At 40.6% G+C, this 144,179-nt stretch overlaps 1 protein-coding gene across 1 annotated transcript; it reads left to right on the top strand.

Annotated features, from left to right (window-relative positions):
- Positions 1-33,493: 33,493 nt before the first annotated feature.
- Gucy2f (guanylate cyclase 2F, retinal) lies at positions 33,494-115,826 on the top strand. The gene is made up of 18 exons (XM_059251277.1): positions 33,494-34,223; positions 42,743-43,044; positions 59,071-59,425; positions 60,783-60,870; positions 65,023-65,119; positions 71,760-71,891; positions 78,317-78,406; positions 86,386-86,562; positions 88,844-89,000; positions 93,875-94,024; positions 97,183-97,331; positions 99,322-99,485; positions 100,211-100,403; positions 103,679-103,853; positions 106,901-106,999; positions 109,991-110,085; positions 115,554-115,642; positions 115,739-115,826. Exons 1-18 carry the CDS (start codon positions 33,494-33,496, stop codon positions 115,824-115,826), a joined length of 3,330 nt encoding a protein of 1,109 aa, XP_059107260.1.
- Positions 115,827-144,179: the final 28,353 nt, after the last annotated feature.

The raw sequence follows: 144,179 nt of genomic DNA, 5'->3' as shown, positions 1-144,179 counted from the left end.
TGCTCCCATGCCCTCTCGCCCACAGGGTTGGCTCACCTGTGTCCCTGATCACAAGGGCAGCTCTAGTGTGCTTCCCAGGTGAGGTGCATGCTTATGGTGAGGGGTGGGGTCATCTTTTTTAATGTAAACAGTTATTGCAATAAATAGATTTATTTATTATGTGTACAGTGTTCTGCCTGCCAGAAGAGGGCGCCAGATCTCATTACAAATTGTTGTGAGTCACTATGCGATTGCTGGGAATTGAACTCAGGATCTCTGGAAGAACAGCCAGTGCTCTTAACCGCTGAGCCATCTCTCCAGCCCCTAAAAGGGCTTTCCTCCCTCTCCCCATTTTTATTTTATCTGCATCGGTATTTTGCCTGCTTGTATATCTGCTTAAGGGTCTCAGGTCCCCTGGAACTGGAGTTACACATAGTTGTGAGCTTCCACGTGGGTGCTAGGAATTGAACCCAGATCCTCTGAAAGAGCAGTCAGAACTCTTAACCACTGAGCCATCTCTCCAGCCCTCCTCTCTGGTTCTTTTTTTTTTTGGTTTTTCGAGACAGGGTTTCTCTGTGTAGCTTTGCGCCTTTCCTGGAACTCGCTTTGGAGACCAGGCTGGCCTCGAACTCACAGAGATCCGCCTGGCTCTGCCTCCCGAGTGCTGGGATTAAAGGCGTGCGCCACCACCGCCGGGCTCCTCTCTGGTTCTTATGAGGGTATGGTGACTGTGTGTTGCCTGCTAAGGAATTCTGGGGTCCTGATAGGTGTGGCCACTGGAGATTCCCGGTGAAACACGTTCCTAGGGTTGGAGGCTGACACTTAGGAATGGGGATGGACTAGATGGGGTGGGGTTGCAAGGCCACAGGAGGGAGGAAATCAGGGTGTTTCACCAAGATCTGTTTAGTCCCCTGGGAATAGGGGCAGAGAGTAAAGAGAGGCCACTATAGGTAGTTTGCTCCAGAGCTGGGGTCGAGACTGAGGGATTGGGCGTGGAGGAGAGGAGAGTGAAGATCCAAAGCTCACTTACCTGCTCAGTTGGCTTGCCTACTTGCTTCTCTGTCAGTCTTGGATGGTGGGTTTGTGAAGGCCTAGACTTAACTTTACAGGCTCAGGAATATGCCATGATAACTCGAACAGATACAGAGCAGTATCTTCCTGCAGACGTCCTGTCTGCTGTTTATACAGGAAAGGAAAGCTTAACAGGATGCTGTCTGTGGTTTATGGCCCTTGGAGATATCCAGATAATGGTGCTGAGCAGTCCAGATAATCCTGTTCAGCGGGTTGTTGTTCCCGCCAAAAGTCTAGACCAATAGTTTCAAAGAATCACCTTGCCCCTTCTAGCCAATCCCAAGTTGCCAATTCCTGGCTTGTGGTTTTTCCTTATAAAAACCCTCTACACCTGGGCTTGTGGCCATCGCCACATTTTCTTCCACCCGCCATGCAGCGGCCCAGGTTGAACCTGAATAAAAGGACCCTTATGTACTTGCATCGGAAACCGGCTCCTTTGTGGTCTCTGGGGGTTTTGCGAAATGGGTACAACATATGGTGCATGGCCGGGAACCCCCATGACCCCATGGAACTCCGAACCCGAGGGTTCCTCACTGGCCGGTAAGCATGTCTCTTAAGTGTTTGTCTGTGTTCAGTTTTGTCTCTGTGGCATGCCTAGGTTGGTGATTGTGATCAGGAACGGTAAATGGGTGGACGCACCACAGACCGAGATCACAAGGGGCTGAAAGACATTTCAGACCCTGTTAATGAGTTTAGTGGGGGCGGAGAACCCCACATCTGTAGTATATAGTCTTTTTGGTTTTGTCTCCAGGCGCTAGGAGAGCTGTTTTGTTGTCTTATGTTGTAAAGTTTTGTTTGCCTTTCTGTTGGAATGTCCTACCTATATGAATGTGTAAGTATATACGAAACGTGGCCCCATGTAAGCGTGGTTTGTGCTGTTTTATGCCTGAGCTTGTGTGTGCGTTGTGACTTGTGGGCAGAATGGCCAGCGGAAGGGACTGAGCTCTCTTTGGCGGGCAGCCGCTGCACAGCCCAGGGGTTTCTGCAGCGACCTGGGGGTGCTGCTGAGTGGGCTAGGTGGCAGTGAGCACCACAGGGCTCAGACATGGCAGGTTCTGGGCACCAGCTCGCTCAGGGATCTGTGGAGTGGAGACTTTAGGGCACGATGCAGGTGGCGGCCAGGTCAGCCCAGGGGCTGCATGGGAACTAGGCATGGTTGGGCACTAGGGCCAGCTGTGAGCACTGTGGGGCCCAGACATGGCCGACAGGTTCTGGCTGGGCCCTCGTGGTGCAGAGAGCTCCGGGGCAGAGCTGGCGGGGGGCCTGGAGGAGCTCAGAGTGTGACTGAACTGGGTGAGGGGCTGATGGAGAACTAACTGCCCCTCCAGGGTCACAGCTAAAGAGTGGCCTACAAGTCTGTGGGCCTAGCCAGGACATGGAGTCACGTTCAGTCTGCCGTTCTCGTGTTCTTGAAAATCTGAGGTTTACAGCAATCTTTTGTCCCCATGGTGCACGCCTTCCTGGTCGTCTTCCTCTTCCATGCTGTTGGGTGGGGCTCCCAAGACCTGCCCTGGGGCTAAAACCTGATCTAGGTCTAGCTCCAAGAATGGAATGTCACTGCCTATGGTTGCTAAGCTACTGCGGCTATGTTATAAGGCTAACCAACAGTTTCTTGTCTGTGGTACAGTGCTGATGCAAATCTAGAGTTATTCTTGTTATGGTATATGCATGTATTTCTGTTCTTTTTTAAAATATTGTAGCTTTACAATATAGTCTAGATTACTGAGGGAAATCACAAGAAAGACTTTGGTAAAAGTTTCTGTTTTAAAAGAAAAGAAAAAGCGGAATTTGAGTAAATGACTGAGAGATCAAAGGAATGGACTGAGGGTACATGTTGTAGAAAGTCAGAGGGGATGTGATATGAACTATGTTTGTTATGGTTTCTTATACCTGCAAATACTGAATTTAAAAATTAATTCTGGTTGGTTTTCATTTTAAAAATAGCCAGTGATTCTGCAAACTGCCTATGTATGTGTGTATGTGGACAGGTATGTGACTTAGATTTAACTATATATGTAAATGTGAACAAGTTTAACTGTATGTTACATACGTATGTGTATGTAACTTGGATCCAACTGTGTGTATGAGTGCAAGTAATTATTGTTTAGAAAAACATGCTTTAAACAGCAACCACGTGGCTTCTTCCATCTTGGCTGGTGACCTCATGGGCAGCCATGTGGCTGGTAGCTATCTTTTACTAAGGTTATAAAGATCTACTCAAAAAAAAAAAAAAAAAGCTGGGCAATGGTGGCACACGCCTTTAATCCCAGCACTCAGGAGGCAGAGCCAGGCGGATCTCTGTGAGTTTGAGGCCAGCCTGAGCTACCAAGTGAGTTCCAGGAAAAGGCACAAAGCTACACAGGGAAACCCTGTCTCGAAAAAAAACAAACAAACAAACAAAAATAAAGATCTACTCAGGTTAACACCTAAGTACTTATATCTTTACCAAGTGTTCAACAGCAAGCTTCTAGAGAATTTAAATAGATGGCAACATATGTTTAATAAATAAAGTATTTAATAAATATTAAAGCTGCACCTCAGTGCTTTTATACACAGGAATATACCTTGCTCTGGTAGCTAAACTTTGTAATTTAAGATTTACCCATGTAAAATGATAATAGTTTTAAAGACATAAAGGAATCATAGGAAACAGCTGAGGTTTGCAAATGTATGGCAGGGCTAGAGTTCCAAAAAGAGTCTTGCAGTGGTGGACCTTAGCAGTTTTGGAAGTGCCAGGTGATGATCACTGGAAGCACCAGCCATAATGAAATGGAGCAAGCAGGCTATGTATGTGCTGCCAAGGGTAGGGTCAAAGAAATCATCCAAGCCTCTAAGTAAAAGAACCAAAAGGATTATTAATGAATCCCAGATATTGAACTTTGAGATTGTTTGCACTTTGGAGTTTGGTTTTACTTTATACAGATTGTGGTGATACCGTGTTTTCTCCCCCTTAAAGTAAAAGAAGATATTTTGTTGTTGATATTACAGAAGACATTTGAGAGATCTTAATCTTTTTAAGAACAGTTTTTAAAATATAAAAGTTTATAAGGCTATGGAACATTTTTAGCTTATAAAATGCTCTATATTGTTAATATTTGGACTTAAAATAAAAGGCTAAAAATTAGGGTCACAGCCATAAGCTCCAAATGCTAACCAGAAACTGGGATGTTTATTTTTTGTGATGCAGCAAGACAATGACCTAAGCAGTCTGACAAAGGGCTTGAAACAGCTTCTGACTCAATGAGTCTTCACCCTTTGGGAGTTAAAAAAATCTTTTTACAGGGATGGCCTAGGACTTACTGTATGTCAGATGTTTGCATTGAGATTCAACAATGGTAAAACTGTAGTTATGAAATAGCATTGAGATACCTGAGAACCAATGACTTGGAGAATGTTTTCTCCTTGCTCAAGGTACGTTCAGGCTTAAGAATGTTGTCTAGCCTCCTTGTATTTGCTAAGTTTGTTAAGCTTAAGCTATTTGGATAAACTGATGCATATATATATATATATATATATATATATATATATATATATGTTTTATATCAATATTTTGTTTTGGTTTCTTTACTGAACTCATATTTGATACTAGACTAGCTTCAATTTAGAATCATTGTTTTTAAGGCTACTTATTGTAGACTGTTAGAGAACATAAATAGTCATAAATAATCAAGTTCTCTTAATTGTAGTCAGGGTAAGTATCGAAATAATATTACAGGGATAAGATTACTCAGTCCCTTGCATATGTTTTCAGGGTTGAGCTTAAAACAAGTAACTAGAAACAAAGTTTGTCTATTCAGATATACCTGGACAGCCCTCATACTTCAGCGATCTGCAGAATATGGCATTTAAATGTTGATCTACAAGCTTATTATATCAGACAGACTTCCAGATCCTAGCAGTGACCCAGAGTCTCCAGAGAAGATTACCTACAAGGCACCACAACATCTCTGCCTGGATTATGGCAACACCGACCACAGGGCAAGATGCCCCAATGCAACGCCTGCCACCAGGAACCAGCCCAGACTGTGGACAAGCAGCAGGACACTGGAATTGATTGCACCCTTTTGCCTGGACAAATCAAAGTCAGTCTTCTGTGTCTCTATTACACATGAAAAATACTCTGCCTTATGGGCCTGATGGTGGAAGAAGATTGATGCTGTTCTGACTGGTGCCTCCAACACTATGGAGACCTGGGTAGGGATTGGTCCCTGTAACTTATAGGATTGGAAGCTGCTTGGTCTGTACTCAGATATAGTTTATCCTTCTCAGATTTCTGATAGTACTGATGGCTAGGCTAGCTCTAACTTTGTCAGCGTGGCAGCATCAGACAAACAGATCCTTCTGCAAGGCTATAGCAAGCTTGTTAGCTCAGTTTAAAAAAATGTTCTAAGATATAAAAGTTTAAGTAAGTCATAAAGGTTCGGATATGAGTCTAAGAAAGGTCTGAGGACAGGAAAGCTTCTAAGCTTCGAGAATCTCAGAAAATGATTTAAGATAAAAAAGTTTCAGATTGCTCTCCTGTTCTATGATATAACAGTTTAGAGCTTAACATTTAATAGAGTTCTGATAAACTAGTAGAGCAATGACTACTTACTGTTCAGTCACAAGCTCAACATTTTAGATTTATTTGTCATCTAAATATATCTAAATATAAACCTAAGAGTGCTTCTCATCAGGCCAAAAATCTCTGTCCAATTTATACCTAGCTCTCTGGACAGAAGGAAAACACACAAGCTTTTAACCCAAATCTGTAGTTCTTGTTGGGACTGAAAGGTATGATTCCACTTCTGCTGTTTTACAGATACCCATTACCTGCTTTGTCTACAATATGGATTTCAGTATAGATTGGTAATACTAATGTATCTAAAACTTTTATATCATTTTGTAAGATAGTTCATGTAGGCCTCAGAGGATTAAAAGATTCATAAAACCTGGATACACATCACAAAGGTCAGAAGGACCCCAGAGAAGTTCAGCTTATTCCTAAGGATGGTATTTTTCCTCCCTCCTGGTCTTGAGACTCCTGCTTTTCCCAGTTACTAAGGGTATGGGCCTAAGGGTTCCAAATAAGTTCATAAATTTTAATTTCTGTTCCTAGTTTAAGTTTGTCTCAACAGATTCCCACTTGGCTGGCAGTCACCTCCAAGTTTCAGTTGCTGACTACACTGCTCCAGAAGACTGTGAGCTCCAGACTTGCTAAAAGCTGACATGGACCAGCCCAGCCAATGTGATTGTTCCCTGTCTCTACAGGGTCAGACAGCCACATGCTTTTGACAGATGCCCCATTGCCCAGCCTTTGACCAGCCTTTCAGCCTTTTTGGGGCCCTGACAAAAGTGCCCCAATGCCAGCTTGAAGCAGTTTCAGAAGAGAATACATCATCCCATGTTCCTTGTTCAGAAAAGGCTGAAATGCTGGGTCAAAAGGAAACTCCCTGGCATAGAGCCAAGATGGCCAACTATAATGCCCATTGACATACCATGAAAATAGGTTCAGAGTTGTCAATAGGTAAATTTATTAACTGAGATGGTTCTGCAATAAGATAAGACACTTGACCTTCTTTATGCAGAACCAAAGAGGTACTATATAAGATGTTAATCTGGTTATACTCAAAGCTCAGAACTACAGGACTTTAAAAAAATGGCAATAGATACAGATGTCACTGCCCTAGAAAAATCTGTTAGTTAATGGTTCTTAGGTCCCAATACCCTTGAACCTCTGGACAGGTAGGACTCATGATTGAGTCCTGTCATTGGTACTTGTGAAGGGGGGAATGTGAAGGCCTAGACTTAACTTTACAGGCTCAGGAATATGCCATGATACCTCCAACGGATACAGAGCAGTATCCTCCTGCAGACGTCCTGTCTGTTGTTTATACAGGAAAGGAAAGCTTAACAGGATCCTGTCTGTGGTTTATGGCCCTTTAATACTGCTGAGAAGTCCAGATAATCCTGTTCAGCGGGTTGTTGTTCCTGCCAAAAATCTAGACCAATAGTTTCAAAAAATCACCTTGCCCCTTCTACCCAATCCCAAGTAGCCAATTCCTGGCTTGTGGTTTTTCCCTACAAAAACCCTCGCCGGGCGGTGGTGGCGCACGCCTTTAATCCCAGCACTCGGGAGGCAGAGCCAGGCGGATCTCTGTGAGTTCGAGGCCAGCCTGGACTACCAAGTGAGTTCCAGTAAAGGCGCAAAGCTACACAGAGAAACCCTGTCTCGAAAAACCAAAAAAAAAAAAAAAAAAAAAAAAAAAAAAAAAAAAAAACCCTCTACACCTGGACTCGTGGCTGTGGCCACATTTCCTTCCACCCGCCATGCAGCGGCCCAGGTTGAACCTGAATAAAAGGACCCTTATGTGCTTGCATCAGAAACCGGCTCCTTGGTGGTCTCTGGGGGTTTTGCGAAATGGGTACAACAGGTTCCTAGAGAATGTCTGCTTAGTTGGAGGCTGGGACAAAAGGATGAGTGGGGAGGGAGGTTGGAGGATTAAGATCTGCTAGATTCCCAGAAGGTGAGGGCAGAGAGGAGGGGGAGGCCACAGCAGGTGGTCTGCTGTAGATGCAGGGATGAAACTAGGTGTCCTGGCTGGTTTTGTGTGTCTCAAAGCTAGAGTCATCAGAGAAAGGAGCCTCAGTTGGGAAATGCCTCAGTGAGATCCAGCTGTAAGGCATTTTCTAAATTAGTGATCAATTAGGGGAGGGCCTAGCCCATTGTGGGTGGTGCCATCCCTGGGCTGCTGGTCTTGGGTTCTATAATAAAGCAAGCTGAGCAAACCATGGGAAGCATGCCAGTAAGCAGCACCCCTCCATGGCCTCTGCATCAGCTCCTGCCTCCTGGATCCTGCCATGTTTGATTTCCTGTTCTGACTTCCTATAGTGATGTATAGCAATGCTGAAGTGTAGGCCTAATAAAACCTTTCTTCCCCAACTTGCCTTTCAGTCATGGTATTTTATCACAGCAATAGAAACCTAAACTAAGACACTAGGTGATTAGATTTGGAGGGATGGAAGGAGAGGTGAAGATCCGCAGTTAGCCTACCTGCTATAGACATCATTAATCTCTTTTTCATTCACAAATATTTTGTAGTAATTACAGATGTTATGTTGTTTTCTTTTTTAATTAGCTTTTATTAATATATAGGAATCATGATTTTTGTATGTTGGTGTTCTATTCAGCATTATCAAATTTGGCTTTGTTTGTTTGTTTCTTTGTTTTTATAGTATTTGGTGAAGCCTTTAGGGTTTTTTATATTGAACATTGTATTATTTGTGAGGGTGGTTTGGTTTGATTTTCTTCTTAACCTCTCGGATCATTTTTATTTATTTCTCTTGCCCAGTTGAATCGACTACTACTTTTAGTAGACTGTTGAGTGGAAGTGGTAAAGAGGAAGTCCTCCATTCATCTTTTCCACATTCAGTGTGATGTCACGTGTGCTTTTGTTACATACGGGCTTTGGTAAACTGACATACATTCCTTCTGTGCCTAAATTCAGTGACCTTACTGGCTGTCTTAGGGTTTCTGTTGCTGTGCATGACCACAGTAACTCTTATAAGGGAAACATTTCATTGAGGGGGCTCCCTTACAGTTCAGAGGTTCAGTCCATTATCATCATGACGGGGAGTATGATGGCGTGCAGGCAGACATGGTGCTGGCTGCATCTTGATCAGAAGGCAACAGGAAGTCAACTGAGACACTGGGTGGTATCCTGAGCATAGGAAACTTCAAAGCCCACTCCCACAGAGACACACTTCCTCCAAGAAGGCCATACTCACTCCAACAAGGCCACAGTTCCTAATAGTGCCACTCCCTATGAGATTATGGGGACCAGTTATATTCAAACTATCATACTAGCTGTTGCTATGTTCATATTTCTGTTTCTTCTTCATGATTCAGTCCTGGTAGATGATATGTTTCTTATTTTAAATTTTATTTTATTTTTATTTTATGTACATTGGTGTTTTGCCATGGGTGTCTGGTCCCCTGAAACTGGAGTTACAGACAGTTGTGAGCTGCTATGTGGGTGCTGGGAATTGAACCTGGGTCCTCTGGAAGAGCAGTCAGTACTCTTAACTGCTGAGCCATCTCTCCAGCTCAGATGATATGTTTCTTGTAATCCATTTCTTCTGTGGTATCCAAATTGTGTTCTATAATGTGTTCATATTCTTCTTCTTTTACACAATTCTTGGATATGGTAGGAACATTACTTTTTAATGCTGATTTCACATATTAATCTGACCTCTCCAATATGTTTTGCATTTGGCACAGCCACGTATCTTTGAATACCTCCTCCACCAGCAGGAAGCAGAGAGTGCTGAGGGAACATCTTAGGGCAAGTTAATCTTACCCAGCAGCCAACAGGAGGCACCAGTGGAAATCTCACCCTAATGATGGCAGTCAGTTACAGGAAGGAAAGGGTATGTGGTGGTCTGAATGTAAATGGTCCCCATAGACCCATAGGGAGTGGCACTATTAAGAAGTGTGGCCTTGTTGGAGTAGGTGTGGCTTTGTTGGAGGAGGTCTGTCACTGGAGGTGGATTTTGTGGTTTCAGATGCTCAAACCAGGCTTATTGTTACTCTCTCTTCCTGCTGCCTTTGGATCCAGATGTAGAACTCTCAGACCTCTCTGGAATCATGTCTGCCTGCCTGCCACCATGCTTCCTATCATGCTGACTATGGACCAAACCTCTGAATTGTAAGCCAGCCCCAATTAAATGTTTTCCTTTCTAAGTGTTGCCAGGGTCATGGTGTCTCATCACAGCAATAAAACCCTAAGATAGGGTTTATACTCACATCCCAGTGTATCCTTATCAGACTGATGGGGTTCTATTAACAGACCAGCTTGAGCCCCATCCAGTCCAGAAGCACCTCCTTGCTTTCTTGATGAGCCCCTTCCCCTTCCTTCTAGAATCTGAGCTTCTGATAGCAGCATCCTTTGGGTGCCTGCTGGTATGTGGGTATCAACAGTTCTGGGATGCACTCCATGATCATCTTCTAGGTTTCTCTGTCTTACTGGGAGAAGGTGCTCACCTTCCAGGTGATGCTTTGGCCTATTCAAAGCTGAGCCTTAGCTGCTGGGCTCTTGAGACACAGGCCCTGGGGCCTGAGGGACAAGCCAGTGTTTGAGCTTCACTCTTCCATCTTTCTCCTTCAAGCCCAGGTAATAGTAACAATAGTAACACAAGCAATAGTAACAATTCACTGTGAAACAAACTCTGTTGCTGGAAGCAATGTTCTTCCTTATTTATTGTAGGATTATGAGACACTGGAGAATCTGACATAGGACCCCAGTCTGTAACTTGCCTGTGTCTAGCCTATTGGTAAGAGAGAATTTTTTTTTAACACATGAGCCCAATGTATTATGGTTACACAATGAAAAGGTGAGGAAGAGGTGGGCCTTTCAGCTGGGAGTGGTGGCACCCACAAATGATCACAGGACTCAGGTGCCTCTGACAAGAGGGTTATAGTGCTTGAGGCTGGTGAGACTCTCAGAATACAGGGACAGGGTGTAGGCAGGAGAAGGAGCAAGGTAGTGGGAGACAGAGAGGGAGAGAAACATTCTTAAAATCAAATTTTGAAAAAATTAGAGATTATAGCTTTGATTCCTCTGAGATAGCATTACTTTCTCCTTAAGGATGAGAGGAAATCTCCTAAGTAGGCCATACAGACAAGACTTCTCAGAAAGCCAAGGCCCAGTCACTATAACTAGGGATGGCCTCCTGGGGGTAGGGTGGCAGGAGCTGGTGTCAGGAGAGCATAGTGCTACCCAGAGCACGGTCCTGAGTCTTAGAGATAAGAGTGGTACTTTTGGTGGTAGTAGTGCCAATTCAAGTATCCCAGCCACCGAGGGCAGAGGAGGCCATGTAACACCCAGCTGGTTCAGTTGTCTATGTTGGTAGCAGGAAGGCCCTGCAGAATGTTACAGTTCAGCCTCACTGAGTCCAACAGCCCACTGTGATGGTTGGGAGGAAGTCAAGAACTGCCATGCATGTAATTGGACTATATGACATTGACATAACGCATGCCTGTGAGAACCTTTGCCTCTTGTGTCTTCTCTAACTTCTCAGCCTTCCTCTTTGGGGGTGGGGCTCTGTTGTATCATAGGTACTACCTAAGCTCTAGTTCTGGATTACCTGAATAGCCTGCACTACTAGAAGGTTTAGAGGTGGTGGTCACCCATGGTCTCTTTGCAACCAGGTAGTCCGGTATGTTTCTGCATGGGACCAGCTTCAGACCTGTCTCCACAGTTTTGATCGGAGGATTCATCACTGCACAAGTGTCCAGCAGGAACATTAGTGGACAGTCCCTTACCCAGATTCTGGCTGGCTGCACGTCCTGGCAGCTTTTCCCATCCTGAGGTGCTGCCGCCTCAGGGACAAGATGGGGAAGAGTCACTTACACCCATACTAGGGACAGCTACTGACCGTTATGATACTCCAGGTTCTCTGCCTAGTGGTAGAAGTAGCAGCAATTGTTCAGTTCTGTGACCCTCAGGACATTTGCTTGATGGCAAAAATGACACTTTTTAAGCCATTCCCCTGTAAACACTAGAGAATCTGCTGCCCTGTGAGGTCCAGAAAGTCTGCTTTATTAAGGACAAGCCAGGGCTGCTTTAGCTCAGGGGTCTTCCGGAGCCCAGAGTTAGGACTTGAATGTGAGATCCAGTAGTTAGGGGCCTCTTCAACACTGTGCCAGCTTCACAGTGCTCTGCACATTCTTCAGCAACTTGGTCAGTAGCTCAATATCCCCCAGGACATGTCGCTGATAGCCCTGCTGGAACCACTGGCTTCAAGTGGCCCAAGTGGCACACAGAGCTTTCAGCTAGTTCATGATAATTTCTGGGTGTCCCCTTCATTGTGCAGAATCAATTGAAATGTTCCTTCTTTCATTTCTGATGATGGCTATTTGGGACTTTCCTCCCTTTTTCTTACATAGTCTGGGAGTAAATGAAATAAAAATCTAATCCTTTATGATTAGAACTAGAAGTCTTTACTGTCCTGTCTTTGACTTTAAATTTTAAAATATTTATTATTCTTGGGGGTGGTGTAAACATGCTACAGTGCTCATGTAGAGGCTAGAGGATAACTTACAAGAGTCTGTTCTCTCTTTCTACCATGTGGGTCCTGGGGTTCAAACTCAGGTTGCCAGGCTTTGTGGTGAGTACCTCAACCTGCCGAGCCACCTCACTGCCTTTGCCTTTGATTTTTAAACGGAGATGCTAGTTTATTGTATGTACTGTGACTGCAGATTTATTTGCATTTGGCTCTACATGCAACATGGTATTTTGAACTTTCTCGTTGCTCTTCCTTTATTCTTCATCTACCTCATTTCTTGGTGTATTAATATGGGTCTGTTTATTTCCCACTATTTATTTCTTTTTAAATAAATTTTAATTTGAAAACCAAATTTCATACATCACGAGACAATGCACATGTTAAATAGCACTGTAACAGGATGATTTGATACAGTGTTCTTTTAGTCAATGTTCTATTGCTATGAAGAGACAACATGACCACGGCAAGTCCTATAAAAGAAAGCATTTAATTGGAGCTGGCTTACAGTTTCTGAGATTTAGTCCATTTTCATCTTATCAAGAAGCATGGCCACACGCAGGCAGACATGGTAGCTGAGAATTCTACATCTGGATCCACAGGCAGCAGGAAGAGAGAGAGCCTCTGGGCCTGATTTGAGCATCTGAGGTCTCGAAATCCACCCCCAGTGACACACTTCCTCCAACAAGGCCACACCTACTCTAACAGGGCCATACCTCCTAATCCTTTCAAATAATACCACTCCTTGGTGATGAAACATTCAAATCTATGAGCCTATGGGAGTTATTCTCAATGAAACCACCACAAGTATTAAACAAAAGAATTGAAAAATTTCAAGTTACAGAGCCCCTCCCTGAGAACAAATTTAAAAATGAAAATCACCTTGTCTAAGAGGTTTAATGTGGCTAGTCCTGTCCAATTACTATTGCAGTAATGGTCAGTGGGATTAAAAATTTGGTCTTGTTATTTTATCACAGCAACAGAAAAGTAACAAATACACACCCCCTTAGCTCAAGGCAAAAAATTGTTGCACACATGTCAATGTGTATCTATGTGGTAGTGCTAGCTTGCTTAGCATTCACCTGCTCAACATCCCCCAGTGGTTCCCAATAGCTTACAATGGGTGTTGATAACATTATTCTGTCAGAGTCCAGTCAGCAAATCTTCTTAGGCTTCATGGGCTGTATATTCCGTGTGGTAACTACTGAATCCTGCCATCATATGTGGATAGCATCTATAGGCAATATGTAATTAACTAGGCATGAATGTGCTCCACTAAACTTTTACTCAGAAATCAGTGGACAACAAGCTCCACTGACTGGCCTACACTCACACACATATGGGCAGAACTAAGGGGACTTGAGGTAAAAAAGAAAGCTGGGAGGGAGACATGGAGGGAGGTGTCTAGGAGGAATTGGAGAGGGATGTAAGGTGGATATGATCAAAATACATTATACACATCTATGAAATTCCCAAAGAATAGCTAAAACAAATACCTAGTTTTTATTGTTGTTTTAACTAAGAGACTGGCTGTCATTTGTTGATTCCCCGTCTACAGATTTTAGTCTTGTATTCAGGACCCAATATCCTGCAGCCTTGCTTCATACTGCTTCTAATATGTATTCAAGTTCTCCAGTCAAACCAGACAATGCTCTTTTTCTCTTTGTTTACACTAACTCCCCTCTGTCTTTCCCCTTCACAGGCTCTGTCTGTTAAGATCCTATCTCCTGTGCATGACTTTAGTCTCATCACTAGGGAGGCTGAGGCAGGTGAGTTCTCTCTATGAGTTCAAGGCCAGCCTGGTCTACGTAGGTTCCAGGTCAGCCAGGACTACATAACAAGACTTTGTCTTAAAAAACACCCTCCCGGGCTGGAGAGATGGCTCAGCAGTTAGGAGTACAGGCTGCTCTTCCTAGAGGTCCTGAGTTCAGTTCCCAGCAACCGCATGGTGGCTCACAACCATCTGTAATGAGATCTGGCACCCCCTTCTGGCCTGCAGGCAGAACACTGTATACATAATAAATACATAAATAAGTAAAAAAAACACCCCCCCCACCTCACTGTCTTGACTGTAGTCCTTTGTTAGCAAGTGACAGATGACCTTGACTACAGTATAGAGTATAGAGGTTCATCACTGCAATAATCTCCCTGTAGCCACAGTTTAACTTTATAACATTTTAGTTTTTCATGGTCAACTGTGCTCCAAAACATTATGTAGACAATTTGCAAAATAATCCTTAAGTTTTAAATTGTCCACAGTTCTGAGAAGTGTGGTGAAATCTTACGCCATCCTGTGTTGTATTGTCTGGGACATGAATAACTTATTTGTCAGGTGTATACAGCCTGTACATTCTATCTTCTGATTATTAATTTAGTAGCAATCTTTGTTATCAGCTTGATTGCTACATACAGTGTGCCATTGTTTGTGTTCAAGGAACCTGTGTTCTGTTTAGTAATGTTCCCAAAGTACAAAGATAATGGACCTGGCAGTTTTATCTCAGTATGTTGATATTATTGTTATATTTTATTCTTAGTCATGGATAATCTCTTATTGTGCCTAATTTATTAATTAAATTTGATATACGTATTTATGTATATGAAAGTACTTTATGCAGGTTTCAGTACTATGCATCATGAGTAGATGGCTGGGAATTTATCTCCCATGTAACAGAGGAAACTAATGCATCAAAGTTCTTCTCTTTCCAGAAACCTATGCAGATTATATTTCTTGGCTCACCTTATTGCAAAGTGTTGCGTTGCCACATTCCTGAGTTCTAGGCAATGTAATGTGAATAGAAACGCTTTCTATTCACTTTCCATATTTCCACTACTCCACTTTCTATAGACCCCCCCATTTGATCCTGCCAGTTAAATATAGATGATTCTTGTTGTGGTTTGAATGAAAATGGCCCCCATAGGAAGTGGCTCCCTATTAGGAGGTGATGCCTTGTTGGAGGAAGTATGTCACTAGTCGTGGGCTTTGAGGTCTCAGACACTCAAGTTAAGCCCAGTGTCTCACTATCTTTTCCTGCTGCCTGCAGATCCAGATGTAGAGCTCTCAGCTACCTCTCCAGCACCATATCTGCCTGCATGCCACCATGCTTCCTGCCATGATAATAACGGACTAAACTTCTGAACTGTAAGCCAGCCCCAATTAAATGCTTTCCTTTATAAGAGCTGCCATGATCATGGTGTCTCTTCACCACAATAGAACCTGTAACTAAGACAATTCTTAAGGTCTACAGTAGAGCATAGCCAAAGTGGAACCAAGTAGCTGTGGAGCATAGTCTTCTAGCTCACACCCTTTAGGAAATTGACAGTTACATATTTAAGCCACAGAGGTGTGGGAGTTGGTTTATTACTTACACAAACTAATGTAGTTATTAGTCAAGGAACCAATTTGGAAGAGGGTGGGTCAACTTTTTGCAGGAAAAAAAAATGAACAATTTGGTCTCAGAAAATATAGAAACCACAGTATCTACTGGGATCTACATGGTGGAAAACAGTGGACTACTTTGCCAAGGCACTACTGGCACTGTGAACTAGTTCATTGTGTATTTTCAGTTCAAGGTTAAAACTCCGAGGACAGTTCACTTCATTTGGGTAGGACATCATGCCAACACTCGAATAGGAGGAGGACAGGGCATGAAGACTGGCAGTCCCTAAATATTCTAAGAAATGGGGAGAGGACTGTTTTCCAAAAGGGACATGTCCTACAACATATTGGTAAATCTTGGGCTTTTTGTTGGACAAAACATAATTCTATTGAATTTATAGTTTCCCTTTCTGACTGTAGACTACTGGCAATGGTGTTTGGGAGGCCCCCAGGCAGTGGAGCCAGGACCTGTCCTTAGTGCATGAGCTGGCCTTTTTGGAGCCCAGTGCCTATGCTGGGACACTTTGCTCAGCCTTGGTGCAGGTATGAGGGGCTTGGACCTGCCTCAACTGAATCTACTAGGCTGGGCTGACTTCCCAGTGGAGATCTTGCCTTGGAGGAGGTGGGAATGGGGGGTGGATTGGGGGGAGAGCAGGGGGGTGGGAGGAGGGAGGACAGGGGAATCCATGGCTGATATGTGAAATTAAGTTAATTATAAAATAAAAATATTTTTAAAAAATTTCACTTTCTGTATTATTCAGTTTTGGATTTCCATTGGATTTTCTCTTACAGTTATGGTTTTCTGGTGAAATCCAGTGTGTTGTCTTTTATGTTCTTATGTTTATAGCCCATGCCATTTCGCTACAATAACCAGGTCATCTTGAGTCTGTCTATATTGCCTGTGCTTTTTTTTCTTGGTGATGTTTCTTCATATTTCAGGTTTTTTAATACTGACTTTGTGCCCTTGTGCTTGAAAAAGTATACAGACACCTTGTGTCTTTCCAAAGATGACCCACACTGTTTTCTGCCAAGTGACAGAAATGCAAGTGATTTGAATCAGTACAGCCTCTGGGACAGGAGTGGAGGCTAGGTCACAGTATTTGCTAGACTCCGTTTATATCTACCCTCTGCATTCCTAAGATCAAGGGGGACACAACCTGAGACGCAGGGATGGCTGTTGCCCAGAGTCAGTGCTCTTCCACAAGTTCCCCAGTAGCTTTGTGAAGCATTCGCTAGCTCCACACTACTTTTTTAGCCACTCTTCTTTATTTCTAGTCTTTCGTTCTTTGCTACGTGGCTGGCAGGTTAACAGATGGCAAGGCCTGTGCTTAGCAGCAATTCCATCTTTCTATGTCTCTCCAGACTCAAGGCTACTCAAATCTTAGCAGGGCTCGGGCCACCTCAAACTCTAATTTTTCTTCTCTTGAGGTTGCCAACATTACCTAAAGCTATTGTGGCTTTTGTGCCTCTTTGAAGCTCCTTTTAGCATGTGCTTGGACCACAGGCTGACACATACCATAAGGGGAAAAACCTACATGCTTAAAGTTGGGCTTGTCTGGATGAGCTCCCCTTCCTTCTGGAAACTGACTTCTTGGTCCTACCTTTTTATTTACTGTGTGCATGTGTACACATGCATCTATCTCTGTGTGTGTATGTGGTCATACGTGTGCCACCACACACAGGTCAGAGGACAACCTATGGGAGTCAGTTCCCTCCTTTCACCCTGTGGGTCCCAGGGATTGGACTCAGGTCCCCAGTCTTAGCAGCAAGTGCCTTTCCCTACTGAGCCATCTCACAGGCCCCTCGCTGTAGAGTCTTACATAAGTGGGGAAAATGCTAATTTTGGAACATTCTCTGCTTACTCTTGGACCTTAGATACAGAAAAAGACAGATAGTTCACTGGACAGGATGTGGGTTTGGCTTTCAAAATCATAGACATCGATTTTTTTAAAAATTAAATCACATATTATAAAAATACATACTAAAACAAAATGTCATTTTGGAGGACCCACGAAGCTATTGAGAAGCCATAGAATGGGCACTTTTATTTTATTTGCTATTGATGAGAGCACAAATTGGTCCTAGTATTTTGTAAAATAATTACATATGCTGTGAACTATAACTGATCTTCATATACACTGATGTGGTAAATTTCACTTTTGAAAATCTGTCCTAAAGTAATCATCTAATGTATTGTAAATAGGTTTATATTTAAAGATTGCACTTTGCAGCATCATTTATAATGGGAAAATTGGAAACGAAACCTAAAACTATAATAATAGAAAATAGATGAGCCCACTTTGGAATATATGCAAATATTCTGTGGCCATAAAAATAATGTATAAGGGAGATGATAATAATACTAACCAGAAGCTTTGATTTTCAAACATCATAGGCACAATGCCTCAGGTCTGTAAAGTTCTCAAGGATCTGCAAAGGAGTTTGAAGCTTGACTAAAGTTATTGGAGTTACTGGCTCAACACATCAAGATAACTCTGAAATCCAAGTCAATAAATGTTAAGTAAACGTCAAAACATACAATGCATTGATTTTTATGAGTGCTTACATTTTAAACTCAGAAAAATTCAGTAGTTTGTGAACATGGCTGGTTGAATGGTTAGTTTATAAGAATTACTGAGTATGTACAATTTCTACTGAGAAGTATAAATATACTCTCAATACCTGGGAGGTGGAGGCAGGAGGATCACAAGTTCAGTGTCAGGGCCAATGAGATGGTTCAGTGCGTATTTAGTTCGAAGTCTCATGACTTGAGTTTGCTACCTGGGTCTCGCATGGTGTAAGCAGAGAACTGACTCTCCCGAGTTGTCTTCTGACCTGGACTAGCATGTTGCAGCATGCTTGCACCACGTGCACACACACACGCACACACACACACACACACACACACGCACGCACACTCAAAACAAATTTTAAAATAAAATAAAGAGAAATTCAGTTTCATACTCAGTGACATAGCAAGTCTGAGGCCAGTCCGGGCTGTTCATGAGAACCAGTCTCAAAGAACAACCACTTAAGTTTCACCGAAAAAAGGACAAGCAATAAATTGTGAAGTCAAAGCTTTAAAACTCTTCAGGTTCTTCTTTTTTAAATAAAAGATTTATTTTCAGTTCATGCACGTGAGTGTTTGCCCGCATCGATGCCTGTGCATCACACGCATGCCTGCTTTCTGAGGACAGAAGCAGATGCTGAGGCCCCAGCATTGGAGGTACAGATGGTTAGGAGTGGCCATGTGGGTGCTGGGAACCGAACCCTAGCCGTCTGCAAGAGCAGCCAGTGCTCAGCCGGTGGAGAGCCATCTCTCCAAGCCTCTAAATTCTTCTTCAATATATGTTTAGCATTTCACGTCAATGTATGTGGGAGAAGATATGGGTCACAGCCTCCCAAAGCGAAAGTGCAGAGGGCCTACCATAGACTTACAAGGCCTTAATAAGAAACGCCATGATGTGAGCTCTTGCTGTGTACTAGACTTACCATCATTAATCCCCACAAGCAAACTCACGATTTAAAGAATTTGCACATTTAATCTCAGTTCATAAAGTTAGGAAAGATGGAGGTGTTGTTTGAAGGTAGGTCCAGTTTTAATGGTTTGAAAGTAGGTCCAGTGGTTTTAACGAGAACATATTTGTTGTAATGTCATATTTAAAAAAAATAACTGCACTGGGTATAATGGTGCATGCCTTTAATCCCAGCAGCTGGGAACTAGAATTAGGCAGGTCTGTGAATTCAAGGCCAGCCTGGTGTACACAGTTCCTGGCCAGCGAAAGCTACATGAGATCTTGTCTCGTGAAATGAAATGAAGTGAAATAAAATAAAATATAAATTTAGTGCGGTGGCTGACGTCTCTGATCACAGCACTTGCTTGCGAGGCAGAGGCAGGAAGATTGCCACAAATTTGGGCCAGCCTACATTGTAGCACATTTTCTCAAAAAAGCAAATACACACATATCTGATATTCAATATAAACAAAACATTTTAATGATTTTGTACTGCTTTGTCCCACAAAATGTTTTCATAACCAGCATGTGGACCCTTTTATTAATATTAAAAATTCACGTTAGAGGAATTTTTATAGTCATGATGATATAATAGTGATATCCTGTGGCTATGTGCTGTCATTACAGCTTTAGTTTTAATTTCAGTTTTGAAGCTGACCACCAGAGGGCAGCACTGAGCTCTGTGTGGCCATGCTTTCTGGACTGACTGACAGCTGGAGCCAAATTCCATCTGTCCTGTTAAAACTGCAGCAAACCCAGCCCATTTGTAATGTCATAGATAAATACATATATGTGCACAAAATATGTGCATAGAAATTACCTTCCTACTGTTTCTGTGCGGTCTGAAGCAATATGACAAAATGATTAAGTGTTAAGTTCTTAAACCACACTCCCTGAATTCCTGTGTAACCTTAGTCAAGCCACATAACCTATATGAGCTTAATCAGTTTCTCCACATGTAAAATGAGGTTAGGAACTGTCCCTGTGTCTTAGGGTTGTTGTGAAAAATAATACATTTGCAGTGCCGCTTGTGAGGAAGTGTACAGTAATTGATAATTATGATATTGCTCCTGACCCCAGACTACCCTTTTAAAAGATACATCCTGTTGATTCCTCCTGTTGAGCATGACAAGCATGATAAATGGAGAGAGACCTTTGCTATTACTACTGAATGGGCTAAAGAAATTTCAGTGATGGGGCTCGGCAGTTAGGAGCACTGGCTGCTCTTCCAGAGGACCCAGGCTCAATTCCTAGTACCCACATGGCAGCTCACAACCATCTGTAATTTGACGCCCTCTTCTGGCCTCTATGGGCACTGCATACATGTGGTACACAGACATACATGCAGACAAAATACTCATACACATAAAGTTAGCAAATATTGTTCAAAAATGTTCTAAAAGAGAAATTTCAGTGGCATAAAGTCATATGAAACCTTTTCTAAGGGTTGGAAGTTGCCATTAAGAGCCCTCATTGGAAATAGGAGGGTGTAGAAATTTGTCTAACATCTTGTCTAGCAGCTTTCCTTATCTTTCATACTTATTTTTCCAAACATGTTCCTCAGGTTCATACAAGATTTCCAGACTTGAAGAAAGAACATGTCCAAGGCCTCATTCTGGATGATTAACTAGAGACTTGTCACTGTGGATCTATTTTTATAGCCCATGCTCCAGCCTGCATCTCCATCATGAAGGAATATAAGGATTGCTATCTAATGCCATGTAAGGCCTTTGCCACTTTTCCGTGATATACGTCTTTGAAGTCCTGTAGTGTTTAGCAGGAAACACAGTAAATGTAAAGGGCTGTGTTTTCTTTCCTTTGTAACTGTAATTGCAAAGGAAGGACGTGGGGCAGCTAGATGGTTCAGTAGGTAAAGGAACTTGCAAGCCTAGAGGCCCAAGTTCAATCCCCTGAATTTATGTAAAGGGAGAAGGAAAGAATGGGCTCCCTCTGCAGGTGCTTAAGGGATTGAATATGTTTACCCAGTAACTTCTCTATGTATGTACCCAAGAGAAAAGGAAGTAATATTTCCACTTCATGGTTTTTGTTGTTGTTTTTCAAGACAGGGTTTCTCTGTGTAGTTTTAGTGCCTGTCCTGGAACTCGCTCTGTAGACCAGGCTGGCTTTGAACTCACAGAGATCTGCCTGCCTCTGCCTCCTGAATGCTTGGACTAAAGGTATGTGCTACCACCTCCTGGCCTACCTAAAATTTTTTCTCTGCAATTGCAGCTCCAGAGATGGCTTCGTCTGTAAACTGCTTATGGTGCAAGCATGGACACCTGAGTTTATTTCCCAGAACATACATAAAAAGCTGAGCACAGTGGCATGCTTCTGTAATCCCAGTGGTAGTGAGGCAAAGACAGAGAATCCCCAAGGCTCCCTAGCTACCACTCTAACCAAATTCTGGTTCAATGAGAAATGCTGCATCAAAAAAAGAAAAGGTGGATAGTGATTGAGGAAGACACTGAACGTCTTGTCTCTGCATACATACACACACATGCCCACATATACGCATACATGCACACGAACGCCCAGAGAATCATTTTACATAAATAAAAAGGAGTATTCATGAATGATAGAACAAGCATGAATCATGGAACTATAATGGTAAGTGAAATAAGGTAGATGCAAAAAAAACCACCACGTACTGCATGATTCTAGTTATATGAGCTGTCCACCGGGAAAGGCAAGCCACAGAAAGTGAAAGCAGATCAGTGGTTAACTAGGCATAAGAGGAAAGGGGAATCAAGAGGGATTTTTAACCGGGCATAGCATTTCCTTGTGGGGAAAATGAAAATTGTTCCGGGGTGAGAGACTGGTAATAATTGTACAATTTTGTGAATATACTAAAACATTCTAAATCACACATTTCATGAGAGTAAATATGATAGGTGAACTATACCAAAATTAAGCTGTTGTAAAAAAATGGTTTTCATGTAGTAACCATTACTTAATAGAAGTCATTTTTATTCATTAATATCTCAACTCTTAAACTCCGGATTCCAGAGTAGAGCCCTGAGTAAACGATGCGCAGACACCCAGAGAGAGGGATGGTGGGAAAAAGCACAGATCTGAACTCCAGAGGAGGAAGAAGGAGGACTGGAGTACAGGGAAGTTAGTAACCCCCTTTGGAAGGAAAGGAAGTGCAGGCCCCTAAGGGAGGTACACGAGGGAGAGAAATTTCATCTACTTTGAATTTTTCGGGGAGCTAGTGTGGATTATCATTCATACCTTGGACCAGAAACACAGCTGATGAGTGTCCTAGCATTTAGAGCTAGCTCTCCTGGAGAAAAGCGAGCTTTGTAGGTATTAGACAGAAGGAACAAAAGGCAAAATCCAAGGCCATGTGAGTCTGCCTAGAAAGGTAGAAGAAGGCAGTAGCCTGTGGAGGACACATTCATCTAGAGGATTCTAATTATTAGCCTCTGGGTCAATGCATTTAGGTCAGCTCTTACAGGTGGGATCACTTTAAAGGATTAGAAGTGTCACTCTAAATCCTAATCCAGGTCTTGGTGTGGGGATGCTCAAGTGCTTTTCCAAAGGTTTACTATGCCTCACAGTCATTTACTCTTTCAATGGAATTTGTCAACAGACCGGAGTCCTTGGCAGGATTATGAGAGTCCAGAAGATGTGCAGAAATGGATGCATTGGAGTAGCTGTGCATCTGCATGTGCAGGCTGTCCACTGAAGGTATTTGAATGGTGAATTACATGGTAAGGAGTTGATAACTCTTGTTTATAGGAGAGATAATGATGGGGGGAAGAAAAACAGCCTACTTGTGAGCTCAGATGCTGCCTGAGATACATTACTTTTACTGTGATATGTGGTATAAAAGAAGGAAAGAGAGGGAGGGAGAGGACGAGAAGAGAGGGAGAGAGAGAGAGAGAGAGAGAGAGAGAGAGGGAGGGAGGCGTTTAAATCAAGATTTGGATTTAAAAACTCCTCCAAGCTTTTATTTACTTTCCTCATGATTCTTTTTTATTTCTTCCTGATGTTGTCTTAGCCAAGCTGTTAACTTGATTCAGGCTGTAACTGCAGAGATCAATCATCCAGAGAAGTCCCCAGCTTGACAAGCTAGGATCAGGAGCCATTTTCCTCAGCTCTGTGTGTCACAGTCGTTCTCCGTGTGTGTCCAGCAGATTGGGAAAACTACCTGAAAGGAGATGGTACATCCCTGTGTGCTAAGCACTGTGCAAGGAAGCTTGATTCCCGTGCAGGTCTTCATACCTGAGTTACCTAGGCAACGACCCCAGAACTGTGGGTCAGTCGTGTTCTAGTTCTAAAATTTCATAACTTGAGATTTCATTTTTCTTATGTGTATGCTTCCCATTAACCCTAGGGAACCTTCCCGCAGGCTTGTTTTGAAGGCTATATAGACAAAGGCCTTTTACACAAGAGCGTTATAATTTGTCTTTAAATCAAAACCAACAGGTGAAGGCATCCTTCCTTCCTTCCTTCTTCATCCCCTTCTTATCTCCACTTTCTTCCTTTCCATCCCTCCTTTTACTCCTCTATTTATTCTTTTTAAAGAATAAGCTTTCCTCCTGTAAAGTCTTGAGCTGGGGAATCAAGATGAAATACTATAGCAACATAGACAATTCTGGTTCTCCAGGGAGACCCAGCAGAGTTAGTAGTGATGCTTAATGCACGACATACATTCCAGAAAGTGTGAGAGGGCAGATCTTCAGGTTGGCGGAGCATTAACTTTGCAGTTAATGAAGGAAAAGAGCATCAGTAACTGGGAGGGATGGACAAGGGGCACTTTCTGACCCATGGCTAGCGGAAGGGCCTATGCTATAAGTGCATATAAACTTTGAAACTATTTCAAGAAAAGCCAATGTTTTAGAATTTGAGATGGGTCAGGCATTGTGCTTGGGAAGAGTGACTTGGATTATACCATTAGAATGCCAGGTGTACACTATAAGGGGCAGCAGATGTCTTTGATTTACGAGCTCTAATTTTCCGCTTCAAAACATGGATGCTCTTCACATACCTACGACTTGGGCTTGAAAGTATGGCAAACTAGACACTGATCATTTGGCCCGACGTGTCCTTACCACTATTTCAAACACTGTTCGCTTGAGAGGAGAAAGAGAAGGCATCGTATCTTCTCATTCCTCACATATCCATGCAGATTCTTTCAAGAGAGTTTTCTATAGAGTTGCTTTGCTCTCTATTAATGGAGAGGCCAGCAAGAACTGAGAAAAAAAATCGAGGGGCAGACTTCACTTCACAGATAGTTTTGAAAGGTAGATACTGACCCAAGTCTGAAATAGGGCCTTTTCAACAACACAGTAATGTAACAAACATCTCATTGCTGCTGTTTCTCCTCTTCCTAATTGCTCAACAAGTATTTATTGAGCATTTACTATGTTCTAGGCACAGTGCAAAGTGCTCAGGTTCTAAATGTGTGTTTAGGGACAATAATGGTAAGTGATGGCTTTAGGACTCGAAGCTGTCAGCATAGTATAAATCGCACTGAAGGAGAGAGTAGGCTTCACATGTTAGGGTCTTCCTCAAGGGTTAGAAATCAAAAATAAGAAACTGGATCTGCTGGATGGAATTCGGTGGAAAAGGGTTGGGGCTGAAACTTGAGGAAGAAGCCTCGTAGAAGCTGGAGGCTTTTTGCAGGGGGATGTTGAGCAGTCTAGCAAGCACTTTAATAGTGGAGTGGTTTGGAATAACTGTCTGGAAGAAGCATGGAAGCCAGCATCCGTGTATGCCAGAGAAGAAAGGTAACTGAAGATCCCAAGGTCCAGGTTAGGGCAAAGAGGGAAGCAATTTGTTGCCCATTGCATGGTGAGTCACTAGCAGAGCTGGATCCAGAGACCTGGCCTTCTGATTGTCAATACAATTCACTTCGCGAGCAGCAAGGAAGAACAGCATTATGGAAAGACACTTGTGTGCGTAGCGTTGTAATTTATTTAACCAGTTCTCTCCAAAAGATTATAGATTATATTTAATCCCATTTTCCAGATGGAGAAATTGAGCGCTGGGAGATGTACTTCTAAGACTTCCATTCCTGAACACCAATGTAGGCTTTATCTATAGTGCAGTCTAACTAGTGACCCCCAGTTCCACTTTTGCAACAGTCTGCTTCAAGTCAGGTTGTGGCAGGGCTAAGATTAAACTCAAATTACAGGCTTCTTCTATTTAGTTTGTGAAATTTTAATTTTCCTTTGTTTCTCTACCTCTTTGTCTGATTTGTTCTTTCATGGAGAGGGGAGGACTAAGGAAGTCTTAAACCACAAATGAGTCAATAAAATTCAATTTGAGTCGAATCGAAGGCATAATGAGGGGATCTCAATTATTTTATAGATTAGGGGATATATATAAGCCTTCTATCACTGTGTTTAATCAACTGCGGTGTAAATCCTCAGTCTACTATGGTGCACCTCCAGGCAAGTTGTTCTTTCTCAGTGTTCTTTCCTCATCTATAATTAATTATGACAGCAGGTACCTCTAAATGCTATAATGAATTCTTTAAATTAAGTTGTTATTAAAATAAGATAATATATGCAAGGGCTATAACCTAGTGCTTTTCACATACTAAGAACGCAGTACATTTTAGCCTTTATTATTCTGGATGCTGATTTCTAATTTAAATCTACAGGTTATGGAAAAGAACTCATAAAACTGGTATATTTGCGTTAGAAGAACCAATTGTTTGTCTTCGTGGTCCATTTTGTGTTGCTATGACAACATATCTGAGGCTTAGTACTTTATAAAGAAGATGTTTATTAAGCTCACAGCTTTGAAAACAGGAAATTCAAGATCTGCAGCTGCACCCGTCGTGGGCCTCGCGGTAAACTGTAACATTTCAGGTGACACTGAACGGTAGGAACACATATAAGAGATCACATGGCACGAACCACTAGGGACTCACTTTATAAGAATGCACTCATTCTCCCAAGAACTTATTCATCCCTTTGTGAACACTATGTCCCTCCAAAGCCTGTCAATCCCTCTAACGGCCCACTCACCTCTTCAAAGTTCTAGAACAACACTATTACACCAGGGATGATGCTTCATCGTGAATTTCGTAACACACAAGCCACACATGCGCGATAGCAGCTTCTTCACCTTATTACTGGAAACAGGGATCCGTTCACCACATGGAGTTGCTTTCATTGTCCACCCATGGTGGTTGAAAGGGTGAGGGCCTATAAGCTAAGAGTTTATAATTCAATATCTTCATCACAAAACATACTTGAAACAGGGAGCCCTCCCACTGGGAATGGGAAGAAGCTGGGAAAGAAGCACGTGGCTGTTTACTAGATGGCAGCTTGTAGCCCACACCTTATCCTTCAGGTTGTGTCTGACCCACATGCTTCCACCAGTGCACACAGGCCAGGTGTGGGCTTTTATGGAAGAGAGATTAGACCGTATTATCTTTCAGAGTCTTGTAATGGATCTGAGATCTTCAGTCTTGCAGCCATCCCAGAAGCCCCTTTCTCTACCCCTAAAGCAGTTGGGAGCCTCTTTCTGACCCTCACACCCCTCAGTCTTCGGCATGTTACTTTCAGAACGGCTTCCTTTCCCATGTTGCCCTCCACTGTTATTAAAACAGCCTGCTCTGGTGTGTGAATGTTGGCCACACTAGTTGGGTGGGTCTTTAAAATCTACCAGGTGTGCCCCAATTAGAGTTTCTCACAAAATTAGGAGTTGGAGGCAGAATTACATCCAACAGGGCTACCATAGGCAAAATGATTACAGTTAATAAAAAAAATAGCATGGCCTGATCAGTGCACAGCTGTGCGGATTATCAGCCCTGAGGAGAACCAAGCCATTATTTTGACATTTGATTCAAGCAAGTATTTACTAATGGTTTTCCTCATTATCATCTCTCTTGATCAATTAATGTTTTTTAATATATATAGTTTTCTTTAAAATTTTTCTTTTGAGACAGGGTCTCAGTCTGTACACTGGGCTATCTTTGAACTCTCTGCAGTCTGTTTTTCTTAATTTCCTAAATGTTGTGATCACAGTTGTGACTATAATTCTATCTACTGAGGGCATTCATGGCCTCGAGTCAACTTGAACGTTGTTTTTTTTCTTTCACATACACTCACCTGATTTTCTTTGCTGGGAACTTGGCTTTAGGAACTCCTGGTCCAGTGAGGTCTCTTCTCCACACTGCTGCCCTCATCCTTGCCTCTTCCCTGTGACAGCTGTAAGTACAGCGCTATCAGTCAGGCCTGTATCCTCATCACAGGCAGAAATATAGAGAGCTTTGGGCGGGAGTAATGCCTTCTCTCACAGTTATGAATATGGGTGCATTGAACTCAACCTGGGAGGGTTACCTAAGGTAGCACAAAGTGGGGAACACTTCAGTTGGTTCTTGAAGGTAGAGTTCATCAAAAGAGCCTGGAAGGGAAGCATGGGAAAACAGAAGCGGGGATTCCACACAGAAGGCATGGTATTTTCCAGATCCTAGGCTTGTCAGATGATGTGTCAGAAGAACTATGTGACATTCATCAGAGCATGAAGAAAGAAGAACAGGAGACGGGGGAAGAGATGCAGGGACTGAAGCTTTTTGCATTTGTCGTCTTGGCTGACTTTAAATCATTAATTCATTCTTATTTACTTATTTTTTCTCATTATGGTCCTCAGACTTGCATCCTTACTCTTGGAGTCTAAGTCTCCTGGACCCCAGCTATCTTTTACTTACTTGATTTTAGAGTGTGGTACTGACAAACGCTCCATATCCTCCAAGCTTCATCATTCACACAATAAGCTTCTCTCTTCCCTTACTGGCTTATAAGTCTTCATTATGACCTATTTCCTTTAAGTCTTGTGGATTCTCAGAGATTTTCCTTGATTGTTTTCATCTGGGAGAAATTCATCTGAATTCTCCTATAATTACATCTTTGCTCCTCTGCTCTTGGTCTCTTGTGGCTCATATGGGTGCTTCCACACTGTTGTCTTGTTCTGGGTGCTTCCACACTGTCGTCTTGTTCTGGGTGCTTCCACACTGTCATCTTGTTCTGGGTGCTTCCACACAGTCATATTGTTCTGGGTGCTTCCACTCTGTCGTCTTGTTCTGGGTGATTCCACTCTGTCGGCTTGTTCTGGGTGCTTCCACCTGCCATCTTGTTCTGGATGCTTCCACTCTGTCCTCTTGTTCTGGGTGCTTCCACACTGTGTTGTTCTGGGTGCTTCCACTCTGTCGTCTTGTTCTGGATGCTTCCACACTGTCGTCTTGTTCTGGGTGTTTCCACTCTGTCTTGTTCTGGGTGCTTCCACACTGTCTTGTTCTGGGTGCTTCCACTCTGTCGTCTTGTTCTGGATGCTTCCACACTCTCGTCTTGTTCTGGGTGCTTCCACACAGTCATATTGTTCTGGGTGCTTCCACTCTGTCGTCTTGTTCTGGGTGCTTCCACACAGTCATATTGTTCTGGGTGCTTCCACTCTGTCGTCTTGTTCTGGATGCTTCCACTCTGTCCTCTTGTTCTGTGTGCTTCCACACTGTGTTGTTGTGGGTGCTTCCACTCTGTCGTCTTGTTCTGGATGCTTCCACACTGTCGTCTTGTTCTGGGTGCTTCCACTCTGTCTTGTTCTGTGTGCTTCCACTCTGTTGTCTTGTTCTGGATGATTCCACACTGTCGTCTTGTTCTGGGTGCTTCCACACTGTCGTCTTGTTCTGGGTGCTTCCACACTGTTGTCTTGTTCTGGGTGCTTCCACACTGTTGTCTTGTTCTGGGTGCTTCCACACTGTCTTGTTCTGGGTGCTTCCACACTGTCTTGTTCTGGGTGCTTCCACACTGTCATCTTGTTCTGGATGCTTCCACACTGTCGTCTTGTTCTGGGTGCTTCCACACTGTGTTGTTCTGGATGCTTCCACACTGTGTTGTTCTGGGTGCTTCCACACTGTGTTGTTCTGGGTGCTTCCACTCTGTCGTCTTGTTCTGGATGCTTCCACACTGTCGTCTTGTTCTGGATGCTTCCACACTGTGTTGTTCTGGGTGCTTCCACACTGTTGTCTTGTTCTGGATGCTTCTACTCTGTCGTCTTGTTCTGGGTGCTTCCACACTGTCGTCTTGTTCTGGGTGCTTCCACACTGTCGTCTTTTTCTGGGTGCTTATACACTGTCGTCTTGTTCTGGGTGCTTCCACTCTGTCGTCTTGTTCTGGGTGCTTCCACACTGTTGTCTTGTTCTGGGTGCTTCCACACTGTTGTCTTGTTCTGGGTGCTTCCACACTGTCTTGTTCTGGGTGCTTCCACACTGTCTTGTTCTGTGTGCTTCCACACTGTGTTGTGCTGGGTGCTTCCACTCTGTCGTCTTGTTCTGGGTGCTTCCACACTGTCTTCTTGTTCTGGGTGCGTCCACTTTGTCATCTTGTTCTGCGTGCTTCTACACTGTGGTCTTGTTCTGGGTGCTTCCACACTGTGTTGTTCTGTGTGCTTCCACTCTGTTGTCTTGTTCTGGATGATTCCACACTGTCGTCTTGTTCTGTGTGCTTCCACACTGTGTTGTTCTGTGTGCTTCCACACTGTGTTGTTCTGTGTGCTTCCACACTGTGTTGTTCTGTGTGCTTCCACACTGTGTTGTTCTGGGTGCTTCCACACTGTGTTGTTCTGGGTGCTTCCACACTGTTGTCTTGTTCTGGATGCTTCTACTCTGTCGTCTTGTTCTGGGTGCTTCCACACTGTCGTCTTGTTCTGGGTGCTTCCACACTGTCGTCTTTTTCTGGGTGCTTATACACTGTCGTCTTGTTCTGGGTGCTTCCACTCTGTCGTCTTGTTCTGGGTGCTTCCACACTGTTGTCTTGTTCTGGGTGCTTCCACACTGTTGTCTTGTTCTGGGTGCTTCCACACTGTCTTGTTCTGGGTGCTTCCACACTGTCTTGTTCTGTGTGCTTCCACACTGTGTTGTGCTGGGTGCTTCCACTCTGTCGTCTTGTTCTGTGTGCTTCCACACTGTCTTCTTGTTCTGGGTGCGTCCACTTTGTCGTCTTGTTCTGCGTGCTTCTACACTGTCGTCTTGTTCTGTGTGCTTCCACACTGTGTTGTTCTGTGTGCTTCCACACTGTGTTGTTCTGTGTGCTTCCACACTGTTGTTCTGTGTGCTTCCACACTGTGTTGTTCTGGCTGCTTCCACTCTGTCATCTTGTTCTGGGTGCTTCCACTCTGTCGTCCTGTTCTGGTTGCTTCCACACTGTCTTGTTCTGGGTGCTTCTACACTGTCGTCTTGTTCTGGGTGCTTCCACACTGTGTTGTTCTGTGTGCTTCCACTCTGTCGTCTTGTTCTGGATGATTCCACACTGTCGTCTTGTTCTGGTTGCTTCCACACTGTCTTGTTCTGGGTGCTTTCACTCTTTCGTCTTGTTCTCGGTGCTTCCACACTGTCGTCTTGTTCTGGGTGCTTCCACACTGTGTTGTTCTGGGTGCTTCCACTCTGTCGTCTTGTTCTGGATGATTCCACACTGTTGTCTTGTTCTGGTTGCTTCCACACTGTCTTGTTCTGGGTGCTTCCACACTGTGTTGTTCTGTGTGCTTCCACACTGTGTTGTTCTGTGTGCTTCCACTCTGTCGTCTTGTTCTGGATGATTCCACACTGTCATCTTGTTCTCAGTGCTTCCACACTGTTGTCTTGTTCTGTGTGCTTCCACACTGTGTAGTTCTGGGTGCTTCCACTCTGTCGTCTTGTTCTGGATGATTCCACACTGTCGTCTTGTTCTGGTTGCTTCCACACTGTCTTGTTCTGGGTGCTTCTACACTGTCGTCTTGTTCTGGGTGCTTCCACACTGTGTTGTTCTGTGTGCTTCCACTCTGTCGTCTTGTTCTGGATGATTCCACACTGTCGTCTTGTTCTGGTTGCTTCCACACTGTCTTGTTCTGGGTGCTTTCACTCTTTCGTCTTGTTCTCGGTGCTTCCACACTGTCGTCTTGTTCTGTGTGCTTCCACACTGTGTTGTTCTGGGTGCTTCCACTCTGTCGTCTTGTTCTGGATGATTCCACACTGTTGTCTTGTTCTGGTTGCTTCCACACTGTCTTGTTCTGGGTGCCTCTACACTGTCGTCTTGTTCTGGGTGCTTCCACACTGTGTTGTTCTGTGTGCTTCCACACTGTGTTGTTCTGTGTGCTTCCACTCTGTCGTCTTGTTCTGGATGATTCCACACTGTCGTCTTGTTCTGAGTGCTTCCACTCTGCCGTCTTGTTCTCGGTGCTTCCACACTGTCGTCTTGTTCTGTGTGCTTCCACACTGTGTTGTTCTGGGTGCTTCCACTCTGTCGTCTTGTTCTGGATGATTCCACACTGTCGTCTTGTTCTGTGTGCTTCCACACTGTTGTTCTGTGTGCTTCTACTCTGTCGTCTTGTTCTGGTTGCTTCCACACTGTCTTGTTCTGGGTGCTTCTACACTGTCGTCTTGTTCTGGGTGCTTCCACACTGTGTTGTTCTGTGTGCTTCCACTCTGTTGTCTTGTTCTGGATGATTCCACACTGTCATCTTGTTCTGGGTGCTTCCACACTGTCGTCTTGTTCTGGGTGCTTCCACTCTGTCGTCTTGTTCTGGGTGCTTCCACTCTGTCATCTTGTTCTGGATGTTTCCACTCTGTCATCTTGTTCTGGATGATTCCACTCTGTCGTCTTGTTCTGGATACTTCAACTCTGTAGTCTTGTTCTGGATGATTCCTCTCTGTTGTCTTGTTCTGGGTGCTTCCACACTGTCTTCTTGTTCTGGGTGCTTCCACACTGTCATCTTGTTCTGGATGCTTCCACTCTGTCGTCTTGTTCTGGGTGCTTCCACACTGTTGTCTTGTTCTGGGTGCTTCCACTCTGTCATCTCGTTCTGGGTGCTTCCACTCTGTCGTCTTGTTCTGGATGATTCCACTCTGTTGTTTTGTTCTGGGTGCTTCCACTCTGTCGTCTTGTTCTGGATTATTCCACTCTGTCGTCTTCTTCTGGGTGCTTCCACAGTGTCGTCTTGTTCTTGGTCTTGCCAGCCTTCAGCCCACTCTCCACACCACGGCTAGCAGGCACATCTGACATGCAGCCAGGGAGATCTGGGAAGTTGGCCCAACCAAAACAAATCCTAAACACATTAAGATGTTATAAGATTATTTTGTGATTTGGGGGTGGATAACAGGATTGCACATTTCTCGAACATGAACTTTGTAGATGACGATGCCTTGTACAGTGTCAGAAGTTTGAAAAATCATGACATATAGACTTCTTAGTGATCTGGCCTTTACCTTGATTGATTCCATAAATCCAGGTAGGTAGATGAAATGCTTTGAAATTCTGGAATCTAATGTAGACTTTGTTTGTTACTTTGAGATAGGATTTCTCTGTGTAACAGCCCAGGCTGTCCTCGAACTCACAGAGACCTCTTGTCTTTGCCTCCCAAGTGCTGGGATTAAAGGCGTGTGCCACCATGTTCAGCTACATACACATAGTTTAAACTCTGATTCGTTCTCCATATTGTCAGCAAAGAGAAAAGCCGGGAAAGCCTTAAGGTACTCTCTACCGTGAGTCACAGTTATCTGGCTCCCTTTCGCTTTTCAACACATATAGAGAGATCACCTTTTTCTTTCCTCTTCTTCCTCCCTTCTCCTGTTTCCTTCTCTTTTCCCTTTCCCTTCTTTTGCCTCCTCCCTTGTGCTTGAAAGTACAAAATGCTATAAGTACAGAGATATCAAACAAAAAAGATATCTTTATCACAGCCAGAAATATAGAGTGCTTATAATCCCCCTGCCTCTGCTCTCTCCTTTCCCCACCTCTCTGCTCCTCACCTCTGAGTTGAGACAGTTGTTTGTTTTCGTCTGTGTGAGCTACCTCAAACAGCACTTTTTCCTTGGTGTTGCTATTATCTGTTTTCACCTGTCTATCTCTAGAAAAGCAGTATGGGGGTACGTGGACATCTTATAAATCATCATGACTATAATAGTACACCAAATATGTTTTTGTTTTTGTTTTTCAAACACAGGATTTCTCTGTGTAACAGCCCTGGCTGTTCTGGAACTCACTCTGTAGTCCAAGCTAGCCTCGAACTCTCAGAGATCTGCCTGCCTCTGCCTCCCGAGTGCTGGGATTAAAGGCGTGCGCCACCACCAAATATAATTCTAATGATTATCAAGGCCATGTTATAAGCACTTCCCGTATGTTACCTAATGTAGTCATCAGAACATTGTGAGGTGGGCAGTTATAATTAAAGTTGAACCAACTGGCCTTGGTGATGGACTGGATGTGGAGGGCTAGCAAACAAGGGGCCTCCATAGTTACAGGTTTTGACTGAAACCTGCGAGTGAACAGTGGATGGAGAAGATGCTGTCTACAGAGGTGAGGAGGACAGGATGAGGCAAAGTTTTGGTTGGGGTGGAGAAAAGAAGATTTCAACTTGGGAGGCTGCATTGTTTCAGAAGTGATTTTCCCTGAGAGGCTTCAGAAATCATGTAACAAACCTTTCGCTCTGGTTGACAGGCACACGGAAACACTACTGTCCATCTCCAGAGGGCAGAGTAATCCTCCAGTCTCTCATCGTTAGCTTGCTGGAAGGCAGCAAGGCTATGTTCCTCGGACCCTGGTCTTTTTCTCGACTTCTGTCCTGGTTTGCCATTTCCGGTAGACTGTCAGGACATCATGGCCTTGCCTCCTCCAAGTTCCTACAATACGTGTGCCTCCTGGTCCTGTTGTCTCTCATACAGTCTGTGCGAGCACTCCCCTACAAGATAGGGGTCATAGGCCCCTGGACATGTGATCCATTCTTCTCAAAGGCCCTGCCTGAGGTTGCTGCTGCTTTAGCAATTGAACGAATCAGCCGGGACGTGTCATTTGACGGGAGTTACTCGTTCGAATATGTGATTCTTAATGAAGACTGCCAGACTCCAAAGGCCCTCTCCAGTTTCATTTCCCACCAGCAGATGGCCTCAGGATTTGTTGGACCTGCCAACCCTGGCTACTGTGAGGCAGCCTCACTCTTGGGAAACAGCTGGGACAAAGGGATTTTCTCTTGGGCTTGTGTGAACCATGAATTAGATAACAAACATAGCCACCCGACCTTTTCTCGGACACTCCCTTCTCCTATCCGGGTGCTTGTAACTGTCATGAAGTATTTCCAGTGGGCTCATGCTGGGGTTATTTCCTCAGATGAAGACATTTGGGTGCATACAGCCAATCGAGTCTCAAGTGCTCTTCAGAGCCACGGCCTACCTGTAGGGGTCGTCCTGACCACAGGACAAGACAGCCAAAGCATTCAGAAAGCTCTGCAGCAGATTCGACAGGCAGACAGAATTCGCAGTGAGTGCTTGCTCCCCGGCTGAGGTTTAAATGTGGTTTAAACATGACAAATCTCTAAAAGGTTTTCTGCCTTCATACTCCAGGCTAGCATATATTCCCTAGTTCTCTATGTGCACGCCTTCTCTCGTAGATACTCAAACCCCAAGAATGTGGCTTCAGCAGAGCCAATCTTAGGAACTTAATAGGGATTTCGAGAAGGGTCAAAATACCCTTGTGCACCAGCACCTGATCTCAGCAGCTGGTGTAGAAGAATGGCATCAAGAGTATGTAGCCACACCTTGTCCTTGTTCTGAGGACCACAACAATGCACTCTTGTGCTTTCATTTTTGTCTGTTTTTTTTTTTTTTTTTTTTTTTTTAAATCATGGAGTGGAGATCTGCTTTTGACTCTTCTGAGTCGTTCCTTCATAGGTGCCCAGTATCAGATGCGTCATCACATCTCACTTAGAACCTCTTTCCTCCTAAAGTGGGATTCTTGTGCCTGCAGCATGGAGCTCATTGGTATGGGGGGCACTTAGGTGATGATGAAACATTGCAAAGCAGGTTTTGTGTTAATATGCCTCTCATTTCAAGGGAAGCTTTGTGCTCAGAAATGATTCTTGCGGAGGAAATAGGCAAAATGTACCACAGAGGACTTGACTCACGGAAGCTGCAATTACTAACAGGATTTGAGTTGATTTGGGGAGGGAACCTTCTTTGTTTTCTAGAATCAGATCTCTTTTCTTTTTTTCTTACATTTTTGACACTTGGTTTTGATATTTTCTTTTCCATCCACTTTATTTGGTTTGTAAAAGAAATCTCCTCTTTACCTTCCTCTGGAAGTGGCAGTGATATATGGGAACAGTGTCCATTGTCAAACTGCAGCCACTCCATCACTTTGGGACCTGTAGCTCAGAAACCACTTGTCAAACTGATTGCTTCTAGGATTAGTCCTGGTCCCCATTCATTTCTTTAACGCAACAATGGACTTGCTAGAGAACGGTCCATCTTAGGCCTGGCTTATAGCCAGAATCCATTTTAAATTTCAAGTGTCTCCACTATTGGACCTTAATTATGATCGTTGCGGGCAGATGAAGGCCAGAAGATTTAGTTCCAGGATCTACAGTAGTCCTCCAGTCTGTAAACTCCAGTTTATAAAATCTTCAGTGTTAGGCTGTCAGCGTGGCTCTGATTACTTCAAAACAGAACGTAGTACTTGCCGAGCACAGACTTATTTTTAAAGATAGAAAATTGTTTTCAGAGAAGAGCCATGCTAGAAACAAAACAACATATATAGTGTCAGAACTTTATAGTATGTTAGAGAGCTTCATGAAGTCCTATGTCTCTTAGGAGTTTACCTTCCATGGGTGTGTCGTATCCCACTCATTCTAAATACTATACTCATATTTTGGTCCCGATCATGAAATGTGAAAGAAATCCAGGCCCCAAGGCTCTTTTGTTATCAAACTGAGAGGAATTAGTATTGAGTGTTAACCACCACCAGTTCCTTTGAGGTAGAGAGATAGCAAACATGCATCTTATTGTCTTACCATTGGAAGCCTATCTCTTTTTTCAGGAGTTCCTGCATTAGCTGATCACTAGAATTACCGGGGCATCTTTTCAAAATGGCTGAAGCTACCTCCAGAGACTTGAGTTGAACTGGCCTGTGGTGGGCCCTCTAGCAAAGGTCTTTTAAGTAGCTTCCCAGGTCCTTCTAAAGCACAGACTTTAGAGCCACTACCTTTATGGTAATTAGAATGCAAATAAATGTTCATCATTTGAAGTGACCAGTCATCTTTGCCTTAACCTTTGTTTAGTCTGAATGTCTGTTTGATGATGATATAAATCGGCCCACTAAAGGGATGGGAATTTTGAGAATGAGGAGACCCCAACAGAGACTGTTTCAGGAGCAATGAAAGCCCCTATTGTAAGAAGGATGACAGTAGCAGGTGGTGGAGGAGGAGGACTCTGAAAGACACAATATTGGGGGTAAAGATAAATTTCTATGCTCCTGGATTCTTTTTCTCTGTTTCTGACAAACATAAGCAAACTTAGATGAGGTGTCCCAGGACCTCACTGACGTGAGTCAAGATGTGATTGGGTGTGGAAGCAGAGAAACTGAGTTGTAAGCTGGGCTGTAGACTGAGTGTGATTGCATGTATCTCTGTGTAGAGTGGGCAGAGGAGTATGTGGCTCCCACAACTGGTACAGTTTAGTGTTGGGATTTGAGTCTGTGCCGACTAGTAGGTGAGATGTGGCAGTGGGAGTTAGAAGAGAAAATAGGTCTTGTTAGGCTGAGAAAGCAAGAGCTCCAAGCCTTGTAACCCAAGACGGGAGTTCTCCACAGGATGATCAAGTAACTCAATGGTACACAGACTACAGTGGGAAGGGACCCCTTCCTTTGAAGAGATCTGGTAACAGTGGGGAGGTTGGCTCACAGTAACAGTGCTGGCACTCCTGCGTGACAGTGGTAGTGGCTGGTGGGACTGGTGGTGGTAATAGGGATGGAGGGCAGAGACGAGCAGGCTCTGGTCCATATGCCACTTCTGTCTCTTATAAATGACTGTTTCCAATTAGGCCGGATGACCGGTGTGCTTCACTGGAGTTAGAGGAAGTGTCTTTCTCAGAAACAAGTCTGAATCATGTTTACACAGCACAGAGGCAATGGTCAATTAAACAGTAAAGTAACAATAATATAGCTACAGACTTTTAGAAAGGGATACAGCAGAGGCTTTATTAGATGTTGGGTCACAGAGACAACAAGAGAAACCATTATTCATTCTACCTTACATGTAAGCAGCACTCTACATTTTACAAGGTATTTACACACTGACCATCTTATTTGTTAGTACTTTCCAGGAGTTGAGTTTTTTGTCTTTTTGGGTTTTTTTTCTTCTTTGAAGTTTACAATATCTGTGATGCTCACAAGAGCAAGTAGATAGGTGTAGGCATTGTTAACACCAGATGATAGGGGCAATAAAGCCTCAGAGTAGGGGGATTCAGCCTTTTCAAGGTTATCAGCTCATTTCTTTTAAATCTTGGAAGCCATTGCCAATAATCTTTATATCTTTATTTCTAACAAAGTCAAGTGGAGGTGTTAATCAAAGACAAAAACCTCAGTTTGCAGTCAGGAATCCTGTGGGGGCCCTGTGCCTGGGAACCTAGCAGAGTGGATATGGGGGTCTAAATTCCATCCACTCTCTGCTCCTCCAACCATGAGCCCTGCTGGAGATTTTTGTCCCTTGGCACAAAGGAGCATTCACTGGCCATGCAAAGCACCTGAGGAATTGCATCTACCCAGGAGGGGTTCCTTTTCTTATTCCTACAAAGGCCAGCAGGAGGCCTTACCTCGAGCAGGCAGAGGACTTTTCAAATGATGATTTCAATCCCTCCTGTCTTCTTAGTTGGAAATCCTTTCAATTTGAGTTTACCTGGTTGTCCACCATTTGGGGTTTCCTTTAAATCTTTCCAAACGGGAATTGCTTTTTTGTGGCAGTCAAAATGCCCTTCTCTTGTTCTCCTCAAATTAGATACAGTTTTCTGTCTTCAAAGCCAGGGCCTGACCAGCTTCTTTACATTGATTACATCCTTGCACATAAAAGAATAACTGATAATTCCTAGTATTTATGGAGAATTTATTATATCCTAGGCATTTTGAAAGGACTTTACATGGACTGTTTCATTCGATTCTTTCAATGCCCCTATAAACTAATGCTGATGACTTTTTCTATTTGTATGGGTAAGACCTCTGAGGCAGAAGGTTAAGTAACTTGCCTGGTGTTCACAGCTAGTGAATGGGGCAGCTGAGGTATATGTCTTCAGGATTATCTGATGTAGTGGCTCTCAAATCTAAGTGAGCATCAGAACTTCCCTAAGGGCTTCTTCAAACACTTTGCTGAGTTCCTTCTCCAAAGTTTCTGATTCAGAGAAGCTGGGGTGTGGTCCAGAATATGCATTTCTAGTAAGTTCCCAAGTGATGCTCACCTTACTGGCTCATTAACATCACTGTAAAAGGACTTCACTGCTTCCTCTCTGCTTGAGATATGCTCCTAAAACACATGCACTGGGGAGTCCGTGTTCTCTGGATATGTGTGATTCAGCCCTTCGGTTTCTGTTATTCTTTCTTAATTCTGGGAAAGAATGAAATGATGAAATGATTTTAAGTGCTCCCAAGTGTGCCAGGTTTAAGCCCCATTTCCAACACTAATGACAGTGATGTTGGCCGTACTGTGGTAAAGGGTGTTAGTCCTGTTAGGGATTTCGGTATACAGTTCCCTATAGATAAATGTAAATATATAAATGTGCATAAATATAAACGGTGAGAAGACCGCTTGCCCTTATGAGCAGATCCACTCTCAGCAATGGTCAAATCATTGAAAACCCAGCACTAGAGGAAGCTTCTAAGCTTCCTCCACTGTGTCTTCTCTGCCTCTCCCCTCCTGTGCTCTGTCCTCCCTTCAGTCTTAGAGAATCATTAAACTGAAATGGGCTAAAATGAGTGGCAGGGGAAGAAAGCAGCACACCGAAGTCCCAAATGCAGGTGGAGGGCAGAAAAATGGGGCTTTCTGTTCATTGAGGTTTCACGAACGTGAGTATGGTCCCAAAGGCTTCTTTACGCCTAGTTCGTGGAACCCATCCCATGTCACAAGGTGTGAAAACTAGACCCCAGTTTTCTCCGCAGAGGATTCTATAGTCAGTGTGTCTGTGAGATAAAGTGAGAACTGCTGGATATTTGTTTTTTTTTTTTTTTGGTTTTGTTTGTTTGTTTTCTTAGACGAGGCCTTCCTGTGTTATCTCAGGCTAACCTTGAACTTGTTATAGTTCTGGCTGGCCATGTACTATAACACTTCATCAAAAGCATCCTGCCCACTTCTCTCTAGTCCTGGGATCATAGGCATCCAGAACAGTGTCTGAAAGTTTTGCCCTTTGAAGAATACAAATCATCTATCTCAAGGAAATAGTGGGTAGAGACTTTCCTTATAGGAAGAGAAAGAAGAGTTGAGGAACCCAGGGACTGGCTTTCCCTGGGTTTTCATGATAGTCCTTTCTAGAAACAGGGGAGGTGAGAGAGAGTCCGATATAGCTTACCCCAGGAAGCGCCACAGTCTGAAGATTTGGTTGCTAGGCAGCTCAAGTGGAGTGCACATGTACCAGAGAAAGTGTTCCTATCATTCTTGTAAGATATGATCTCCGGAGGGGGTGTTTTCTGGTCCTTGTTTTGGCTATAGAAGGGCTTGACTGTTAACAATCAAGATGGAAACTTACAAATTAATATTACTTGGTGACCACCTGTTGACCTAAACCTTGTCTAGGATTTAAGTTTTCTGTATACTAATCCTTTTCTGACAACAACTTAGAGGTCAAATCCCATTTTAATGAATGTAATTTTGAGATAATAAAAGCTATTTAGTGAAAACCATCTCGTAGAACAGATGCGTCCATAAATCCCTGTGCATGAAGCACTCAATCTATTAAATTAAGATGCTGTTGTTTGAATTCAGTGTTTATGCTTTCCACTTTAATTGTGTTCAATGGCAAGTTCTTGCCTTGCAAAAATAGAGGCCTGAGATCATTAACCCTCTCAAGGTTTTCATTTTTTCAGCTAAAAATGAGAGGGAAAGGTTGGGTTAGATACTCTTAAATGGTCTTCCTAGTTTTGAAAATTTGGACCCCTTTTTTTTTTTTTTTAAATGTCATTTATATGTGGCAATGAAAAAAAAAAGAGATTCAGATTGAGGGGTAAGATAATGGCACTTGGCATTAAATATAAGCTTGCTAGTGTCTACTTACCCAAGAGTATATCTTCCTATTGTTCTGCTTTCTTATTAATGCAAGTATGTCCATGTCTCACATACCTCATGGAACGCTTAAAAAAATACATGAATGCAGACTCTTTTCTCCCGGGAATTTGCTAGCATGCAAGCGTTCATCTAAACAATTGTGTGTGTGCATGTATGTGCATGTGTGTGTGTGCGTGTGTGTGTGTGTGTGTGTGTGTGTGTGTGTGTCATGATAGAAGCCAGTTTAGGGTATAGGGTTCCTTGAAGTTGGTGTCAGATGTAACTTGGAGTGCATGAAGCTTATTGGTGATTATTTTCAAGTATAACACTCATGAGAAAGAGAAAGCTAGAAAATTAGGCGGGAAGAATTAACAACAAAGGCCTCATCCAATCCCTAAGGGGTACTCTGGAGCTGGGACAACTCCGTGTAAATTGCTCATTAGGTGTAGGCTGACTGAAAGAATGGGTACAATGTGCTAATAATTGTTTTAGCAAGCATCTTCCCAGGAATGAGAAAGCCCTGATTTGTAGTTTGCTGATTTTCATAGAGTAAATCACCTTCACTATGGCCAATTTCAAGCTAATAACATGTTGTTTACTGGCTTACAGATGTCCGGAAAATGTAACCATAGGTTTCATGTGAGTCAACCCCTGCCAGCTTCAGTTCACTGCTAAAGGCATGTGACCTTGTGAGAGGCAGCTCTCTTCAGCTGAGGTTAATTATTGGTGAGGCATTAGCTATCACATGCTCACATTCTCAGCAGCTAGGGGAGTGAGTGTGTCAGTCCTGAGGTGGATGTGTCTGGATGGCACATCATAATAGCTCCCACTGAATGCTCTGAAATATTGTATCTTAATAAACACAAAATACTTCATCCTATTTAATGTTTTCCATGCAGTGATTTCAATATTCCTTAAGGGAATTAAATGGAACTGTGTTTGATAACCTTGATCAAGTCAGGAGAAATGCCAACACTGACTTACTTGCCGAGAGTACTGAGGAACTAGCCACTAACTAAAGCACATGGTTTAGCTCACCCTGCCCCCTTCAACTTGACTGATTAGATCAAATGACTTCATGTTTGATGGGGTAGTCAAACAGAGAGGGTGATGGTAGTTTTCATTTCTTTTCCTAAGCCCAACTCTTGACTTGTCAAACCTCTCTGGTGCCATATTTTCCCATTCTACAGTGTGTGGTTATCTACAACTGAAGTTGAATTCTTTGTGTGGCTCATGAGATCGCTCCAAAGATCTCCTTAGAGCATTCAAAGGAAGGTCTGAGCATTGGGATACACGTAGACCCTCTTAAAGTATTTATTTTCCAGGAACTAGTGGTCATTTAAAAATTCGTTTGGCCGAGTTGTATGTATGTTTTGTGTGTGTATCTTTAATATGCATCTTAAGCCAGCAGTTAAAGCCACATGCCTTTATTCCCAGCACTCAGGAGGCAGAGGCAGGCAGATTTCCGAGTCTGAGGCTAGCCTGGTCTACAGAGAGAATTCCAGGATAGCCAGAGCTACGCAGAGAAAACCTATCTCAAAAAACAAATAAACAAACAAACAAAAAATCTACTTTAAAAGTTACTGGGTGGCTTATAATTGAGGATTGGCAGCTCTAGTTCCAAAGCAAAACTTTTCAGGAGTATTTAGAAAGTGTAAAGAAAGCTTTTGAAACCACACGAAGCAATACGGTAATGCCAAAGACCAGTCATTGAAAGCAGTTAAGCACACTTAGTTCCTGAGGTTAAAGGTTCCATAGAAGCATGTATAATTAATATTTACCAGTGGTGATAGGCCTTCTGCTTTTCTTCAAGGAGCTCAGAGTACTTGCCAGGCATTATGTAATTAAACTACTCAATGTACCTGTGAAATGCATTGGAATCTGCATTTTAAAGATGTGGGCACTGAAGCACAAGTGGGCTTAAACTTAAACTCATTTAGCATGCCAAGGACAAAATTGGATATAAGACTTTCGGCCTCATGATCTAGCTGCCATTTTTCAACCGTGGCCCCCTCTAATCCAGTCCATTCTAGCATAGCCTTGCCAAACAACATAGTTTCATAAGTCTAGAAAGAATTAAATTGAGTGCGAAGTAATTCCAATTATAGGGAAGTTAGACTGAAAAAATTGAACGTATCATCCATAATATTAGTAGCGTTTACGGATGAGTATGTGTTAGTGCCATTCATGGTCTATAATGGCTTTTGGTAGGAGCAGGGGACATTAGTCACAATATGCTGGAGTACGTGTTTGTAATGAGTGGACAGCAGAAAGCAGTAGTGACTATGGGCCTCTCTTCCAATCTATCCTTCTTAGATACAAGGGTAGATACTAGACCCACCTTATGAGTTTTCTCCTTACATTATCGCTACCTCTTCATGAAGTGTTGACACCTGGAGGCAGAGTGAGGATAAGTCATTTACCCAGAAGTACACAGCTATACTTAGCACTATCAGCATATAACCTCAATAGGCCTTTCAACTTTAGGGACTCTTAGTTTTCTGTCCCCAAGTTATACTATTGTTCCTGTTTAGAATTAGGCTCTGCAGCCTGTAGACATGTCCTTCTTGCCTCTATGTGCAATTTAGAGTTCCCATACATAATTCAGCCTTAACTTAAGACCTCAGTCTCTTGTTCATCCTGTGGGCATAGGAAAGTAATAATTTCTAAATGATTGGTTAGGACACATTTATTTATTTCTCTTGTTTGGTTTCTGCCTTTATGTTTTACTACCATAACTTTTTTTCCCCCCTGGTTTCAGTAATCATCATGTGTATGCATTCAGCCTTGATTGGGGGAGAGACTCAGACACACTTCTTGGAATTGGCTCATGATCTGAAAATGACTGATGGGACTTACGTCTTTGTCCCGTATGATGTGCTACTCTACAGTTTACCTTATAAGCACACCCCCTACCAGGTCCTGAGGAACAATCAAAAACTCCGGGAAGCCTACGATGCCGTGTTGACTATTACAATGGACTCCCATGAAAAGACCTTCTATGAAGCCTATTCAGAAGCAGCAGCCAGTGGAGAAATTCCTGACAAGCTTGATTCACACCAAGTAAGTACACACTCACAAGTTGGCATAAGCCAAGAATATAAAAAAAAAATGAGAAAATGAATGGCTTTTCCCTCCCTTACCACATATTCTGAGAAGTCCCTGTCAGATGAATAGCTGCCAACATTCCCCCAATTCTGCCAGCTTTCTCTTATCTCTGGTAACTAGAAACTAGGAAACCAAAACATATTTTAACATATGCTGGGGCTGTTCAAGGGGAGCTAATAAAATCGAAGTCTTTCTTGTGATCCAAGTTTGGAACCAATTCACCAGCAAGACATGACAGTGGGCTGTAACTATAAGCAACAGAGGAAAGCTTGGGAGCGAGAGAGGTGGTCTTCCCCAGGAAGGACACCACTCAGTTGTCCAATGCCAAATGGTCAGCCCTGAAAACATACATACAAGGAACAGGAACATTATACAAATTGAGCAGGTTCTATTTAGGTTTTATAAATACACTCACACATACATAATACATACATAATACATACATACATACATACATACATACATACATACATAAAGGTTAAAGTCACTTAAGGCTGGAGAAATAAAAAGGAGTGGAAGGGGAAGAAAGTAGAGAAGTGTGTGGAGAGCAAAGACAGAAGAAAGAGGAAGACAGGAAAGCAAAGAGAGCTGTTTGTGCTAGAGAAATACACATGGAAGCTTCTCCTCTCTCTTCTTCCCTCACTCCTTTCCTTTCTCCCTCCCTCCTTCCCTCCTTCCCTGCTTCTGTCACTTCCTTCCTTCCTACTCTCCTTCCTTCCTCCCTTCCTTATCTCCTCCCTCTCTCTCTCCCTCCTCTCTTTCCCTCCCTTCATTTCTTCCTTCCTGTCTTTCTGCCTTTCTCCTCCCTGCCCCCTGCCTTTCTTTCTTTCTTTCTTTCTTTCTTTCTTTCTTTCTTTCTTTCTTTCTTTCTTTCTTTCTTTCTTTCTTTCTTTCTTTCTTTCTTTCTTTCTTTCTTTCTTTCAAGGCCTCATTATAGCAGATGCTGGGCTGGAACTTGCAATCCTCTTGCTTCTATTTCCCAAATGTGAGAACTTGAGTTATGTGCACCCACTTCCAGCCCATGTGGTAGTTTCTATAGGTTGGAAGTTAGACACAGACAGTAAGCATTTTCAAAGGCAGTTAGATCGGCATATAGATAAATTTCAAAGTTCAAGAATTTACTAATGATATTATATCAATGCTATTGATTACCACTATAAATAACAGAGGACTCAACATGTGTTGTCTTTAATAATTGTTATTTTGCAAAATGTGATTTATCTAATTCTCACATTCCCCAATGATATGCTGTTAATTCAGCTTTTTTTCACTTCTCTTTTCTTTTTATTTAATTTTTTTTAAAATTTTACATACCAACCACAGTCCCCACTTCTGCTCCCCACTTCTCCCCTGAATCCAGTCCCCCATCCACTTCTCAGGGAGGGTAAGGCCTTCCTTGGGGAGTCAACAAAGTCTGGCATACCAAGTTGAGGCAGGGCCAACCCCCCACCCCCCAAGACTGAGCAAGGTATCCCTCCATAGGGAATGGGCTGCAAAAAGCCATTTCATGCACCTGGGATAAATCCTGTACCCATTGCCAGGGGCCCCACAAACAGATCAAACCACACAACTGTCACCCACATTCAGAGGGCATAGTTCGGACCCATGCAGGTTCCCCAGCTGTCAGTCCAGAGTCCATGAGCTCCCACTAGCTCGGGTCAGCTGTCTCTGTTTTTTTCCATTGTGATCTTGACCTCTCCCTTGCTCATATGATCCCTCCTCCCTCTCTTCAACTGAAGTCTAGGAGCTTAGCCCAGTGCTTGGCTGTGGATCTCTGCATCTGCTTCCATCAGTTACTTGGATATATGTTCTATGATGACAATTAGGGTAGTCACCAATCTGATTACAGGGGAAGGTAAGTCCAGGCACCCTCTCTACTATTTATTGCTAGGAGTCTTACCAGCTTTTATTTTTTTGTACTATTGGTTGTTTCTCTATGAAAAAGTGATTCAGATGAAATTTAGGATTACATATGATTTCTTGCCTTGATAGCAAAGATTTCTCAGATTGTTTTTCTTTTAAGAAAACTGACTCACAAAAGTACTGATGGTACTGGATTTGCTCTGCATCACACACTGCTGTGTCTTTTAGGAAGCTCTCTTGTAGGGGATACAAACACCTGAAAACAAGTGCTCAATGTAGTCAGGAATTACAGGACTCCCTGAATTTGCTAAGGGAGTTGCTCAGATCAGTCATTTTGTGTTGTAGTTATACACAAAGGTTCTGGTTGTTAATTTTTGTGCCTTTGAAGCCAATAATACAGCATCATATAAATACAGTCTGAGAAGTCATCTTTCTCCTTTAGTCATTGGATTGAGGGAAGAAGAGGTATGCGTGTACGTGCATGTGTGTGTGTGTGTGTGTGTGTGTGTGTGTGTGTGTGTGTGTGTGTTGTGCATATATACGAACACATCTATTGATATAAAAAACTCAGACCTTGCACTCTAGTTATTTGATTCAATTCCTTTGAACTTGTGCAAAACATAAGATAATTAATGCCAAAAAAAAGACGCCATTAGCTTGGTTGCTAGGCAGCCTGCACTCTGCTTTAGACAAGGAAATAGAGAGCTACAACAGAGTACAGAGCTTATTTTTCTAAAAAGCCTCCTTGCATGCATTTCTACTCCCACTTTTCAGGTACATAGGCTAAATCTGTATAACCGAAGAACGCAAAGAAACGAGGTGAAATAATTAACCTCACGTCTCTGATAAGCAAAACCACCATTAAAAAAAAATGACTTTTCTTAAAGCTGTTTTTCAAGGGAACTGGCAAAACCAGAAGAGACTGTAATGAGAGTGGGGCAAACTTAGGTCTAACCCTAGCTCTAGGTTGATCCAGGAAGACGTAGGTACAGCTCAGGAGGAGTAAGAAACTGCATAATAGGATGACCGTAGATAACATGCTATAGCATGTTTTTCAAAAAGGAAGAAGAAAGAATTTCTTTTTCAGATACAGGGTTTCTCTGTGTAGTTTTGGTGCTTGTCCTGGATCTGGCTCTGTAGACCAGGCTGGTCTCGAACTCACAGAGATCTTTCTGGCTCTGCCTCTCCAGTGCTGGGACTAAAGGCATGCGTCACCACCGCCCAGCTAGAAGAAAAAAATTTTTTAAAAATATTTTCATTATTAAATGATAGATTATATGAATGATTCCTTATTTTTTTAAAAAATTTATTTATTTTATGAGAATTAGTATTTTTACCTGCATGTATGTCTGTGTAAGGGTGTCAGGTCCCCTGGAACTGGAATTACAGACAGTTGTGAGCTGCCTTGTGGGTGCTGGGAATTGAACCTGGGTCCTCTGGAAGAACAAGTCAGTGCTCTTAACTGCTGAGCCATCTCTCTAGCCCGAATGATTCCTTATTTATGTTAGTTATCTCATAAATGTTATAATGTTTAAGACATTATAGAAGGTAAACATGTATAAAACCATCACTGGGTATCCCATTTAAGCATGTATAATTTTGTGTTTTAATATGTCAGTTAAAAGTAAGCAAAAAATGAAAACATGACGGGAGGTCCCAGCTGGATCAGGAACAAAGAGGGAGATACCGTGATGAATGAAGACCCCAGGGGACTAGGAAGAGGCAGAGTGCTAGAGAGGTCCCCAGAAATCCACAAAGATACCTCCACAATAGACTACTGGCAATGGTTGAGAGAGTGCCTGAGCTGACTTGCTCTGGTGATGGGATGGCCAAACACCCTGGCTGTCATGATAGAACTCTCATCCAGTGACTGATGGAAGTGGATGCAAAGATCCACGGCCGAGCCCCAGGTGGAGCTCCGGGAGTCCAATCGGCCAGAGAGAGGAGGGATTGTATGAGCGAGAGATATTGAGACTATGATTGGAAAAAGCACAGGGACAAATAGCCAAACTAGTGGAAACGCATGAACTGTGAACCAATGGCTGAGGAGGCCCCATGGAACTGGATCAGGCCCTCTGGATAAGTGAGACAGTTGATTAGCTTGGACTGTTTGGGAGGCACCCAGGCAGTGGAGCCAGGACCTGTCCTTAGTGCATGAGCTGGCTTTTTGGAACCTAGGGCCTATGCAGGGACACTTTGCTCAGCCTTGGTGTAGGGAGGAGGGGACTGGATCTGCCTCTGCTGAGTCTACCAGGCTGGGCTGACTTCACAGTGGAGACCTTGCCTTGGAGGAGGTGGGAATAGGGGGTGGATTGGGGGGGCAGGGCTGGGGGGGTTGGAGGAGGGAGGACGGGGAAATCCGTGGCTGATATGTGAAATTAAGTTAATTATAAAATAATATATATTATTTTATAATTAATATATATATAAAAATTATATATATATATTAAAAAAAACATGAAAGCTAGATTTCATCCTTATTATTTTGAGAAAGTTGCTTGGAGTTTATGACTCTCAGTTTCCCCATCTGTAAAACGGGGAGGGCTGTGTCCTGGGATTATTGTGATGATTAAACAAAGTAGCATGTATAAACTGAATAGCTGGATGCTTGGCTCACTCCTGTCTTCATTTATCCTTTGGTGCCTGTCCTGGAACTTGCTCTGTAGACCAGGCTGGCCTCGAACTCACAGAGATCCACCTGCCTCTGCCTCTTGAGTGCTGGGATTAAAGGCATGCACTACCACCGCCTGGCTAATTTTTAAAAGCTTTTACATTTTAAAAATCCAATTTAAAATTTTTGTCTGGTCTACAGAGTGAGTTCCAGGACAGGCTCCAAAGCTACACAGAGAAACCCTATCTCAAAAAACCAAAAAAGTAAATTTGTCTGATCAGGCTCCAGAAGGTTCTTTACATTCAGGTATACAATAGCTTTGAGCAGATCCCTTATCTTGTTCTCTCCCATCCTTCCCTCTCTCATTCATTCCCTTTGTCCCTCATAGACAGTTGCCCTTCTGCTCTCACAAAATCTGTAACCATGATTTCAAGGATCAGGTGTCCATCAACAGATGAATGCATAAAGAAGTCGTAGTGGCACACCTTTAATCCCAGCACTCGGGAGGCAGAGCCAGGCGGATCTCTGTGAGTTTGAGGCCAGCCTGGGCTACCAAGTGAGTTCCAGGAAAAGGCACAAAGCTACACAGAGAAACCCTGTCTCGAAAAACCAAAAAAAAAAAAAAAAAAAAAGAAGTCGTAGTATAGATACACAATGGAACCTTTTTAGTCACAAAGATCAATGACTTTATACAGCTTCTCGTTCTCTCAAAGTTTTCTGATTATTAGCAGAGGGTCTTTCAATATTTTCAGTGGTCGGCATTATTTGGCTTTGAGAATTTTAAATGGTTTTCTCAGACAGATTGCATTCATTCAACATCGGTCTATATCTGGGCTTACGTTGTTTATTCTTTTTCAATCAACAGATGAACTGCTGTTTATTGAACAGTCACCATGTACTAAGCACTGTGATTAAGTTCAGAGAGAGAAAACAGGGGAAAAGACAGGAAAAGTTTCTCTCAGTGGTATGTTGGAGCCAGTTCACCAAAGCCAAATAGGTGCAACTTGTAGCAGTTCAGTGTTCAGTGGCATCATTTTGGTAGCTTGAAATCAGGCATGGAAAGAACATTTACATGACCAGAACTTGAAAACACTACAAATGAAGTTTTTATTGTAGCTAGAGATTCACTGTTAGACATTTACTAGCATGTCTACATGAGGCTTACATGAACACAGAGGAAAAATAATGAGTGAACAAATGAGTTCTGGATTGGCAAGTGTATTAGACATACCTCATACTTGAAATAATATAATTGATTACAAAGTAGGGATGTAGAGGTGGGAGAGATGGCCTAGTAGATAAGAGCATTGCTGCTCTTGCACAGGACCTGGGTTTGTTTCCCAGAACCCACATGATGGCTTATAGCCATCTATAATTCCAGTTCCATGGAATATGACACCTTTTTTGGCCTCTGTGGGTGCCTACATGCATGTGACACACATTTACCCATGCAGATTACACACATACACATAAGTCAAATAAATATATCTTTAGAATGTGGATATATTATTTTGCCTAATAACTTTCAGTGGACCTGAAATTTCTTTACATAAGCTTCATTACTTATAGCAAAGGTTTCAAATACACTTAATTTATTTCTTGCCTCACTTAAAAGATAAAATATAAAGACTAAAACCAAGCAAATAAACTATCAAAGAGATGAATACATGTAAATTTCAAAGTCAGGAAGTGCTGAAATGTTTATAGAAACAAAAAGGCTGTTTTTAAGTTTCCATCTTCCCCTTCATCAGAAGTATTTACTATCATGTGGTTTAGGGGCTTTATTCTTGTAGGCATCTATATTATTATAAAGATCATATGTGTGTGTGTGTGTGTGTGTGTGTGTGTGTGTGTGTGTGTGTGTGTGTGTGTGTATGAGTATGTGAGTATGTACATGTGAGTGCAGGAGTCCACACAGTTCAGAATAGGGAGTTGGACCCCATGGGCTGGAGTTACTGGCTACCTGACATGCAGACAAACTTAGGTTGTCTGAAATAGCAGTATGCTCTCTTAACTGTTGAGCCATCTCCCACCCCCATATTTTTGGTTTTTTCGAGACAGGGTTTCTCTGTGTAGTTTTGGTGCCTGTTCTGGAACTCACTCTGTAGACCAGGCTAGCCTCAAACTCACAGAGATCCGCCTGGCTCTGCCTCCTGAGTGCTGGGATTAAAGGCATGCGCCACCACCGCCTGGCTTTTTTTTTACGTTCTTATCCTGATTCCAGTCCTCAATATGATAATGTCACATTTAACTCTTTTTTGTTAAATGTAAGTATGTTTCTCTCTCTATCTCTGTCTCTCTTTCTCTGTCTCTCTGACAGGGTCTCATGAATCCCAGCATACCTTAAATTTATTATGTAGCCAAGACAGATGGCTATGGACTCCTGATCCTCTTACTTCTGTTAGTGGCTACTACACCCAGCAGTATTTTAAATAAAGTATTCATCTCAGTATCATTCAGTTATGATATTGCAGAAATCACAAGTTTCTTTAGGACATATGTTCCAACAATACCAGCAAGTTTACCTTATACACAAAATAAACTTCCTTTCATTTGCATCTCTAAGTCATTCCACGCTTCCTGCTAAGACTGTAAAATCCCCTTAAAACAATTTTATACATGATAAAACCCATAAAATCCCTTATCAACTTTGTTTTCCTTGAGGCTCCTTGCCTTCTAGTCCCATCTAAGCTTATGCTTTTTTTTTTTTTTTGGTTTTTCGAGACAGGGTTTCTCTGTGTAGCTTTGCGCCTTTCCTGGAACTCGCTTTGGAGACCAAGCTGGCTTTGTGTGCTAAATACTTAAAGTTTTGCATGTTGGGAAAGTCTTTAGTCTATCTTTACTGTATCATTCTTGGTGAAAAAATCATTTTCCTCAGTCCTTTAAAGTTTACTTTCTTTTCATGGGGATGGGGAGTTGCTGGGGATTGAATTTGGGGCCTCACACCTACCACTTTACCACTGAGCTGAGTCTTCAGCTTTATTTATCTTTATTTCTTATGCTATGGAATATGATGATGTATGAGTCATTAACACATCTTATACTTTTCCTTTGGTAGACCTTTTTGATTTAGAAGCCCATTCTTCCTGAGAGATTTCCTTATATTATTTACTTGATATTATTTTCAATAATTTTCTCTTAATTATCTCTAGGAAGACAATTAGGTAGGGAAGATTTTCTAGATTGAGCTTCTTTTATATTAAAAGTATTGAAATCTTTTATTTAAATAAGTGATGAGAAACTGGGGATGTAACTCAGTTGATAGAATCCTTATCTAGTGTGCAAGAAGCCCTGGGTTTAACCCCCAGTCCTGCATTCCAATAATCCCAGCACTTAAGGAGGTAGAGGCAGGAGGATCAGAAGTTTAAAGTTATTCTTGGTTACATAGAGAATTTGAGATCAGCATGAGATACATGAGACCCTGTCTGAAACAAACTAATAAATAAAATCACAAAACAACAATAAATAAGTAATACTTAAATGATTAGTTTTTAGTTCTACTTTTATTATAATTATTAGTGCATATTTTGAAAATAATCAAATTCAAGCTAGTATTTCTATATACACATCCATCATGCATCCATGATGTCCATCCACACTTCTCCCCTCCCTCCCCATCACTCTTCCCTCTTCATTTATTTGTCCCCTTTTGTCTTTTTCTTTCTTTAGAGATCCCTGTACTCTTACAAGTTGATTTATTATTTTCCTTAAATAAGTGAGGACATATGGTATTTGTATTTTTGCCTTTTTTTTGCCAAAAATAAGGTTTTCCAGTTCATATTTCTGCAGATGACAACATTTTATCTTTAACAGGTGAGTGTTCCATATACTTTCTTTTCTTTAGCCATTCATCTGCTGAGATGATGCATCTGGGTTGCCTTCTTCTTCTGCCTACTCTGAATAGTGCTGAAATAAACATGGAGGTGCAAGTATCTTTTGTGTAAACATTTCCTCTGCTTGCTCTATATGCTGGACGGATCTTTTCATAGTTTTATTACTCTCTTATATGTCCCACGTCTTTGATTTAGTTTACATTATTGAATTCCTGAGCTTTGTGCTCTTAGTCTTTTACCAATTCTTTTTACAAAGTGCTTACTTACAGCATTTTTAATTTCTAAGAGTCCATTCTATTTTATTCGTGTCCTGTTTCATCAAGGACAAATGTAACACGAATTGCTAAAATGGTCTTTTAATAAAAATCCTGGAGCCAGATATTGGGGTAAATGCTGAGAGATCAGAGAGACAAAGGAACAAGCCACGTCTTACTTCGCCAACTCCATGAATCCTCTGATTGAATGTCTGAGTCCTCAGCCAAAAGGTCTCCAGCTGAAAAGGGCTTAGTTCCTGTCTCCTCACGCCTTATATACCTTCCTCCACCCAGCCATATTACTTCCTTCCTAGTAATGGGATTAAAGGCATGTGATTCCCAAGTACTGGGATTAAAGGTGTGTGCCACCATTGCCTGGCTCTGTTTCTCTGTTTTCTCTCCCAGATTGAATCAATCTCATGTAATCCAGGGTGGCTTTGAACTCACAGAGATCCAAATGGATCTCTGCCTCCTGAGTGATAGGATTAAAGGTGTGTGCCACCACTTCCTGGCATCTATTTTTAATTTAGTGGATTGTTCTGTTCTCTGATCTTCAGGCAAAATTTATTAGGGTACACAATATATCACCACAGACAGACTATATTTGTCCTCAGTATTTATGGAACATTGGTTTCAGAATCTCCTCCACATATCAAAGTCCATGCATTCTCAAGCCCTTTATATAAAGTGCTATAGCATTTGTAGATAGCCTATGCTCATTCTCCCACATGCTCTGAATCAACTTTAGATGATTTATGATTTCTAATACAAGTGCTACTTATGTCTTATACTATATGGGGAATAACAGAAAAAGTTTCAAGTATATACACATTCTTCTCAAGTATATATACAAGGAAATATATGAATATATATTTATATGCATGCAAATATGTGTGTTGTATTTTTGAGATCTGCATTTGGTTGAATTTGTGAATATGGAACTCAAGGACAAGGAGAGCTCTTATTTCTTTGGAAATATCATAGTTTCTTTGAAGTTCACTTCTGTTTTTTTCCCCTTAGTTCCTCATTTTTTGTTTCTTTGTTTCAATCATTGTATTTACTGTTAGAAGTTTTGCTTGAGTATCTGGCAATCTGAACATCTGCTTATAGTTAAGAATAGAGCTCGAAACAGCAGATTTGAAGGTAGGTGTGTTGCCTAGTGGGCTTCTGCAGAGAGCAGTTGGCTAGGCACCTGTTGTCTCTTTTTATTTTGCTTGCTTGTTTGGTTGGTTTTAGTTGATATCTGTGCAGTTTTGACCCTTGAGTCAATGACTATCTTCAGAATAGAGACTTCATAACCTTGACTGCCGGAATCGGGGCACAAATTGGGGTGAAAGAATCTGAGATTGTCACTCTCAGCTTCATGAAGACTTGAACTTCATCACTGGTTTTGGTGCCCCATCTCAATTCCCAGTTTCTTGGTTTCCATTGTTTTGTTTCTGGAGTTGCTGTGAATCAACATAATGCATTTCTGTTTTTTTTTTTTTTTAAAGAGGTCTTTTCTCTTCTCAGTGGATGTCAGGACAGGGAGATGTCTAAGTACTCCTCCCTCAGATATCCAAAGACTTTTCTCTCATAAATGCTCAGCCTCACCCCCACTAGCATAGTGCTGAGCTCCTCTAACTACTAACCCTCTCCAGTGTCCTGAGAAGGCCTAGTTGCTTGCTGCTTATCAATACTTTCCTCTGAAGATACATTAGTTTGATTGACCTCCACTCTGCAAAATCAGTTACTACTCCTACAGCTACCTCCTCTCTTCATGGTCTCTGGCTCAGGTTTGCAGAGGACTTTGATATTGCTAATTATGAAACACTAGTGTTCTGTTCTTTTTTCTCCCTATACCAGGAAGCTATGGACAAAACATGAAGGACAAAAGAATTTACAAAAGGGTGCATATGATATTCCTTTGCATTGTTTACTACAGCTCTGTAATTAATTCAACAAATATTTACTGAGCTCAGACATAGAACATTGGTTAAAAGCTTCAAAAGAGGCTACCTTGAATATACTTAAACTCTGTAGCTTCTTGTCATTTTAAATTTCACATAGTAATGGTACTCCTTCACAGAATTGTGAGATTCAAATGAGTCAAGACACTAATGGATTTGCCTGGCACTTAATAACCCCTCAATAAATGTTAGCCATTATTATTAATAAAGAAGTTATTACTACAACTCAGGAACTCTTCAGGGGATATAATGGAAAACAAAATATAAATAGATCTTTGTCCCAGTAAGAAGGAATGGTTTTAAAGTTTGGGGACATTTAGACTACAACTGGTCATAGATTCAAGACTGGAATAAGGGCATAACCACCACATTTACAGGATGATGTTACCAGGGACAGGAACTCCTCTTCATAAATACAAACAATAGCAGGCATTGTGTATTTAGTGTTTACTCTGTACTAAGTAGTTTACATAAATGATCCCATTGCATCCCCAAGCCAACCCACAAAGTACACACTAACATCTATATTTTATGTGTAAGGAAATTAAAGCTCAAAGCAGTTTCCTCAAGGTCAAGACAACTGACAGTCTTGAGATTCTACCAAAGATTGCTAAACCTGACCATGGAACCACACATCAGGCTCACTGTAGGTTATTACATTCAGCTAGTAGCTGGTGCTCATTCTTTACTAAAGGAAGTAACAGAACCAAGTGACAAATATTTTGATCTGAACATGTTTATTGGATTGTTTTCCTTGGATGTTGGAGGTAGTAAGACTTTACAAGGATCTGTGAGAAGAGAACAGTAAATCAGAATAGAGAGATGTAGGGGTGGGAGATCACTAACAAACTTCCTAATTTGGTCTCAGGATGATTGAGCAAGGATTATCACTATGTACCTCTATACTTGAGCACAAAATAGACTTCTGAAATTAGGTTTTGATGCCTAAATTCTTCCTTTTTTATTATGCTCTGATGTTTGTTTTAAATGAAATTCTGTTGGCTACAGTCATGTATTGCTGGAGCACACATTTTGGATGTTTTCCCCATGTGTGGCCTTATACAGTTAAGCAAAGAGAATCTTCCAGGTTTTCTAGGATGATCCATATACCTATTGTCTTCCATTGTCCCAAATATAGGGGCTGCTAAGCTGAAGGGGATCTAGTTAGGCTTGGAGCATTCCAGAAAGAAGCCCAGCAGACAGGGTATAAAGAAAGATTTCCCAAACTTTGAAGTGAGTTGTCTATATACCTTACTCTCTGTAAAATAAGAGTATTGTGTTCATGAGCATCATACCAAACAAATGGTTTTTCATCCAGCTTTTGGCTAAGTCCAAGGGTTGTGATCATGAATTACTGTAAGTACCATTTTTTTGTTTGTTTGTTTTGAGACAGGGTTTCTCTGTGTAGCCCTTACTGTCCTGGAACTCACTCTGTAGATCAGGCTGGCTTGGAACTCAGAGATCTGCCTTCTTCTGCCTCCCTAGTGTTGGGATTAAAGGTGTGTACCACCACTGCCTGGCCTAAGTATCATTTTTTAACAACAGAAATTAAATTAACTTAAAATTGTAAAAATCTCTACATGTGTCTAGCTTCATGTTCAAAACTGATGTTGTCATTTTGTCATTAAAGTAATGACTTTTTGAGGAAGTAGGTTTTAATGTACACTTCTGAGGACCAAGTTCCTTGGAAGCAAGTTTGAGGCCATCTCAAGCACAACAAATATGAAATGATGATAATCAACTTAATAACAGCATAAACTGCTGAACAAATTCAGAGCTCCTTACTGTGGCCTTCTTCTCATCTTCAGAAGTTCTAAAAGGCTTAGAATAGAGTTATTTAAAGTCAGGCAATAAAAACCAATGGTATGTTTCAATTGCCATTTGTTTACAGTTCACTTACTCAGGTTCAGACCTACACAGTAAACAGAAACAGCAGCACAGATCATCATTGGTCTTCCAATTCTGGACTGTGATGTCAGCAAAGTCATCTGTCTGACTGGTATTCCTGCCAATTCTGTCTTGCTTCTTGTCTTAGTGTTCTATTGCTGTGACAAAACACCATGACCAAGGCAACTTATAGAATAAAGTGTTTAATGGGGCTTACAGTTTAAGAGGGTGAGGTTGTGACTATCATGGTGGGGAACATGGCAACAGGCAGGTGGGCATGGTCCTGGATCAGTAGCTGATAGCTTACATCTGATCCAGAGAAGGAGGAGGAGGAAAGAGAGAGGAGAGGAGAGGAGAGGAGAGAGAGAGAGAGAGAGAGAGAGAGAGAGAGAGAGAGAGAGAGAGAGAGAGAGACTGAACCTGGTGTTGGCTTTTGAAATCTCAAAGCACAACTCCATTGACCCATCTTCTTGAACAAGGCCACACCCACTCCAACAAGGCCACACCCACTCCAACAAGGCCACACCTCCAAATTCTTCCCAAACAGTTCCACCAACTCAGGACCAAATATTTAAACATTTGCGCCTATGGGGGACATTCTCTTTCAAACCACCACACTTCTTTACAGTTTTGTGAGAAGCCAGAACAGGGCTGTGGAGCATGTCCAGTCTTCCCTTGTTTCATCTTCTGCATCTTATTCTCATCATTTGCTGCAAATACAACTAGAGAACTTTTGTGATTGATACTAACAGAGCATGCTTTGGACTTTGGACTTACATTAAGGGGAAATTTCCATTGCTAAGGAGTGGAATGGGTGAAATAGGCCCCAAGGCTTCTCAAGGACAGTGGACAATGGTGACAGATCCCCTTTGTAATTGAATACTGCTGCTAGGCTTTTCTCTTAATTTCAAGTCCTTTCTCCATTATAACTTTGTGGCTATGAGGACACCTACATCAGGTTTCTCTCTCTCTCTCTCTCTCTCTCTCTCTCTCTCTCTCTCTCTCTCTCTCTCTCTCTGTGTGTGTGTGTGTGTGTGTGTGTGTGTGTGTGTGTGTGCAGCATAGGCAAGAGATTCCCAAAGAATAAGCTTCAAGTCTCAGTAATCTTCGAGAGTTGCTGTCAGTCCGTTCTAACAGGGGCCTGCCTAAGAACACAGAGGGCAGGCTAGACTAGCTAGCAGGAAACAGTGCAGTGTATCAACTCAGAGGCAGATTTTAAAAAAGGGTTTCAACGTTTTATTTTGGTAGTAGATAGAAAGATACAGTCTCTTTCCCAGAAGGCTCTATGCCTTTCAGAACAGAACACTAGCATTCTTTTTTGCTTTCAGGGACTTGCTGCCCTGTGGGTGTTTAAAAACTAGTTTTTATTTTGTTTTGCTAGTATTGATTTTGTACTTCGTCTTCCTTTCTTCACTTGGTGTCATACCAATATCTCAGAAAGTAGTTGGGCTTTTGCAGGAATACTAAAGGCTACCACTGTCAAGAAAGTCTGGACACGAGATTACTGAAGACTTGCTAAAGGATCTCTGTGTATTCGTGTTCACTAAAGGTGGACATCTTGTTTTGATCTGTTTCTAATCTGTTTCTGAAGGATGTGTGTTGGGCTTGGGTAGTGAAGAGAGTTCATGAAAACAGAATTCAGGAGACTGAGACTCAGTAGTCTAAATAATTGGAAGAATACAGTAACTGCTCAGAGAAAATGAGGGATACTTATTAGAGATGATACAAGGGGTTTGGGGGTGAAGATCATTTTGGGGTATGTTGAAATTTAACATGCAAATAAAGTTATTGAAGTAAGCAGTTGACTATTTGAGTCTAGAATATAGGAGAGAGGTCTGAGCTGTAACCTTAAATCTGAGAGTTACGGCATAGATATGCTATTTCTATTCATAATAGCAGAAGTGGTCGCCAAAGGAGAGAGTACAGATAGAAAGGAAGCTAAAGATCTCAGTTTGGGGCACTCTAATATGAAGAGAACACAAAGCTAAACAAGAACTCATATGTAGGCCAAACAAAAATGGCTGCCTGCTAACTTTAGTCCCTTGACTATGCCAATAGTCAAGAATTTTTAGGAGAGTTAAGAGGCAGAAGGGACTGTAGCCAGCATTCCCCCTCCCCACTCAAGAATACTAATCCAAGATATAGGAGCCCTGTATTCTAGCCCTGATTTTCTGATTGAATGAGTGAACGTATCAGATCACTTGGCATCTCTGAATCTTCCTTCTTTACCTATGAAGATACCTAATCAGATGACATAAAAAGTTATGATAGCCATAATTGTGTATTATCACTTTATAGAAGATGCTGAGTGAAGTAATGTGGGATGCACCCAAACATTCTTTCCTTAGGAACAGTCCATTGCTTTTACTAATTTTAGATATATTAGAACCTCTAGGAAGCTTTTCATAATTCTGATCTCTGGCTCCCAAATTTAGCATCTCAGTTTGTTGCTATGAGCTTGGTGTTGATATTCCTCAGGTGATGTAGTCATGGTTGTCCCACCATAGTCTACGTACACAAAGCATGGACCTATTCTGTTAGCTACTATACTGCTCTGTATATTAAACTGCATTTCCAACACAAGCATATTTGGTTAATTTTAAGTACTTTTTTCTCTCACATGAAGCTTGTCACAGGAGGTTAGCTTTGTAGACCTTAGGATACAAAAACAGTGAGTATCAGCTTTCTTCAAAGCTTGGTAAAAATGACCTCCATAATCTATTTGAAATGCTATAGGAAACCACAAGTCCATGGTTGTGGAGGCTGCAGAGTACAGGGATTGTTTGCCCTTTTTCTTTACTTTTTGTGATAAAAGATACAGGAGTTATTCCAAGGTTAATGAGCAGTATATCAGGCATAGTATACAAATCGTATTGCCTTTGTAACAGCTGGGTAGCAGGCAGAGTCATGCAGTTTTCTGTAGCATACCTACTGACTTACAGTGGTTTCTCATCAAAGCACGCTTTGCAACTTTGCCAGCCCACAGGGTGTGGGATTTGTTGATTTAGATGCATGTTGTCTAGTGTGTGGCTATGCATTTCAAACGGGATCCTAGTAGCCACTCCTCTGAGGGGTGTGTCTAGTAGATGAGGCATTTGGGACAGACAGGAGGACACAGGCACGGATTGTGGAGACGCATTATTTACAGTCTTGTCGTACACACCTACCACTCTAGTAGTGCAAGGAAGTGATTTCCCCATGACCATGGCACCGGTAACTAGCCTGGGAAATTTCCTTTGAACTCCCCTTGTCTAGCTCAGGCTTGTGTTTAGTGCTCTTTTTAACCCTAAATCACCTTTTTTTTTTTTAAGCTGAGGAGCATACACGTATACTGTGTATGACTTGGTTTGCTCGTAAAATTGTCATATTTGATATGTTTAAAGATGTGGAGGCCTTGGGGGAAAACCAGAAAAATTCAAGGGAGAAACCAAGCAAGTCCTTAGAAATATTTCCCCCCCTCTGGGTCTTCAGAGCTCTGCTCCATTCAGACGTGTGGCACATAATAATGAAGAGAAGCTTGGAATATACTCTGAAATTGCTCTAGGGTGACTAGGGCTCAAGATAATTGTAATTTTTAAAAATAGGTTTCACCGCTGTTTGGAACCATCTACAATTCAATTTACTTTATCGCACAAGCCGTGAATAATGCTCTGAAAGAAAATGGACAGGCTAGTGCTGCCGGCCTGGTTCAGCATTCCAGAAGCATGCAGTTCTATGGATTCAACCAGTTGATAAGGACAGATTCAAATGGAAATGGAATTTCGGAGTATGTAATCCTGGACACCAACTGGAAAGAATGGGAACTCCGCAGCACCTACACCGTGGACATGGAAACTGAACTGCTTCGCTTCAGAGGGACCCCCATTCACTTCCCTGGTGGCAGGCCCACTAGCGCAGATGCAAAATGCTGGTTTGCAGAAGGGAAGATCTGCCGAGGAGGTAAAGAATGGGAATGCACTGGTCATCAGTTTAGTTCAGTGTGGGTTATAGGGGGCACTTCCTTAAGACAAGGTCTGTTTTAATATTGAAACACTCTCAAAGTCACACATTTGCATTGCAGATTGCACAAACGTCTTGGACTCCGTCTCCTTAATTTAAAAATGATTGGAACCACAAAAGGCACTCCCCAGCCTTAAAGAATCATTCGCAGTTTGAAAGCTAACCCAGCACGGGTTCTGAAAGAAGGCTCAGTCTTTCTCAAAGACATTATTTTAATAAAAGGAGAGTATCTTCCTGCCCCCTCACTTGAGTTGCCTGGGGCCTCTGGTTGTTTTCCTCTACTAAAAAGATCACCTGGGTATCCCATGGCATATCCAAATGCTGTCAGTCAGATTCTACCACAAGAACACCGTATTTACACCGTCTCCTGTCTGAACTACCATTACACTAAAATTCTCCGCCTTACAGCTTAGCACAAAATCAATTTTCAGTTGTTTCTCATGGATTGGTTGTGTCTCCTCACTCCACAAAATATACTGTGCCTTGAGGGTGGGAACCACAGCTAGTCATTCTGATGTCCCTTAGCAGTTTGATTGACTAGTAAGACTCTTTTAGCTTTTGGAAGAGGGAAGCTTCATCAAGTCTCTGAGAGCCACAGGGTACCTTTAGAAGGACCCGTAGAATTCTGATTTAAGTATCTGCCTATACCTTTCCAAAAACAAGTGCATCTACTTGAAATAAGCTTTGACCCTGATTTTCCTTTAACATGACACATCCAACTGTTTCTTCACTCACATCATCATGTACTTCCCCCTGAAATATTTGTAATCTATTTAGATATTTAGATTTCATAGAGACCAACATATATGCTTATGTAGACACTAATTGTCAAAACCAGACTGTACCTCACCCTTAAAGGACAAATAATGATATAATTTATAAGGTCCGGGGACTCAGATGGATTATAAAGGTCTTTTATTTTAGACAGCATAATACTTACCCTTCACAGGTAAGATGCCATACCTATTCTAAAGAATTTTATTGCTGTCCAACTTAAATTAATGCGCTCAAAGTTTTCCATTTGTAGACTTTTTCCTCCAAAGAAAACACCCTGGTCAGCCTTAATTCATGTGATTTGTTATTGTCAGAGTGGTGAGTGGTTTTGCTTCAGAACAGTGAAATTGCTTTCTTGTCCATAAAGTCAACAAGACAGACTGTGCTGTAGAAAAATGGAATTAGGTTAGGTACATGTGGCTTGATTTTAGAGTCACCAGGAAGCACAAGGACTCGCTCTGTGGTGGGCTGTATTTACTGCTTTTCTGTTCCAATGCTGTTCTTTTTTTTCTTTCCTTCTCAGCCGGTATCGACCCCGCCTTAGCCATGATGGTCTGCCTTGCTTTGCTTATAGCCTTGCTGTCTGTTAATGGATTTGCTTACTTTATAAGGTACATTTTTTGTTCTTTTTTATATACACAAAATAGAAGTCCACAATAGCCTTGTTAATATTGATTTCCAGGAAGTCATGTTTCAGTACAATTGCCTCATTATATGACCCACTGATTTTCTTTTCCATGATGATTTACCATCCTTACTGGCCCCATTTAGAGTGAAGTGTTTCCAGGATGCTGAGAATAACGTTTTCAGTTGTAGTGTCAGTGGTGATGTTGCCTATGAGTAGATCTGGTCTCAACATAATGGTGAAATAAAAGAACCAGGAGTTTAAGCTTCTTTATTACTGCTTATCTATGCCCCATTCCTGCTAGAAAAGGAACCATCTCCTTCCCCAAATGATATGGGAGGGAATGGAGTTGGAGTATTGTAGGTGGACTAGCTAGATTCTAAGCTCTACAAAGAGCGGTGCTAATTCCTAAGTTTGGAGTAGCAGGTCCTGCTCGATCACTCAGTGTATAAAGGCAATTGCTGCTAAGTCTGAAGATCTGAGTTTGAATCCTGGGACCCACAATGGTGAAACAAGAGAATTGACTTCTATAAATTGTCCTCTGCCCTACATATGCATGCTGTGGTACAAGAGTGCTCAACACCCCTTTCCCCCCATGCACACACAGAGAATACATGGAACTATTTTAGGGGCTGGAGAGTAGCTTAGTGGATAAGATTGAATGCTGAGTTTGGCTCCCAGCACCCATGTCAGGTAGCTCACTCCAGGTCCAAGGAAGTTGATGACCTCTTCTGGCTTCATCTGTCACTGCACTCCTGTGTGTACCCATATTGACACACAAATATACATATAATTAAAAATACAATCTTAAAACAAGATTACAATAAAGGTTCAATAAGCAAAAGTGAGCAAAGCACTTACCTCATACATGACTCCTAGTAGGCACTCAATAAATGGAAAAACTTAAGCCCTTTGTAGATACACCAGATTTTCCTGCTAATTGTTGTGAACCCAGAATCTTCATCTGGACATCTATGCCTTTTTTTTTTTTTTTTTTTCGAGACAGGGTTTCCCTGTGAAGCTCTGGCTGTCCTAGAATGCAGGCTGGCCTCAAACTCAGAGATCCACCTGCCTCTCTGCCTCTCAAGTGCTGGGATTAAAGTCCTATGTCACCACAGCCCAACAACATCTATGCCTCTTGACCAAGTATAACAATCTGGATTGCTACTGTTCTTCTTCCTTGGATAGAAACTACCCCCTCTATTCATCAACGTCATAGTTATCATCAACTCTGTATTCCTCCCTCAAATCCTTTAACAGGTGGTTCACTAATTTGATGACCTGTTTCAAGACTGGTCTGAATGCCACTTAATCTGAAAATCCTTTCTTATGATCTTTGTATTGTAAGAGTTGGACTGTGTCCATATGAGAGTAATTTGGGGACAGTGAGAAATGAAGTAGGTCTCTCCTTTCCACCTTGTCATCTCTTTGTAAGGGTATTCTCAACAATAATATGGTATGGACTCATTGGGAGTTATTTTGCTAAGTTCTAATAAAAAGTAGGTAGAGTGTATGAACTTGGACAAGTCACTTAACCTCACTTGGCCAGGATTGTCTCATTTGTACAGTGAAGGAATTAGATTATATGATGCTGAAGAGTCCTCCAGCTTTGCTATTTTAATGAACTTACGAACAAATGAGATTCAAACCATCACAACAGGTGTTAGTCTTCCTATTTAATATGTTGGCATCCCTGTGAAAAAGCATCATCTAGTTAAAAACTTGATCAGCACACACAAAAGAGCAGGTAGGTTATGAATTGTTGAGACACACTTGATAATGACATCTGTTCAAAGTAAATTTTTCTTCTAACTTCTGTGGCTGGGACATGTCAGTGCTAAGAACAGAAATTTAATATCCTTTACATGTTGCCAAATAATTTAATATATAATTAGTATCCTTAGATACTCAGAAAAAAACAAATGACAGACAATAACCCCCACCCTCGAGATTTTAGGAGTCATAGGCTCTTTCTACCCAGTCAGCTGCTTATATTACTAATCAACATTCCCAAATTATAATTCTTGCTGGTCTTTTAAACTGAATGGACTGGTACTCTGGGAAAAAAAAAAGAGGACCCACAAGGGTGTGTGTGTGTGTGTGTGTGTGTGTGTGTGTGTGTGTGTGTGTGTGTGTGTATGTGGGGTGGGGGGTTGTTTGGAGCTGTGAGCTGAAGGGTAAAGAAGACTGGAGGGGAAAATGATTGGAGAGGGACATGATTAGAGAGGAAAATGATTGGAGAGGTAAATGAGTTTGAGACAATTGGTACTTCAAGTGGTCACAGAAAACTCAGAGATGAGAACAAGGCACATCATTTCCCAGAGTCTCTTGGTCCTTGGTTCCTCAGCTAACAAAGCATAAAAGGTACCCCTCTTCATTGCCTTCCTCCCTCTCTCTGCCCACCACGGCTGCAATCAGAAGAACTGAGCGGCTGATGAATTTCTGTAATAGATGATTACTTTCAGGAGAGTGACTCTCTGTTCCTTCCTTTTCTGTGTGTTTTGATTGTTTAAGTTTTTTTTTTTTCCCAGAAAGAAAGACGTGCAAAGAACCCAACCACACAAAAACAAAGGATTCTTTGAACTCCCTGCTCCTCTGAACCGGATTGCATTGCCTTTCTGTGAAGCTCTCCCGAGCTTTGTAATACTAATGATGATAATAATAATAATGAGCCGTGCTTCTTTCCTGGTGCTTCATGCTTTTCAGAGCACTTACACATACATTATCCCATTTGATTTTCCAAACAACTCTCTAAAGCGGGTAATGTAAGGACTATTATCCAACTCAATAGGAGACACTGAGGCATGAAGAGGTTAAATTATTTATCCAAGGTCTCCTGCACCTGGCTAATTAATGACAAAATCTGTACCAGCACCACCACCACCCCAGACTGGGAATCCAATTTACTTTCTACTAGATTGTATTTTGAAGCACAATTATTTTTACAGGTGTGCCTGCTTTAAGACATTTTTCTACACATAAGAAACAGATAAGTTAGGAAGTGATGTTTTACTTTGCCAAAAGATTCATGTGCTCTACCCAAGAAGTCACTACAGGGCTCTTTTAATTTCCTCTGCAGGGCAGCAGCTCCCACTGTGATAAGGGACATAGTTGTTGGCAGACAATTAGGAGCACATTAATTGTTTGTTTGTTTCCAAAGCAGCGAAGTCACGGAGAACAATTGACTGGGCTGCTGGTACTTAAAGCTATGTTATAGAAATCTCTTTAGGCCAGCTTGACAAAGCATTCAGTGGTTGTTTTTCTCACCCTGACTCTTGCAGTGAACGCATTGCATTATTGAATTATGGAAAAAAACAAAATCAGAATTTAGCTTCTAGCAGAGAGAGGGAGAGAGAGAGAGAGAGAGAGAGAGAGAGAGAGAGAGAGAGAGAGAGAGAGAGAGAGCGTTGCACAGACTAATGTTCTGTCTTGATCCTAAACTGTTTGGTACACCCATCTGACTGTGTGAGGTAGACATTGTACACTCTTATGTGTCTACTAATTGATTTGCATAAAATAATTACATGGACTGCAAATTAATGGGCATGTTTGGAGAGAGTCATGTTTAAACTGTGTCTATGTATTACTCAGACAAGAGACTAATTTGGTAACAGGGAAAGCAAAACAAAACAGAAAAACCCGAGTCAGCCCACTTGTTTGGAATCCTGTAGACGAAGCAAACAACTGACTGAATTTTTCCACTTTTCAATCTGTTGCTTTGGCAACGCATGGATGCAACTTTTCAAGACAAGTGGTCTTATGGGCAGAAATCTGGGCCTGCAGCCAGAGACCAAGGATTCCAATTCCAGCTCTGCCTAAGGCTAGGGAATCTCACCCAATTTGTGTTATTTTGCTTTGTTTCCTTAATGTGTTTTTGTGTATAAACCGGAGATCAATGACTTTTGACCTTGAGATTATTAGGGTGCATAGTGTAAGAACTATGCAGAGTTCCTTAAAATTATTCAGAGGTGTTTTGAATGTGCTCCTGATGAAAGGTCACTATTTTATTAGTCTGAGATACTCTCCCTATACAACAGTAAGTTGCTGCTTCCCTTTGCTGCAGATATTATGGTAAAGCAGATCCCCTCAGAGTTTGCAAAAACATCCAGTCCCCTATTTTATTTCATATTTGTTTCAGGCGACGTATAAATAAAATCCAGTTGATTAAAGGACCCAACAGAATTCTACTGACTTTGGAAGATGTGACATTTATTAATCCTCACTTTGGCAGTAAGGTAAGTAGCCCCTTTTCTTGGTTATATTGCCCAATATCATAACCAGAAGCTACAAGTTACCATTGAATACATGTCATTTAGTTAGTTTCAATTATGAAAATGCATGGACTGGAGAGATGGCTTAGCCATTAAAAGGCTAGGCTCACAACCAAAAACACAAGAGTAAAATGCACACTGCATTTAGAATACTTCGTATAAAAACCTATAAAATATCTCACAAAAATTTGTAAAAAAATGATTATAAATAAAAACTATTTTAGATATATGGGTTAAAGAAAGCATATTATTAAATTATTTTATCTATTTTAATTTATGTTTTACTGTGACTGTTAGAACACACATAGTTACATATGTGTCATGGAGTATCTTCAGCCACAAAAGAACAAAATCTGTTGTTTGCAGCAACATGGATTGAACTAGAGGACGTGATGCTAAAGGAAATAAGTCAGATCTGGGAAGGCACTATCACATGATCCTGCTCATATGTAGAAGTAGGAGAATGGATGAGTGATCCCCAGAGGGTAGGAAGGGTAGAAAGCAGGGAACTAGAGATTAGATAACTGGTACCACATTACAGTTAGACAGGAGGAATAAATTCTAGTGTTCTATAGAACACTTGAGTGACTGTAATTTAAACTTACTGCATAATATACAAAAAAGAAAAAAAAAGAAAAGAAAAAGAGGAGGCCACTGGTTACTGACATAAAGAAATAATATAGGGGAGTAGAAATACGGCTCAGCACTTAAAAGCTGCATTGGTCTTGCAGAGGGCCTGAATTTATTTTCAAGCACCCATGTCCAGCAGTCTCCCTGTAACTCTAGCTCCAGGGGATCCAACACACTCTTCAGTGCTCCACAGGCACCTACAAGCATGTAGCATGCGTATATGTACACACAGACAAATTCATAAAATTAAAATAAATTAAAAAAAGAAATGAGTATTGTATGAGAGAATAAAAAGAAAAAATAAAAAAGGAAATTATATATATATATTTAAGGATATCTAAATGTTAATTACTCAGATTTGTTTATTATGTATTATGTACATATATCAATTAATTAATTTTATATCATGACATATGTTTGAATATTAATTATTAAGTAAAATTACATATATAGTTCATGTTATTTCAGTTAGACAATGCAGATTTAGCACTGTGTTCTGAAAGTGAACATAGTCTACTCTGGGCAATAGTTTAGCTTGGACTTCATATAACCCCTTTTAGGTAAACTTTACATTAGCCTCTAACACACAACCTGTTCACAGTTGTAAATAAAAGTTTGGAAAACAATGATTCAACTCATTAAAGAGTTTCACAAGAGTCCTGCTTACATTTGTGTTATAATAGGTGATCTTCATAAGGACCTGCTACTGTCTCTGGGACACATTTTCTGAGATTACATGTAGTCCTTACTTTCTGGAGCATTCTAGTCAAGTTGAAGACAATGAAGTCATGCAAGGAAATCAATAAATGCCAAATTGAACAAATGAGCTGGAAATCGAATAGGACTTCAGAGAAGTCAGATTAGTGGAAGGAGCCTTTTCAGAGATCCGCATCCAAAGCTGAGGCTTAAAAGAAGGGAAGGTAGAATTTGTCTATGTCCTAGATGGCAGACTGCTTATCAATCACTTTGCTTTGACCCTCCCAGGAGAAATTAGTAGCAAGGTTTGAAATTACACATAAAAAAATCTGGATTTATGAGCTTTTGTAAAAGTTGGGTTGTAAGTGTTGGTATTTATCACAAAAGGGTGATTGCAAGCCAGCATTGTTGTGTGATACACTCCAAAATAATTAGAATATAGGGGTTTGAATGTTCTCATCACAAGGAAATGATAAATGTTTGAGATGACAGGCAACTTAAGTATCCTCATTCGAGAAATATACAATGTATGTATCTACGAACAGTATCATACTGTACTCTATAAAGTTGTATAATTATCGTCAATATATTTTTTAACTGTTGACAGTCGGCCAAAATTCAGTAGTGAGTAGTTACATTTTTTTGTGAAAGACATGTTTTCTATGGTTTTATTCAGTTTCCATCCTGTCTTCCTGGCCCTGAGAGATAGATATTGTGGGCAGAGGAAACAGCATAAACAGAAGCATGGAAAGCGAGCATGCGGGGTAGGGGTGGGGGTATGGGATTTTTGTCAAGGGAGCTGGTGTGTTTCCTTATGCTAGTTTATTTGGCTGCAATAATGACACTGATCTTTGCATGTACTGTGGGGTGGCAAGATGTCGAGAGAAGATACAAAGACACCAGTCATATTGCTTCCATGTGCCGTTTACTGCTGTCATTTTACTACACCAGATTTAAGAACTGGTTACCTCAGTGGCAAACTGGTCAGCTGCTTAAAAATGACATTAAAAATTACATGTAATTAGTTGGCTGTATGAAGAATGGAGTTATGTAATAACGTCCTGTATGGTTGATCAAATGAACGAATGAGCTAGCTGATTCATTTCCCATTTAGAATCCTCTAGTTTAAATCCTCCGATGGCTCTGGAAGGTGAATATCTCATTCCTAGAAATGTGCTGATGAAAGGCAGACCTATCACTTTGGCTGAAATTTCTACACTACTCTCATGCCACAAAAATTCATTTTCGTTTCTGAAACCACCAGAGGACACTAGCAGTCATGGTGGTGGATCTGTCTGGGTTTTTCAAACTCAGACTCAGTATTCTTTGTATGAAATTCCTCAACTGAAGCAGGAGAAAGTGCAGACCCTGACACGAAAGCTGTGAAGCAATCCCAATTTGTGACTTGATACTAAGATAAAATAATTCAGTCTTGTGGTTAAATTTTTTTTTTATCTAGAAATGTGATCAGTCATAAAAGTCATTGTGAAAATAGAGATAAATGTACTAAAGTTTTGGTCAAAGCATACAGTTTATTTCCAAAACCCTTATTAATTTGGCATTACCCATGTCAGCCTGACAGTTCTTGACAGCTGTATGGATGTTGTGTTCTAAAGTAGCAAAAACAATAACTATGCTCAATTTGGGACCTAAATTGGTATTGGTGAAATTATTAAGGCCACTCCAAGTAGTTAAAAGGGAGATTTATTTAATGGCATAACTTACAAATGAAGGGATAGGTAGGTTGTGGGTTCTGTGAAAGACGCAGCTCAGTCCTGCGGTGTTCTCTGGAGAACTCTCCTCGGTCTACCTCTAGCATCCCCCGTCCAAGCAGGAAGAGAGGCAGCGCAACCAGATCTTGGGTCTTCAGGGTCCTCTCTTCGCCCTGCCTTGTAGGCGTGACAGTTACCAAGCCTCAATGGGGGTTGGAACTTCCAGATCAAAGCTGGAATGGCTACCCACTACATCTCTCCCTTTTGTCTAAATAAGAAGGTTCTAACCTAATACAGGACTATATACAAAGGAATGGTTATCAAATATTGTCCAGGAATAATGAGGGATAATGACCTAGATAAGATGGAACTACAACCAATGCGAACAATATCAAGCAAGAAACACATACTAAAATCCAGAGAAGTCTAGAGCGTAGGTAAATGGCATGTTACAAAGATCATTCCAAAAGGTGTCTTATCCTAAAGAACCTGAATCTAATACTTAATATGTTCTATCTAAGATATTAGTGCTGTGGGATGGTCTGTATGTGTTCTGATTGGTCAATAAATAAAACACTGGCCAGTGGCCTGGCAGGAAGTATAGGCAGGACTAACAGAGAGGAGAATTGAGAGAACAGGAAGGTGGAGGGAGACACTGCCAGCCGCCTCCATGACAAGCAGCATGTGAAGATGCAGGTAAGCCATGAGCCACGTGGCAAGGTATAGATTTATAGAAATGGATTAATTTAAGATATAAGAACAGTTAGCAAGAAGCCTGGCACGGCCATACAGTTTGTAAGCAATATAAGTCTCTGTGTTTACTTGGTTGGGTCTGAGCAGCTGTGGGACTGGCGGGTGACAGAGATTTGTCCTGACTGTGGGCCAGGCAGGAAAACTCTGGCTACAAACTGGCCTTTTCAATACAGAGATCTTGTAATAGCCAAGTAAAGTCTATAATAAATATCCATCTACATGCCTTCTCATTTATACTAACATATAAACTGCACTTGTGTGTCAAAAGTGTGCCAGTACTTGGAAAAATGTCATAAAAAGCACAGCAGTGCTACTGACAGACAGACAGAATGCCTAGGGTTTAAGACAGCACACACAATAATAGGCATACATTTTGACCAGAAGAGAATAAAGACATCACTACTACTTTTTACTGTAAGAGTGAGAAAAAAGAGCAAATATCAATAGCTCTTTAGGGAATGTTAATGCTTGTTTAAGTGTTTTGGTCTAAGTGGAAAAGAATGGCATTACCCTAGAAGAACGTAGCTCTTGCCTCTAAGTCCCTTTTTGGCATTTGGCTTCTGTCAAGGCTTCTGAGTGGAACAGATAGGGGAAGCATACATTTTGCTTAATTGCTCTGCAGTCACAAACTTGCAGCTGGCTGTGTTTAATCAGTCAAGAAACCAAGCCAAGAATTCCATCCAAAAGGAATGTCTGAAAGTGTAAACTCTTTGAGAATACGGTATTAATTCAGTCTAGAAAAACTGGCAGGGCAGGAGAAGTCAGGTCAGAAAAAGACGATTTGAGAAGAAAGTGAAGCTGAAATCCAAGTGTATGTGGATTTTGGCAGATTTTATCACTTTCTCACTTGCCCTTCACAGAGAGGTCTATGTCTTAATACACATCTATGTGCTCTTGCCGAGATGTGAAAATAAAGAATAGAAGGGGAGTATATGGCTCCCTGGCCTTGCTCTGTTGGAGGGAGAGCACATTGATGGAGGGGTTATGTGAAGAGTCAGGTTTTACATGTGCGCTTAAGTCTTGAGCTGCTAAAATTTCAGAACCTTTTCTTCAGACTTTGTCATAGTTTTGGTGTCAAAAGAACTTAAGTCAAGGCTAAGGCAACCAGTTATTTTATTTTATTTTCAGTTGATCAAGGACCATTGTAATTGAAATGTTAGAAAGTACTTAGGATTAATTCTTATTGGCAAGCAAGACTGATAGAAAGCATGATGGTAAGAAAGAGTGCAGGACAGGGAACTATAACACCAAAATCCTTGTTTAACCCCTGTATTCTTGAGCTGTCTTTTTCTTCCTTATAAAAAGGAGAGAAGAGAAGCTGAGCACTGTTGGTATGTGCCAGCAATCTTGGTCCTATGAAGGCAGAGGCAGGAGAATTATGTTATTAAGGCTAGCCTGTTCTACAGAGTGAGACTTTGTTTCAAAATAATGGAAACACTACTATGACAACTAGTAATAAAAGTAATTAGTAAGAAATGAATAAATGGTGGTATTGGGGGCCTTGCCTAGATAATAACAGTGATATTTGTTCATTTCTATTCATTGTAATTCTTTTTATTGGTTTTTCGAGACAGGGTTTCTCTGTGTAGTTTTGTGCCTTTCCTGGAACTCACTTTGTAGCCCAGGCTGGCCTCAAACTCACAGAGATCCTCCTGCCTCTGCCTTCCGAGTGCTGGGATTAAAGGCATGCGCCATCACCGCCTGGCTCATTGTAATTCTTTTAAAAGACATTTTAAGAACTATAGGAAAAAAGATTGAGGTACCTGTTGGTTTAATCCATCTTCACATAAATTAAGTCTACTGGCTTATTTGAAGATATAGAAGCTTATCTGTAAAGGTTAATACAGACTGTAGAGAACTCTCTTGATTTTGTCCTTCAACTGGGAAGCTTGCAACTCCCCCTTTCAGACTGTGTGTCTAAGTAAAATCAAGGAATAAAGAATCTGGCCTACTTCAGCCTCACACTTATCATGGGCCGATAACCCACTTACTCTGTGTCAACTTAATTGCTCTGTGGGAGGCCTTCTGTCGTTAATCTCATCTTCAGAAAGAACAATGCCAGTTGGCAGAGCAGAACAAAATGGAGCCAGTACTGGGAGTGAGGTACTGAAGTTATCCCCTAGTTCTATTTTTAAAAGTTTCAATTTCTCTATAACCACATTTCTCTTAACTAAATGATTGACTATATGATATTTGGAAAATATTTCACCATTTGGGTCTAAATTTCATGTCTATAAAATGAGGATTCCAGGTTAAATTAGTGACAGGTATTCTTTCTTGCCTCAAATTCTCTCTGGGATCCAGGGATGGTGTGTTGCATACCTGTAATCCCAGTACTTGACAGGCTGAGGCAGGAGGATTATGAATTATAAACCATACAATGAGACCCAGTCTAAAACAAACAAGTAACATTATAGGGACTGAGGAGGTTGTATTTATACGTTTAGGAATACACATCCACAAATATATATGTAACAACAACTAAAGAACAGAAGCCATGGATTTGAGAAAGAGCAATTGGGGATGCAAGGGAAGGGGTGGGGAGATGCAAGGGAAGGGGTGGGGGGATACAAGGGAAGGGGTGGAGGGAAGAATGCGAAGGAGGAAAATGATGTAATTATATTTTAATTTTAAAAAAGCAAGTTATCTGGAAGAAAAAAATACTTGGGAATGTTAACCGTTCCTTGGTGGTTTGTAGAATTTAGGTAAGTTTCCAACCATAGCCTAAAAAATGTTCTGAATGGTTATAATGAATTGGTTTTAAATAATGACAATGTTGTTTATAACCTTTTTTTCCCCTAATTCTTTCACAGAGAGGAAGTCGTGCCAGTGTAAGCTTCCAGATTATCTCAGAAGTTCAAAGTGGGAGGTCCCCAAGGCTGTCCTTTTCTTCAGGCAGTCTAACTCCAGCTACTTATGAGAACTCCAACATAGCAATCTACGAGGTAAGATAAGTAAAAGTTCTTCAATCTGCAGCCTCCTTGGCTTTTAAAGCAATGCTGTCATTGAAGAGTCAGTTGTTTTCCCCCAAGTCTTCCTGTCTGTGTCCATTTACAAGCTTGCTTGACTGATGTTTTTGACAGTGATTTTTCCCAGCAACTGATCTCCTACTTGAAACCTCATTGATACTTCAGCTCAATGCATTTATTAGGTTTGTGGGGAAAAGACCTGAGACCCACATAGTTAAATGGGGCATCCATCCCACAACACTATATGTAATAGAAGAAATGACTGCCTGAGTTACTTGTTTGGTGTGAGATGTCTAGAGATACAGATATGCAGGGTAAAGTTTGGAGGGAATCTTCAAAGTCTAGTTGGTTTTCCTACACTTGTAACATTCTGGTGACATTGAAACTTTAAACATTTTCTTTTTATTCACCTGTACTATCTTTGGGAATAACAGGTTACTTTATGCTTTATAAAATAGAAACACCCCTTTGAAGTTTCTGTCTTTCAAGATTTAAGAGGTCACCTCCTCCCCATTGTTCTTAGATATTAGAATTTGGCAACCAGAACAAATCTCGCATCACTTGTAGAGATGAGCTGTTTCTTCTCAGCAGGAAAACATTAAGCAGGGGGTAAAGGGAAACTAGAGCGTCCTTCTGTCCCTCCTAAGTGAGTCCTTCTGTCCCTCCTAAGTGAGTCCTTCTGTCCCTCCCAAGTGAGGCTTTCCCAGTGTGCTTCCCTTGTTGTGTTTGGAGACACTCCTGAGAGCAGCAGACACTCTTCAGCTTCAATAGGAACTGCAAAGGAAGTCTAAAACAGGGAAGAATTCAGATTGTTGACTGCAATGGATTTTCCAGGAATATTCTCCTCCATCAAATAAATAATTCGCAGGGGGTTTGTTAGGGATTGAACATGTTACCTCCAAACTTTAGGTGTTAAAATTTAGTGACCAATATGATGACATTTGTAATAGCCTGAGATACTAAGTGAAAAAGTGAGACTCAGACAAATATCATGTGTTTTCTCTCATTTATGGATCCTAGAATTTTTATAAATGTATAAACATATATAGAGGTAAATGACATGAGTGTAGAAGACTGGGGGAAGGGAGGAGATTAGTGGCAGGGAGAGAAGGAGGGTATGAGGGCATGAATGTGGTTAAAGTACAGGATATTCTTGAAAGAACTTGTCTTTATGAAACTTATCATTGTGTTCAATGAATATGTGTCAGTAAAAAGAGATGAGAGTTTAAAAAGTGATTCAATCAATGTGAGCAAAGTCCTTATAAACAAAACTTTGTACAGCATTTGGCCTGCTTGCCCTTCTGCCTTCCACCATGGGACAACACAATATTTCTCCACTTCAAAGGATGTGAAAACACCATCTTGGACATAAACAGCAATTCTCACTCAACAACTGAATCTACTATCCCTTGAACTTGAACTTTCCAGCCTCTAGAACTATGATAAATAAATTCTTGTTTATATATATATATATATAAAATAAATACATAAACATAAATACATATATGTAATAAATTCTATATATATGTATATATACATATATACACATTGCCCAGTTTCACAAGTGGATTGTCTATGACTACACACCAAATTAGCATCACACATGGTCTTTCTGTATACCGAGGGTGAGGGTTTTATCTTAATTTGAAGCAGGAAACCTCTGGATTTTACTGTGATTTAATCTAATCAATGAGGGGATTTGTTTCAAATGTGAGCTTGATATTTTGAAGAATCTCCTCTCTGAAAAACTAAAGGCAGAAGTGATTGGATAGCTTTGGAATGTCAAACAGCGTGAACTTAGGTCTTTACAGTCACAATGCACCAACAGGATTCTGAAGCAAGTATCAATAACCTTCACTTTTCATTTACCAAATTAGAAATTGAAGTGAGTTCTTAATCCCGGGGATGAATTAAAATTGCCCTCTGAAACTTAAAATAAAAAAAGAGCCAAGCGTGGTGATACATACTTGTAATCCAAGCACTTGGGAGACTAGGGCAGGAGGATTGTTACAGGAGGACAGCCTGAACTACATAGTAGTTACTAAACAAGTTAGAGCTGCATAATGATACCCTCTACTGGGAAGAAGGCTCAGTCAGTAAACTGTTTTCCACAGAAGCACAAATACCTTTGTTTAATCTGCCGGAACTCATTAAAAAAACCCTGAGTACAACAGTGTGTGTTTATAATCCTGCCACTCAGGAGGTGGAGACAGGCAGAGTCCTGGGGCTTTCTGGCCAGCCAGTTTAGTCTTCAGTCTCCAGATTTAGTAAGAGACCTGTCACAAAACATAGGGCAGAGAGCAGTTGAGAAAGATATCCAACTTCAACCTCTGGCCACCACACACACACATGAACACAAGTGCACATGAACTTCCCACACATGAACTAGTACTACTACTGCTGCTGCTACTACTACTATTACTACTACTACTGCTGCACGCATGTGCAAAGTCAAAGAAACAAACAATCCCAACCAACCAACCAACCAAATGGGAGAATTGTTACTGGGATTCCTGGAATTTCCATGTAATAGGCTTGTAGATGCTCAATAGCCAAAGACAGACTTTTTATCTAGGGGGTCCCACACATTGTATTGAGCGACACAATAGTCATACTCTGATTCATGTACAGATGTGTAACCTTCCACAGATATTCTTTGCATATAGAAAAGAGAGCCAGGTGAGCTGACCAGTGTGGGGGACAGCAGTGACAGCAGATGCTGTTAGGCATTTGTCATGATCTGCTCTAATAACCATAGTCTGGGGGTCCGGAGAGATGAGGTAGGAAGCAATGTGATCCTGACCCAAATCCAGGAGACGTCCCCAGTTCATCTTCTGCTTCCTTTTTGGGCACCTTCTAACTCTTAGTCTCTCCCTGTGTGTTGCTTTTCGAGTCTTCTTTCTCCATGCACTCATTTACCGTGCTCAGAACCTTTTCTTTTTCCTCCTTCCTATAACACTGAGCTCCCTCTACCCCTCTCCCTTCCATCAGCCATTGTCTCTCATCATGGAGCTATAGATCATTAAAGTAACAAAGCCTGGAGAAATCATCTGGTACCTTGTTCTAAAGGCAGGAAAGCTGAAGACTGATTAAGTGGATCTGCTAAGACTACCCTTGAGCTTGAAGAAGAGTTGTGTTTAGGATCTGTTCTCTTATTTTAGTTAATTCACAATGGCCTCACTGCAAAACAGACAGACTTTAAATTAGTTCAAAAAACTTCCATGAATTGAACTTAATGGTTCTTTCTCTTAATTAAAAAGTAAGTGATAAGTGAAATATTTTATCAATCTGTTTTAAAAGTCCCAAACAAAAGCTATTTAGTCCATGTGAAAAGCTCCCCATTTCCTGCTTTCCCCTCATTTTTCATGAATGAGTCTGCACACAGATGCAATATAAATCTGCTTATGGATTGTGTGAGAACTAAAATGTAAACAAATCAAATACTCCAAACATAGGGAGCCTGATAGGGGAAAGAGGAACAAAGTGGGCACTGGAAGATATTGGTGCTGTTATTGTTCTGGGTTCTTTATGGAGATATGAGATTGAGTTATGTATATGTAAGACCCTTTCCTGATGTCAAATTTAGTGATTTGACAGGAAAACTATTCTTAGCTATTCTGGCAGTAAATATGTCTATGTTTACTGCCTATGTTATCAACCTATGTCTCTGATGGAACTAACTCCATTTAAGAAGGTATCATGTATGACGTGTAAGGCAGTCAGAGCTGTTAGTAATTAACTGATGTTCAGATTGTACGCCATATGAGGGCATCACATCTATGAGGGCTCTGTTCGCAGTGACAATACGTTCTAACTTAAATGTGAGTTGTACAGAAGGAGATGCAGACATTCTGGTTTCTGGGTCTAGTTCTGGAATGGGTAGGGTGTCAAGCCTCACATCTATCTCTATACCATCATTACCGATTATGCATATTATTCAGTCATTATTTTGACCGTGCTTCAGAAATTCCTTGAGGTTGCCTCTTTCTCCTATCTAGTATTCATGGAACCCTAAGTCCAGTTTGTTTCTCCCACCCTGATAGTCAGACCTAAAAGAGGCTTCCCTTGGCAGGGAGACCTGGGTGATATACAGAATGTACACACTACCAGTGGTATGTGCTCCTTTGTGTCCAAGGTGTGGATGAGCAAATGTGAGTGTGGAACATGCATGCTTGTAAAATGTGCATGCATTTATGTACCCAAGGCTGCTGCCCAAAAACAAAGTGCACAATTATATACTCAAAGAATTAGGGCTTCTTTTTTCACCTGAGGGAAAATATCATTATCTAATTAGCACTAAGGTGCCATAGCAGCTGGTAGTTACTGAGGGCCAAGTGACAGTTGCCAAGGGGCTGAGGAGGCTTTTTTTTTTTTTTTTTTTAAAAAAAAACCCATTAGTGTGCATTATACATCATCTCATTTTGTAAAATTTCAGTTAGAGTTTTGTTCTATCAGCTTAAGGCTTAACCTTTGATGGCTGTAAAGGGCAAAGTCCTTTGAGATATAAAACAGTTAAGCTTGTGGCAGATCCTCTTGACTTTTGTTTGTTTGTTTGTTTTGAGACAGGGTTTTTCTGTGTAGCTTTGGAGCCTGTCCTGGATCTCACTCTGTAGCCCAGGCTGGCCTTGAACTCACAGAGATCTGCCTGCCTCTGCCTCCGGTGTGCTGGGATTAAAGGTGTGCACCACCACCACATAGCAGTTCTCTTGACTTCTCTAAATGAGTTTTAGATTGCTGTCTGGGAGCAGAATTTGATAAGAGAAGCTTAGTGAGAGGCAAACGGAGAGGCCGTGAATGAAGGAAGCATCACAGAGATAAGGCCAGGGGAAAGGCTGGGCTTTAGGCTGCAAACTTGAACGTAGATCAGAATTACAGAGAGGACTAGATAACATCCAGACTACAGGTCCCAACTCTGCACTTTCTGATTCTCTAGGTGTTCTGTGGAACTCAGTGGTACTTCTAAGGAGTTTCCAGCTGACATTGATGCAGCTGGTCCAGGGTCCCACTTTGTCCATTCTGCTGCAGGCACCAACTCATGCCACATTGCCTTTCTGAGCTTTGTGGGCAATGAGCTTGGCTCTCACAGATTTGTCCAGCTCTGGACAAATCTAGAGTCATTCCCTAGTTGAGAGACTTTGAACTCCTTGGCTAGGAGATGCTTTGCAATACAAAATGCAGGAGAGTTACTGTGATGCCTACAGCTACCATTAGCCTTTGCCTCTGGCAGCTTTCCAGATGAACAGCTACAGCTGGGTATATTCCTTAATAAGAGAGTGGTTACACATTCCTATTTTCACAACTTGATTGCACAGAGCTCTCTGCTTTATTATCTCTACTTGATGACAAGTAGGTGCAGCCTGAAATGGACTCTCCAGGCTATAGGTAATAGATGTGCAGGCACTTCGAAGACTAGGGAGCACAGTGTAAGACATTATCATTATCACAGAGGAAAAGGAATCTATATTTATATTGCTTTTAAAAATTTTTTGGTTAGACAGAACTAAGTAGGGCTTGATGACTGATGACTCCTTGAGGCTATGCATGCAGAAGAAAATTATCAGGTACTGGCAGCAAAAGTGAAGAAAGACAATAAAATAATTGAGTTTGAATTGACAGTGACCTTAAAAATTGTACTTTTGTGTTGCAAAAGTTAAGAATCAATTTTAATTACTCAGATTTGATCTTTACACATTGTATACATGTATCAAATTATCCCATTATACCTATAAACACTTCAACTAAAAAAATAAAATTATTATGAATGGCAAAAGTTGGAAAGAGACTTTGGAAAGGGTCTAGATGACTTGTTACTGTAGCAGTACATGTATGAATCAAAATTTAAAAAAAAATGTTTAATCTACATTTAAATCAGTCAATTTACGATGAATGTGTAAGAGAGCCCCCACCTTGACCCCATGGCCTGTCACACAAGAGAAAAATGAGTTAAGGTAAATGCTGCAAACATTTGTGGCACTCCATCTTCTGCCTTGCATTTCCCACTACAGACGCCTCAAGGCAGTGGGAATTGCAATCACCAACCATCACCATTAATCGAAGCAAGCCCAGTGCCACATCACTTAACTATGACTAAGTGAAATGACCTAGCACTTTCTGCAGTCAGTTTAGGAAGACATTTCAGAGTGGTACCCTTGTATTTCCTGGGATCTGCATACACATGGGTTATTTCCCTGCTCTGAGTGCTTTGACACTTTTGACTTTAGCTACTTTCTATGAGTTAATTTTAACCCAGAATATGGAATTTCTTTGGGGTAGAGGGTGGGGAGGAGAAAACAAAATCTGCTTGTAGTGGTAATTTTACTCTAAGCCTTTTATGTGGAAGGTACATTGCTCTAGCTGCTGACAACTGAATCTCATCAGTGTTCTATCCCTTTTCTTTCCAGGGTGACTGGGTGTGGCTGAAGAAGTTCCCTCCTGGAGATTTTGGGGACATTAAGTCTATCAAATCAAGTGCAAGTGATGTGTTTGAAATGGTATGAGAAACCCTCATTTCTATTCATTCCTATTCAAACCAATACTTTCTTCCAAGTAATTAACAGTGACCATTCAGAATGAGGCAACCTTAGAAAACCTGTCAGGGGAAGGGCAGATTTGTTATTACTAGCTTAGTATGATTCTGTGACACAATGGCAAAGGTAGGAAAATGGAAAACACTGAATCTGAATCAAAGAAGGAGCTTTATTAATTTGCGCCCATCACCCAAACTCCCTGAGCCTTCATGTCCCTATTTGCAAAATGTCTGTCTGCTTTTTACTGCCTTCCTTCCTATATCAGGAAGAGAATTAAGAGGCAAAGCACACAATGCATCTTGCATATTCCTGGCTCATAACTTCTTTATAAAATGATACCTATTAATATAATTATCAATTAAGTATACCATAATCATCAATATGCCCATTTTTCAGACCTTGAAGATTCACCTGATAATTAGTGTTTGAAATATGGTATTTTCCTAACTCCACTGGTTATGTTCAAAGTGTCCTTGGATGGTTTACTTAAGGAAGCAGCCTATAAATAAGTCAGGCATGATCTCTTCTAAGCCATTTAAATTCCTGTCTCCTCCTTGAACTTGGATTGGAGTCCATGAAAGATTTGTGGATATTGTCTTTGGTTCCTTCAAATGCTACTAACAGTAAATTTCTCCATATTTACAAAGCAGGTAAATCATTCCAACAGATCTGAATGAGGACCAACTGCCTGCAGACCATAGTACAAGTGAGGAAAGAAAGGAAACAAGGGATGTGGCCCATGGGGAACAAGGAGTTTCCTAAGGATTAAGAGGAACTATCATGATGTGTTTTTTCCCTTACATAGAATTTTGGTGCCTGGAATGAAGGGAAAATAATCATAGATAAATCCAAGAGGACCAAAGGCAGCTGAAATAGCCCATTTCACAGTGATTTTATGACTTGAGATGCTAACCCTAAAAATTACACTCAAAATAAAGAGACAAAATGGCCCAAACTATGGAAGCTGATAAAATATAAGTGTGTGAATAAAGAGATAAGCCAACATAGGGGGTTGTGCATCACACCTTCTCTTTTTGATGTGTGTGTATGTTGAGTTTTAATTTGGGCATGAATTCAATTTTATGGAAGAACCCTCAAGAATGTTTCAGGGGACTTGCATAGTCTGCTCAGATTTTGCATTTGCTTGCAGTTTGCTCTTTTGTCTATTTATACATTTGGAGTCATTTAAAGGTAAGTGACAGACATTGTCCTTTCACCTTTAAATTCTTTTGCATGTGTTTTCTAAAGCCAAGGACATTTTTATACTTCATTACAGTACAATGATCCAAATCAGACAATATAACATTTATACAATGCTGTTATTTAAATTACTACCCATATTTTAATTTTATCAATTGTCTTAATACAATACAATTATAATGCAATTCTTCCCATGTCAGTTTGCACTATAGGTTCCCATATTGTAGTTGGCTGTATATCTCTTAGGGTTTCTTTGGTGTAACAACTTCTCAGACTTCTCTTTCTTCACCTTAATAGTTTTTGAAGAATTCTGGTCAGTTATTGGTAAATTTGCCCTCTACCTGGCTTTGCCTAATATTCTCATGATTTACTTTATGCGTCTTTAGCCACATAATTCCAGGAGTGATGTAGTCTTTTTTTGTGTACTTTATCCAGGAGACACACAATGTTGACCATCCCACTGTTGGTGATGTTCAATTTGAGTATGTTGCTGAAGTGATAACTATGTAGCTTCCTCACCAGTGAGTTACTTTGCCCCACACAATTAGTACATGTTCTTTTAAATAATTTGAATCTATGGAAATAGTTTGCTCCCCTTTTTTTGGAGATAGGATCTTACTCTGTAACCCAGGCTGTTCTATAACTCACTTTGTAATAAAGCCTGGCCCACAAATCATAGCAATCCTCCTGCCTTAGCCTTCTAGGAGCTGAGATTAAAGGTGTGAGACACCATTCTTGGGTCTTTTTTTATAGTTCACTCTTATTCACTATTTTACTTACTAATTGATAATTTTTTTTCTTCTTTTTTTTTGGTTTTTCAAGATGGGGTTTCACTGTATCCTCTGTCTGTCCTGGAACTCACTCTGTAGACCATGCTGGCCTCAAAATCACTAAGATCCACCTGCTTCTGTCTCCAAGTACTGGGATTAAAGGTGTGTGCCCATCACTGCCTGGCAATAATTTTATAATACTAACATTCTTTCTATACTTACTGGTTGACATTTATTATAAGAAGGAGCCTTCCCTTCTCCCCTATTATTTATATTATTTTATTTTCAATCATTATGCATACACAGGCTTTGCAGTTGGTTAGGGAGGGTCAACATCTTTGCCATATTTCTGGTTCTAAAAGAAAAGGATTCAATACAGTTCACTTACGTCTAATATTATCTCTAAGTCATATACATGTACTCCTGATAGTTTAGAATTTTCAATTATGTAGTTTTCTCAAAACAATTTCTTTTGCCTGGTGAAATGTCTGTTGTTTATGCCTTTATTCTGTTAATATAGTAAGGTACATTGCTTTAAAATAAGTATTGAAGAAATCTTAACATAGCTGGAATAAATTCCACTTATTTATTCCACACTATTCTTTTAAAGTACTTCTGGATGATACTTAGGGTTTTTTTTTGTACAACTATGTTTATCAGAAAGATTTATTATTAGGATCACTTTTGATCTTATATATCCTTACTACATTCTTTTCAATGTGTTTTTCCCTATTGTTTAATTCTATGATTTTTCTTCTTTGTGTACATTGATACTCTAATGTTAAGGAAGGGTATACATGTTAGTGTGTTAGTAAATACTTTGCAACATTTCTATGTGAAAAAACCACAATTTTGAATATTTTCTGATTACTGTTTTGTAAATACTTCCATTATGAGGTTTTTTTTTTTCTTTTTTGCCTACCCATGTAATGTCAGCAAACAGTGTTGACAGAATTCTGTAAAATTTTCTTCCTCAGATCCAGTACTAGTCAGATCCAGGATACAGCCTCACATGTACATTTATGATAGTGTGGTCTTCATTTTTATCATTATAAACCATTCACTCTGGAAATACTTATTTTCCTGATTTATATTTTATTCAATAATAATATAGCCACTTCATCTTCTCATTCAATTTTGTGTATTTTTCTATCTTTTCACCTTCAATCTATTTATTTTTTGGATTTAATGTTTTCTTTCTGGCAGCATATATTTTTTGGGGGGCATTTTTCCCCATTGCTCTACAACCTGTACTTAGTAACTGTAGTCTTCAGTACATTGAGGGACCAACTGAAATAGTTCAGGGTTTGCTCTGCTGTTTGTCTTCCATCTCATCTATTTCTCTGTTTTATTTTGGTCATTTTTTCTTGCCTTCCTTTGGGCTAAAATTATGTGGAGAGACTTCAATTTCCTTCTTATATTTGCATTTTAGGTATAATTCATTTAATTTTTTAAGTAATTGTTCGAGAAAGTCCTGAATGCATTTTGAACTTGTCATAATATACTTAGAGTTAATATTGTACCACTTTACCCCAAACGGGAAATTTGTGAACACATTGCTCTTTTTAGCTTGTCTATATTCTTTGCTTTAATGTTTGAATGTATATTACCTTCATGTATATCATGAACCACATAATACAGGGCCAATTTTTACTTTAAATGTTCATACATATTTTATAGAAATTAAGACAATTAAAATACATTGTATTGTATTTATCAACACATTTTGTAGTAATTTTCATTTTTTCTTAATTTTCAAATATATTCCTAATGCTGCCAAAAAAGCTGTGGGGACAGAGGTACAAAATTTTAAAAGTCCCAGGAATGGAGAGATTGCTTGGCAGTTCAGAGTAATGGCTTTTTCTTCCAGAGGACCCTAATTCAATTCCCATCACCTATGTTGAGTGGCTCATAATCATCTGTAACTCCATTTCTGGAGGATCTGCCACCCTTTATGGGCTTTCATGGGCACACATGCATGTGTCATACACTCTTACACACATATATACACATAAATAAAAATAAAAATGTATACTTTTTAAAACATTCAAAAGTTCCTCTGACTATTGCAGTATATTGGTTGGAACTATTAGATCATAAAATTTCTAGTATAGGGGCTGGAGAGATGGCTAAGAGGTTAAGAGCATGTTTTGCTTTTCCAGAGGATCCAAGTTTGATTCCCAGTGCTCACATCAGGTGGCTCACAACCACCTGTAACTCCAGCTCCAGGGGGCCTCTGGGAGGACCTGGATTCACATATACATGCCTGCACATGTGTGCTCTAACATGCATGCATACACACACACACGCACACACACGCACACACACACACACTTAAAAAATGAAATAAATAAAAGAGAAAATAATCCTGAAAAAAGTTCCATTTCCAGTACCTTAATAATATGTTCTGTAGGGTTTTTGACTTCTGGGTGGTAGGCAGTAGATAGGTTGATTCAGGAATATGAACAATATTTTATACAATGAACAAAACAAAATAAAGTGCTAGAAAAAGACATGTATAGCCAACTAGCCAATGGAGGTAGAAAAACCTTGCTGCTGCAATATGTATCAATGAGCATTTTTTTTTTTTTTGGTTTTTCAAGACAGGGTTTCTTTGTGTAGCTTTGGTGCCTATCCTGGATCTCTCTCTGTAGACCAGGCTGGCCTCGAACTCACAGAGATCCACCTGGCTCTGCCTCCCGAGTGCTGGGATTAAAGACGTGTGCCACCACCACCTGGCGTAATGGATAATTTAATAATACCGGGTGTGAGAGAAGGTGGGAGGGATTAATTCTGATATTGCCATATTTCAGAACCATTTTTAATTGGCCAAGGAAGTATTTAAGATTATGTGGGTTAATATTTGACTCAGAAGGAGGTATCTTTGGTAGTTGAATGCTTAAAGGTTTTATGTCAGATAGGGGACTAACAAATGTCCTGATGCAAGATGCATTCAACCCTTGAAATTTTGGTGGTAGACAGCTAAGTAAACATAATGGAAGAGGTAAAGTATATGTCTACCTAGTAATTGTTCACCTTGTGAAAGTATTCCAGACTTTCCCTCTTATTCAGAGTCTTTGTAGGGTATGACTGCATGTAGGTATCTAGCTACTTTCAACACAGGATCTCCTCTCATGTTTACATCTGAGGATGGATGGTTGTAAAGTTCAGGTAGACATATAGGTCCGAAATTTGCCAGTGTTATGGCTATTAGTATAATGTTAGATGCTATAACAAATATGCTCCCAAATATTTAATGTCTTTTGGTGCTGGGGGATTGAACCTGAGTTCAAAGCATGTCAATCACTCAGCTATAACTCTGGCCTTTTAATATTTTATTTTTGAGACAAATTCTCATTATGTAGCCCCAGCTGGCATGGAACTTGCTATATAGCCAGGGTAGCGTTGAATTCACAGGATTAACTTAATTTTGGCTCAGACCATCTTGTTGAAGGTCTTACAGTATAATCCATTCCAGTAAATGGACTGCCATCTTCTTCAAACTCCATGTGATAATCTTTGACTTCTTTCCTTCACTTCACACATCATGACATTTATATGTCTAAAACCTAGTCTGTTTCTAGTCATTCAGTGTTGTTACCATTCTAAGCCTGTGTATACAGGACTGTGTGCACACTCTCATGTATGTAATTATATATGGCCAGAGAGTTGTACTTACTATATTCAGGGAACTGGTTTCAGGAACCCTTCAGATACCAAAATCCATGAATACTCTAATCTCTTACAGAAGAGGGAACAATACTTTGCATCCAAACAGTGTACACCCTCCCACATATTTTGCATTAGTCTTGATTATTTGTAATGCCCAAATGCTATGTAAATTCTATGTACATAATTGCTGTATTGTTTTGGGAGTAACAAGAAAAAGCTCTGTACATGTTAAGTATAAATTCAGTTTTTTCAAATTTATCTATAATTAGTTTAACGTGCAGATGCAGAGAATCAACTCATGCACACGTGTGTGTTTGTGTATATTTCTGTGTAAACATGTTTGCATAGTGCTGTTCTAAAATTAATAACTACCATTTTCTTCACATTACCTGACTTCTCTGATATTTATTTGATTTTTATGAATTGTGTCATATGGTGTTAATGATACTGGTCTAAATACGACTTCCTTCATTTCTATGGCATCACCTCTAATTTTTTTTTAAATGTATGCTGTTCTTTTTTCCATCCTTTAAGCACTGATATATTTTTCCCTTTTCTCTCTTCTACATACTTTCCTTAGGTAATCTTAATGTACACGTTGATTTTATCTACCATCTACACACATAAAATTCCCATTCATCTGATCTCAGTTCTAAAGCAGTTCCAACCAGCCTGGTGGTGGTGCCCCACACTTTAAATCCCAGAACTCAGGAGGCAGAGGCAGATGAATTTCTGAGTTCGAGGCCAGCCTGGTCTGCAAAACTAGTTCCAGGACATCCAGGGCTACACAGAGAAGCCCTGAATCAAAAAAGAAAAATTTAAGAAAAGTTCCAACTTGATATACATGAGTGCCTTATTTCAGTGTGACATGATTGAGTTTCTCCACAGTGAAGTTTAATTTCTCATTTACCTTGGTAGGTTGCCTAAAACCTGAGCCTATGATGGACATTTCTGTTCAAATTACATGACAGAAGAAACAAGGTAGAACAGAGGTAAAAGATAAGCAAGCGTTTGATCTCAGCTGGAGGCTAGCTATACGATGAGCTCCCATGGAGCAGTGATCCTCAACCTGTGGGTTGCGTCCCCTTTGGCAAACCTCTATCTCTGAAGATATTTACATTACTATTCAACAGTAGCAAAATGACAGTTCTGAAGTAGCAATGAAAATAATTTTATGGTTGGGGGTCTGCACAACATTAGGAATTGCGTTAAAGGGTCACAGCATTGGGAAGGTTGAAAAGCATTGGCATAGAGGAACTGCTGAAACAACAGTAAACGACATGATCTCATCTTGAGGCTGAACTTGTACACTTTTCCCGTTGAATCTTTGCCTGAGGTCTATGGGTGGGACCTAGCCTCTTAGTAAGGTGGATCTAGACCACAGGACGGTTTTCTTGAGATGGTGGTGACTGTAAATTATCAGCTAACATGTATAGCAGCAAGTTGCAGGATGAACAGTAAACAACAAACAAGATGTGGTGGAGCACCTCAAAACCTGCCACTACACCTTCCTCAAATTTCCTGTATTGGTGTATAGCACCACCATCTTTTCAGAAACCCAACTAGGAATCCGAGAATAATTTGGAGGAGGACTTTTTCCTCTCTTATATCTATTTAATGGGAATATTAATAGAGTATAGTTATTTAAATTCTATTCCAGGTTTCTCCATAAAATTATGACATAGGACAATGAAATTATGATATTCACATCATGACTTGTGGCTCTTGTCTATTTCTCTACCTTGATATTTTACATTCTCCTCATTACATAGTAGTCTGGGAAGACTAAACCTGGTGTTGTTTCCTCCACTCAGAAGTATTCTGCCCCTCCATCAAGTCAATTGGTCAATTCTTGTATGTTCTTCAGTACAGTCTAGTTATCAGTTCTTTGGAAAGCTTCTTTTGATACCTCCCTCCCTTGCTGCCTGTCTGGATGAGATATTTAACCTCTGAGCTCACTCAACATCTCATGGTCTCTTTTAAAACACATTACATGATGAGATATATTTTTCAGACCACTTTGCTATTATTTGTCACTGAGTATGAGCTCTTTTGGGGCAAGTGACTGCATTGTATTTATTTTTTCTCATATGATCTTCTTATCATTTTCTCATATCTCAAATAAGAATATAAAATATATTTATTTTCTCATTTTTTCATTTTTTACAGTTTGTATAAAAACAGGGGTCTTCATGTGGGCATCTTGCACATCCTTATTCTTGTACCTTTTGTGTAGTACAGTCAACAGTCAGCCACTGAAAGAAGACAGCTGTGATTGTTCTCTGTATGTCTTCTTTGTAGATGAAAGACCTGCGGCATGAGAATGTCAACCCTTTAGTGGGCTTCTTCTATGATTCAGGAATGTTTGCTGTTGTGACAGAATTTTGTTCTCGGAGGAGCCTAGAAGACATACTGACTAATGATGATGTGAAACTCGATTGGATGTTCAAATCATCACTACTGCTGGATCTCATCAAGGTTACTGGCAAGACTAAGGGAGTCTTGAATTTTCCTTATAGATTTGATGTTTACAAAGATTTTGACTTGTTTTTGTTTTACTTTTTTAGGTCAGAAATTTAAGATTTGGAGATGTTTTCTTTCCTGTGGGCTATTGTGATCATTTCACTCCTGTGCCTTGTCTCCCAAGTACTGACTCTCTACCTTCCCACCACCCTTTTGTCCATATGCATTATGGAGTATTGATATAGAAAGTATTTGCCTGTGTTTCTTCTCAATCTGAGGGCCACATTTGCATTTCTTTTGTTTGCCATTAAGTCCTCTTCTGCCTTTAGCCATATCCCACTTCTCTGCTTTGTCGATATAGGGAAGTACTCACGCCTAGAATCTTCTACACTATTTAGGACCAGCTGCTGACTTTCATTTTCTAAAAGGTGTCATAGTCTGGAACTAGATGATGAGACTTTGCATATCTAAGTGTGGATATGGGACTCTACCACTGGAACACAAATGTCCACTGATTATATAAGGCAGCAGCTCCATTGTGTGTACCATGGACTACTACAATGGGAATTTATGGAAAGGTCCATGGATGATCTTCTGTAAAGCCAATGAACTCTATGAGATGACATTAAGCTCTGTGTATGTGTATTTTAATGGAGTTGGTATGCGTACTTGTTGAGCTATGTACACATTAATCACAGCCTTGAATTTTGTATAGTGACTTAAACATTTTCAAGGAGGTATGAAAGGGGAAGACATTATCTCATTCTCCCTTTGTAAAATGACCACAATTAACCTTCTCCAAGCCCCCAGAGGCTCAGAGAAGCTACATGAGACAGTCTTTATTTTGCAATATCTAGCACACATAATAGGTTCTTAATATGTATTTATCAGCTGACTATTATGTGAAAGAGCTGATAGTAGAATGCTGTGGTGGTTAGTAATGTCATAGCTAATACAAACGCAAATCCACCAGTTTCTATTCTAGTGCTATTTCTACCCACAGTGCAAGCAACACCCAGCTAGTTAAGGGAGACGTCTCTAAATGACAATTTTCTTCAGGCCCATGGTGAGTGATATTCAAGCACTAGCTATCCTGGGGAAAAGCGTGCCCATTGTAGACTGGGCTTGGAAGTACTGAAGAGCATGCCTTCCTGAGAGCAGAAAATGGAAAGCATGAGAAATCAAAGAGGTATCAGGCTGCAAAGCAGAGCTAGTTCACTAAAAGGACACTTGGCATTAACAGTGCTGTGATGACTGCACTAAAATACAGAGGTATTTCTCTGCCGAGTGATTAAACTCATCTGATGGAGAGTTCTTCTACATCGCATTTGAATGCCATATAAAGGCTCTCAAGCAATCCCACAGATCAGAAATACCTAGCATCCTTTAGCTATTCTTTTCTTTTAAAATAGTACATTAAATTAAAATCAAGTGCTACAAATCTATGTGGGAAAAATATTGACATTTATCCAACTCTCTTCCTTTTATCACCTCTACTGTAAATTAGCTACTGCTAAAAATTTGGAAGCTAGACTTGAAATTCATTTTACGTTTATTTACATATATTAAAAACAATTGCATTTGTTTTTAATGTGCATGCCATCACATAACTCGGCAACTCACTATTTTGTACTTACTATTTGGTTTATAGTTATATCACTATAAGTATGTAGTGATCAATCTTATTCTTTCTAAGTGTTACAGAATATACAAAGATAAGAATGCATGATAAATCTAGCTACTCCTTTATTGATATTTAGTTTATTTCCAGTTATACACTATATAAAATCAAAGCTGCAGTGAGTGTTTTCCTTGCTTTGTTTGTGTACATATATGCAAGCATACATGGTTTTTCTGAAGAAGTAGAACCCCAACAGTATACGTATGTAAAAATTTTGTAGCTCTTGTTAAATTGCCATCCCTCAAAGCCTCACCAGTTTCTACTTCTGCTAATAATGGATTGAAGGTTGCATTAGATCTGTTGAGGAAAATCAGAATCTCCCAGTTCCTGGCAATTACACGCATATGGATCCGTCTTGTGCTTGAAATGTCAATAGATTTCCCAGTGCACATAATTCTCAATAAACACAAGATATGATTCTTAATCAAAGTCAAGCATTTTAGAGCTAGACTTTGTCTAAACACCTTGTGAAAGGTTTGCTTTGCCTGCAAGTAAGAGAGAAAGGTTGAATTCTGGATCATAATCACCCATGCCATTAACAATCACAGAAATTGGCTCCAAAAGCATAAAACAGTTAAATGAGTGCCTAAATAAATTTTGTTGTATCATCTGCAGGGAATGAAATACTTACACCACAGAGAATTTATTCACGGGAGGCTAAAATCTCGGAACTGTGTGGTAGATGGGCGTTTTGTACTAAAGGTGACAGATTATGGTTTTAATGACATCTTAGAAATGCTGAGACTCTCTGAAGAGGAACCTTCTGAAGAAGGTAAGCAATGAATTGTACCCTCTGATGCACACAAGGTAACTTCAAGGTTCAAATGAAACTACGCATTGAATTTAAGCCTTTTGGTGATTTCAACTCTTCACTTTTGTTGAAAATCCAGCCTCATTTCCAAGCCAAGGGACTTGAATGAAGCCTGCATGCTGTAACCTCAGCCTAGCCTTTCCTTCCAAACAAAGCCATTGCAATAATGTTCAGTCCCCGCTGAGGCAGGATTAGGCTGTATTGTTTAGACACCCCAGCAGTCCCTGGAGAATCTTGCTGAGTGCTAGGCACACAGTAGGCGCTCAATAAATACTTGTCAGATTGAATGGAGAGTAATTTAGAAGTTGGACCCCCACAAGGTATATTCTAGAATGGGATGTCACTAGAGCACATTAGCACTGTGTCTTTCCGAGAGAAAGAAGCAAGGAATGAGTGCTCTATGGGTTGTGTGGGATGGCTTCAGACAGAGCAACAGACGTATAAGTAAGCAGGCATGCTTGTGACATCCGTTTTGTGCTTTTGTCTTCTGTCTAGTGCAAAAGTGGCAGCGCCGAGGAATTCCTGGCAGAATTATAACTCATCAAAGCTAAAAGAGAAATGTGAGGTGTGGGAGAACAGACAATCCCCCAAAGACAGGCCCCTAGAAGACGGTGGCCTTACAAGTTTTAAAATTGCTGACTTCGCTACATGGGAGGCAGGAACAATAAAAGACAGAGAGCCACATGCCCTGATAGAGATGGACAGCTAGTCATTGAGGGCATCACATCTGCACTGCCCAAAATGTGTGCAACACTAAACTGTAGGGCTCCATCTAGTCCAACGCTCCCATTTACAGATGAGAGAACAGAGGCTCATGAGTTACTAAGACCACCCAGTGACTTCGCAGCAATTCAGTTCAGGTCTTCACCTAGTCAAAAAACCCCAGTTTTTTCCTTCTCGGTCCATTCATGTTTTGGAGGAGTTGAAACTCTTGAAAAATCATAGTGACAGCTGTGATATTTCCCCTCTCCTGCTCCCTCTCCCTTCCCCTGTCCCTGACATAGCTGTGTGGTAATTACTTGTCTAATTCTAGTTTGAATGCCTAGTTTGCCATTTGCCTTGCTTTACAATAGGGTGTTGGGATAATAGCTGCAGAGATGGCAGGTACTTAACATTCTATAAAAATTAGACATTGAGAAAAGGTAAAACACAATACTTTCCCAGAGTTCCATTTAATTCACATTTAATTCACAGACTGGCACAACTTTCAACTGTAGGGACATTTGGTCTTAAGTGGGGAAAGGATTTCTTCAGTTTGTGTGGAGCTATGCCTATGTGGGTGCATATGCTTCTGTGTATATGTTTGTTTGTGTGTGTGTGTGTGTGTGTGTGTGTGTGTGTGTGTGTGTGTATGTGTGTGTGTGTGTGCGTGTACTATCTACTGTCTCTGTTTGTACCTTGGTTTCTCACCCTTATTTTACTCCACTGACCAAATTGGTGTCTATTACTTACATACTATATATACCCAGAGGGAACTTTCTAGAGTGCAAATCTGATTTTGTTATAAGTGTCCCTCACTGAATGACTTCCCATTGCCTTTAGGGTAAAGTTCAAATTCTTTTACATGACTGACATGAGTCTTACTTGGTTTGAGCTTAACCATTTCTCCTCTATCTCCTTGCTCCAGCCCTGATGAACTCATTCAGGTTGTTTATGTATGTCAAGCTCTCTCTTTCTTTCAGCCCTATCACACATGCTACGCTTTCTGCCTGGGATACTCTTCCTTTCTCGTTGTCATAAACACTTATCTGAGCATAGCTAAGTCCTCTTCCTTTAGGACTCAGCTTAAGTACTGCTGCATCAAGAGGTTTCCTATGACCCCTGACGCCCAGCTAAGTTGCTCTCTTCAAGATCTTTAAGGTCTCCAAATTTATTGTGGATTTGTACTTTCTTAGTAATACTTATCTACTCAGTTGTCTAGTCACCATATCCAAATTATAAGCTCCATGGAGATAAGAAGCAGGTTTGAGTCCCTCAGTAACTTCACAGTGTCTGGCAGAATAAATAGTTGTTAGATTAATGAATGAGTGAGAAAAAAAGAAACAATGGAGCTGATCTCCATCTTAAATGATGAGGCTTATAGAGTCTTGTAAATGGTCAGTCTTTGAAGGTCATCTGGCTCAACTTCTGCTTTGGGAAAACTGAGGTTCAGAAAAATAAATTGATTAGCAGTCAAGTTGGGATTTATAAACCCAGATCTCTTGTCTTCCAGGTCTGTTTTCTTTTTTTTTTTTTAATGCTATATCATCATGGTTCTTCAAAGTTGACTTTATCAATACGACAAGTTCAGAGTAAGTAGTGGCTGCAGCCAATACAAAAGAAGCCTAAGTAATTTTCCTCACCTTTCGGACAGTCCATGTGTAATGGTAGCTAGTGGCTCTTACATGGTTCTGGAGTGGACATGAGGAAGTGGGGATGGGTTGGAAGATGGGGAGGAGTGTTCATTACTGTTCACTCTTGACTGTAGTGTAGTCCAGACACAAGCTCGTTTTAGCCATTAGCAACATACACGCCAGTGCTTTCTGAAAGTACTATTTGGTAATGATTGTATTTAATAACTGAGCTTTTTACCAGACAGTTTGCTTGTTTCCCCGTCTCATGCTTTTAGATGTGCAGGGAGAGCATGCCAGGAACAAGTGTCATTTTTTGATTTTGCTTTTAAATATCCACTCTGGCTCTCCCTCCTCAACTTCCTCTGCTTGAAATCTCACAGTCAGAGGAGACATTCCTTGGACTAGAGGATCATTCAGTCATTTGGGTTTTTTCTAGGAAGGGAGACATAAAAGCAAACCACTACCATGAGTAGACCTCTGTTGTGAGTGTACCAGAGACTGTCACAGAAGTGGGTGTTGGGTGGGAAGTCAGAGGTGCCTGTTACTGGGAACAGACACTTGAAAGGCGAAGTGAGAAGATGGGCACATGAAGAAGACCAAGTCCAGAAGTTTTTGTTCAGGCCTCTTCACCATGGTTATCTAAAAATAAAGCTACAGTTCTCTTTCCTGGATTTTGACTAACAAAACAAATAATCTCTTTTCTACTCACCTTCTTGCTTCGCAGGAACTTGTCTCCTAGGCTCCCTTCCTAACAACCCCACATTGAACTGATGAAAATGTAGCCATCAGCAGCCCTAACCCTGACCCCAGCTTCTATACCCCTTAGCAGACATTCTCCAGCTTTCCAGTTTGGACATAAACATGTTTCCTCTAACTCCTCCTTCATGAAGCCCAGGGAGGAGGTGTCTGACCCTGTCACTTCCTTTTCCGTTGGAGCCCCTCAGTGTATTTGGTTCCCCGCTTCCCTGCTGCACCCCTTACCCCCCCACTCAGGTCCCTTTCACCTCACAGCGAGCTCTCAGTGCATGAGCTTCCCAGCCGATCTCCCCGACTCCAGCCGTTCTCCTTCCATCCAGCTTGTGCAGGCTGCCAGATTAATCTTCCCAAACAGGGTTTTCATCAAATCTCTCTTCAGCTCCAGCGCCCCCACTGCCTTTTGTATTCACTCCAAATGCCTTCATTTGGCTCTCAGGGCCTCTCACCTTCTGCCCCCATTCTTCAGCCCCCTCCTCCTCCCACTTCACCAGCCCCGTTTCTCCTTTCTCATTATTCCTTCCCAGAGCCCTTGTCTTCAGGCCTCCACTAATCTGCTTACCACCTTGCCACCACCCGCAATTTGCTCCTTTCTGCCTCTTGTTCCTTTGCACGTACTGTTCTTTCTGCCTGCAAAGCCCTCACCTCTCGGCTCCCGAAGCTGCACCCTTGACCTTCTTAATGAGCACATTTGAGATTGAACTTTTCCAGGAAGTCTTCCTGGATTAATTTAGCCAGCTCAGTTGTTTGTTAGTTTAAATCTGATGAATTTACCCATATTCAATCATTTTTTTTAACTCAGAGAAATGGTGTTTTTTTTTTTTTTTTTTTTTTTTTTTTTTTTTTTTTTTTTATAGCTCAACAACAATAGCAAAACCCCCGCCTCTTCTTGGCGGGGTGCCTGCTACAAAATTGTTCAATGTTCTGACTGCTAAACTATGGGAGCAGAGATAAACTTTTACCCCGTACAGGGCCTAAGGTTCGGCAGAACCCAGCCATTACGCCAATTTGGCTTTTAATAGATTCACTTCCTTGTACCATATAGTGCTTCTCATCACTAGCCCTCTTGTATTGCAATAAGGGATGCATATGGCTGTCTTGTCTTCTGGTCTGTAAATTCTTCTTGGGAGAGTGAAGGTTTGCTTCATGTTTGGCACCATTTTTCCCCACAGCACAGTGCCTGGTACATAGTATGTACTCAATAAATATTTGCAGAGTCAGGTATGTAGCTGCTGTACCTTTTTTTCTCTGCAAGCAACATCAGAGGCCTGAGGGTGTTCTCATCCTTGCAGAGAAGACCTGGAGAAAGCAAGTTGTGAATCCCTCAGCCCCGGCACAATCAAATTACCAGACACATATAGATCTTAGCGAGCAGCAGATCCATGGCAACCAGTCTGGCACTGCCCTTGCCTTTCCATGGAAACCTGCCAACTGCAACTTGCAGGCTCAAGAGAGCACGGAGGCAAGCATCAGATAGTGCCTCCACTTCTGGTGTCCTGACCTTCCCCACACCTGTATACTGTGTCTTGCTGTGTGGTTCTGGGGGTGGTGGTGGAGAGAGTAGTAAGTTTTCTCTGTCTGTGTGTAATCACTTAGATTAATAGATTCAGACCCTGAGGGGCACTAGCATGCCAGTCTGTCTAATAAAAATATAAAGCAGTTAATAAAACAGCACCCTCAGAGCCCTTTAGGGCATTGCAGATGTCAGTTAATCCTCCTCGCATTTATTAGATAATTCTTTCTTTGCAGAGCTGCTGTGGACGGCCCCTGAACTGTTAAGAGCCCCTAGGGGCATCAGGTTAGGTTCATTTGCAGGAGACGTCTATAGCTTTGCCATCATCATGCAAGAAGTGATGGTCCGGGGTGCTCCTTTCTGCATGATGGATCTGCCTGCCAAAGGTAAGCTGAAAGTGAGAAAAGGGTACTAAGGGTCCACTGTGTCCCATATCAGCAGGTCACCATTTGCTGGAAGACTGTGTTAACAGTCTGCTACTCTGCAAAGAGCTGCTCTTGTCTGTTATATGAAGGTAGGGCTTGGAGCCAGACAGTTTTAGCATCTGGAAGAAATTTTCTCACCCAGGAAGCTGGTCCTTTTACAAACTCAGATATAATCCAGGGACTTTAGGACCTCTGTCAATTTTCGAGTCTGCCCTACCCCCACCATGCAGTACTTTTGCTCTTCTGAGATACTTCTTACCAAGTACTTTAGTACTGCGCATGATACTCCACGATGCCAGTCTTTTCATGTAGCAATGCCACAGATTTTTCTTGCCTGTCTCCCACTGAAACACATGAGCGTTAGGTAAGATCTGTCAATGAAGAATAAAATCAGTTCATGGAAATTTTAAAGGTAACAAGTTAGCTGCATATTCTCAGAGTGCGAGCTTCCAAGATGCTTAGTAACTGTCTACGGCCATACCACTCTGAACGTGCCCGATCTCATCTGATCTCGGAAGATGCTTAGTAACTACAAATGGAAAAATAGTAAGTTTATTAAGTTGAGGCTCCTGGTGACATCACCTTAACCAAGGGATCAAGGTTACTGTCGCCTATAATAAGACACAGCTACATCATGTACCCCTGACATGATGCAGTAAGACACTGCATCACCTTTGTGCTATTTCATACCAAGGTATGTACAGCACTTTTGTGGTGTACGGTTCTTGGCAACAACAACAAAAACAAAAGCAAAGAATAACCTCAGCCTAATCACTAGAGAGCTTCAGATAAATGCTAGTTGAAAGACATGCTACAAAATAACCTTGTGGGGATAACAGCACCTGGGCATAGCAGCACAGTCTTGTTATCCTAGTTCTTGGGAGGACAAGGCAGGGGGATGACAAGTTCCAGGCCAGTGTGGAATTTATAAATAAATGAATAAATGGCCAATCCTGATCAAGTGTATCTAAATCATGAACGACAGGAAAAGAATGAAGAATTGTCACAGATTGGAAGCGATTAAGACACAACAATTATATGCAGAAAAAGATCTGGAATTGGATTGTGGGACAGAAAAAAATACATTAGAGAAAACATTGATGGAATCCAGATAAGGACTGTAGTAATAGTACTAGACAAATACTAATGTCCTCAATGGTATTTTGTGTTAACATTACAGTAAGCTCAGTGAGAATTATGCAGGTAATCGCTGAGTCCTACTACAATTTTTCTGGAAGTCTAAATTTACTTCAAAGTAAACGGTTTTAAAGACATAGGAAATATTACTAAGTTATGTAGCTGTCTTTTGCCACAGTCAGAATTCCACGTCACACTGTGTTTAAAGCTCTCCAACTTTTCTTCATCTCTCTCTGATTGAAGCCCAGGCTCCTCATGTGGCATAACGGCCCTTCATATTCCACCCACTTCCTGCCTGTGTTTACCCTTTGTCACTTCTAGTATTCTAGTGCCTTGAGAGTACATGGTCTCCCTCACCTCTTTGCCTTTGCACATGCCATTCATAATGTCTGGAATTTCCTCACTTTCTTCCCACTTGGCTCATCCAACTCCTGCCACCAATGCTGGAAATTCTCCTTTGACTTGTTCAGTGTGCATCTTCTTTGTTCTTACCTGTATCTCTCTGTATCTGCTAAAGCATTTGTAATATTTTTCATTGTTTATCTCCTTGGACTGTAAAATCCTCAAGGGGATAAGCCATGCTGGGCCTCAGCAGAGAAGTGACCAAGTCAACTATATACTTTCTGACAAAAAATTAGACTTCCTGGAGCAGTCACTTTCCAAGGGGTTTGTTCCCACAGAATCTATGGCACTGGAAGCTCCATTACAAGCTACTCTGGGTTGAAGAAGCTGTGCTATACAAGGAGCTGAGAGAAATGAGAAGCAGGAGCAGAACTCCTTCCCTGGAGGCTAGCATCATGCATTACGATATGCAGTAGCACTACTGAAGGCTTACGGTCAATGCAGAGGTAGAAAAGGCAGTCAAAGTTTGGTTGTGGATGCAGAGGTTAAAAGTTGAGGATGGTGGTGGAGAGGAGACTTGGGATGGGTAGCGATTCTGAAGAAATAGTCAGGGCCATGTTAAGGAGCTTGGACTTTATTCTGTTGGAAATAGAAGTCATGGAGGCATTTTGAACTAGAAAGTGACATGACCAGATACATGTTTTTAGAATGGTTTGGAGAAGTTAAGGCTAGAAGCAGAAAAATGAGTTTGAGGCTCAGTATGAGTTGATGGGGACATTGGGAGCTAATGATTTTCTCCTATTTATAAAGAGTTTTCTGCTTTTGGAGAAAGACTCAGTTTGGATAAACTAAGCCTTTGGCCACTGAAGACTTTTGGCTCTATATAGGGGTTCTGTGATCTTGCAGTTGAGACCTGAGACATTTGGAAGCAGAGCAGTGTAATAGACAGAGATGGCTTGGGTTCTGACCTGAACTCTGTCACTGCCCATGTGATTTCTGGCAAGTTACTTACTCTGTATGTTCCAGTTTTACCATCTATAGGAAGAATAAGAGCGCCCAACCCACCTCATCTGTTTGTGCTGAGCATCTAATGAAACAACAAACACATGCCAAGTCCCCATTCTATAGCTTGGTGTATAACAAATTTTCCACTCCAAGTGGCATTCATTGACCAATAGCCGTGAGAGTCTTAATAAGGCCCCGAATTGTTCACTGTTGTTTTAAATTCCCTTTGTTTAGTGATTATCCTAGGAACCAATGCATGAACCTTGGCTGGATGTAGGCTTACAGAGAGGGCTCAGTGTCTTTGTTGTGGTAATTATGAGGGGACTTCGGGACAGGTGAAGAGGACAGGATACTGAAGCTGCCCTATTGGAATTGGTATCATGAGTGGCATCTACAACCTAGCAGAAGCAGGATAGCATGGCAACAAGAGTCCAACTGATCAGTTTCTCACTCCTTTCCCAAAAGGCCTTTCCAGAGATGTACTCAACATTAAAGCTATCTGAGGGGAAATTAAAGAAAAGGTCCCTTCATGTTTTCTCCTGACAAATCCCTTTCTTGGTTGAAATTCAGCTCTCCGCTGAATCCTGGTGCACTTCTCCTGATTCAAAAACTTTTCTCTTTTTGTGCCTTGTCAGAAATCATAGACAGACTTCAAAAGCCTCCCCCTGTGTATAGACCTGTGGTTTCTCCTGAGTATGCTCCTCCAGAATGTCTCCAGCTGATGAAGCAATGCTGGGCTGAGGCTGCTGAACAACGACCAACTTTTGATGAAATATTTAACCAGGTAAGTCTATTAAAATTATAATTACCTCGTAGTTTGCCTCTTTGAGGCTAAACTCATTGGGTCTTATATTGCAGAAGGGGCTCCTTACAAAGGGAAAGGACATTCCTCTTTAAGAAGCAGCCCAGGACTGGCTTTGAGGTCCTTAAACTTGGAAAAGCACCAGCACATCCTCTATGATGGTCCTGGCACATGTGGTACTTCTCACACAGCTATGTTTCTTAGGAACTCCTTTGAGTATAGTATTTAGGTGATGCCAGGTTGTTTATGTAGGGTCATAAAAAATACGTCTTGTTTGAAAGGTTGTTTGTGTAGAACATAAAACTAGATTTCTTAGGTTTCCTGAGAGCTACTGGAGGGAATGAGTGCATGGAAAGTGATAACCCCTCTCCTTAAGATATTGCATTTCTAAAGATGGTGATATTTTTCCTATAGTCAGAGCTAGGAAGAGGGTGGAAGAAAAGACAGAGTTCCTCTGTTGGCATATGCAGTCTAAGCCTTGTTGACTTGCACACTACAGAAATTGTGGGTGCTCTCTGTGAGTGCTGTGTCAGCTCTGGAGGAGAGGCTTTTGAGCCTGGCTAGAGTCCAGCACTCAGTTGCTTTGTGACTGGCAGGTACCTGAGGCGGAAAAGAGAAAGACTCGGACTGAAAGCCTGAGAGGGCCCTGCTTTGGAAGTCATCCGTGTCCTCCAGCTAACAATGGAAGTCCATTAGTCTGGCTAGAGTTCTTGAGGACACTCAAACAGGTGTTTAATGGTATGGAAAAAGCAAGGACCATAAAGGTCACGTTTCTAAAAACTTACTGTGAGGCAGGATGAAAAACCATTTGTCCTTGTGTTGATGCTGAAGATGTTATTTCAGAAGGCAGGAGAGAAGTTGCTGATAGATAGTAAGGGTACCCATCATGCAACTTTCAAACAAAGCATTACTGGGGCTACCCTCACTAAAATGCTTTACTGGAAGTTTAGTCTGTCTGATGGCAAGTGTAGCCTCCTCACTTCCTGCATCTAATATAGCTTAAATGCAAAGAGGTGAATAAGCTTCTCTAAGTGAGGATACAGGGGGAGCTCAGAGGATTTGAACTGGCTGCTTAGGATCTTAGTGGACATATAGATGTGGACAGATTTTAGAAGGAGCCTTCTACTGTCCACCTTGGGGCAAGGAGTGCTATACAGAGCATGTGTGGCCGTGCTGTAGAAATTTTGTTGGGCAGAACCTTCATAGTCTACCCAGCAAAACCACTACCAATATTTTCTGGTTCTGAACATGGTGACTATAACATCATGGAGGGAGCTACCGTCTCATGATTGTAGTGCTTATGTTACTAAGCTCTTTGCAGATGGACAAGGTCTGGAGAGGATGTATTGAACATTCATACCAAGCAGCAACCTCTTAGAAATCAGGGAACAACACAGGCCAAAACTAGCCAAACTTCTACATGACCCTGACTGATAAGAAGGGCAGGTACTAGATGGAACCATGTAGTATTGGATCACATGGGAAGAAGTAGAGGGAAATTTTGCCATGTTCTATTTGGAACACTCTATGTAGTCAAGACCATCTTTGACAACACTGTATTATTTGAGGATAAGGGTGACTTTGTAGGTTAATAACTTCAATGATAAAACGTCACTTCCTGACCTATTTCTCCTTATGTTAACCCACAATTGACCTGGGCTCTAGTCCAAACCCTATTTCCTTAAAAATGGCTACTATTGTTATAGCATTTCAGAACTGGAGTAATTTGCTCTGAACCTCTGTGCTCAGGCTCGAAAGAATCAGGAGTATGGGAGGAAATGTTTGGGGGCTAGGGAATGGAAAGTGCTCTGTGAATGGAGCAGGGTGACAGTGAGACCTTTCCTATTTATATCTGGGCTCATTTCTGCTGATGTGGCCCTTCAGAGGAAAAGATTTGTGGTGAGGCCTACTCCATCAGTATTGAGTTTGGGGCTCATGTAGTCATAGGCTCTTCTTTCTCTTTTACTTTTAGTTTAAAACTTTCAATAAAGGGAAAAAGACTAATATTATTGATTCTATGCTTCGGATGTTGGAGCAGTATTCTAGCAACTTGGAAGATTTGATCCGGGAACGGACTGAAGAACTGGAAATTGAGAAACAGAAAACGGAAAAGCTTCTAACACAGATGCTGCCACTGTATGTGTGAACACCCAAGGAGTGTGAATCATTATTACATGTGTTCCATTTAAAAAAAGAAGAAAGAAGTTACCCATCAACTAACTGTTCCTTCCCCCTGTCCTTCACCCTTTCTATTCCCAATGACTTTGAGTCACACCTTCAAATCAAAGTATAATTGGAAAGCAAGGAAACAGAACATACATCCTAATTCCCTACTTCCTATGGAACATAATGATCATTTCAGTTGGGGTGGCTTGGTTTTTCTATATCTTACTTCATGACAGAGCCAAGAGGATGGCCAATTTAAAAACAAAACAAATAACAGGAGTTCTTAAAGGGAAGAAGCAGGCCTGTGTTTCCAGGGGACTTTCTCCCTTATCTGTTGCTAGAATTTCCATTGCCCACCCCACCCCAAGTAATATGGTCTTCAAGGAGATCATTGCTAAAACTAGTCTTGTGGAAAACTAACCAACAGGGAACATTACTCCAAAGAGAGAGGGTAAGGTAGAAGCCCTGGGAGTTGAAGAAACTCCATGGAGACAGAGACCAGATCTGTCTTCTCAATGTTATATTCCAGCACCTGGCCCAGCGCCTGACACATTCTTTGTACTCAATATATGCTTTACCCAAGTGAAACTCTTTCCCACCATTTACCTGAAAGTGATTTTTAGAGAAATTGTCTTTAGTATGTGGTACATAAGGAGGCTAATCTCTTCTTAGGAATAGCTATGTCTACTTTTCAGATCAGTTGCTGAATCCCTCAAAAAGGGCTGCACAGTTGAACCTGAGGGATTTGACTTGGTCACCTTGTACTTCAGTGACATTGTGGGCTTCACCACCATCTCAGCCATGAGTGAGCCCATTGAAGTGGTGGATCTTCTGAATGACCTGTACACACTCTTTGATGCCATCATTGGTAGTCATGATGTCTACAAGGTATGTTAATTAGCAGACTAATGCTGTCTAGCATGAAACTTTGTACATGAGATTTATTTATGTGTATTCCAAAATTGAAGGATGCAATTTTGCAGAATGTTGTCTTTTAGTAATGAAAATTAAGGTAACACATCACTCCATTACTATTCTTTTGAGAATGAAGGCCAGGTAGAACAAGTCTTAAATAAGGAACAGATTACCAGAAAGATTTCTTTTGAGATGTTTTCTAAAATTATGACTAAGAAGAGGTTAAGATGGGGAGACCTATTGTAGTTCATTGGATGCATCTTCCCAATGTAGAAAGTATTGTGCTGGGTAATGAAAAGATACAGAAATACTGATGATTTTCTCATAGTTGATGGCTGCCCTAGAGTACATCTAGGTAAAGTTTATGTTTATATAATACATGCTATGGAAATTTGATTTTCTCCCTAGGTATTGTTTTTATACAAGGAACGTAGCATTACACCAGAGTATTCTAAAGATGCAACTTTTGGGGATTGATATAGGCTAACCCAAAGTACATCTATTCATCTAAGATTTGAAGAATTATTAACTCACCATTTCCCATCCTTCCAGCTTAGTTCCATTCTTTTTTTAAAAATCAATGGTTTCAGAATATGAGGAGAAAACAAATAACTCTTTTCACTCTTGTCCCTACGCTTCCTTACTATTTTTCCTTTTACATGGTATATTGTCTCTAGGTAGAAATAGGTAGAAAATGACTAAAAGTCTCATAGTTCTGTGAGACATTCCCATGTTGCTAGTGACATGGATGCTTGTCATGTTGGAGGGAAAAGATGCCTCAGGTATCCCAAAGTTTAGATAACTCATGTCTTAGGAACCATGGAAGAGCTGGAGAATGAGTAGCTTCATTTATCGGATCCTTCACAGTAGCCTCAAATGGTCCAGCTCTCAAATCACACACCAGGCAGTGTATTTATCTCAGATTAGACAGATAGAGACCCTTAAGGGCTAAACTATGTCATCTAAATAGGGTTCAGAAATAGACATCATACCTGTCAATCAGCAGGAGCTGCAAACTAATCAAGAAATGCACATGGAAACCACTGTGGAGGGAAAAAATCTATGGAATCAGACTACCTGTCTTAACTTGTTGAACTCAAGAAGCCTGAAGAGAAAAACAAATCACTGAAAGCTAATTCAGTTGAAACTAAAATCAAAGATGATTCAGCATGGGCAGTAACACAGCCACTAGTTTAATCAATCCAGCTGATTCTGCTCAGACAATCATTGGGGGTCCTGGGGATGAAGCCATTAGCTATTTTGGTTCTTCTTGGCTGCAATACGGAGTTAGTGGTTTGTTTTTTAAGATGGAACAGGGCTTTCTGAATCCAAAAATGGAATCTAAAGTTTCAAGCCTGTTTATTAAAAACAACACAGTGCAAAGGAAATAAAAATTGAACCATCAGTGAGTCACCGAATGTGTGTGTATTTTCATTTTCCTTACCTATAAAATTGGAATCACCTCCCTTGGAACTTGATAATCTAAAATGGATGTGAGAAGTAAGTCTACTGCAGAAGTTGGTGATTTGTTCTCACTTTCACTTCTTCCACTGCCCCATTTCAACCAGATCCTTTTCTATGCCTTTGCTTCCCGTGAAATGTCCTTTGACTGCTGCATCCCGTAATTCCTCATAGCCATCTACATACCAGTGCTCACCTGTGCCTGGCTTTGTGTTCTGATGTTCTCATTTATATCACTGGGGTCTCTGGGGTAACAAGTTATCAAAGCTAAGTGGTCAACTACCATGCTCTGATAATGGCCAGCCACTAACTCACTGTACCCAAATAACATTTGTATTCTAACCCTTCTTTTGTTAAGTCTGTCATGACCATTTGACAGCAGAAATCTTCCCTGCAAACCATACCAATGCTGGGAGACTGAAGGGAAGTACATTGAAGTAAAAGTCCCATGGGGGCAAATGTCCGTTATTATTGGTTATTTAGAAAGCCATTATGTGAGCCCCATTGGTGAATCCTAAACTTCATTTTATGGAACTGAATAATAACCATAGTCCTAAGACTGACTTTAAAGACATGCTTTTTGTTGTTGTTGGTGGTGGTGATGATGGTAGTGGTAGTGATAACTTACACTTAATATATGTTTTCATTCACCTGCTCAGTTTTAAGTGCTTTGATGCACATTAAATTTTTTAGTCCTAAAAATCCTACAAGTGAGGCATTGGCATCATCTTATTTTAAAGATGGGCACACTGGATGGAGCAAAGAGGAATTAAGCGACTTGCCCCTTGATTGTAAGTGGTGAGTCTGAGATTCTATGCAGGGCAGTATGTCTCCAGAATTTCATTGATTTTTTAGCTGTAATCAAATGCGTAGTAGGCCATCCTGACTGGCACATTTCATAGAAGTCCTTCCAGTTTGCTTGTGACTTGAATTCTCCTGAAAAGCTCCCATGTACGAATTATTCTCCTGAAAAGCTCCCATGTACGAGTTACCTAAAAGAGTGAGCACACTCTGTGGGGAAGATGAAGAGCAGAGACTCGTCTTTGTTTCCAAGTATCCAGATCAGATTCTTTATACAAAATTAAAAAAATTATTAATTAATCTCTGATTCTTGCAGAATAGTCAAAGGCCAGAATTATCACCTCTCAAGGATATAGCAATAGGAGAGGAAAAGGTGATTGGTAGGGAAACACCTAGGTCACATAGCCAAAAGGTTTGTGACATTGTCATATTAGCATGACAAATCAGGGGGTGGACTCTTCTTGTTCTTCTTTGCCTTTCCCCGTGCTTTGCCAAGGCTGCCCATTTCTCTAAAATTAGCTAGAGAAAGGCTTTCTCTCTGACAGTATCTTGGGTACATTTTTCCCAAGTAATTTGCCAGGGGCATCTTGGGGACAGTCCCACTTTCCCTTCATATAGAAATTTCTTGAAGCTTGATATTTTCCTAGGGTTATTCAATAGCCTTTGAAGAAGCTATACTTACTTCAGAATCTCTGCTTGTGAGGCCTATACATCAGTATTTTAATAAAGCTCTTTAAATGATTCTGATGGACTTTTAGGCCTGTGAATTATTGACAGCCCCACACTGTCTTCCTCACTTTACATATTTGGCTTCCATCATACTCCTGAAACTAACTCTCTCTCTCTCTCTCTCTCTCTCTCTCTCTCTCTCTCTCTCTCTCTCTCTCTCTCTCTCTCTCTCTCTCTCTCTCTCTCTCTGTGTGTGTGTGTGTGAAGTAATACGAATAGATTACATGTTTGTTAATCCTACTTTTTGTAATTCCCAGGTAGAGACCATTGGAGATGCCTATATGGTGGCCTCAGGCCTCCCAAAGAGGAATGGCAGTAGGCATGCTGCTGAGATTGCCAACATGTCCCTGGATATCTTGAGCTCTGTGGGCACCTTTAAGATGCGACACATGCCAGAAGTGCCAGTCCGAATTCGCATAGGCCTGCACTCAGGTAATGGAAGCTAGTGAAGGCAAGAGAAACCATTTGCATGTGCCTCGTAGGAGCCTTAGAAGAGGAAGGAGAAATGTGTAGATGTCCTCTGATTCTGGACAGCTGGATTATCCTGGTGTCCAGCAATGCTTCATTTCTTTCTGCTTAGCCAGTTTTCCTTCTTTATTCCACCTACACTGCGGCAGTGGACAGCAGCTCCTGTTCTATCTATACCACCAGCATAGACTGGTGCCTACCCTTCTCAGTTTTCACCACCATGTCTACATTTACTATGCTACAAGATCGCCAAGTATTTGTGAGGTTTAGGATAATGTAATCAATTAATCAAGAACATTTTCCTCCTGAACTTATCCCCTCTCTCATAAATGTCTTCAAGCACCTGCCCCCAATATCTTTTCCACTTCAGTACTACATATATGCTGGTGACTGTAGACAATTTATCTATTTTATAAACACAGTTTTAGAAGTTAAAATGTAATTATATCACTTCCTTTTAACACTACAGTTCCAGGACAGTCTTTTCCCTTAAGCTTCACACCTATGTGTGACATTTCCACCTGAGCATTTCACTTTGTCCTTAGACTCACCAGGTCTAAAACAGAATTATTTTCTTCCCATACAAATGGCTCTTTAGTCTGTGCTTTATATTTCATTTAGTGTTACCGCCAATGACCTGATTATCATCATAGAAGTCATCCTGGACGCCTCTCTCCCTCTGACCTTTAATATTCAACCAGCTCCTGGTTATTTTATTCTACCGTGTATGTGTTTACGCCACAGTGCTTATGTGAAGGTCAGAGGACAACTGACAGTACTTGGTTCTCTCCTTCTATCATGTTGGTCCTGGAACTCAAACTTAGGTTGTCAAGCTTGGTGGTAAGTGCCTTTGTCTTCTGAATCACCTTGCCAGCCCCATCTGCGAGGTTTTAAACTTCTTTCCCAATTAGACATTTCTTGAGACTGTCTTGTGTCCTCTTGACAATCACTACTCAAGTCTAGGCCACCAGCATCTCCCTCCTGGACTGATCATTTTAATAACACCATATTGCTTCCATGCTTGCCTCTCTCTATTCATCCTTCCCATAATTATCATTGTCTTGTCTGTACCACATTAGACTTGAAGCTCTTTGGCAGCAGGGACCATATCTTATTCATATTTTTCATTGACTATAGCAGCTGCTCACCCTCTCTCCAAAGAAAATCACTGTTCTCATTTGTGCTCCAGTGTCACACCTGCAGTGTCCTAAGCGTACCTCAGTTTGGGTGCTTCCTAATTTTTTCTTTTTTCTTTCTTGGTTTTTCAAGACAGGGTTTCTCTGCATAGTTTTGGTGCTTGTCCTAGGTCTCGCTCTGTAGACCAGGCTGGCCTCGAACTCACAGAGATCCGCTTGGCTCTGCCTCCCGAGTGCTGAGATTAAAGACGTGCGCCACTGACACTCGGCAGTTCATAATTATTTCAAATGTAACGTATTTAAATTTTCAAACTGTCTTTTTCAATGAATGAACACAAACCTAGAGCCCCATGCCAGTTTAGTCATAGTCATCAATCAGATAGCCAACAAGCCTGTTGGTTCTCTTCTCATAATGTCTGTCGTTCAGGTCCCCACTTTGGCTGCCTATTTTCCACCATCACCTCCTTTCCAAAGCCTTCTATTTGGTTTCACCACATCAAATGCCTAATAGCTTTTCTATAGGTTCATCCACTCCTCCTTCAATGCATCCAATACATGACCAGAGAAGAAAAAAAGACAAAGAATATTCTGCATATAACCTTTGCTCAAAATTCTCTAGTGGGCTAAGGACTGCATTTTGTACAACTCATTTAACCCAAAATTATCTGTAGTTTCTCCCCAGATGCCTGAACTGGAAGAATGTTTTCTCTAAGAACTTCCAAAAAGACCATGCATGCTGAAGTCTCAATCACAAACCTTTCATTTATGTCTCTTTTCTCTATAACTGAATCCTACTCACCTTCCAAGAGTCTGGGAAAACCTTGCCCACAGGAACCTTCTTCTTTATGACTCTTCACCTTCTAAATTGCTCCACTTCTTCTGTCTGTACAATTTGCTTGGCCTCAGCCACATTGCCTGGCTTGCCTCCTGCTTGGTAGTCTCTACTCTTCATTCAGATGTGAATATCTGGTATAATGTAGGCCATATATTATTTCTTTTTGACTCTCATTGTGCCTGCCATGATACCCAAGTAGATGCTACGAAAAAGAAAGAAATGAATTAAAATAAAAAAATACAGTTTTAGTTCTGGTTTGCTCTTATTCACAGCAGAAAGAATCCTTGGAAACAAAAACAATGCCTTTAACATAGGAAACAGCAAAAATATAATGCTGACAAATTTTAATCATAGAAAAATAAAAAATCAGAAAGGTAAGGCTGGGGGACTTTCAGTAGACTGTTGAACTCATTTTTCTGTCTGCTTGCTGAAGTGTTGTTTTTCCAGTTATCTTGAACATGTAACACGGTCATAATAGTGTAAGAACAAAAATTCCTGCAAGAACAAATGGGAAATAATTTTAGATTATCTCTGCACACTGTTCTTCCACACTCCTACCACAGATAATGGAAAGGCAGCTCTACTTGTTTCCACATTTTCTGATTGTCTGAGCAATAATTCTCTTTGTAGACACAGTTGGGAGATAGACTTACAAGATTCTTTCAACCCTAAGGCACAATAAACAGTCACATTTTCTCTTTGCAACAAACCCGTTTGAATCCTGAGTCCTTGTTCAGGCTTTTCTGGTTTGATCCTGATGTTTATTTATCATTGTTGGCAGATATCATCATTTTGAGTAAAACTGTTGCTACAATAGAGGTGTAAATCAGAAAGGTAGTCATGTTTGGAGCATGGTAAATTTGCTTTCTTGTAGACTAGAGTTCATTACTCAATCATCAGTCTTCCTTTAGATTTCTAGATTGGTTTGATGGCAACTTTAGTTCTTCTGCAAAGCTGCCCCCACCCTGTTTGTGGATCTTTTCTAATAGTGTTGAGTACACACTTATTGACTCCAGCCCCACTCTCCTGCTATTTAATAGGGCCTGTGGTTGCTGGAGTAGTGGGCCTCACCATGCCCAGATACTGCTTGTTTGGAGACACTGTAAACACAGCTTCACGAATGGAATCAACTGGGCTACGTGAGTATCTGTAGATGGACAGGGTGGGACCATCTTGTGATTAGGAAAGTGATTCTTCAAAGGGGAGGAAGAAAATGGTGTACTCAGTGTTTTAAGGAAAAAGGAAAGATAATTCAAGATGATTAAGACTTAGCACACATTTCTCTGGTCTCTAATAGCAAACCAGTAGGGGGTGATGTTGGACTGAACATGCACCTATCCTGTTCTAGAAATAGAGCTGTAGCTAAGTGACACTGAAACAGCCAGTCACTTTGATCAAAACAACTTAAAAAAGTCATTTGGGCAAAAGAAAGAATTGGCCAGCTTGGTAGGTACGAAGGAGTCATGTAGAGAAAAGAACTAGGTAAGAGACTGACATTTTCAGTTTTCAACTAGTTTGTGAAGGCACATGAGCCAGCTGCCTACCAGGTGCCTCCCAGCTGCCTCGCAGCTGGCTGCTGCTCTTTGCTGCTTCAGTCCAATTTTTTGAACTAGTTAGGACCCCGGGAGTTTCTGGCTTTATCAAATAAGCCCATAGAACTTAGCTAGTAATAATCCTTCAATCTAAGGAGCTTGGAATTCCAAGATAATTAATTCCAACTTGCCTGTACGTAAAACTCGTCCTTCCTTCCTTCAAAATGATCATAGTAGCAAAGATTCTACTTCTTCCTTTCTTTGCAACTAAAACTGTACAAATGATTCTGTCATTGTTGGTTTTTGTGGACAAGATGCTTTATTGGTTTCTTGGTTGCTCACTGACTCTACTGATGTACGGTCAGCACCACAATATGTCTTTTTATTTATATCATGGTTAAGCAAAGCAAATGTTATTATAAGGAAAACATAGGGAACAGCATTAAATCCTATACACAGTTTTCATGGATTTTTTTTTAAGTGAAGAAAGCAATCATTTAAACCATCAGCAGTCCTGGTGCTGGCAGCTGCTTGGCAAGGCAAGCTCTTCCTCAGCTTCAGCAACATTCTGAAACTAGTCCTTGATGATATGGTGGCCTGTAGCACAGCGGGTGGTGCCCTGTGTGACCCCACTCCGCATCATTCATGTACAGAAACGGGTTTAGACAATGGATCCAGTCTTAGCCAATCTAGCCTGTGCAGCCATGACTAAGAGGCACCACAGAACTTAGAAAGTGTTTGCAGAATAAATTTTCTGGCATCTGGGAAAGTCTTTAAAATCCCACAGATATGACAGAAGCCATGGAAGTAGTCCTCCAGGAACCACTCTGTGAATATGACTTTGCATGTGACTTTGCGCTTGAAATGCAACCCAAGATGAAGTGAAAATGATCATGGAACTGCAATGCAGATTTGGCACAATGCTTAGAACTGATGTAAGCTCATAGAAGGCTGAAGTCATCTTCTGGTATGCACTAGGGAAAACGCCACACATTTCACTTGGGAAATAGAGAACTGAGAGCAAAAATTGAATTCTGAGATTTAGGTAGCATCTTGTCTAGTCATCGGGCACAAAGAGAAAATGGATGCACTGAATCATCCGCAATAAGTGTTTAGTAAGCCCTGACTTACTAAAGGAAGGCATTGTATGGGATACAAAGAAGTATGCTTGTGTGACCTCTGTGTTCCTGAACCCGGTTAGTGTGCTTTTCTAAAGTCTATGAACCGAGTATGGCAGTCAGCCCCGCCACTGAGTGAGGGTCTGATAAGAGGTAGCCTCTGACCTCATGTTGAATGTGACACTAGGGCGTGTAGCAACCATCTTAATAAAAAAATCAATTTCATCAGTATCTCCTTCACATCCAGTTAAATAGACTGGGATTCTTGAATGGGAGTGATTAGGGACTTAAGAGTGGTCCTTATCACATAGTTAGGCAGCGGTTGAAATCAACTGCCTTTTGAGCTATATGCCCCCCATAAGCAGGATCACCCGACTTCCTGAAGATCACATGCTAGTCGATGGCACCTAGTGGAATGAATACACTAGTCAGGGATGTGGCTTTTAGAAACAGAACCTTTTTCTGAGTAGAGGCTTTGGATGAATGTGATTCAGTGAGAAAGACAAACAATAGTAGTGTGCTGTTAAGAAAAGGAAAGTCACTATGAATATACATGATAAAAATTTTTTGTTCTTTTCAGCCATGCCTTCCTAGTCAGATCATAACCAGACTCTAGATGGACCGCTTCTGCGAGTACATATGAGAGCAGGTGTTGGACTTTTACTTAAGACTCAATCTCAACAAGGTGTCAGATCATATAATAACAGTTATCAGGCGGCTCAGGGACCTTGTCTCAGGGAGCAAGTGGTTGGTCTTCAGTAAAAAATTACAATTTAGTCCTCAATGAATTTTTAAAGATCTAATTCCCCAATGTAAAGCTCCTGTCACATGTTGGAATTCAAGACTACAAAAGAATATACTCATGCACATTTATATCTGGAAGCACTCACTGTCCATAAAAAGGGGATGTCTGATGCTCCCAAAATATTGATTGACAGAAATCTCGGGCTATTTCCCACTGACGTTTTAAATATGATAATACTAAGAGATGGCTGTAAGTGCACCCATTTTGGAAAAGACTCTTTTTAATCTAAAGGAGGATTATATAGGTCTGGATAATTCAGCCTTAATAACCACTGGTGCACTAGGCTGCTGAAGTCACACTTCCCTCCGCGGAAGTTACATTGTAGTGGAGAGCACAGTGGTTATCGCTGCTTTCTCCATCTCAAACTTTGAGTTAAGCTGACTCCTTGCTGTTGCATGACCTTTCATCTGAGAGTGTCTCAAGAGGGCTGATAGGTGCTATTACTAATGCCTTCTTTGATGAGGTCATCACTTCTCCTCCTCCTTTTATTTAAGTAGGACTAAAGCGCCCTCTCTCTCTCTCTCTCTCTCTCTCTCTCTCTCTCTCTCTCTCTCTCTCTCCATTTTTCTGAGAGGTTTGTGTACTCTAAAGCGGGGATGTTCATTACATTGTTAACGTCTCATTGATTTTACCAGTGAGAAAGGAGCCAAAGTGATGCTTCCCTTTCTTTTACAGCATACCGAATTCATGTCAGTCTCAGCACGGTGACAATTCTTCGAACTCTGGGTGAAGGCTATGAAGTAGAGCTTCGTGGAAGAACAGAGCTCAAGGTATAATGACCTTTTGTTTGGGGAACCAAACCACTTGGACACACCTGTGTCTCGAGAGGTTACGGTCTGTTGAGAAAGCTCACTCGGGAGTCTGAGACATGGAGCTGAAAGTTGGGCAGATTCTCGAGTTCCATTTGAGGTTGTCTTGTGCTTCTTTGTTTTTCTTTTTGAAATATTAACCTTTAATGGGATGTGGGAGAATTGAAAATCTTTCTGCTTTTTTTTTTTCCAGACTGTAAGTTCTATCTTTCTAACCAAAAGCACTGTCCAGAATTTGGTTTACTAATGAGTTATGCTGTTATTTTGATTGTCTAATTTCCATTTTATTTGCTCTTTGGCACTGCTGAATAGTATTGTTGATTTTAGATTTTCTTTCAGCTCACTCAATGTCTTTTTGACTTTTCAGTCCCATCATTGGCCCATTATATACACAGGTGTTTCTCCAAGGCCAGGGGCACTGGAAGGGTTGGGGATGGGGACACAGTTTGTTTCCATGAAAGACAAACATTTAATAACATATTTCCTGTCTGTTGAGGCTATTATTTGAACTGGAATTCGGCACTAAGATAATCCAATCTCACTTTTGGAATTTCCACTGAATTTTCCTTATCTCTCTCATCTTGTGGACCTAAATGTAGGAGATGCCAGGGATCTGATCTGATGATCTAACTTGCTCCGTTTCAGGAAAGGAATCAAGACCTAGGAAGGTGAAGCCTTTTGACATAGTCATTTGCCTTCAGAATCAGGCCAAATCTCAATATGCCTGATTTGCTTCCATGACACCATGGTATATGAAGATGATTTTTAAGTGATTATTCATAAGGAAAAGCAAAAGATGGGCAGTAAGGGTGGTGCATTTCTTTCTGTCATTCATGAATAAATGGTGATGGTGATTTCCATGTAATTAGATTTTAGGAGTGAAAGATTTGAAGGCCTAACTCTCATTGATCCCCTCTTTCTCTACCTCGTGTTAGTTTGGCTCTTCCAATAGATCTTTAATATCTTCTGGTAGGTGGGATGACTCACTTCTGAGGGGACAGAGGCTTTTCATCACTTCTGCAGGCTGGGGCTAGGGCTATTACTTGGGCAGCAAATCTGATCGCTCAAGGCTTTTGTGATTCTACCGTACATTCTGTCATTTCCCAGGAGTGAGGGACAAAGGCTGAAGCACTTTCCTCATATTGCTGGGTACAGAAATTTCACCTAAAAGCCAAAGAACTGAAGAGCTTTCACTTTTGAAACCGAAAAAGAGAAAAACTGGCCCTAGTCCCATGGTGTTTTTTTTTTTTTTTTTCTTTTCCTCTACAGATTCTAGACAGGAGCAGTCGACTCTTTAGGAGTTTCAAGTACACAAATGAGAAATGAGGCTTAACTTCAAAGCAGCCTATTGCAACCCAAACGTTTCCCGATCCCAGGGAATTTTGGAAGATATTATAGCAAGCATGAGGAAGGAGTGTTTTTTACCTGCCTCACTGGGCCTTGTTTTTTAGGGTTGCAGGAGCCTCCTCATAAGGAAGAGACATTAAGAGGGCAGGGTTGAAAGTGAAGAGGAAAGGAAGGAATATTGAAAGGAAAGAAGAGGAGAAGACACAAAGAGAAAGGAGAACATAGGAAAGGCTTCTTTTTTTGTTTCTGTTCATTCCACTTCCTCCCCCACGAGAGTCAGAAATTGCACACTGTATAGCGGGAGTTGGGCAAAGGAGGTTTCTACTGTATTAGAGATAGGTAATACATGCATGTATCAGATAGCTACTACATTTCAGAATGTCTTAATTCAAGATTTTGACCTCTTGCCAGGCGGTGATGGCACATGCCTTTAATCCCAGCACTTGGAGGCAGAGCCAGGTGGATCTCTGTGAGTTTGAGGCCAGCCTGGTCTACAGAGTGAGATCCAGGACAGGCACCAAAACTACACGGAGAAACTCTGTTTCAAAAAACAGAAAAAAAAAAAAAAAGATTTGACCTCTCATCCACTCTGTTGTTGCAAGCAAAAGTTGCCCTAGTACTTGGGGGAAGAAAGACCACATGTGCAGACCAGCCAGCTGTGATTTCAAAGATGATGGCTACAAACATGGCCTCCTTCCAGCTGACTGATGGACCTCCCTCCAGTAACACCTCTTTGCTTGAGCTCAACCTTTGGATCCAGTAGCAATGCTCTTCCTTTAGTTATTTCCTTCACTGAAGTGATGACTTATTTTTTCTATGTTTTTTGCCTTAATGGAATACAGGCAGTGGCTTAGATTGGGCAAAAGCATAGAATATAATAATTACATTGGGTACTCATAGTGATTGGGTGGGTATAAAAAGAAAGAGACCAAAATGAGGAAGCTGAGGTAGCTTTGGAAAAGACTCATTTAGAGATGACAAGCTTGGCTGATCGGGAGAGTAAGCTCCATGCCCACTTAACCCCCTGCTGCATTATATTGGCAACAAGTTTACCAATGCCTAACCAGCCAGTTCTGCTTTTTCAGTATTTTCCTCCTGATGGCTTTATAAAACTCTAGGTCATTTTTTATTACCTGTTCACTTAGCTGAGTTTACTTAGGTCACTGTTCTCATGACAAATTTGAGGCTTGTTGCTGAAATTTTTTACATATCACAGCATATCAGTTCCATTTATCAGAGTTTTTTTTAAAATATAGGCTTTCATTCTGAAAAAGATTTTCTTAAACTCTTGTTCTCAGCAAACGTATGTTTTCATTGCTAGAGGTTGACGCTTTCAGACTTTGTCTCTAATTTCTGGGATTTTGGTACTATTTGGCTCTCTGGTATATAAATATTAGCATTGTTTTGTGATTTCTCTTCTCCAATCTTTTTTACTCCTTCTCTTAACCCATAACACACACAGACACACAGACACACAGACATGCACACACACGTGCAGATGAACTAGAAAATGAAGAAATAATATTGTTAGGCTTATGAAGGTCTGTTCTCTAATCATTGTATGACATCAGACAAGTAACTCCATCCTCTCTGTGTTTCTGTTTATCTATACAGAGGTGTGTTCTTACCTAAGATAACCAGGAAGCTCATTAGTCTCACAACCTTCAAGATCCTGAGTTGACTCTTAGCTTCTAGATATGCCCTGTGACTCCAATATATTGGAGAAACCATGTAGTATGGAGAGAAAGGCATTGACAATTTGTAGTCTGGTAGACTTGGGTTCAAGTCTGTTACGCTTGTTTATTAATGAGCCATTTAATGTCATGAGCCATTTAATGTTATGGACTTCAGTGTCCCAATTTGTAGAATGAGACTGATAATGAAAATACCTTCAAGAACCTCTATAAAGAATAAATAAGATAGGAGATGTGAAAGTGTCTTAAAGCAAGATGCTGTTATTTGGCATGCACACTGGGTGGGGTGGGGCATCCTCTGGGACTTCCTAGGGATTGATATTGGGCCAGAGAGTTTGCTCCTGGCTTTGGTTGTTTTTGCCTCTCTTCCTGTCTTCAGAATAGTGGAAGTTGGTGTTTAAACAGGGAGCCAGGATTCCAAGAATCAGCTTGGATGAGCTTCAAAACCTCAAGGAACCCCAGGAGCTCCTTTGCATACTCTTTGTTTTGGACCCTGGCCTGAGCCTGTAACACTCCCATCGTCTTTTGCAAGCATTAGTTTGGGCATTCCAGAGTGACCCGGGACCCACCCATAATCTTGGCATTCACAAAGTTTCTCTGGAAATTAACATGCTGTCCTAGTGGCCTGTAGATCTCAAGAGAGACAGTTAATTATGGCTAAGAGTTGGGTCCTCAAGTTTGAGTTCTAACAATATGGACCTTATAAGAATTCTAAGTGCTCCAAAGTTAGGAATTGCAGTTAATGGAACTATCTGCTCATTTACTAAACAACTGTTCTATAAGACATTTCACTAAGTACCATGACGAAAGAGACAGGAAAGTAGACAAATAGTGCCTAATGTTTTAGAAAAGGTGGCCTGGTAGTTGTTTTTTGTTAACTATTCTGTGAGATGCTTAAGGAGAGAACCATTTTTTTTTATTCAAAACTGTGGTATAGGAAGGATATACAAATACAAGAATGAGTGGTAGAGTATATTCTTGTTTTTATATTTCTCTCCAGAAGACAGAGTAACATCAAACAGTCCTACTATGTGAAAGTGAATTATGTGGTTGTCAGTTAATGGAACTTGGGCTTTGGAATATTCTTTTTCTACTTGTCTCATGGTGGGTTTGTTTGAACCAAATATTTGCAAACTGCTTGGAGACTCTTTAATTATATATCCTAATTTGTATATGGCTATTGCCATTATTATTAAGGAAAGAATATATATGTGGATTTCTGTCTAAATAAACACTTTGTTTCTCATGAAGTGGAGGAAATGAGAAGACAGGCAAAAAATAATTGAAGCCGGGTGGTGGTGGCGCACGCCTTTAATCCCAGCACTCGGGAGGCAGAGCCAGGCAGATCTCTGTGAGTTCGAGGCCAGCCTGGGCTACCAAGTGAGTTCCAGGAGAGGCACAAAGCTACACAGAGAAACCCTGTCTCGAAAAACCAAAAAAAAAAAAAAAATAATAATAATTGAAAGGAGGAGAGAGAGAAGCACATTAAGAGAAAGGTTTACTAGAAAAGTGGGGGAAAGAATAGAGGGAGGTGATTCAGGGTCATCAGAGAGATAGTCTGGTGGTGACTAGCATGAATTTATGATCTTTCTCTTCTAAGGCTTGTGATTCTTTTTTTGTTTTTTTGAGCCAGGGTCTCACTGTGTAGCCCTGGCTGTCCTGGAACTCGCTCTGTAGACCAAGCTGGCCTCGAACTCAGAGATCTGCCTACCTCTGCCTCCCAAATGCTGGGATTAAAGGCATGTGCCACCACTGCCTGTTAATCTGTGATTCTTGACAGCCAACCAAGTTGCCTATAAATGAGGGCATCCTTGGGGTCTTAACCTGCCTAGAGGAATCCCTTGTCAGAAAGAAAAACTATGCTGCAGAAATATAGACTTCTCACAGCAATCAAGACACCCTGGGCTTAAAAGCAAAGTTGTAGATGACATGTACAGTCTCTTCTGGGTTTTTATACAAGTTGTTGGATTGTAGAGCAAGGGGAAAGTAGACTCTGCATGCATGTACTCTAGAAGGAAAAGACAGTGGCTTGTGTAATGCCAAAAGATCAGGGCCAAAATAATAAACGGCACTTTCAGTTGACCATCAGATGTTTGATTGCTTTGAAGTAAGAAATTCACATGTTGCTGAAGATGGAGCTGTCTAGTGGTGAGTACATAGAACATCTGAATGTAGCTTAATATGGTGTTCACTTTGAATCTGGAGCTTGTCTTGCCTCAGGTGCATATGATGAGGAAGCCATATAGAAAAATAGGTACAAGGAATGTTGACTCTGGGAGAACAGAGCCTATTTCTGAGCTGAAATGAATGCTTGTACCCTACTGACCAAAGGATGCTTTTAGAAAAGTTGCCTCTTATGTGGTTAAGGTTGTCTGTATTTTCAATAAGGGCAAAGGCACAGAAGAGACCTTCTGGCTTATTGGAAAAAAAGGTTTCACGAAACCTCTTCCTGTACCTCCTCCAGTGGGCAAAGATGGGTAAGTGGAATTCAGACTTAATCACGTGATCAGTTTTCCTATGCCCCAATCAGGCACACTCTCTTTATACCTATTTTGGTGTCTCCTGCCCTGCAGGCAAGTGGGCCATGGCTTGCAGCCGGCAGAGATTGCAGCATTTCAAAGAAGAAAAGCAGAAAGGCAGTTGGTGCAAACCAAGCCATGAGGTAACGACCAGTGAGAAAACAGGGCACAAAATCTTGCCAGATTTCCCAAGCTGGGCCTTCCTTTGGCGTGTGTGCCACCCTCAGACTGTATTCTTTTGGCAGAAGATAGTGTAGCTGGGGGAACTTCCAAGCTCCACTGAGTTGGGCAAAACCCTTATTGTGGCGAGGCCTGTTGCAGAGTACGTTATACTTGAGGGATGTTGGCTGCCATGGCCCGAGAGCTCCTTGTCTTCTCCATTGATCACATGTTTGAACGCTGACAACTAGGCCTTTTTATACGGTTACCAGGCAGGTGCACCTGTCTCCCATTGTTGAGCACCTGTGCCATATGGTTAGTCACTGCAGGTCCGTAGATACGTCTGTCTAGGCAGCACAGAAATATCCTCGGTTTCGTGGGATACATTGGCATGGCTGTATTGAAGGGGATACTTATGTCATTTCCTCTGGAGGCACTGCTTGGTCTTTTCCATGGGTGGAATTGCTAAGCAAATAAGATTACTTATCCTGGCTTGGATTCAGGATAAAGTCTCATTCCCTTTTCCCTGCTAAGATGAGATGGCTTTGTAGGAGCAACAGCAAAATAATTATGACCACATAATTATAACTGGTTATAATTATATTCCACATCTTCTGATATCTGTATCATTTACAGAATCTTCTGGTATCTGTCGACTTTTGTGACTTCATTTTTGCGACAATCACATGTGCTTGTGGATGCTGGTGGTTGATGGCTGATGTTGGCTGTCTTCTTCACTTTCTATTTTGTGACAGAGTCTCTTACTGAACCTGGAGCTTGCCAATTCAGCTAGACTTGCTGGCCAGAATGTCCCGGGAAATTTCCTGTCTCTGCTTGCCCAGCATTGGGATTATAAGTGCATACTACTGCACTCGCCTCCTGTGTATTGATTTCTTCTTCTTTCTTCCATGGAAAGAAACTTTGACCCTAAAGCATATTTCCTTCTCCACGTATCTTTAGGAAGTCACAAAAGTCGACAGATATCAGAAGAGTCTAAGAAAAACAGTCGAGTATCTCTGTACACTCCTGGTCACTTGCTTTCTAGCATGGTCCAGAATAATCACAATTCTAGCAAAATCTACAAAAGACACCCACATAACACCTATTCTCATGCTAGTTTCGTCAACTGTCTGTGAGTGGTTCTGTCATAAGAAAACCACAGTGTATCTTCATTTTTGCGACAATCACAAGTACTATGTACTAGTCAAAATGTTCTGTTTCACAAGCAGCTGCTGTTGGCCTTTCAATACCACCTCCTGATTCTCTGCCACCTGTGGTCTGGCTTTGTTCTTTCCTGCTGACCAGCATAAGCAGATAAGCAGCTGGGACACACAGTCATCCAACTCCTGAAACATTCTTTCCTATGAGTAGGGAAACAAGAGTACCGCCAGTCACAGATTCGATCTCTCTCTTTCTCCCTTATTTTTCTCTGTCCCTTTCCTCTTCCCCCTTTCCCCCATCTCACTGCAGGAAAGAGTCTGGAAGCTCTTGAAAGACACCCCTCCCCCACGGAAAGATTCAAGCAGACATTGAAGGAATTGTAGAAGAACCTACCTATTCTTAAAAATGTGTTGGACTTTGCAGCAGAACATAGTGCAGCTGACTCACCATCACTACTGTGTGCTTGGTGGTGCTCGTCCGGCTTTAGATATAGCTTAGGCTGTATACAGAACTTACTCATTGGACCCTCGGCATTGATTCAACCTCTGATCCTGGCTTCATTTGTATTTGTGCTTTAATTATAATATTAATTGCCCATTCTGACCTTGGTGGCCTGTGAAAAATCACAAAGTCTCTAGAAAGAGCAGCACCCTTAACAAATTTCAGAAAGCTTAACCTAAACCCAAGAATTCCCAAGTACCTCATTTATTTCTCATTAAATGCCCTGCATTAATGCCACACAATGAGATCACTTACTGCAGAATATTTGCAAATTTCTGTGAATTTGCAGGCTGATTCTTATTGAAAGAGACTCAATGTACAAAAGACTCATAATACCTATGAATGTTCTGACCTGCTGCCAACATCATTGGCACTATTAAGGGAAAACAAACTTTGATCAAGCCCTGTGTGGTCAGTCAGACACTGTAGAAGGAAAGGTGTTAGGAAAGAGGGCACAGCTTTGACAGATTGGTTACAGGGGCTGCCTGATAGGCAGGGCCACATTGTTGATCCAGTCGTTTTCTCTTGTATCCCTAGATACTAATGGCTTCCCAAACCTGCTTTTCCCATTCCCTTCCTTACAGTTCCTAAGTTTCACTAACTGTGGTGAATTTGAGACCGACAAGCCACTTCTTTTATCCATGGATGTACCTTTTGCAGAGTACAAAGCAATTAATCACCCATTTCTTTCATAATGAAGAGGAACTTTATTCTATGTTTAGGAGGACCTGAGAGTTTCATTTTGATAGGGATAGGGAGAATTATGGAAGTTATCAGTTGTGAAGAATGGAGTCACAGAGGCAGGTTTGGGAGAACAGGAGTAATGGACCCCTGGGAGATGGGTTAAATGAGTAGGAAGATGGGAAAAATCAGTTTTCACTCCACCTTTTTAAAACCTTTTCCTTGAAGATACTTTAGACTTAAAGACTGGGAGAAAAGCTTCCTAACCTTCTGCTTTCAGAAGGAGAGTTAGATTGGAGCTCCACATGGGCTATATCAGCCTTTTCAGATTGACTAGAAATCTCAGCATTGTATACATATAATCTCATAGTTTCTATGGGGGAAAGTATTCCATGTTCCACAGTCTAATTATTCATCAGCAAATTAAAAACTACCTGTATATGTTTCTTCCTCCTTTGTCCAATATTTGTGAAAAATAAATCCTGTATCCATGCCAAGTTGATAGATATAATGATGTTTATGCATTCAAAGATCCAGAAAGTTTAGTACTTTATGGCTTATTCATAGGATAGTGGTTGTATGTGGTTAGAATCAGCCATATTGAAAACCTGTGGAAGGGGCTGTGTAGAGAAAGAAAGTGTGCTTACTATTTTCTCTTTCTCCTACCTAGATGGAAAGAGCTCCAGCATTTGACAAGGCAGTGGAGAAGCTCATTCCAGATCAAGACATTGTTCTGCCTGAGCAAGATATTCATGAATGATTATTCCTCAGTGGTTGCAAATCTCCAGGGATAAGTCAAGCCCAATTTTAATGATGGGGTTTTCTGGGAAGGAACTTTGCGCATAAGCTTTATTCATTGCCAAGATATCACCAAAACCAAACCAAACAAAAGCAAAACAAAAAACAAACTATTTGAATGCAGACTGTAGTGAATGTGAACACCAAGGAAGGGTTGAGAACCATGCCTAAATTTAGTCATTCCAAAGCATCAGGGGTGTCTTGAATGAAGATAAGAAGGTCTCTATTTTCACAAAAAGTAGAAGCCACTTTGTTTTCCTTTTAATTTCATTCAAGTTTTTTTTTTTTTTTTAAATGAGCGTACTTTATAACTCTGATACTATGAGATTAGATCCAGGGAAATATGAGATTAGATCAAGGGAAAGGGATCTTCTAGCAAATAAATGTACAGCTACTCCTGTTCTGCTGTGATCTTAGTTGATTGGAATGCCTAGAGAATGGAGGGCAGGAAATGAGCCTGGCTAACTGTGTTATCTGGATAACTGAAGGCTAAGAAGAAATTTCTCTTCTTACTGCTTATTGTTCAAATTGTTAATTGTCTCTTTTCTTATCTAAGTAAAGAGAATCTAGACAATACAATTGAATTGTCCTTGGTAGGTGAGAATCTTCCTGGGCCTCAGGGACATACACTGAACATGACAGAATAAATGTAAGAGACACTGTCAGGATAAAAGATATAGAAGTCATAGAAGTGAGCAATTTCCTTGAAGTTTTATGCTTCCCCTCCCTTCTGACTACTCTGTCTTCAGTCCCTTATCCATGTCCCTAAAAGTGATCCCTTTCAACATTTGTTTTCACTTGTATTTTTAGTTTTCCAGGTTGTATTTTCAAGAGGTTGTTGGCAGAGGCTTGCCATAGTCACATGGACTAAAGCAACAAGGCTTAAGACACAGGCATGTTTAAAGTGGTTAAGCATGCTTTTCTTCCCCTTTATTATGAAAATAATCTTTTTATTAAAACCTAACCGAAACATGCAAGCCAGTAAAGAAGTTAATTCTTTTGGAACAACCCCTTTAAAAGGAAGAAATGCCTAAGGTATAATTTGGTACCTTTCTCACTCTTTAATTTTTCCATAATCAACTTATCCTGAATGTGAGTTTGGAGACAAATGCCATCCCTAGCTGTTCTTTTGCCTTCAGTGCTGACTCAAAGTGCCCTGAACTGCTATCTCTCACAGTCTTAGGTGGTTTCCTTACTATGCCAACATTTTAGGAGGATGCAGGAAGACTGATGTTGGCTTCACTTTCTGGAGATGAGTTTCTGATTCCTTTTCTGGATGTTCTAGAGAAGAAGAAAACATAAAATTGCCATCATCTACTTGTGTCAAGAACTTGGTTGAAAGCTGAGCTTTTAAGACTTTACTTCTAGAGTGAGAGATGATTCCAAGCAGTGTTCCTCTTTCAGAAGGGGTAGCAAAGCTCTCTGCTATGAAAATGGAGGGGTCTTTGGGGCAGCGGATGGGTATTAGTGTTAAGGTACAGCGTTCTATAGATCAGGATCATCTCAGACATACTCCAGTTCTGGGCTTCCCAATGTGTAGGTCTTCAAAATAATTACTGTCTAGCCCAATAATTCTCAACCTGTGAGTTATGACCCCTGGGGTGTGTGTGTCAAATGACCCTTTCACAGGGGTCACATATCAGATATTTACATTATGATTCATAACAGTAGCAAAATCAAAATTATTAAGTGGCAACAAAAATAATTTTATGATTGGGGGTCACCACAACATGAGGAACTGTATTAAAGGGTTGCAATATTAAGAAGGTTGAGAACCACTGGTGTAGCTCAAATCTTTCATTGGGCAACAAGACCTAATGAGAGTGCTCCCTTGCTGTTTGCCTGATCCTATCCCCTATTTCCTTTCTTGCCCTTTAGCTGGTACTTTTCTAGCCTATCAGTGTTCTTTATGACCACATCTTCTTTTCCTTGATTTATGAGTGAATTTCTGTGTAAAGCTGTTCCATTCCTTCTTGGTTTCTTTTTCATGAATGCCTTCACCATTAATAGCTTTCTTCTATTTGCCTTGGTATTTATTAATTATTTAGGAAAAAGGAACATATTCCTCACTTTCATTTGATTGACTTGGTGGGGGTATAGTCTGATTCCTATATACAATGGATTATTAGTACGTTGCTTGCTAGTACAGTGACTGCAGATGGTGGGGACCCAAATGATTTTTTCAAAGCAATGTTTTTTAAGTGGTTTGCATTTCCTGTATTATACAAAATATTTAGAAAGCTAAAGATTTTCCAATAGAGATTTAAATTAGTTTCATTTTAACCATTATATCTTCTTGTTTCCTTGTGATTTGTTTCTTTTCTCAGAATGGATTACTGCAAAAAGAAAACAAAATGCTAATGAGGTACAAGTTAGGTTTTGTTTATTTGAAGTTTTATTGTACATTCTCAGCATGACTTACTGAAATGGTCATCTATGAGGGATTATTTAGTTTTTTTTTTCCTGTTAGCTTTTTCTCTATAGACCTCAATAGCAGTATGTGTTAATCGTAGAAAATATAGAAAACACAGAAAGCCACAAAGGAGGTTGGAATTGCTCAAAGTCACTTTAGATCATTTATTCTATTTTGTAATTACTATTTGGCCTGGCTCAATAGATTATGATGTTATATCTTCTAGCCAGGATAAGTCAGCTGGTTCTCAAACTAAACCCTTCTGCTTTTATTTTCTTGCCAGCAATGTTTCCAATATTTTTATGGTAGGAGTTGAATCTTGTAGAATGTGGGCAGATTTCAGTGATCCATTTGTTCTTTATCTCACTTGGCATAGCAAAATAGAAGGAGATAACAGATGACTACCTACCTCCTCCAAGGTCTATAACTTGAATTACTACATAAAGCTACTCTATTAAGCTGCATTGGCCTAAGGACTCCCATGACTGCCTTGTCTTAGGCTTACTATTATACAAACAAAAAGATTAGCAAGAATCTTGTCTCATCACATCCTTGTCCTCAATCCAAATGAAATCAATTTGCAAGGAGTAGGAAGTGGCAAATAGCCAAACAGCAGTACTTTGTGTACTAGGTGGCCACATCTATGTGATAATCAAGCAACAGAATATAACTTACTCAGTTGAATCAAGTCAGCATTAATTAGCTGAAAGACGACAATGGTTTGACCATTTACTTTAACCTCTTCTTCAGGCAAATATGGGTGATCTAATCAAGAACACTTTCCACCTGGTTGATTGTACAGATTATTTAAATAATGGAATATGGAGTGGAATATAGCTTAGTTGGTAGAGTGCTGACCTAGCATACACATAGTCCTAGCTAGGTCCAACACCCAGAACTCCATAAGCTAGGTGTAGTGGTACATGACTGTTATCCTAGCACTAAGCAGGTGGAGGCACAAGTCAGAAGTTCAAGGTCATCATCAGGTACTTAGTGAGTTTGAGGCCAGACTGTGATATATAAAAGCCTGTATCAAAAATAACTTAAAAAGGAAGTAGTGAGGTTTGGAGAGATGGCTCAGAGTTTAAGAACATTGACTGTTCTTCCAGAGATCCTGAGTTCAATTCCCAGCAATCACATGGCAGCTCATAACCATCTATAATGGGATCTGATGTCCTCTTCTGGTGTGCAGGCAAACATGCAGACAGAACAGTGTATATATAATAAATAAATCAATCTTTTTTAAAAAAGGAAGTCGTGGAGTCTGCACAATGAAATTTGTTGTCTACCTGTCTCATGTCTCCTTGTCAGGTCAAGATGGTTGATAGGTGCAGCACAGACACAGACAGACACTAGCTTTTATAAAACATGCTGTGGCTGTTAACTGGATTTTGTTTGGATTTCTTCTGGAGTGCTTGGTAGAAACCCTGGCATTTTCCTTATTTTTCAGTTTGGATTTGCTATAGGCTAAGCAATAATGGATCACTTTCAAAGAAAGACCTAGAGCAGAAGTAATCATTAATCTGTATACTCACTTTGGCTCCCTATAGATTAGAGTGGCTCCGGATGTCCCTAAATATTTTTCAAAGGTGTTTGATTCCAATTAAATTGCACATATAATCATAGAATTGGCAGAGACTTTGGAGATGTCAAGTCCATCATACTATGGAGGAAATTATGGGCTTCAGAAAGGAGAAAACATTTCCCTGAATTCACCATTTAGTTAGCAGATAAACAACCATTTTTACTAAGGTGAAAATATTCTAACCTTAGGTGAGACAGTTGATTGGCTTGATCTGTTTGGGAGGCATCCAGGCAGTGGGACACGGCCCTGTGCTCAGTGCATGAGTTGGCTGTTTGAAACCTGGGTCCTGTGCAGGGTCGCTTGGCTCGGCCTGGGAGGAGGGGCCTGGACCTGCCTGGACTGAGTCTACCAGGTTGATCTCAGTCCTCAGGGGAGGCTTTGCCCTGGAGGAGGTGGGAATGGGGGGTGGACTGGGGGGGGAGGGGAGGAGGGCAGGAAGGGGGAGAACAAGGGAATCTGTGGCTGATATGTAGAATTAAATTATATTGTAAAATAAAATAAAATTAAATTAAAAAAGATGCTAACTTCATTTGCCAGAAGACTAAGCCATTAATTCTGACCCTGTTATATGTTTTTACTAAAATAATTCAAATGTGTAAGTTTGTTATAGAATTCCATTTTGTGCATCCCAAATATGAGTTGTGTGTCAATTTACAATTAATAAATCTTATAAGCTTGGAGTTTGCATAAATGCAACTTTCTAGTTATCCTCCTTTATATAATCTTCAGTTTCCATTTTGATGCAAACAAGTTCTATGGTGATATTTTATTTGTGCTGAAATGTGATTTTATTTGTATGTTAATAAATAAAGTTTTGCCTGGAGATCAGAGGTCATAGTGAGCCATAAACAGAAGTCAGGGGGTGGTAGCACATGCCCTTAATCTGATCACATGGCAAGCAGAGTCTCTGTGTGGTCAAGGACACAGCCAAACATGGTGACACAAACCTTTAATCCCAGTACCAACCATAGAGACCTGGAGGTCTGTACAGACAGGCAGTGACGAGGAAGTCATGTGGTTGGGTTTAGAGTCAATGAGAAGGCAGAACAGAAAGGCAATAAAAAGACAAGTCAGACATTATAAGCTCTCTCTCTGGCGAAGCAACGGCGGCAAGGTGGTAAGATTAGGTAGTCGTGACTCTCTGATCTCTTCGGCTATTACCTCTGTAAAAAAAAAATTCTAACTTATCTAGAACAACCTCTGATATTTGAAACTACTTCATAGCGATCCTGGGCATAATAGTTCTAACTTTATGCATAGACACAAGTTTGACAGGGTTAGTTTAGCATGGGATGGTGTAAGTGTTGATACCATCACAAGTCGGCAAGAAAAGAAAGATTGTGAAGTCCTTGAAAATAAATTGCCTTTATCATACATATGGGATCTTATCCATGGCCATACAATTACTAAGTTGACTTGATATAAATAGACACAACTATGTCTCCAATTCTGTTTCCAGTTCTGCCTCATCCTATGGATTGGGCTCATTCACAGGTTATGGTACACGGTTTATGTCTAACAGAATTAAATTCTTAGAAATTTCTGAGGTTATGACTGACATTGGCAGATGTCAAGAATGGTTACCATGTGTCTGTCATACAAATGAGGGCTAGAGTTTAGAACGAGGGGAGACAGAGGAAAACCAAGCCTTCCTGCTTCAAAGCAAGATAAAAACTGAATATGATCGCTACTTATTAATAGCACTTTTATTCATCAAAGCCATGAAAGAGGCTGAGTTGTGGCTACTGTTGTGTACCCAGTAAGGTCAGGCTGCCAATAGAGAGGCTTTGCCCCTGTGCTCACTGATGCCAGCAGCTGCAGAGGCGATTGAGCCCAGATTGGGAAGTAGCCTCAGATGAACTCTTTATGACCATGTTTTCCTAGGATTATAAAGCAAAGGAAAAGCAATTGTTCTAAGTCACACTGGCAATAAAAAGAAACAACTTAGAAAACGGCCTGTTGGAACTTGTTTCTTTATCAGTGACAGTATTTTAATTTAGTCTTTTGTGTGGTTCAGAATCAAGAGCAGGTTGTTCTTTTAGGCTTCTCTTGATCTAGGAGCCATCTAGACACAGAGTAAGACTATTTTCTAACATGTAGAACCTCTTTGATCAGATTTGGATTGGTGTACTCAGTTGTTTCGAGGACAAGCATTCGTGTAAATCATTTCCATTTATGCCTATAATTTGAAAGTGTAGTGCTACTTTAATGATTTTTTCAGAGATAGTATTCCAAAAGCATGTTACAACATGGTTATGTTCCTGTATGTATTTCCCCCCGACCCCCACCACTGTATATAAAACTTTTTCTGTATTCAGCATATTTTTTTGGGGGGGCGGCTTACAGTACTGATCTTTTAATATTCCTGCTTTAAAAATGTCAGTGTTCCTTTTTCTTCTTTTTTGTCAGCTCCTTGGCTTTCACTTAACTTTCTTTACCCTCTGCTTCCCACATTTTGCTCTAGCCCGTACCTATTGCTTCCCCTAACCTGGTCTGGCTTCCAATTTTCTGCCTTTATTCATGCTGTTCCTTCTACCCAAAAGTCCTTCTCTGTCTCCTTGCCTCCACATGTCCAAATACCACTTATCTTTCAAAGAAAGTCTAGTTAACTATTACTTCCTCTAGAAAGCTCTTATTTCTTGTACACATATATCCTTATTTTTCGACTCCTATAATAATTTTATCTGTACTTCTTTAGTGGCTATGAACTATTAACTTTTTAATGTGTTTGAACATTTGTTATCTTGCATTATACTTTGACTTAGAAGAAAAGATAAATATTACATACTTCTTGAGGGCTTGAACAATGTTTGATTCCTCTTTGTATTCTATACAGTGCCTGATATACTTAAGAGGCACTCTGTATGTATTTTACTGTATGAAATAAATGGATTGTCTGTTAATTTTTCCCTTTGGCTTAATATTTTCTTGTATTTCTATTCATGTATCTATCTACATCACCTCCCTTTCACCATCATTTTATATATATATATATATATATATATATATATATATATATATCTTCATGCATATTATTTGAAAGCATACTATATTATATTTGTTGCATTTATTGGAAGTTAAATTTATTTTTATTTGCAAAGCCATGTAGTGTTTTCATATTCCACACATACTATTTAAAATAACCAAATTAAGTTACATATTTATTATGTTGTAATTAGTTGCCTATTTTTCCCTTAATGGTTACTGTTTGATAGCAAGTCCTTTACCATTTCATGTGCTGAAAAGAATGTACTCATTGGTGAGCATAATATTCACTTTGTTTTCTGTGTTCGCAGAAGAATCTGGGTCAAATTATATAACGGGGGTTATAAACTTTACATAAATAAGAACTTCCTAGTGGTCAGGAGCTGTCCACAACTGAGTGATTGAGCCTTAGAGATAGTGCTATCTCTTCTCTATCTGGACATCTTCAGAGGCTAAATAATCAAGTGGTGGGAAAGATAGTATTTCAGGTATTAAATTAAGATCTCTTTCTACTGAGAACCCTTACATGTATAATTCCTTTTCATATGTTCTTAAAACAAATTAAGCAGTATTCAAATGTCAAAAGCACACCAAACCAAGTTAATTCAGATGATGACGTCAATGACAACGACGACGACGACGACGAAGAAGAAGAAGACAAAAAAAACAAACAAAAGGAAAGATTGTAAGAAATAGTACTAGATAATTCAGACAGACTCCCTGACAAATCCATCATATTTGGTCACTAAATTTCCTCCTGAGTTTCTTGTCAGCTAAAGGAATAAGAGAAAACACAAGCCCTTCCCCAGTTGCTTGAATACTTTCCTACTGAGGAGAAATGATGCCCTTGAGCTTCTCTGTGCTTCATTTCTTCCCTGCTGCTTAATTTAAGGTGGAATTGATAATGTGATTTTTTATATACTTGATATTTTTATTTGTGAAAATGTAGTTTTACAGAATTCATAGACATTATTTTAAATGAGAAATCATTTCCTCTTCAAAAAGACAGAAAGGCATATAAAAATCAGGTTAAGTCAATATGAATTTTCCCTTCATTACCCTCCAAGGAAGCTAAAGTATTTGGGTTTAGGTAAGTTGCTTTCTGTTCACCTATAATAGTATAATATGATTTAAGGAAACCTGGAATAGACAGTTAACATGACCTCTATCTACTTGCAAGTATCTTCTGTATCAAGTCATCCTTTAGGTGACAAACTTGTTGCCAAATTCTGTGCGGGTTATCTCTAGGAGCACTGAGATTAAGAGCCAAGTATTTGTAATCTCTGCCAATTACTTACTGGCAAAAGACAATAAAAATACACATGTTAATCCTGTATCACAGGACCATAGGGCAATCTCATAGAGTTTCCACGAGGACAGAAGAAGAGAAAATTGATTTCAAAGCATTATGGGGGAAGTTACAATTTTTAACCAAATGTCAGAGATGAGGAATAGCGCTATTGCCACCAGACTGCTAAGGCCTCAGGGAGGGCTTTGGTGCTTAGCTACTGGGAAAAGCCAATTTGTCAGGTCTGCTATGAAATGTCATTGCATATCTACAGGGCCACGACACACAACCTAGGAGAAAGATGTTTTTATGAAATTATTGAAACTCTTATGGAGTTTGGACCTCCATGACTAGTATAGGAGTATCTAGTAATTGAAAATAATTTCAAAAGAACTCAATGTCATGTACTAATCAAAAGCTACAATGTACATACTTAAGAGTAAACCACTGAAGTCACAATTCCTTGCTTGCTTTTTAAAAACTCCCGTTCCCCATGTTTCCAGTGCCTCTCCCTTTAATACAACACCTCTCCCTAACCACTCCTAAACATCCACATAAAATAACTCGCTTTGCTCAATATTCTCCTCTCCCTGAGAACTTTGTTTTATGCCATTGACATAGATTGTAGTGTAACTCCTCCCCCTTCCCTCTCCTATGCTCTTTCTGCCCCTACTGGATTCTATAGCACAAAAGATCAAAGATGGATTTTGCCAAAGATAGGTTCTAGGAATGAGAAAACAAAAAATCTCTCCTTCATGCAATAGAGGAGAGAGAAGACTATGAATATGTATACCATAATTTTCACTTGATCATATCATATGATCACTTCAGTTAACTTTTTGTTATAGACAGATGGATTACCAAAACCAATTTTACCTCCATTTGCTATTAGCTTGTTTTACCTCTTTTTTTTCACGTCAGTTTATAAATTAGGGTTCTTCACAGAAATTAGAAATAAAGCCTATAGAAAAAACTGTTTACCTGTTGAAAAATTTGGTAGTAGGTGTGGTTAGAAAAGATATCATCTCTGGCAGAATGACTGCAGCTCCTCCCCTAATTATCCCTGTGTATCATTCTGACAGCTGTAAACCTTCTGAAGTTTCCTAAGCTGGTCTTCTGCGGTATACTTCAATATTTGCTGTAGTGTGAGCATTATCAAAACTTTTCATATAAAAACATAATACCACATTTGAAAGCTAAATACAAATATTTCAATGACTGATCGCACTATTCTTCTCTATTGATGGGAATTCTAGCTGAGAGACAATTATATTGAAAGCACTGAAGGATGTGAGGGTAACTCTTACAGTTTTGCATTTGTGGTTTTGAAATGTGTGCCATTGAGTTAAAGAAATGTCAGCCTCTTTATAATATAGAAAATATAAAGAAGTATATATGTCCAAATTTCTTGGTGTCTTCACAGACTAATAAAGTAAATCACTTTAGAGGTTACCAGAACCTTATTATTCCATGTAAATTATGAGGTACTGACACCAGATAGGGTATACACTCTTATTCTAGGTGTGAAGAGTAGTAGCTGGCATAAACAGCAATGAAAATAACTCAGTGACTCATAGCAATATTGGCACAATATGTCAAGTGCTTGGCAATGGCACTGCATGTATTAAGAAATCAGGTCAAGCACAATGGTTGATGACAATGATAGACATCATTGTTATATACTCAAATGTCCCACTGACAGGCCCCCAAATATTCTGTTTTTATTCCTTATTCCTTTTTATGGTTTCAATAAACATGTTTGTAGAATTTCAAAGCAAGAAGGGTCTTATATGTCTTTGACTTCAACTTTTTAATTTCATCGACTAGGGAAATAATCATCAATAAAAAAGTACCTTCTCCAAGTTTGCTCTGCTGGTAAATGACAGAACTTGAACTAGAATTGCATTTCTCTCTGTTTCAGGTGCATAGTAGCTGCTAAATTCAAACTCTGTCAATAGGGGAATCTGCTATTGAAAATATACCATGTCCTTAATTCTGTAATGTTTGCAATTCTATTCACTATAGTATGACCCCTTTCCATTATGAGGCCAATACATTGTTGGTGATTAATTGCATCTTTTTGTTTGGCGTTGTCTTTTCTAACCTCTCATGTGATCTTGCATATTCTTCCTTCATCTATAGTGCCAATTTTTGGACAAGTTTCAGTTGGCTAGTTATATCACATCAGTACAAGGGAAAGACCATAAATTTTTCATTTAGTCTATGCTCTTAATAATTTCCTGACTTATACTTTCCAAATGGACTTAGTCTTTATACTTTACAGTGAAGTAAGTCACACATACAACATATTTGTTCAGTTTTCTTCTCTTCCAGGGGAGAGAGACTTGAAATTACCAATCTGTGGATCAGTTTATGATCGTTTATGGTCACGTATTAACCAGTTATTTTTCAAGTACTTTAGCCCAAGTTCACTGACTTTGAAATATTATAACTATGATGACTTACCTACCAAGGAACTACCAGATCCTCTATCTTGTCAGATTAATTCCTTCCAAGATCAGACGAGATAAGATGTGTTGGCATGGAATGGCTGTAGACTCAAATGAACTTCATAAAATTCTCCTTCATATTAAGTAATTCTAAAATTCCATATGGTATTTATAGTAGTGAATTCTAATTCACTAAATTGTGATACTCATTGCAGCAATGACCTCTGTCTTTGGAAGAGGAAGTTGAATGTGTTCCAAGTGAGTAGGCAATGGACACATTTTCCAATGGATCTGTAGTTCTGACATGTTCTCAGATCCCTGTCTGCTCAGTTACATAAAGATAAGTTTGCCTTCCAGGGAGATGACAGAATGATTTATTTAATTTGTTTTGTTTTTTACTTAAAACATTAGGAAACTTATTATCAAAAATTCTAGAGCCCAAAAATCTAAAATCAAGGTGCTGGCTCCTTCAGAAGCCCCTAAAAAAGGATCTTTCCCTGCCTCTAAGCTTCCAGAGGCTCATGGAAACCTCTGGTGTCCAAAAGGATTAGTTATGTATTGAATGCTAAGCGGTGGAACAGTCAGTCAAAAGAAAACCTAAAACACCATTTATCTAACTAACCACACAGCACAATTTCCAACGAACTGCCCTCTAGATAATGCCGAAGGTGCTACTCACTGGAGTCACTCATTGGTTGGTCCTCCTTCTGTGAAATCAGAAGAGTCTTACGCTGCCTGGAAATCCTTGGCATATGTTTAGGAATTTTCCTAGTGTTTGAGTTTAAATCACAATGTCAAAAAGAGGCAGTAACAGAAGGGCAAGTATTGGATTTCTTTTCTGACTCCCTTCCAATCTCGTGTCAAAAGCAAGAACCAAGGGAAGGTTGGCACATATGGCAAAGAGATCTGGCAAATACTCTGGTAAGTCACAGAAGAAGCCAAACCAGATAAACTATCTGCACAGTAGAGCTTTGTTTGCTGTAGGGGTGTGGACATGATCTGGATTGTCTGTGATGAACCAAGTCACTGTGGAATTTCTAAATCTTTATTTTTTCTTAGCTTATTATTGCTGAGCAAACATTAACTGGGGCTCTTAATTCCAGGCATCATTAATTTTCTGAAGAGTCAGTTAGTAAATGTTAGTTTCAAATCAGAAAACTACTAAATCTCTTCCTTTTAGTAGGGAATCATCATCATCATCATCATCACTGTGTACCTAACACATGGCAGAAACTATATATATATGTATCCTTCTGATCCATGCATTGGTGCAGGAAGTTGTGATGTATTATGAATGTCAAATTGCAAACAAAGAAACCGAGGCTCGTAAGAGTTAAGCAAATTACTCAAGGTCAAAAAGGTGATGTAGGGCATGTAGAATCAAAAGCAGATTCATCTTTATGATGAGTCCCATCTCATTCAACTATACTCACATGATGTGAAATTGTCCAGGGAGACTAAAATAACATGGTTCATGGCAGACGCTGTAAAGACATGGGGATGTTTATAATTCTGAATCCTAGAAATTTATTGCCCACTTGAGAGAACAGTTTCCTAGCTTTGGGGCTTAGTCCAATGGATATCTGATGACTATGGCAGCTACTGGAGAACATGAAAGGGCAGAGGCAAGCATATTCAGCAACCCGAGTCAGAGCTTGCATTCTCTGTACTTTGTGTAAGTTGGTAGGTAGAAATAAGTTTCCTCACATTTTGAAATGAAATAAGTAAAAAGAAACTGCGTTACCGCATTAATGTTAGCTAAATTTTCAGCCTCTTAAAGTAGTTTTGCTTTAAAAATTTTGACAGAAATTTTTAGAAAAATTTAGAAATAATTAGGTAGAAAACAATCTACCTAATTATTTTTTAAGTCCCACATCACCAATAACATCAATACTTCAAGAAGGTCTACCTCTGTTTACAGAAAGGATTTCGGATGGACACTGAATACTGCAATTTGACTGTATCCAAAACAGGAACCAAACACCGGAATTTACCTCACTCATTTGCTGAACCTTAGACCAGTTGAAGCAAAATATTCTCACTGAACTGTGACCTCAGCCGATGTTTGTTGTTGGGCTTTTTCCTTAATACAGCACATTGTTTCAAAGTGGAGGCTGAATCCAAAGTAACACAGAGCTTTTCAAAATCTTAATGTTGAACATGAACTAAATTGAGATGCACGTAGTCTAGTTCAGTCCTTGATTGATGCTGCTGCTGAAGTCACAGAGTTAGAGCTTTACTCTGTGTTTACTCAGGGAAAACCCTCTGCCTTGATGGAGTAATTCAGTCACTCTCATGGTCTGAAGATCTCTAGATCATACAAGCTGTAAACCCCTCATGTCATATGAGAGCATGAACATTAAACAAAGATGGAAATATTATTTTTTACTTTTAAATATACAGGCTATAAGTAGAAGTCATAGAAAATGGATTTTGACTTCATTGCTATTTTCCTCAAATATATTACACATCCCTGCCTCAGTTTATACATATGCAATTCCCTCTGTCCCCATATTATTTTATTATTCTTTTCTTGCAGGTCTTTTCTCAAATGTCATCTTAATGAAGAAAGCTTTCTTTAATTACATATCAAGAAAATCACTTCCCATACATTTTGTTTCTTTTTATGGCACCCAAAAGACACTAGAACAATGATATCTTTATGTTTAGTTGTCTATTGATTATCACCCCCTCACACCAGAACATAAGCTGTCTGGAGACAAGTATTATATTGTTCATTGCCCTATCTTCAATTCTTAGAATAATCTCCATTATGTGGGAGGCACTTAGTCAATATTTAGAAAAAAACTGGAAACTGTCACATGAAGCAAAATAGCATCTAGTTGACAGAATGTAGTTCTGGGAGTCAGAATATCTCAGTGTGACTTAAAGTTCCGCCATTAACTTGCTGGGGTTTGGGATAAATGATGTTACTTCTCTGGACTTAGTTTCTTCAACAGTCAAGTGAGAACATTTGGTCCTTCTTTACCTGCCTCATGGGAACTTTGTAAGGCTCAACAGGAATAACATATGAGGAAATCCTTGGAAAAGAAGACAGTAATAGGTTTATGTTTCCTACTAGACTGTTATCAGTTGTTCTTAGAGAAACTCTTCTCCCTGGCTTAGCTCATTTAAACATCATGTTGTCTTCTCGTATTCCTAAACTGAGATAAGCCCCTGGATACTAGAAACAATAAGATTCCAGTTAATATGCCTAGCCAGTCTCAACATCTTGGTAGAAGGTATCTAAAGCTCAAAAGCTAACCTAACTGAAGCCAAAAACCTTAGCTGATTTCCCCCCCAAATTTGCACTATTCCTGAGATTAAATTGTACATTTGAGATAGGAACTTAGACAAAAGACCCATTCAGATAACTCCCAAACTACATTAGAAGCCTCATATCTTTAGAGATTGAGTCTGCAATCAGTATTTCAAATGGCCTAAGATCATCAGACCCAAGAAAGCAAGGAACTGACATCTTTCCTGGAATCCCTTTGGAGCCTCTTCAGGCTCCTTACAGACACACATTGAGCAAGTTATCAGAAGTCATAAGATATTTCATGATCCTGGCAGATGTCCACAAGACCCAAGCTCAAATCCAATACTGTTGAACAATAAGCTGTTGATAAGAATCTGAACAAAACCTTTGTGAACAATGCTTAGCTTGTACATACAAAGATTCTTATTCGTTTGCCATCCATCACTTGGGCATGCCTGTAGGGAGTACAGGCAGACATGGTTACCTTGACAAGTATGAAAACAAATCTGCTTTATCCTCAAGCTTCAAACCAATAGACAGCACAGACATGGGCTAATGCCCCAAATATCATTATCTACTCCATGCTGCAAAAAGTATACTGAGATTCAAAGGGGTTAGAGCAGTAACAGAAGATGCAGCTGCCTTGTGAATAAAGAGGAAAAAAGGGACACATGAACTGATCTTACTTAAGGCCCATGGATCTAAGATAATTTGTGTCGATTCTGTGAGTGGAAGGGAAGCCAGAAATGGACGTCTTCATTCCCTCCGCTCGGAACTCACTCCATTTCAACTGTACCTTGAACCTAGGACTTTAATCCTTTGTTTCTATGAATGGCCGAGACAGTGATGGTAAACAAACCCCTTAGCGACCCCAGAAGTCTACTGCAACACCTAACTCCTTTTCCACCATGAAAACATCTGGACCGACTTGTATCAGGCTAACAACACCAATGTTTAACTCAGAAGGCTAAGTGCCTCTAGCCCAGCTACTTCTCAGATACTTTGTGGCATTTGTTCATGCTCCCTCTTCAACCAGTTCAAACTGGCACTAAGTCTACGTCCAGAGGGTATTTATCTTAAATATTTGAAGTTATAAAAAACATGCATGCTTATTGACAAATTTTAATAATACATGGGTGAACTAAAATAAGTCTTTGATCCCTTAATATTGACTCCAGGTATGGTAGTTTGAATGAGAATCGCCCTTATAGGCTTGTATGTTTGAATATTTGGTCCCCAGTTGGTGGAACTGTTGGGAAGGATTAAGAGGTGTGGCCCTGTTGGAGGAGTTGTGTCACTGCAGGTGGACTTTGAAGTTTCAAAAGACTGGTGCTGTTACTAATGTGCCTGCTTGCTGCCTCCTGACTTTGGATCAAGATGTGAGCACTAAACTATTGCTGCCATCACACCTTCGCTCTCCTGTCATGGACTCCAACCCTCTGAAACCATAAGTCCAATTATACTTTATTTTATATAAGGTTCCCTAGTCATAGTGTTTTATTACAACAATAAAAAAAATAAGAAACTGAGTTATAATGTTTTCTGTAGACTTGGTGTTCATAGTTATAGTTTTCTATGTACTTTACATTCAGGTAATTCAATTAGATTGTTAAAAATTCCAAGGAATTCAAAGCTGGGGCTGTAGCTGAGTTGGTAGGGCCCTTGCTTAGCATGTATGAATCCCTGGGTACAATCTTGTCATTGCATAAATCGCACTTGGTAGGTTGAGGCAGAAAGATTAGGAGTTCAAAAGTCATCCTTAACCACATAGTGAGTTGAAGGCCCTGTCTCAAAGAAAAAGTCCAGTAAGGTTAATTTTGAAAGCTGATGATGGCAGATGCTGCAGATCACAGGACAGTTGTGAGGTGTGAAAAACCTTCAGGTAAGATGGCTTCTTTCTGATTTACGCTGGTGGGTTGCAATGCATTGGTTGATCAAATAGTTAGATGTTAATGATAGAGTGTTAGGTAAGATATGTATGGCACATTTGTACTTTAGGCTGTTTTCCTGAAGCATCCTTGATCTTAGGATGAACATTTTTGGCTTCACTGTTAATCTATGGGTTGTGGGTAAAAATAAAAATCCATGTCAGATGAGAGATAAGGTGTTCTGATGAGGGGCTGGAGAGATGTCTCAGTGGTTAAGAGCACTGGATTATCTTCTAGAGAACCCTGGTTCAGTTCTCAACACCCATATGTCCACTCACCATGGCCTGTAATTCCAGTCCCAGGGGATCTGATGCCCTCTTCTTGCCTTTGCAGACACCAGGCATGCATGTGGTGCACAGACATCCATACAGACAAAACACACATTCACATAACTAACTAACTAACTAACTAACTAACTAACTAACTAACTATTTTAAAAAAGATGTTCTGGTGAAGGCAAATGACCAGTGTGTCCCTAATCAAGTATTGGCATTTTTCAGACACCTTTCCACATGGCTGATGGTTTTACTCTGGACTCTGTCACAGAAAGAAGAGCCTCCATCAAATTTGTCAACTCAATGTCAGCTCAAATCAATAGCACCTTGGAAATAGAACTCCAGATATAGCTAAGAAAAAATACACAAATGCAGTGGGTTAATAAGGGTTAATCAAGAAAATGTAAACAAAGATGTAGTAAAGGATAAATACAACACATACTCTTTTTCACCTACTCCTTCATTGAATGCACCGTCTAGCTTCATATCACTGTTCACTATTCCTTGCAATTTCCTTGTAAGTCTTCACAAACTATTGTATTTTCCAAGTCACTTCCCGAGTAACACAAAGGTGGAGATAAAGTTTTTCTAGGAGAAGGTAAAGGAAGCCCCCAGAAATATGAGATAGAACTGCAAAGCCAATGAAAGCCAGAAGTTTCACTTTTAGATGTCTATTTCAAAGCACAGAGAAAAGAACCCAGAAATAAGGCTGCATACCAACAGCCAATTGATTCCAGACAAAGGTGCAAAAGACATACCTTGGCCTAAGGAGCCTCTTTAATAAATGGGGCTGGGGAAACTCAACACTCACATGCAGATGATGACTGGATTTTCATTACTATCTCTTTTTTTGTTCCTGTCTTTTTTTTCAAATTGAGAATTCATACATGCATATAGTGTGTTTTGATGAAATTCATCCCGTTTCCTCTCCATCCAGTTTCTATCTTGCCCTCTCACTTTTCCCTCCAGACTTCCTTCCCGTTTTTGTCCCCCACCTTAAACCCAGTCAGTATACTTACTGCTGACTTCTGTTCAAGGGTATAGATCCACCTGCTAGAGCATGGGCACCCTCTCAGGGGCTATATCCTTGAAGAAAACTTACTCTGTCTCTCCCAGTAGCCATCAGTTGCCAATAGCTCCTTAGGTACTGTCTCTCTTCTTATCTTGCACAGGAGAAAGAAACTCAAAAAAGCCAAAAGCTATTAGAGAAAAATGGAAGGGAAACACTTCAAGGTATTGGCACAGGCAACGACTTCTGGATAGAACCCCCAAAGCACAAGAAATAAAAGCAAAAAGTGACAAATGGGATTACATCAGGCTTAAATATTCTGCACAGCAAAGAAAATAATCAATAGAATGAAAAGATAGCTCACAGAATGGGAAACTATTTAGTAGCATTTATCTGACAGAAGATTAATATCATGAATACGCAAAAGCTCAAATAATTTAGCAGTAAAAACCAATCAAACTAAGAAATTACAAAGGATCTTAATAGACATTTTCAAAAGAAGAAATACAAATGATGGGTAAATACATGGGAAAAAAGCTTGATATTATTAGCCATGAAGGAATTGCAAACCAAAATTGCAATGAGATGTCCTGCCATCTCAGTTAGAGTGACTATTATCAAAAAACAAAAATATGGATATGGAAAAAAGGAACTCTTAGGCACTGCTGGTGTGAATGACTATTAGTTCATATATTCTGGATAACACTGTGGAAACTGCTATAAATAAAGAAGTAAATAAACAGAACTACCATATATTTCACTATCCTAGCCCTAGATATAATCCAAAGAACATGAAAATAGTACACAGCAGATACACATAGACATGTATGCTCATGCTTATTCTGGCACTATTTAAAATAGTGAAGATATGGAATCTATGCATATGTCCATTAATAGATGAAAAATTAAAGAAAATATGCTATATAGACAATCGACTATTATTCAGTGAGAAAGAAGAATGAAGTGTTGCCATTTACAGCAAAATTGATGGAACTAGAGGGTATTGTATCAAGCTGTTATATCAAACAAAATTATCACACAGAAAAAATGTGGTGTTTTCTCTCATTTGTGGAAACTTGGAACAACTATTTTTGAAAGTAAATAGACTGTGAGCTTGGGAAGGGCACTAGAGGGCCACTTGGAAAGAAAGCCGGTTGGATATGACCAATGCATGTTCTATGTGTAAATGAAGATAAGACACTAAATCCCACTAATGTGTACAATTAAAACATGTTAATAAAATCATTATTTTGACTGATTTTAAAATATTTTAAGGGGTAAAGAAATGGCCTCATGGTTGAGAATATATTATGCTCTTGCATTGGACATCAGTTTGTTTTCCAACACCTTTATTGGGAGACTCACAACCACTTGTAACTCCAGCTCTGGGGACTCTGATGCCCTCTTCTGATCACTACAGCCAATATGGAAATCAACATGGAGATTCCTCAAAATATCAAAATTATAACTTCTATATACCTGCTATGCCATTTCCAGACATATACACAAAATCGTAAAAATCGGCTTGCCAAGATATAGAAGCAAACTAAGTAATTCTCAACTAAAGGATGAATAAAGAAAATCTGGTATATAAACAGAATGGAGCTTGAGTCAAGTATTATATAATCTGCATGGAAATAGATGGAACTGAGATTCATTGCTTTAAATGAAATAAGCCAAATTGGGAGACTACCACACATTTTTCTCTCATATGTGGAATCACAATAAAACCCAGTAGTGACAAAGTACATTACAAGATTATATGAAAATGTTACAATAAAACCCATTGCTTTGTATAATCAACACATGTGAATATAAGTAAAATAGACTGCCTTGATAAAGGAAGCCTTAGGCTAATCAGAAAATTTAAGTGAAGTAGTTTAAGTAATGATTGTATGAAACATACAGATTCATAGAGTAGCATAAAAGTCACATGCTAAACCTTTCTTTTTACTCTAGCTCAAGAAATGTCACAACATGTTTCTATGTCATCAGACAAAGGCCACCTTATTCACAAATACTGCAGAGATCAGATGCCTCTGGGATGCAGGACTTGTCTTTTATGCCTTGCTGCTTCCATGTTTCTAGTTCTGTATGGACTTCCTATGTTTTTTAGTCCTAGTACTTGCATGAAAAAACATTACATTTACATACACCAGAACACTGCAATAGGAACATCATAATGATCAATAAACCCCAAGAAATATCATTTTTGTTTAAGATATTGAAATCATATATATTTAAGGTACACAGTGTGGTGTTCTGATACACCTGAACAACTTTATAATGCCTCCCTTTACCATGGTAAAATTCATTTGGAATGTCCCTAATGGAGCAAATTATTTCTTTTAATTTTGCCAGTGGATAAGCAGATGAGTTTGAAGGCTGTGTGAGGTCCATATCAGTAGGCAATTCATTTATTAATGATACTATAGCTACCCACAGTTTCATTAACAAACATGCATGATGTGTGTGCCTTCCCCTGGGCACCTCATTAAGCACTTGATAGAGCAATGATTAGCATTAGCATCACTATTATCTGACACTGCTTCTGAAGATTTACCTTCTAGGGCAGGAAACAAAATTAAAAAAAAAGCAGTGGCAGGTAGAAATAAGGTCCAGATACATTGTTAAGAAGGGGATGGATAAATCACTGCAGTACTCTTTAGTGTTTAAGGCTTCTGAGAAAAATGAAAATCATTTAACTTGTCAATGGTCTAGGGTGGCCAGCCTCTAGCTTCTATTTTGTGAAACAAAAAAAATCTACAAATAAAAATATCCATAATTTTATTTAAAAGTGATTATTTTAGTCCCCTCAGGTAGGAAGGATGCATTTAGAGTAAATTTAATTTATAAAAAGTTACTTCATTGTCCTAATTAATATACTTTCAACAGAGACCAGTAAACCTGGTAGCAGACTGCAACTATATATATATAAAAATATATAATTTTATATAAATATATAACTATATATAAATATATAATATATAATAATATTTATATAATATATAAATATTAGAACATTAGGACATTCTGCTTTGTATGAGCATTGTTATTATTACAGAGACACTTACAGGCTGGTTCAGTATAACACTAGTTAGTTTTCTGGCAGAATAGCCTGATATGAAGACATGGTATAGGAAAGTGCTGAGTTAAAAGGGTAAGAAAGATAGAAGGTGTAGGCAATATGCTAAAATCTGTAGTGTCCTATTAATAGGTGCTTTTTCTATCAACAAGCTTAGCGTGGCTTGTGGATACAGCAAAGTGGCACTAGAAGACATAATCTTGTCTCTACAAATGTTCATACACATCTAGGGCATCCTTTCCTTTCCTAATACTGTTCTGCATTAAAGATTATAGAATGAAAAGATCCTTTTACTTAGAGTCCAAATGCCCAAGTCCCAGTTCTGACTTTCTTAGCTGTGTCGTTTCTGGTAATACCTTATCCCTCTCTGAGGCTTGGTATTGATTTGAGTATGTGTTACCACCTCCACCCCTAAGGCTCATGTATTGAAGGTTTGGTTCCAATGCAAACAGGAGTCAGAGATAGTGCATTGGGGAAAATGGATGGGTGATGGTTCTGCGTTCACAATGTATTAATCCACTGATTGGAGAAATGGATTGGTGACGGTTCTGCATTCACAATGTATTAATCCACTGATGAACTCAATTTTTAAACAGACATTAAAAAGTGGTGGAACTGTGGAAAAAAGGACCTTCTTAAGGGAAGCTATTCACTGGGGGTGTGTCCTGAAAAGACATACCTTGTCTCAGCCCCTTTTTCCCTCACTCTTTACTTCTCAACTATTATGAGGTGAATAGCTCTGTTGTATCATTACCTTCTGCCATGGTGTTCTGCCTCATCAACTCTCCAGAAAGAATAGAGTCAAACCAACCATGGACTGAAGCCCCAGAAACTGTGAGCCAAAATAAATCATTCCTCCTTTCAAATTGTTCCACTAAGAACTTTGTTGGAGAAATAAAAAAACTAGCACACTTGGTTTCCTTAATACCACAATGAAGGAACGTGACTAGATTTATCTACAGGCTTCTGTGGTTCCAATATCCTCCCTACAACACTAAACCCTCTTCCAGGCTGGCTTTAGTTTATTCTCTGGCTGTTTGTCTTAGTGTTCTATTGCTGTGAAGAGACACCATGAACAAGGCAACTCTTATAAAGAAAAACACTTTACTGGGAGCTTGCTTAGAGTTTCAGAGGCTTAGCCCATTATCATCATGGCGGGGAGCGTGGTGACACACAGGAAAGCATGGTGCTGGAGAAGCGTCTGAGAGCTTTACATCCTGATCCTCAGGCAGGGCAGAGAGAGAGAGAGAGAGAGAGAGAGAGAGAGAGAGAGAGAGAGAGAGAGAGAGAGAGAGAGAGAAAGAGCACCTGGGCCTGGAGTGGGTTCTTGAAAATTCAAAGCCCACCCTTAGTGACACAACCCCTCCAACAAGGCTATACCTATTTCAGTAAGGCCACACCTCCTAATCTTTCTCTGATGGCTCATCAGCTAGAGACTAGGCACAGAAATATATGAGCCTATGGGGTCAGTCTTGTTCAAACAATCACACTGTTGCTTCCCTTGAAATTTCTGTAACAGCCCGTCTATTCTTTAGTGCCATATAAATAATTTTACAAATCATTTCATGTACTTTTCTTGAAATCTTTCCTAGTAGAAAGGAATCCTGCTTTTTAGTTTATGGATAGATAAGAAGAAGTCTCCAGTGACTGGGTACTTTTGCCCCACCAAGGTTCCTCTTTTGATCAGAAGTACCAAATGTTCCACTGGAATGTGATGGTCTGTGTTCTCTGCACAAGATGTGGATAACCTGCTCCCAATCTGTTCCACTCTAGAGAAGCTGTCCTTGACTTCCTCTAAATTTGAGGCATTGCCTGCCAGAAAACTAGACTTCCCCTTAAAGTTTGGCTTAAGCTCACAACCAGAAGTTTAAGGGAACTTCCTTTCATGCTATTATCCAGTTGAAATAGGAAATGCCTTTATCCATCCTGGCAAACTGCCTCTGCCCAGCTTTGCTTCTCCCTTAAGCTGCTGAGCTAACTGCTTTTCATTAATTGGGAACTCTTCCCCTTTTTGGAAGCTTCCTGTGGTGAGTATTCCAGGCCTGACAGCAGCTGTACGCCTTCCAATCTTGAAGGAAGTCATCCAGCATTTTACAACTTCATGATGAAGTCTTAAGAGGAAGTGAGTTCTCAGCGAGGTAGGGCCATCCACATTCCCAGGGGATTGTACAGTGGGTTGAGGAAAACTTCATTCTGGCCTGTTACAACAGCATGGTCTTGCCAATGTAGACAGTGTGAGCCCCTGAGCTCTGCCTTGAACTGAGCCAGAGCAATGGAGAGCAGAGTACAAGAGCAGCAGGGATTCCCTGACCTGACAAGTCAGGCCTGGCCAGGCCTCCAGGCCAGTAAGCTCTGTGCCATGCTGGAGTCTTTGCAGCCAAGTTAGCATACTTGTCTCCATCCAGCCACGTGGAATACAGCACAGATTTCCAGGAACTGCCTTAAGTTTCTTTCTGATCCTAAAAGGGTTGTTGAAAAGAAACAGAGAAAGGGAGGATGAAAGAAATGCAAAGTGGAAGGGAAGGAAGGCAGGGACAGAGAAAGGAAGCCAGAGAAAGAGGAGGAGAAATAAAGGAAAGCTCAAACTTTGCCCCCGGTGTTTCTGGGCCATGGCAATAAGCTGTGCTGTAATCATATTTGCATATGGTTGGACAGCCAGAATGTGTGTGCCTGACAATTCAGGGCTTGAAGGCGACGCTACAAACACGAGAACCAGGAGGCACTCCCTTGCCCTGGTATGCCTCATGCTGTTATCTAAACATACTCAAAAGGACTTGAGGACAGTTCCAAAAGAGCAGATGTGAACTAATCAGTCTGCATGGATTTATGGAAGTGCTTAGGTATTTTCTTCATGAAGCTTAGTGTCACACCATGAAGCTTAGGGACACACCACTGGACTTCCTAAATCCCACTGTGCTACCTGCTAGACAAACATGCTGAGTCTCAGATGAGCCAGCTGTGGCCTCTGGCAGTGATTTTGGGGCACTCTGATAACCCACTAGGATTTTAGGTAAGACTACAGACATCAGGGTCACCTAAAGGATGCAAAAGGAATGAATGGTCAATGGACAGAGAGGAAACGAACAGTCTCTGATGATTTTTGGGAGGGTGCTAGAACATTCTGTTTTCCTTGATTATTATGAAATACAAAATTCTTTCATTAGTACTGATTTATTTATTTATTTATTCACCCATCCTTTGGCTGCTCATGTAATCCAGACTTGTCTCAAATGCATATTCTTTTAGCCCTAGCCTCGCAATTGCTGTCAACAATAAGGGTGTAGTTCTATAATTCAGTTTGTTTGTAGAACTCAGTTTGTTTGGGAAGACACACACTCTCTCTCTCTCTCACTCTCTCTCTTTCTCTCCCTCTTATGTGTGTGTTTTCTGTTTCTTTCCAGAGGAAAAAAGGTAACTACCTGGACATGCTGAGCATGCCTGTAATTCCAGCACTGGGAGGCTGAAACAGACGATGTTGAGTTCCAAGCCAGGCAAGCTGAACTCCAGAGTAAGACTCTGTCTAAGAGAACAAAAGGACTAATTGGGAAAGGGACAGAAGAGAAGATAAAGATAAAGATGGGTGTATAGGGGAGTATGGTCAAAGTATATTATATACTGATATGAAAATGTCCGTATGAAACTCAGTGCTATTAAAATGAGTATGTGGCAACCCAAAACACAACAGCATAAATGGAAGAGAATAGGGCAAAAAAAAGGGGGCCAGGCTCCTGTCCTTGGATTGGTGTTACTGTCCTTGGATTGGTATTACTTTTCTTCTGGGTCACTAAAAGGGAGGACTTTAACATGGCAAAATGTCGGGACATAAAAAGGGACTGTGTTAAACAGCTTCAACTACCCAGAGAAAGTCCAAAGCATTCACATTGGAACATTTTCTTGAGAAACTCGTTGCTCAGTGTTTGTAAGTACTTTTTTTTGCCTGTTATCTCTTTCAATGTGCTGATATAAGCTGATTCCTCTTGGTTTGTAGGGGAGATGTAGGTCTTCAGTGGGCCGTCCTGGTGAGGTACCATGGGGTATACAAAGGAGGAAAAGACATTCAGGCTTCGAGACATGCTCATCATTTTGAATAATACATTATAGAGAACCTAAATGGAGTTTGAACAGCTCAGGGCACTGGCTTAAGGGAATGGTATAACACAGTTTGGTGAGCTTGACAAGCTAGAAAGGAAATTCCACGGAGGCATGTGACACTTGCCTAGAAGATATTCAGAACCACCTTTGTCCTAATTGTGTTTGAATAATCCTTCAGAAGACAACATTTCTAAATTTCTTTGGTGATTTAGAGATTTACAGCAAACTCTAAAACAAAATAAAAAAAATACAAATCAGAAATCAGTTGTGCCTAAGATATGAAGGAGTTACTTCTATTCATTGTCATGTAGCTCAGGCTCCTTTTCTACTAATACTCTGCATCTTTGAGGAAAACCTCATTCTGCTTTAATTGATAGATTGTGTATTTCCACTCAGCATTAATGGCAGTCATCCTATTATTCATATGCCATCTAATTGGTGGCAGGAATTGTGTGGACTGGGACATGTTACTAATATGTTAGAGAAGGAGTGATAGAGCTATTAGTCTATGCAGTAGACTGGGACATAGTCTGTAAAATAAGAGAATGTGTACACACACACACACACATACACACACACACACACACACACACACTTCTATAAGGATTTTAGCTTTTCTAAAGTTGTACCCCACCACTGACACATAAATAGCCACAACATTAAAAATTGGCCTTCTAGATACACCCAAGTAAGAGTTATAGGTCTCAAATTTGGATTTACCTTGCACCAGAGTTCAAGAAGTTAGATTTTTCTTAATTCTTTTATCTCTTATAGATTAATATTTCTCCTCACAGTGTATTTCTCTGTGTCCTGTGCCTAACTATTC

This window comes from Peromyscus eremicus, chromosome X, assembly GCF_949786415.1.
Source record: "Peromyscus eremicus chromosome X, PerEre_H2_v1, whole genome shotgun sequence".
Taxonomy (NCBI): Eukaryota; Metazoa; Chordata; class Mammalia; order Rodentia; family Cricetidae; genus Peromyscus; species Peromyscus eremicus.
Note: the sequence above shows the minus strand (reverse complement) of the source record. Positions and strands in the feature narration are given on the sequence as shown.

Excerpts from the sequence above, each read along its gene's own strand:
- Gucy2f (XM_059251277.1), top strand. The coding sequence starts at position 33,494 with ATGTTCCTCGGACCCTGGTCTTTTTCTCGACTTCTGTCCTGGTTTGCC. Across the intron at positions 86,563-88,843 it reads TACTGCTGGATCTCATCAAG|GGAATGAAATACTTACACCA; the intron begins GTTACTGGCAAG and ends TATCATCTGCAG. Across the intron at positions 107,000-109,990 it reads AATGGAATCAACTGGGCTAC|CATACCGAATTCATGTCAGT; the intron begins GTGAGTATCTGT and ends TTTCTTTTACAG.